Source organism: the organism of the source record quoted next, unplaced genomic scaffold (assembly GCF_019419815.1).
Source record: "Pyrus x bretschneideri cultivar Hongxiangsu unplaced genomic scaffold, Pyrus_bretschneideri_v1 Contig4, whole genome shotgun sequence".
Classification (NCBI taxonomy): Eukaryota; Viridiplantae; Streptophyta; class Magnoliopsida; order Rosales; family Rosaceae; genus Pyrus; species Pyrus x bretschneideri.
The window spans coordinates 7,330,268-7,469,337 of record NW_025999723.1 but is presented as its reverse complement, the minus strand read 5'-3'; the positions used below and the strand labels follow the sequence as shown (position 1 = coordinate 7,469,337).

General features: G+C 36.4%; 15 protein-coding genes, 3 long non-coding RNA genes and 1 pseudogene across 30 annotated transcripts; 12 read left to right on the top strand and 7 right to left on the bottom strand.

Annotated features, from left to right (window-relative positions):
- The first annotated feature begins 2,508 nt into the window (after positions 1 to 2,508).
- LOC103948324 (protein TONNEAU 1a-like) lies at positions 2,509 to 5,261 on the top strand. Its single transcript, XM_048565034.1, has 8 exons — positions 2,509 to 2,707; positions 3,049 to 3,181; positions 3,265 to 3,353; positions 3,468 to 3,590; positions 4,022 to 4,155; positions 4,260 to 4,285; positions 4,370 to 4,526; positions 4,981 to 5,261. Exons 1-8 carry the CDS (start codon positions 2,621 to 2,623, stop codon positions 5,030 to 5,032), a joined length of 801 nt encoding a protein of 266 aa, XP_048420991.1. The 5' UTR covers positions 2,509 to 2,620; the 3' UTR covers positions 5,033 to 5,261.
- A 10,243-nt stretch (positions 5,262 to 15,504) lies between these two features.
- LOC103948325 (probable adenylate kinase 6, chloroplastic) lies at positions 15,505 to 17,959 on the top strand. 3 transcript variants are annotated; one of them, XM_048564900.1, is made up of 5 exons: positions 15,505 to 15,928; positions 16,013 to 16,153; positions 16,532 to 16,804; positions 17,008 to 17,195; positions 17,620 to 17,959. In XM_048564900.1, exons 1-4 carry the CDS (start codon positions 15,620 to 15,622, stop codon positions 17,149 to 17,151), a joined length of 867 nt encoding a protein of 288 aa, XP_048420857.1. In that variant the 5' UTR covers positions 15,505 to 15,619; the 3' UTR covers positions 17,152 to 17,195; positions 17,620 to 17,959. The 3 variants fall into 3 exon arrangements, 2 of the variants coding, with proteins under 2 accessions (XP_048420857.1, XP_009357608.2); XR_007251068.1 differs by having other exon boundaries at positions 15,506 to 15,928; positions 17,008 to 17,285; XM_009359333.3 differs by lacking the exon at positions 17,620 to 17,959 and having other exon boundaries at positions 15,506 to 15,928; positions 17,008 to 17,512.
- A 1,864-nt stretch (positions 17,960 to 19,823) lies between these two features.
- Positions 19,824 to 31,101, top strand: LOC103948327 (two-component response regulator-like PRR37). The gene is made up of 9 exons (XM_009359337.3): positions 19,824 to 20,234; positions 20,709 to 21,088; positions 21,813 to 21,974; positions 22,082 to 22,215; positions 22,373 to 22,543; positions 29,120 to 29,216; positions 29,302 to 29,758; positions 29,852 to 30,638; positions 30,742 to 31,101. The coding sequence occupies exons 2-9, from the start codon at positions 20,782 to 20,784 to the stop codon at positions 30,847 to 30,849; spliced, it is 2,223 nt and encodes a 740-aa protein (XP_009357612.2). The 5' UTR covers positions 19,824 to 20,234; positions 20,709 to 20,781; the 3' UTR covers positions 30,850 to 31,101.
- On the bottom strand, positions 27,897 to 32,140 carry LOC125468874. Its single transcript, XR_007251214.1, has 3 exons — positions 31,838 to 32,140; positions 31,547 to 31,729; positions 27,897 to 28,607 (listed from the first exon to the last, which is right to left on the bottom strand). It is a non-coding gene; the product is annotated as an uncharacterized LOC125468874 (long non-coding RNA).
- Positions 32,141 to 35,204: 3,064 nt separating this feature from the next.
- Positions 35,205 to 37,348, bottom strand: LOC125468895 (elongator complex protein 6-like). The gene is made up of 5 exons (XM_048565572.1): positions 37,065 to 37,348; positions 36,796 to 36,865; positions 36,199 to 36,395; positions 35,956 to 36,102; positions 35,205 to 35,525 (listed from the first exon to the last, which is right to left on the bottom strand). Exons 1-5 carry the CDS (start codon positions 37,278 to 37,280, stop codon positions 35,403 to 35,405), a joined length of 753 nt encoding a protein of 250 aa, XP_048421529.1. The 5' UTR covers positions 37,281 to 37,348; the 3' UTR covers positions 35,205 to 35,402.
- A 1,638-nt stretch (positions 37,349 to 38,986) lies between these two features.
- LOC103948329 (probable serine/threonine-protein kinase PBL7) lies at positions 38,987 to 42,317 on the top strand. Its single transcript, XM_009359339.3, has 5 exons — positions 38,987 to 39,155; positions 39,923 to 40,113; positions 40,559 to 40,748; positions 41,057 to 41,448; positions 41,680 to 42,317. Exons 1-5 carry the CDS (start codon positions 39,053 to 39,055, stop codon positions 41,950 to 41,952), a joined length of 1,149 nt encoding a protein of 382 aa, XP_009357614.2. The 5' UTR covers positions 38,987 to 39,052; the 3' UTR covers positions 41,953 to 42,317.
- A 445-nt stretch (positions 42,318 to 42,762) lies between these two features.
- On the bottom strand, positions 42,763 to 50,359 carry LOC103948330 (ecotropic viral integration site 5 protein homolog). Its single transcript, XM_009359340.3, has 18 exons — positions 50,157 to 50,359; positions 49,534 to 49,603; positions 48,607 to 49,227; positions 48,352 to 48,519; positions 48,127 to 48,240; positions 47,462 to 47,520; positions 47,174 to 47,240; positions 47,030 to 47,081; positions 46,846 to 46,938; positions 46,663 to 46,746; positions 46,113 to 46,531; positions 45,726 to 45,787; positions 44,762 to 44,831; positions 44,117 to 44,197; positions 43,918 to 44,019; positions 43,599 to 43,720; positions 43,310 to 43,421; positions 42,763 to 43,164 (listed from the first exon to the last, which is right to left on the bottom strand). The coding sequence occupies exons 1-18, from the start codon at positions 50,210 to 50,212 to the stop codon at positions 43,045 to 43,047; spliced, it is 2,472 nt and encodes an 823-aa protein (XP_009357615.2). The 5' UTR covers positions 50,213 to 50,359; the 3' UTR covers positions 42,763 to 43,044.
- A 5,117-nt stretch (positions 50,360 to 55,476) lies between these two features.
- LOC125468777 (CDP-diacylglycerol--glycerol-3-phosphate 3-phosphatidyltransferase 2-like) lies at positions 55,477 to 58,461 on the top strand. Its single transcript, XM_048565232.1, has 7 exons — positions 55,477 to 56,068; positions 56,486 to 56,583; positions 56,693 to 56,743; positions 56,891 to 57,004; positions 57,604 to 57,660; positions 57,781 to 57,866; positions 57,974 to 58,461. Exons 1-7 carry the CDS (start codon positions 55,477 to 55,479, stop codon positions 58,092 to 58,094), a joined length of 1,119 nt encoding a protein of 372 aa, XP_048421189.1. The 3' UTR covers positions 58,095 to 58,461.
- Positions 58,462 to 59,747: 1,286 nt separating this feature from the next.
- On the bottom strand, positions 59,748 to 61,627 carry LOC125468776 (glutathione S-transferase L3-like). The gene is made up of 6 exons (XM_048565231.1): positions 61,487 to 61,627; positions 60,516 to 60,614; positions 60,336 to 60,438; positions 60,198 to 60,274; positions 59,954 to 60,061; positions 59,748 to 59,885 (listed from the first exon to the last, which is right to left on the bottom strand). Exons 1-6 carry the CDS (start codon positions 61,625 to 61,627, stop codon positions 59,748 to 59,750), a joined length of 666 nt encoding a protein of 221 aa, XP_048421188.1.
- Positions 61,628 to 62,200: 573 nt separating this feature from the next.
- LOC125467960 (probable protein phosphatase 2C 38) lies at positions 62,201 to 66,057 on the bottom strand. Of its 3 annotated transcripts, none has more exons than XM_048564886.1 (5): positions 65,535 to 66,057; positions 64,733 to 65,163; positions 63,681 to 64,063; positions 62,845 to 63,081; positions 62,201 to 62,667 (listed from the first exon to the last, which is right to left on the bottom strand). In XM_048564886.1, the coding sequence occupies exons 2-5, from the start codon at positions 65,052 to 65,054 to the stop codon at positions 62,443 to 62,445; spliced, it is 1,167 nt and encodes a 388-aa protein (XP_048420843.1). In that variant the 5' UTR covers positions 65,055 to 65,163; positions 65,535 to 66,057; the 3' UTR covers positions 62,201 to 62,442. The 3 variants fall into 3 exon arrangements, with proteins under 3 accessions (XP_048420843.1, XP_048420842.1, XP_048420844.1); XM_048564885.1 differs by having other exon boundaries at positions 64,733 to 65,149; positions 65,535 to 66,056; XM_048564887.1 differs by having other exon boundaries at positions 63,681 to 64,048; positions 64,733 to 65,149; positions 65,535 to 66,055.
- Positions 66,058 to 67,906: 1,849 nt separating this feature from the next.
- Positions 67,907 to 70,265, top strand: LOC103948334 (deaminated glutathione amidase, chloroplastic/cytosolic). The gene is made up of 9 exons (XM_009359344.3): positions 67,907 to 68,179; positions 68,293 to 68,429; positions 68,520 to 68,648; positions 68,758 to 68,816; positions 68,951 to 69,063; positions 69,149 to 69,241; positions 69,354 to 69,456; positions 69,592 to 69,674; positions 69,958 to 70,265. The coding sequence occupies exons 1-9, from the start codon at positions 67,979 to 67,981 to the stop codon at positions 69,997 to 69,999; spliced, it is 960 nt and encodes a 319-aa protein (XP_009357619.2). The 5' UTR covers positions 67,907 to 67,978; the 3' UTR covers positions 70,000 to 70,265.
- Positions 70,266 to 71,792: 1,527 nt separating this feature from the next.
- LOC103948335 (embryo-specific protein ATS3A-like) lies at positions 71,793 to 72,376 on the top strand. Its single transcript, XM_009359345.2, has one exon. It carries the CDS (start codon positions 71,837 to 71,839, stop codon positions 72,359 to 72,361), a length of 525 nt encoding a protein of 174 aa, XP_009357620.2. The 5' UTR covers positions 71,793 to 71,836; the 3' UTR covers positions 72,362 to 72,376.
- A 125-nt stretch (positions 72,377 to 72,501) lies between these two features.
- Positions 72,502 to 77,909, bottom strand: LOC103948336 (golgin subfamily B member 1). Of its 7 annotated transcripts, none has more exons than XM_048565703.1 (7): positions 77,775 to 77,883; positions 77,097 to 77,205; positions 76,375 to 76,458; positions 75,638 to 75,964; positions 73,613 to 75,503; positions 73,283 to 73,489; positions 72,502 to 73,087 (listed from the first exon to the last, which is right to left on the bottom strand). In XM_048565703.1, the coding sequence occupies exons 4-7, from the start codon at positions 75,895 to 75,897 to the stop codon at positions 72,773 to 72,775; spliced, it is 2,673 nt and encodes an 890-aa protein (XP_048421660.1). In that variant the 5' UTR covers positions 75,898 to 75,964; positions 76,375 to 76,458; positions 77,097 to 77,205; positions 77,775 to 77,883; the 3' UTR covers positions 72,502 to 72,772. The 7 variants fall into 7 exon arrangements, with proteins under 7 accessions (XP_048421660.1, XP_048421661.1, XP_048421662.1 ...); XM_048565704.1 differs by lacking the exon at positions 77,775 to 77,883 and adding an exon at positions 77,483 to 77,649 and having other exon boundaries at positions 75,638 to 75,965; XM_048565705.1 differs by lacking the exon at positions 77,775 to 77,883 and adding an exon at positions 77,483 to 77,649 and having other exon boundaries at positions 77,153 to 77,205.
- Positions 77,910 to 79,848: 1,939 nt separating this feature from the next.
- LOC125468937 (protein MAEA homolog) lies at positions 79,849 to 84,105 on the top strand. Its single transcript, XM_048565748.1, has 7 exons — positions 79,849 to 80,245; positions 80,566 to 80,760; positions 81,419 to 81,541; positions 82,145 to 82,330; positions 82,907 to 83,040; positions 83,520 to 83,706; positions 83,795 to 84,105. The coding sequence occupies exons 1-7, from the start codon at positions 79,925 to 79,927 to the stop codon at positions 83,894 to 83,896; spliced, it is 1,248 nt and encodes a 415-aa protein (XP_048421705.1). The 5' UTR covers positions 79,849 to 79,924; the 3' UTR covers positions 83,897 to 84,105.
- A 3,583-nt stretch (positions 84,106 to 87,688) lies between these two features.
- On the top strand, positions 87,689 to 88,467 carry LOC125468775 (annotated as a pseudogene).
- A 13,910-nt stretch (positions 88,468 to 102,377) lies between these two features.
- On the top strand, positions 102,378 to 104,492 carry LOC125468963. Its single transcript, XR_007251305.1, has 3 exons — positions 102,378 to 102,686; positions 102,768 to 104,181; positions 104,276 to 104,492. It is a non-coding gene; the product is annotated as an uncharacterized LOC125468963 (long non-coding RNA).
- A 3,624-nt stretch (positions 104,493 to 108,116) lies between these two features.
- On the top strand, positions 108,117 to 114,983 carry LOC103948446 (cyclic nucleotide-gated ion channel 1-like). Its single transcript, XM_048565723.1, has 7 exons — positions 108,117 to 108,369; positions 108,588 to 109,026; positions 111,934 to 112,155; positions 112,607 to 112,893; positions 113,266 to 113,377; positions 113,556 to 113,834; positions 114,337 to 114,983. Exons 1-7 carry the CDS (start codon positions 108,314 to 108,316, stop codon positions 114,748 to 114,750), a joined length of 1,809 nt encoding a protein of 602 aa, XP_048421680.1. The 5' UTR covers positions 108,117 to 108,313; the 3' UTR covers positions 114,751 to 114,983.
- Positions 114,984 to 118,532: 3,549 nt separating this feature from the next.
- LOC125468930 lies at positions 118,533 to 126,162 on the bottom strand. Of its 3 annotated transcripts, none has more exons than XR_007251281.1 (3): positions 126,003 to 126,162; positions 125,671 to 125,843; positions 118,533 to 118,696 (listed from the first exon to the last, which is right to left on the bottom strand). It is a non-coding gene; the product is annotated as an uncharacterized LOC125468930 (long non-coding RNA). The 3 variants fall into 3 exon arrangements; XR_007251280.1 differs by lacking the exon at positions 118,533 to 118,696 and adding an exon at positions 124,889 to 125,121; XR_007251282.1 differs by lacking the exon at positions 118,533 to 118,696 and adding an exon at positions 125,186 to 125,423.
- Positions 126,163 to 136,641: 10,479 nt separating this feature from the next.
- Positions 136,642 to 137,906, top strand: LOC103948447 (cyclic nucleotide-gated ion channel 1-like). The gene is made up of 3 exons (XM_048565722.1): positions 136,642 to 136,947; positions 137,225 to 137,336; positions 137,535 to 137,906. Exons 1-3 carry the CDS (start codon positions 136,700 to 136,702, stop codon positions 137,889 to 137,891), a joined length of 717 nt encoding a protein of 238 aa, XP_048421679.1. The 5' UTR covers positions 136,642 to 136,699; the 3' UTR covers positions 137,892 to 137,906.
- Positions 137,907 to 139,070: the final 1,164 nt, after the last annotated feature.

Genomic DNA, 139,070 nt, shown 5'->3' with positions numbered 1-139,070 from the left:
TTTGTGGGACCCACACGAAAAATGGAATTCAATTCCTGAAATTGGAGGAATTAGACTCCTTCCATAGGTGAGGTATTTGGATTCCAGGATGGTGAGGGAATCGGGAATGCATTTCTTCTTTCCTATTATGCCCTCTTATCAAGAGGCTTTGCAGATGCTTCGACAGACGCTTCGACACAGCTGGCTCATCCTTGTGTAATGTTGGTTTGACGATCGGGACCTTGAAGTTCGGGGCCAAATTGCTTGTGCCGTTGGCGATGTTGATGCTCGTCTGATCATTGGCTCCAATTGCTTTCCGAAATATTTTCTGCAGGGTGGGAACTAGGAGGATGCATAGGCTAGGTTCTTAAAATGTTAATTTTTTTTCTGCGGGGTGGGAACTGGGAAGATGAATTTGGCTAGGTTCTTAAAATAGTATTTTCTTCTGTGGGATGGGAATTGGGAAAATGATCTGGGAGAGTGGTGTTGGAGGATTGGGGTATGGCGATGCTGAGGAAGAGAAGTGAATGAGGGCATTTTAAAATAACTAATGAAAATGTGATTAAAAATAAATATAGATGAAATAAAAATAAAAATAAAGAACTAAAGGGGCATTTTAGTAATGAAAATGTGATTAAAAATAACTAATGAAAATGTGATTAAAAATATTTGATTTGAGACAAGAACATTTTAGTAATCATACTGGTTTATATTCCAATTCTGGTGAATTAGTAAACAGCTTTATGAAATTGTATTCCGATTCCGGACAGTTTTAGTAAACAATTTCAGTAGGAATCTAATTTTGATTCCACCTCATTTCAATTCCTCCTCGATCCAATTTCTCCTCAATTCAATTCCTCTCAATTTGATTACGGATTAATAAACGCGCTATAAGAAAGATCAAAAGACATTAATGTGTAGAAGGTAAAAATAAATATGTGAATAGCATCACTCTTTTATTATGTTTCGAACAAATATTGAATAAATAAAATATCCAATATACGATTAAAATTTTTTGTGCATACTAAAAACTCCTATCAAGTATCAAAGTTGAGTCCTTTTTTAATTAATAGATAACATCTATGTAGCATATAACTTCTCTCTTCTTTTTTTTTGTTTCTTTATTATTATTTTTTTATTTATAGTAATTTGAGTATATTCTTTGGAAATTCTCTTGATAGTTACAATATTCGTGGATTGTAGGAAGAATTGGAGTGCATAGACCTCATCCACATGTGACAGGTTTTAAGAGCAACTCTACCCTCTAAGGTAATTGTTGCTTAAGCTATTGAGCAAATGTAATTATTGTCCAAGCTATTTAGGAGTGGAGATATACTCGATAATTACTGTTTACTAAGACAGTAATTGTCTTTGCTTAATAGCCTGGCAATAATTACCTAGTAGGGTGGAATTGCTCTAAATAATCACTCAAAACGTTTATTGTTACATGTGTAATTGTGTAGTAAAGTACAATGATTTAATTAAGTAAATTGCGAAAGAAACAATGGTATGCGTGTCAACAATTTTCTTCCCACCATTGTACATTAATGATTAGGGAAAAGAATTACCCATCAGCCAAGAATGCACTTAGATCGTATATTACAAATTGCATCAACGCATAGAGTATGTGATGAAACAAACAAAGTATGCATACTCAGGATTAAGAATGATACTCATACCTTATATAATCACATTAGTAAGAGCTCGTTTTGATGTGCTTTTAAAATGGTTAAAAGTGCTTTTAGAGAAAATGCTTTTTAGTTCCAAAAGCACTTAAATTGTTTTTTGCAATCAGCTAAGAATGCACTTAGATCGTATATTACAAATTGCATCAACGCATAGAGTATGTGATGAAACAAATAAAGTATGCATACTCAGGATTAAGAATGATACTCATACCTATATAATCACATTAGTAAGAGCTCGTTTTGATATGCTTTTAAAATGACTAAAAGCGTTTTTAGATAAAATGTTTTTTGGTTCCAAAAGCACTTAAAGTGTTTTATGCAAGAAGCACCAGTTATGTGCTTTTTCTAGGAAGCACTTGAAATGCTTTTCCAGAATTTACTTACATTTTTACGAAAAATTAGTTTCAAAATTTTTCACCAAAAATGTTTTCAGTTATTTTAAGAGTACATCCAAACAAACATTAAGTCAACATGGCTAGTTGCAACCAATCACACAATAAGCAAAACATATACGATTACGCAAAAGTTTAATACTTGTACTTAGAAATTCTATCTCGTAATTTTTTTTTACAACAAATGAGCGGTTGAAATTTAACTAAATGAGTTATAATTAAACGGTGAAGTTTGCTCAAGTTGTGCGGCTAATAATAGAGGCTAGAAAAGAATCCCAGGCTTAATTATTTAACGGCCCAAAACTTCACGATCCAACTTCACAGCGCCGGCCCAGATAATATTACCGGGTAACTGCAGGCCAGCAGTGGAGCCCGCCTTCACCCCCACCCATCATTCCGAGAGCAACTTTCCTCTCTCTCTCTCTCTCCTCCTCTTTCTCTCATGAAGCAAGGCATCGAAGAGAGCTGAGAATTCAAAAAACGCAGGGAAAGCTCTCTCTCTCTCTCTCTCCCCCAATCAAAACCCTCTCCCTCTGAAACCCTAAAAAACAGAAGAACAAGATGGACGACTACACGAGGGAGATGATGGACCTCAAGACTCTCGTCACTCGCACCCTCGAGAAGAAGGGCGTACTCGCCAAGATCCGGGTACAATTTCAAATTCCCTTTTTGCCCATTTCCCCCTTTATGTTAACGTTCGTCATCTAGATCTCCTTTCTCTGATTCCGCAGCTGATTTTACCCCAAAAACGAGGTTTTTTTCCTCGGGTTCATTGCGTAAATTTCCCCCAGCTTTGTTGACTTCGGCTAGGGTTTTGCAATTTCAAAGCTTGTCTGCTTTTTATTTGCTTATCTGTAATTCGAAGCTTCGGATTTTGAGAAATGCGATGCATTTTTTGCATAATTAGGCAGTTATTTGTGAATAATCGAACTTGTTATTCTGGTTTTTGGGTTGTTTTTATGATTAATTCAACTGTTTTGTTTTGGTAGGCTGAGTTGAGAGCAAGTGTGTTTGAGGCAATTGAGGAGGAGGACAAGGTCATTGAGAAAGACGAAGGCTTGCCTCCAGCATTGCTTGGTAGCTGCAACGATCGAGCTAAACAGCTCCACGCTTCTCCTTCGGGTTTGTCTACTAACACAATGCTTATGCTTGTTTAAAACCTTTTGTTCATCAGCTAAATTTCACTTTGACATGCTTTGTTATAGGAAGGTTGCTTACAGCACTGATATGCGAGTACTTAGACTGGGCTCAACTAAACCACACGCTAAAAGTTTATCAGCCCGAGTGTAATTTGGTAATCATGTAAACTTTTAGTGCAGAAAGTGTCAGGTGTTTTCAGTAAGTTTTGAACTAATGTGTTGGCTATCTGATGCTAATGAATGTTGCATTTATGTTTGCTGAATCGCAGCAAAAGGATTCTTGGAAAGCTGAGTTGAAGGACTTTAGTAGCAAGAATGGATATGATCTTAACCGAAACGGAGATAGTGGTCCTTTGCTTTTGGATGTGCTTGAAGGATTTTTGAAATTTGAGGTTTGGTATTATTTTCGAGTTAAAACACAAAATTTTCATGTTCATATCAGAATCTGCATTAGGACGGTTGTTTTTCATGGCAATATTTTATTGGCTTCAAGGTACATTTACCCGATTGTTATGTCTTATCACGTAATTAAGGCTTATTTTGGACATAGTACAGATTAATTAAGATTGCATGATTTGTTCTCTGGTATATGTGTGGGCACTTTTCCTCTTTTTCTTTAAACCTATTGGTCAGTTATAGGATGGGATTAATATACAATTTAGAGGTTCAACTGACGTAGGGAAAAAGTTCTCTGGCTAGAAGAGAAAGGGGATGATATGATGCTGGATTGATAATGAAGGAAAAATACAAATTTCTTTAGCTTATGTTTTGTTTGTAATTATTCCTTTGGTGGATTGCTTACCACTAGATTGTTTTACTACAGAATCTATCTCAATCAAGGGGTACTGGAAGGAGGCTAACGACTTCAGAAACAGAATCCCTGTCCAATTTGGATTCTCGCAATATGAGAAGACCTTCTTCATCATCTGTTGCTGGTGGGCTACCTCCACTAGGAAGGTGCTGATCTACCTTACTGCCCCAATATTACGTGTTTGATTTTCCCCTTTTATTTTGTCCTTCAGCTCTTAATTGATATTAGTTTGTTGGTGTGCTTATGCTAGGCCTGGTGCATCTTCCCAGTCATCTGGTGAGTGACAAAGCTATTTCTTGTGTCTTCCCTTTATATGATTCCTTTTGTTTCTCTTTATCTGATACATTCTAGCATATTCAGATCGAAGAGGTGGGTCATCCATGTCTGGCTACAGGAAAGATGATTACAGCTATAGATACGACAGTGATGAAAGTCCAGAGGATGTCATTCGAGCTTCAAGTGCGATGGAAAACCTCCAGTTGGATAGAAAAGCTCGCAATCTAACAACATCTTGGCGGTATGTTCTCAGCCCCTTTTTGTTATATCCACGTTAAACTAAGACCAGTTGACCATAACAAAAAACAAGGCTAGTATAAGCTTTCTTTCCAAAGAAAAAGAGTGATGAGAAATGGTAGAGAGATGGATTTTCAATGATGCTGAAAATCAAAGTAGGGCTATTTGCCATGTGTTCTGTTTCTTAGGTGGTTTAATCCAAATGTAAGAATCGATGGTTACATTTTCCATGAGATCATATTGTTTTGACCGGCCAGTAAATGCATAGAATTTACCAGTGAATGACGTGCTGATCCCACCTTTGTCATGTATAAATGAAGGATGTGAAATTTTGAAACCTTGTGATTAAGGTTCGTTTTAAGTTGTCATCGAGTAGAATTTGTATTCAAAAGAGTTAGGAATCACACTTCTTGTGCATGCATTATTCTATTAGCTTTGTTTGCTTGATCTGGCTACAGGCACGCAGGAGATGGAATTAGTGAGGATGACGGCAGGGCTGACCAGATGTAGCTGCACGATGACAACCTTTGTATAACTGCACGTGTATTTGATTTTGTACTTTTCACCCGCAAATGATAGGCGTGTTATGTAAGATTATACCCTATTCCGATTTGATTTAGTGCTTTGTTCGAGTGCTGATTGATTGTAATTCCATTTTCACCCTTTCTTGAAATATAAATTAGTAACTGCTTCATGCTTGCAGTTTTCATTATAATGAAGGGTATGAAATTTCATGTAATTCATAAGGTTGATCCATTGAGGGGCTTGTTCTGAGATTAGCTGGAGCCAAACTCAATGAAGCATTAGAGCATCCCCTATGGAGATTGTATACTCCATGAGGCTACTACATTTCAAGTTTTAGTGTGAGAAATCGCATCCCCAATGAGCCGGAAAATGGAGTTAAATTCATCACTAGGGCTAGCAACTTCCTTTCTTGGACAGCATTGGGCTACATTTAGCCTAAAAAAAAAGTGGGTCCCACAAAAAAGGTAGTAACCCATGTGAGCAAAGTTAAATCACTTTTTCTCCACTTGCAAACTTGTATTCTTCCTTTATTCTTTTTTACTTTTTCTTGTAATTTGGTTTATTAATGATTGTTTTAAATTGATTTAACGTTCATAGGCATTTGTGGGTGAAATTTTCAAATAATTTTTTTCAAAATTATATGATACTAATTTAGACAAATACAAGATAATATTCTCATTGCCCATGAAGCTTTCCACTATGTAAAGATGAAGAAAAAAAAAGTAAAGCTTGTGAGCTTGGTCTAAGTTTGACATGAATAAAGCTTATGATCGGGTTGAACCACTATGACAAGGATGGGCTTTGATGATTGTTGGATACGGTTGGTCATGTTGTGTGTCACAACATTTTCTTTCTTCGTAGTGATCAATGGAAGGCCGGGGCCATATTTCTATACTACTAGAGGATTGAGGCAAGGGGACCTTTGTTCTCCTTATCTCTTCCTTCTAGTTGGCGAAGTTTTATCCCAATTTATTTTTGTGCCACTAATGATCATTTTTTGGGGGTATAAAAATCTGTAAAGGAGGGCCCACTTTTTCACATCTTTTATTTGTTGGCGACTCTCTTTTCTTCATAAGATTCACTGAGACGAATTGCAGTAAATTGATGACAATTTTTGAGGAATATTGCCTAGCATTTGGACATAGCATAAATTATCATTTATTTACTTAAGCCCAAATACTCCATTCCCATTAGCAAATCAAGTTTGCACAATTCTGAAAATCCCTGCCTCTACAGACCAAGGGAAGTATTTGGGTCTACCATCAATATGGGGAAAGTCTAAACGTGATGCTCTCGTCTACGTCAAAGATCAAATCTTGAACAAGATTCAAGGATAGAAAGCTAGTTCACTCACTATGGCAGGTAGGGAGGTCCTTCTGAAGTCAGTAGCTTTAGCGGTTCCTACGTATCCTATGACTTGCTTCAAGTTTCCCACTTCCACTTGCAATTCTATCAATGGGGATCCTGGGAGATTTTGATGGGGTGAGTATGAGAAAGGAAATCGTATTTATTGGAAAAGCTAGAAGTATCTTTGTGGCACTAAGGAGGGGGAAATGGGGTTTAGGGACCTTTAATACTTTAGCATCTATCTTCTGGCAAAAACAATGCTGGAGAATGATGGAAAATCCAGATGCATTTTGGGTTCGTGTTCTTAAGGCTAAGTACTTTCCAAGGTGTGATTTCCTAAAAGCTACAAGAGGAGCTCGCCCTTCTTGGGCTTGGTCTAGTTTACTTGAAGGCAGAAGAATTATTCTCGAAAGAGCTAAATGGCATGTAGGGAATGATGAATCGATCAAAATCTGGCAAGATAATTGGCTTCTTACCTTGGAATGTACCAACCCTCTACCTCTACAAGTAATTCTTGGGCCAATTCCTACTTTGGTGGCCTCTTTGATTGATGTGAACACTGCTACTTGGAGACTGGACTCAATTTCTAATATTTTGTCTTCACATGACATTGCTCTTATCAAATCTATCCCACTGTACAATACTCATGATCATGATTATCTTTTCTGGCCTTGGAACAATGATGGTGTCTATACGGTAAAGAGTGGATAGCATTGGGCACTATCACAAAAAAGAGTTTCTATGACTACCAATGCATCCTCTTCTCACTTGATTCATAAAGAGGTCTGGAAGATTTTGTGGGGATAAAGGAAGTTCCTAAAGTTCTCAACTTTATTTGGCGTTCTTTAAACAATGCTCTTCCTAGCATATTTAATCTTTTTCGCAAGCATCTACATGTGAATCCAATTTGCCCTTTCTACAAGGATGAATTTGCCCTTTTGCAATACAAAGATCTCTTTCTTGGCAAGCTCCTCAATGGCCTCTTATTAAAATTAATGTCGATGGTGCATGGAATCGAGCTACATGTGAAGCCCGTGCAGGGATTATTGCACGCGATCACAATGGTACTTTTTAAGGTGGTGCTTCTTTACACTCACATCGATTCACGTTCGATGCCGCTGAAGCAGAGGCAGTTCTTGAGGGTCTGAAATTTGTCAAAGCCAAATGTTTCAACCATATCATCATTGAGATTGATTCTTCCAAGGTCATCGATTGCTTGCTAAAACCAAACCTTCGCAACCAATGGTGTCTATATTGAATTATCGATGAAATTCGTCGGGCAGCGGCTTCCTTTGCTTTTGTTTAGTGGAACTGGGTTCCAAGAACGGCCAACCAAGCAGCTCATGTGGCTGCATCTTTAACCGATTTGAGGGTGAGCAATCTCTCATAGGCAACTTTGCCCCCTCCTTTATTGGTTATGGTGCTATCTTGGGATGGGCTTCCATGTCCTTCGCCATCTTTTGATTGAGGTTTGATAGTGGTATCACTATTAGCGTCTTCCTCTTTTGTTTCTGTTGACCCTCAAAATTACAAAACCTATGTGGCGCGCAGGTTGAGTAACTAATAAGCTAACTACGTCATTCGGTTGAATGTGGGGCATGCCAACTCGTCGGCCGAGCTTGGCTGAGGAGTAAAATTTGTTGATGTTGCGTTGAGTGCGTTGCTGACTTCCTTATCTTGCGACTGCGGCCGAGGAAGGAACAAATCTCGGCCTTTGGATTCTCGAGCCTGAAGACAAGGCTGCTAGTTCTGCAAAGTTCACAAATTGTCGGCGCCAGATTTGGTCACAGTGATTATATTCATGAGAGTATAAGCATGTCGAATCGACACTAGACTGTACGAACACAAGTATTCAAAGGTGATGTATGTCTTAATGGTGAATGTGGTTCGGCCGTCAGAATGCCGAACTCTGAAACTCACTTGTGAGTATCCAATCATAAAATCACTCGGCGTTCAATGCGCCGAATGTCGTAACTCGTAACACCTTACTTCGTCGAGAAGGCTAATAAGATGACCTCTACCAATAAGGATTCGAAAACCCTTCTCGACCGAGACTTGGATAGGTAACTAGTCGGCCTCGACATAGTGCTGTTTATCTAAATTGAAGGTGCTCCTCGGTCGGCTGATTCTACGGCGACAGTGCTGTTTATCTAAACTGAAGGTGTTCGCCGGTTGCCTTCACCATGCTGTTTATCCAAACTGAAGGTGTGTCGACAGGAAAAAGAAAATAAAAAATCTCAAGATGTTTGAGAGGTTTTGCGCAGAGCAATTGTGTGTTGAATTGAAGGTCCTTGAATTGTTGTATGATGTATTCATAGCACCAAATCTTTCTTGAGACCGAGTTAAAATCATATTTGGATTGGGACTTCTTGTTCCGTTCCAACTCTGCTTCGACCAACCCTACCCCCATTAGGACTTTGAACTCACCCCTTTTTGAGGCTTTATTCATTGTTGGTCGAGAATCCTAATTGCATTAGGATTTCCTCAACCCCTTTGCTTATCTGAACTACTCCTTTTTGTGATATGACTTGACCATCCTTGCTAAATGGTCCGGGATCACCAGACGGCCCATAGTATTTTTGAAACAGCTTTGGGCCGAGCATAAACCTACACTTGGCCCAACAATATTATTTTGGGCCCAAACAGTTTCACCTGAGTAGTGTTTAGTAGTGTTTGTTTGATTGTCCAGGTTGTATTCCGATGTTGCCTAGTTTGTATCGACTGTACTCTCTTTTTTATTATGGGTTTTGCCTTTGGGCTATAATAGCCTTTATTGTACTTGCTACCCCTCTTCGGGTCTTTAATGAAGTTTTCATTTGACCAAAAAAAAAATTACCAATTGGTGTTAGGTAAATTGTTGTGTTGTACTTAAAAATCAAATTATTTTAGAGGGCGAAGTGGGGGTTGTATGTTTCAACGGATGAGATTGAGATAATAGAATCTAATCTACTGAACGGTTTATAAGTGATGAAATCTAACTTTGTCACGATTTGAACTTTTTTAGGTTGAAAGGTTCATAAAAAGAAATTTAAGATAACATGTCAAAAATTAACTTAACAAAAGTTAACACAATTTTTTTTTATGCATAATCAAATTATTATATAAATAAATATATATAGCCTCATATAAAACTCGAAAGAAATAGCCCCTCATTGGGAGAGATTTTTTTATAAAGCTCAAAGATTCTTCAAAGCTTTAAAATGGGCTATATCCACCGTTTTTCTAGCTCGATATAAAGCCTCTCAGTGGGATACTCTTATATATCTCTTTAGTAATTAAAGTTGTTATCTTGAAAGTTTGGGTCCAGATAATTGAGTAATTTTCTTTTTTCGTACAACACTATATTTTATTATGGTTGTGTTTGTGTTTGGTATGCTAAAAGGAATTCATGATAAATTATTTTTCATGTCTTTTTTCTAGGGAATGCAAATGCAAAAGTTCTTTCTCATGTTTGGTAACATTGGAATAATAGGTAGGAAATTACTGCAGTTCTAAATTAATTAGAATTGTGATTGTTTAAATCTTAGTAGATTGTATTTAATATTATGTTCTAAATCTTTCTTGTTGGACTTTGTATTCCTTATAGGACACAGAAGTTTGCTATATTTTCAATAAATAAAGGCACAAAGTTGTGAGGATTACACCACAGAAATTCCCCAATTCTCCTCTCTTTTCTCCTTGTGTCGCATCTACCCTATTCCCTCATTGTTTTTTTTTATTGTCAAACGATAGATTTGTTAAATTAGATGTTTGATTAGGGAATCGACGAGATTCAAACCAACGTTGTGGTACAAGGGCAACAATAAAAATATCCTCTTTTTTTTTGGAAATAAAATTGGCATTTTCAATTGTTAATGAATAAATTTGTCATAAAAAAAGATAGCAATCAACGCATTTTATGGTTTTCCATGGGGAAGGAAACTGAATACCAAGGTGTGGAAGGATTCTCCATCCCACTATTTTTCCATGACATAGGAAATCATTTCTTGCGTACAAGTGAATGAGTAATTATCACCCAAATGATATTAATTGGAAATAATTTTGTAATTTTTTATTAATACTTTGATGACATATCATAATTATTTAGGGAAGTGTTATTGACACTCTAAAAATCTCATTTTACACTCCTCACAAGTTTATTTTTCTTTCCTCTTATAAAAAGTTTGAAGTGTAGAATGTGATTTTTGGAATGCTAATAACAATTCCCATTATTTAAACAAAAAAAGTCATCTCCAAATACTTAAAAAAAGGGTTGAGGGCAATGGCTAACTATGTTTTACGCACTCTGGGTTTGATCTGGTTTTTTGGATGGATCGTGAAATTTTAATTTTCTGACATCACAAACAAAAGAAACAAGAAAAGGGTCGTGATGATGATCTTATGTTCATTTTTGTTTTGCTGATGATCGTAAGCTATGTCCTCCATCACGACATTGAATGATATCAAATCTCAGGGACATGGTCTAATCATGAGTGTAGCATTGTATGATGATGTCGAATCTCAAGTTATGCTTACCTAGTTGCATGATACATCAAAAAGAGAAAACAAAAAGCAGAGTTTAAAGGGCAATGAAGAAGCTTGTTGGTGTAGCCTTGTCGATGCTTTTTTGCCTTTTCTTTGCTATAATTGAGCGTAGAAAGTATGAGAAAGCATCTTTTGGAGATTTTGAAATTGTATTTAAAGAGAAGTATGCACAAGTATAACAAATTTTCTTCCATGGTATATACCAAAGTGTTCCATAAAATCATTGATTTAAATCTTGTACATAGGGATCAAATGAACTTTGTAGCAATTAGATCTTGCATAACATACGTACCACTGTATAAGGCGTAACATTGTAGTCAATTCCTAAGTGTAATTGATTTAAAAAAAAAATTAGTTGAAATCAAAACCCAAAGGACATTTAGAGCCTGTTTGGTACTCTTCTTGAATCCAACATTTTAAACTCAAAAACAATTTTCAAGTTTTAGGCTTTAAAAACTTGTTTGGTAGAACTATTTTCAAAAACTGAACTCAAGACCAACTCAAAAATAGTCTATTCTCTAAAAGCATAAAAAGTGACTTTTTAGAGTTTTTAAACTTAAACTCACTCATTTATTTTCTCTCCCTCCTCCCCTCTCACTCCAAATATATCTCTCTTTTCTTCTTTCTCTCTCCCCCTTCTCGTTTTTTTAGGAAAAATTAGAATCCCCTACACTTTTCTAATACTATTTAGATTAAACATTGGTTCTATTTTAAAATTTGATTAGAACGCCTAAACAATAGCCATGTCAGCATTTTTATATTTATTTAGATTACATGTAATTATTGTGTTTTTTTAATTTAAAATGTTAATTATTAAATTCCATATATATCCTTTTAGGTTGATATATTTTTGTACATGGCCTTTTTTTTAGGAAGCCAATTTCTTCTCTCACGTTTGAGCCGTATGGTTTCTTCTCCCACATTAGAATTATGTGATCCTCAATTATGAATTTTGAATGGACTTGTCCATTTCAATTAGTGGTTATTTTCACTATTTTATATTGATATCATGTGAGATAAGTAGATGTATTCTCTATTTTCGAAGGCTTTAGGCTGGTACGTTCAAATAATATATTTAAACGTACCATATACGTACCAAGAAGATATATAAAGTAACGTACCAAATATGTTTTTTAAAATAAATATAAACGTACCAAAATAATATATGAACGTACCAAATACGTACCAAGAATAAAGTAACGTACCAAATATGTACCAAGGAGAAATATATGTTTAATCAAGAGGAAATATATGTACCAAATAAGTTTTTTTTTTTTTTTAATAAATAAATATAAACGTACCAAATACATACAAAAAAAAAAAAAAAAAAACAAACATACCAAATATGTACCAAGAAGATATATTAAGTAACGTATCAAATATGTACCAAGAAGAAATCTACGTTTCATGTGTAATTTGAAAGATTTTTTGACACACCCCAACCGAAATCAGGGCATGCTGGCCGTCACGTGAGGGTGACGTAACCATGTGCACAGTGCGGAAGCTAAGAATAATAATAAAAGTACGAACAAATAAAAATCAAACTAAACACAGAGTGGTTAACATACATGAGCAAGCGTAAGTGTGAAAAACAATATTCAGAGCACAGAAAACCTAGTGCAGTCCAGAGGAACAAACACTACTAAACACACCCAGAGGGGGTCCTACACTGGAGATAATCTGTCAGATATGCCGTGAATTCCTCGAGAGCCACCAAAAGAGCAATCCAAACTAGAACCTAGAGGGGCGCAAAACAGAAAGTGTGAGTGGGCAAAAACAAAGCTTTTCAAAATCATTTCATTATCAAACGTTTTAACCCCTCGCCGTAAAACCTGTATAGTTTTCCAGAAAATAGAATATACACATATATAGAAAACATGCTTAGAAATATGCCATGTCGAATGCCTCTACATAAACTGTAAGTAACCCAGGTAATGTCAATCAATGCAATGTAATATGTCAGCTGGAGTCACCTAACGTGACCTGTACGGCTGAATCTAGAGCTCAAATCTCTAACTCACTAACTATACTTGCACACGAGTCGGAACCACCTAAAATGGTCTGTACGACAGGACTGGGTGTAAATAAATACGTGAAGACTGAGCGAATAATCGCGGGTCACCTACGAGTCGGAACCACCTAAAGTGGTCTGTATGACAGGACTGTGCACCTAACTTGGATCCAAGATGAGCGTGTGGTGCGGGAGGTGAACATCACGTGAAGGACTGTGCCCTACTCTGGGCGGGAGCACTAACATCGAGGGTGCATGTTATAAGCTCTCTATGTATCTCACATAACTACTAATTAAAATCATAAACCATAACTTACCTGGCACTTACCTATGCGTCCGCAGCACCAAATATACATATATGCAACTACTAATGCATAAATAGATTGGCAAACACTATGCATGGCATTTAAAACATATAAATATTTCATTTCATTTTCTGGGAAAAACCACAGTATATAGGTATATACGGAAAACCAAAAGCCCACTCACTGGTATGTGGAAGCGTCGTAACCCCCTTGCCTCGAGTGACTGCACTCGTCCTCAGGATAGGTCTCACCTATATGCGAAACAACTATAAAAACGTTAATTTAAAGCACATAATCAAAACTAGGTGATAACTTCTCATACAATGCTCAAATGGGGTGTATGAATACACCAACGTGATCTACTCAACCTCACGAACATCCCCGTATTTTTAAAATAATTTTCTGACTTCACACGCGCCCCCACGCGTCGGCCAAGGCACGGCTAGACGCGTTGGCCATGCGCAGGCACGTGCCTGGCACATGGACGGAACCCCTAACGGCGTAGGGAATATTCCGTCTAACAGTAAGCATATTCCGTTAAAACTAACCTGATGTCATTAAGAATATTCCGTTAACTTAACAGAATATTCCCCTGTCTTCTCCGGTGAGTCTCGCCAGAGCCGCCGCCGTCTGCATTGCCGGAAACTGGGAAAATTTTCAAAACTTCATATCTTCTTCATTTCTCAACCAAATTCCATGAAATTGGTACCAAAATGAAGCTTACAACAAGTAGAACAAAACCTTACCACTTTGGAGCCCTAAAACCAACGGAATCTCATCGGAAAAACCCACGATATTTCGGCCAAACCTGCAACTCACTGAAACTGAGCTTCCAGACGTCCAAAACGCTTCAACTTTCTTCCCTGAGCTTCGTGAGGCCTCCTAAAGCTCCTTGTGACCTTAAAAACTCCTATAAACTTCATGATCACGCGTGCATGAACAGTGCACATAATTGGAATTCCCTGGTTCTCGGGTTTTCGAGGGTTTCACGTCCAACAAATGGTATGGATGAGTTCCTGAGCTTGCTAAGAGTCTAAAACCCACCTTCAAACCTTTGATCCGTGCGTGGAAGATTGAAGTTGAAGTTCATCCGTACAACTTGTAAAGAAAATGGAAGAAGTTCAAGAGAGAAGAGAGAAAGAAAGGGAGTGTGGTATGGGTGTGTGTGTGTGTGTGTGTCCTGTAGAGTCAACCCCCAAAAATAACAAAACAACACCCCACAACACCAAATAACGTCCAAGGGCATTTTAGTCTTTTCACACCTACGGTACAAATAATTCGGGACAGGCTGTCACACTTTTTATTAAAATTGAATACTACAATATTTATCTACAAGATTTTAGGAGTTTTGAGATATTATATAAGAAAATTAAAAGGTATATTAAATATAATGGCAAGTCGCATTCATGGGTATTTTGAAAGACTTTTTATTGGAATTAAATTCTACAATATTTATCTACAAGATTTTAGGATTTTGATGTATTATCTAGGAATTAAAAGGTATATTTATATAATGGCAAGTTGGGTAATTTAAATTATAAAAAATGCTACTTCTAACCCATGTGGCACCTAAATTGTAGGAAAATGCTTAATCAAAACTCTAAAAGGCATAAATGTTTAATCTCAAAATTTTAAAACCTAGGCGTCTATATCAAAACCCCCATTTTTTTTATTACCTTTTTCATCTCTTCTCCAATCCGCTTTTTTCGTTCTCTCGATTCATTCTCTCACTATCTTCCTCTCTATCTCCTCCGATCCTCTCACTTCTTTCTCTTTCCTCTAATCATCTCTTACTTTCTTTCATCCTCTCTCATCTTTTTCTCTCGACCCCCTTTTTTTGGATCTCTTTGTCCAGTTTAAGTTATAAGATTTAAAAATTTTAAATTGCATATCAAACAAGTTTTTGAGTCTTAAAGAAAACTGTTTTCAAGAAAAAATTTTAAAAAATGTTTTGAGAAATTATAAAAAATTTCAAATAAGATACCAAGCAAACCCTTAGATGTTGATTAAGAAAAATACTCGGTCCCTTTGTACATAAGCATATGTTATTTCATTTATGATTTTAACATCACTTTTAAAACGTTTCTCAATATAATTTATTTTTAAAAAAAATGCCGACAAATTCCAACAGAAGACAGAACATGTTACACATGCGTACTTTTTTGACATTCGCAATCGCGGAGCACACTAGATTTTTTTGCATGTGTCGTGGCGCATTTCTAAGCGACAAAAACCGCCAAAAGTAGGTAAAAATCACAACGTAATTAATCCACGCTCCCTCTCACTTTCCCTCTCCCTCTCCCCAAACTACCTAAAGCCTCTCTCTCCTCCCTTTCTCCCTCTCTCTCTGCAACTCAAAAGAAAAAAGACTTTTTGGTCCGTCCCATGGCGGTTCTGAACCGCGTTCTGAGATCACGACGACCGGGAAGCTTCTTCTTACTCCGGAGCTTCCGCTCCTCGTCTTTTCTAAATTCCGAAACTGACCTCAAAGCGTCTGCCTCCGTCATCCCAAAGCCCCTTCCCCTGCATCGCGACGTCAACGACAGGAATGTCCAGTGGGTCTTCCTCGGCTGCCCCGGCGTCGGAAAAGGCACCTACGCCTCCCGCCTCTGCCACCTCCTCGGCGTCCCTCACATCGCCACCGGCGATCTCGTCCGCGACGAGCTCGCTGCCTCCGGCCCCTTGGCTCTTCAGGTCCCTTCCAGTTGCCCTTAGGGTTTTTGCAATTTCTGTAAATTTAATTCGTTCAAAACCTAACAAAATTATGCGAAATTGCAGCTTGCGGAGGTTGTGAATCAGGGGAAATTGGTTTCGGATGAGATTATAATAAACTTGTTGTCCAAGCGTCTTGAGGCTAGTGCAGCTAAGGGTGAAACTGGCTTCATTCTTGACGGTTTTCCGAGGACGATTCGACAGGCGGTAATACATCTTCCTTTTTATCAAAATTTTGAATAGAGAAGCATGAATTTGCTTGATATGTGGACATATTGATCATGTAGGTATAGATAACAAAATGTAGTAGTCAGAATTGAAGATTTAGTTCAGATTAGTAGAGTTGAAATGTGAAAGTAAATTTGTGGTGTCTGAAAAATGATTGCTTGTTTATACTGCCATCCAAATTCCGGCATAGCGAAATTACTATTTCCATCTTGCTTCTTTTCGTGTCAAAAGTTATTGCTTTTTTACGAATTTAATGTTTGTCTCGACCGAAATCTGAATTCGGCTGGTTGGTTCAAGTCTTAAACAAGGTTGTCTTTTGTATTATAACTTGCCCTTTAAGTTTTGATTATTTTGCAGGAAATTTTGGAGGGAGTGACAGACATTGACTTGGTTGTCAACCTAAAGCTTCGTGAAGAGGCTTTGCTTGCGAAGTGTCTTGGAAGGAGGATTTGTAGTGAGTGTGGAGGAAATTACAATGTTGCCTCCATTCACATTAAGGCCGAGGATGGGAACCCTGGCATGTACATGGCTCCACTTCTTCCCCCTCCACAATGTGCATTAAAGCTGATCACGAGATCCGATGACACTGAAGAAGTTGTTAAGGAGCGACTTCGTATATACAATGATATGGTATTGTTTCAGCATCTTGGGAATGCTCTTTTACATTCTTGTTAAGTATTCAAGCATTAAACTTATCAGTGTTTAAGATTAAAAATGTTTGAGATTAAGAATTGTTTTTGTTATTAGTCCTTTAATTTTAGATATAGCAACAATAGTATTCAGTTTTGGTTCGGTTAGTAATCTGTGGATTACATATCATCTTCTTCTTGCAGAGTCAACCCGTGGAGGAGTTCTACCGAAGTCGGGGAAAATTGTTAGAGTTTGATCTTCCCGGAGGGATTCCCGAATCCTGGCCAAAGCTACTTCAGGCTTTGAATCTGGAAGACCCTGAAGACAAATGGTCTGCAGCAGCATGATTCATAAATCCTGTACTATATACACTAGACAAAGTTTTCATTAGGTAAGCTATATCATTCTTTGCAATGTCATGGAAGCAGATGCATATAATTTGCAATTGAAGGGGAAAACTTTGGTGTGCAATAAAAAGCAGGTATGGTATTATTCGTTTGCAAAGTTGAGCATTTGTAATATTCAGTCATGTTCTTTGTGTGACTGATGCTTTAGATCGTAGTGATTATCTTTCGTGGGAAGTAAATTTTTCATTGCACCACAAGTTTGCCATGTTTTAATGAAATTGTATCGTTTAACCAAATGTAAATATGGAATTATGTACACAAACCATAGGAGAAAAACATGAAAAAGTTTCCATTTGTTTTCTTGTCATCTTTTTTCCTTTTCATGCATCTGCTCTTGGGTTCTTGTTGAGAACATTCTTCTAAACTGTCAAAGACTCGGTTTACCGATATCGTTGTCTTCATGGTCAGGTTTAAAGTTAGAGTTCCCTCTCCCCCCTCCCCCTCGTTGCAATTTGCTTGGGTCAGAGTGATACTTCTCATTCCAGCGTCAGAAGAGGTTTAAAGTTAGAGTTCCCTCTCCCCCCTCGAACGAGGGACAAAGGGGAATGGACATGTTGCATTATGTGGGTTCTAACCATGTAAAGAATAAAATGTTGGATCGGACGAGGGTTAGCGTCGTTCGGAATCCAATCTGGTGGTGGTTGATGCTGATGCTTAAAGTTTTGTTTCTGTATTTGTCAATAGAAGATAGATTTATCGACTTGTAAACCATCTGAGGTATATTAATCAACTTTGCACCTTGAAAATATCTATGTGTGTTTTTACAAAAAAATTTCTCCAAACATGTGCAAGAAATTACACCGAGGGCGAGCCTTAGTGCGATGGAAATGTTGCTCTTTTGTGACCAAAAGGTCACAGGTTTGATTCATAGAAACAACTTCTTTGCAAAGCAAAAATAAGGTTGTGTACGATAAATGTCCTTCCCTCGACCCTCGCAATGTGAGGGTCTTGTTGACTTGTCCTCGCCCCATATGTGCAAGAAATTACCTCATGATATTTGAAGAAGCTATACCCTAGAACAATGTTCGTCAAGCCAATTGATTATCTAGGAAAAATTTAACCAAAACTCCTTGGAATTTTACACTTGTCCAAACACCCATGTGAACTAAAATTTGTACAATCAACTACCCAAATCTCAAGTCGTGTGACAACTTGGCACTGTGTCCACTTTCATTCAAGTATATGGCAAATAGTGGCAAATTGTTTAAGTATGGGTGTTTTTAAGAACATTCTAATCAGTATTAAAAACTTTTATGATATTTCTTGAAGAAATGTAAATGAAATGTCAATCCTAATTTGAAAACATATTGAAGAAACAGTTTTATGAAATCAATATCATTTTTATTTCGATTCTAGAAAGTTTTAGTAAACAACTTTTATAGAAATCAAAATTTTGATACTCCTCAATCAAGTTCCTCTTATTTTAATTGTGGTTAAGTAAGCGAGCCCTAAAATCTTGTAAATACCTCAATAATGTAGAGAATGCCCTTAAAAAGGGCCTAAGCACCCAGTAAGTGCCATTATTTAATTGAAATTAGGTGAAAAGGGATGAAGGTATCAAATAATCAAATAATTAAGAAGTTTGGATGATTAATTGTAAAATGTTTCAATCCAAAATGCACAAAAGCTAAAATATTAATTCATCAAGTCCTATATTATAGAGTTTGAATTTTATTAGAAGTGATCATTTCAATCTCATAGAAGATAAATTTTCTATTGCAATCGATAACACAACAGGACAATTCTTAAAAAGACGGATAATGTACTTTTTTATTTATTTATATTTTTAGACCAAACGATGTTATTTACATTAAGGGTAGGGGATGAGCTTAGCCTCACAATGAACTAGTAATAATGTGGTTCAAACTCGTCTTTGACGAGAATTAAACCTAAGATCTCTCACTTACAAGTGAAGAAGAATATCACTAGATTGTAGTGTGAAGAAAAATATCACTAGATCGTAGTATTAAGTTACTTTACTGTTTAAATACATAACAGTTATTTATGCTAAATGACCCAAACATTTAAAACGGTGCTGAATAACCTAAACATTTAAAACGGAAAATTGATGACGTGGGATTTCAAGCAGATATTTTTACGATGACGTGGACCATTCGGTGAGGGAGGGCATTTTGGTCGGCTTCGGGTCTGCTGTCCCGAAAGTGGCGTCTCCTTCATGTCTCCTTCTGCTCTGACTGCATAACCAGGGGGAGGGGGAGGGGATGGGCGGGGACTGGAAACTGGGGGAGTTGTTTCTGCTTCTTTTTTTTTTTTTTTTTTGTTTTTTTTTTGACTTATTTATTTATTTTTAATTTAGTAAAAGTTAACATAGTTAAATTAGAATTAAGGGGTTTTTTGAAATGAGTCAAAAGTAACTAAAAATTGGACCTATTTCAAAAGTCAAAAGTAACTAAAAATTAGACCTATTTCAAAAGTCAAAAATTACTAAAAATTGAACCTATTTCAAAAAACAATTTATAAAATTGGACCTATTTTAAATTTTCTCTAGAATTTTAAGTGATAGTACACATTCAAACAAATAATGAAGGAAACATGAAGGAGATACCACTTTTGGGACAGCAGACCCGAAGCCATTTTGGTCCTCCCACAAACAGTCTTTTACGCCGTTAGTGTTGGAACCCGCCAAATCCGTCTCCTACAACGTCGACGAATCCAAGCGTCCCATGACCTTTTACTCTCCCCAAAACTCGACACGTGTCAAGCGCGAATCCGGCAAGTCCTACTACCCCAGTTATCCCACGTGGCATATGTCATCGGTGGAGTTCCCGACCACCACTACGTCCACGTCATCTACGTATAATATCTTTATCTCAATTTTCGAGACTTACGCCTATCCCCTGCTTCTTCTGCTCCGCCGTCGCGCTACCGCTGAAGCCGTTTTTTTTTTCTTTCTCCGATGCTTATTTTTCTCTTTGTTCTTTTGTACTTCAGAAGAGAAAAGCCCTAACGCGCTCTCAGCTCGGAAGATTCAGACCTTCGTAGTAAAAATATCTGAATCAAAGGTGGGGATCGAGCTCAGAAAATGTCTAATTTTTTAGTATTTTTAGCTATATTTTCTGGATTTAGAGGTCTAAAATCGAAGTAATCAAATTAGTTTCTCAGTTTATTAAAATTTTAATCTTTTGACATTTTATTCAGTTTATTGTACTTGGTTTAGTTGATTTTAGTGCAGTATAGTGTTAATTTCACTTCAATTTCCTACTGTTTTTATTTTATTATTTTTTATATATCTGTTAAAGGAGCAAATCGAGCAAATCTGTTGAATCTTTGGTAGGTTTGGTTGCTAAATTTGAAAATTGAGTGAGAAAAATATTTTGCTGTATCAATTTTCATGGTGAATAGAATATTGGGAAGATTGTTTGAACTTGAAGTAATCTTTGTTCTGGTTAGATAAATCAATGGGGATGAAGGGTGTTTGCTTGCTTTCGAATCGATTTTGCATCTGATGGTTTTTGTTGAGCTGTACTCCATTTTAGGTCTTGTTAATGCTTGTATCTTGAAGACAACGGGATGTGCAACGTGATCCCATTGTCTCTTTGAATCTGGTTGATGGGGAAAGTTGGGATGAATAGCAATAGTCCTGTTACCAAAGAGCGTGCGGAAGTAAATTGCCACATGCAAGATGAGAACAAGGAAACTAAGGATGGGGTTATGGGAGAGGGGCGAGGGCTCCCAAAAGAAGATGATTTTTGGGATAATGAGGACTTGCAATGCATACATGATGGGCGGGCAGAACAACAGCTCCAAGGGTGGGAGGAGTTCTTATCTGTCAGGTCTCTGAAGGTTCTGCTAGTGGAAAATGATGATGGAACTCGTAATATTCTTCGTGCTTTACTGCAAAATTGTGGCTACGAAGGTTAGTATAATGCAACACATGAGATCCTATGTGTAGGACTAGGATCAGTTGAAGTGTACTGGTGTAGATCTTTGTATGACATGATATTTCAAGTTTATAGGTTGCTTTCAGTTGTATGATCGATCAATATACGTGTAGATTTCAGTAAAAGTATTTTAGTTGTAAAAGTTAAAAGGCTGCAATTAGTATTTAGTATTTTTTTAATACTAAACAAGAATGTTTATTTTGTAACACACTCACCCTTGTATTGTGGAATTTAGGTTTTTTTTTTTTTGTTAACAAAGGATTAAAAAAAAAAAAAAAAAAAAAACTTAATCCACTAAGACTTAAGGCATTTAATTTCATCCTTGTGCGCTGCCGACGATATGAGACTCCGGTGCTTAATCCACTAAGGTTGTCAGTAACTGAGGCATCTACGATCTCAGACAATAATACAAATTATGTAGTCTTCAAATCAAAGGCTTTCCTTATGATGTTAAAGTTGTGACTGAAAACATTTTTGCAATCGTAAAAATGGATTTTATGATTCTAATTTTCATATGCTTTAGAGTTGAGGGTTCTTTGAGAAAGTTCACTTTGCAAGAGTAATAGACTCGATAGTTCACTTCCAATTATCTTAAATAATTTGGGAAAATAAGGCTAATTTCCATTTCCTGTAATTGCTTTTCTTTTTTTTTTTTTTTTTTTTTTGTGGTAAAATTAACAGTGGATTCGATCTTTGCAGTAATAGAGGCAGATAATGGTATACGAGCTTGGGAAATCTTAGAAGATCTTACAACTCATGTTGATCTTATTTTGAGTGAGGTTGTCATGCCCAGTTTGTCAGGCATGGATCTCCTGACCAAGATAATGGACCACAAAAGTCGCAGGAATATTCCTGTAATTAGTAAGTATACTTTTACATTTTTACTCAGGTGAACATAATACTGATTTACCTGTAGTACTTTGAGAAGGTCGATACTTTAGCTACTGAACCTGGTGTGTTTTGTGCAGTGATGTCGAGTCAAGATTCTATGAGTACAGTTATCAGGTGTTTATCGATGGGCGCAGTTGACTTTCTATTGAAGCCTATTCGAAAGAATGAACTCAAAAACCTCTGGCGGCATATTTGGAGGAAATGCCACAGGGTAAGTAGCTCTAGTTATTACATTTTATGTATGATACTATGTCGTGGAACTATTGTTTTCAGTTTGGATTTCGTTTATACATTCAAGCATCAGTGCATCACCAGAGCACATGCAGAATTTTGATATCTATTTTTTCGCTCATTACTCATCCTTTCAGCAATCTAGTGGTAGTGGGAGTGCAAGTGATATCAGAACTCAAAAATCTACAAAGTCGTCAAGTTTTGAGGAGTCAGACAAGAACACTGGCAGTAATTGTGATGATAACATCGGCCTTGGAAACATTGGTCTGACTGATAGGGATGAAGGTGACAATGGAAGTGGCACTGAGGTATGAATTCGTCCGGTCTAGGATCTTTCTGGTTCTACGTTTTTAATCATTTATCCTCTCTTGGCTGGTTTATTCTATTTCATTTATCAAGTATGTTAGGTGTTGATTGGTAAGTATCAGTCAGCTTACTAATTGCCTTCACTTTACTATCATATAAAAGAGTAAACTAACGTTTGAATTCTTTTTCATTGCACTCGATTTGCATATATGTACACCTAACATTTAATCACGAACTTGAGTAAAATTAAACGTAATTTAAACCGGAAAGATAAATGATCATTTGCAGTAAAAAATATCTTTTCATGTTGAGGTTGTTTGGCTGCAATGTTCTGTGCCACCCAGAACGAAAAGTGATCTCCCAAAAGATCTTTCTGGAGAAGCTTCATCAAAGGAATCGTTATATGCAGACTGGAGTTGCAAAGCACTGAAGCTACTATATCATGTTTCACCGTTGTGTGAGAAAAAGAAGATGCTTTAAACGAATTGAATATAATAAGTGAGACGTCAAATATAACTTGCTTGGATCTCGTTGAAGCTCTTCCATTCCAATAACATAATATAGCAATCCTCTACTTTTCGAATCACATTTGCTCTAACCACCCCATGTAGCAATCCTCAACTTAGGACAAGATTAATGTTGTGTTCCTTTCAAGTGCAAAAATAAGGATAGTATAGTGGCACAAGTAAGTGTGTCGAACCACATGGACTACAAATTACTAGCTTGATGTGAACCCTAACTAAACAATGAAAATGCAAACTGAATTTAGATTTTTCAATTGAAAGTTTAAATAACTTAAAAATGCAAGAAAGATAAAGATAAATGATATGTTGATTCAGAAATAATGGGAATGGAACTAAGGATACCGATTTCACCATTACAAGTCAATTCCATGAAAATTAAGCCAAAACGCATTCAACTCTCCAATCTGCAACTAGGGTTCATTTTACTTATTTACGATCATCCATTTGATGTGTGGTTGTGATCAAGTAGTCATAATCTGCAACCTAGTTGTGATGTTCAACTTAGATTACCAACTAAGAATCCATTAAGAACAAGAAAACTTCAAAAAACCAAAGAAATCACATGGCAGGATGTATGCATAGCAGTTTCTTTATTCATTCACATGTCTACCAAGATTAAGCATGATGTGTACTATAACCTTGATCAAATAATTCATAAGCAGCCCTAATGGTGATCAAACATTAAGATTAACAAACATATTAAACTATAAAATCAGTGAATGAGACAAGAACACAGATTGGTGAATCGAATACTTTAACTTAATAACATAGAATAGTTTTGTAAGGCTACATTGAAATCCGCAGCTATGAACTTAATTACACAACATGATTACAGAATATATAAATATCAAGAACAACATGGGTGAAACTAAAGTTCATAGAAGAAACCCACTTGAAGCAATTCTGATGTTGAAATCCTTCAAGAACAGCATGGCTGCGTGGTTTCTTCAGTGGCAGTGGATGGTGAAGGGAAATAGGGTTTTGTTTCTGGTAGAAAGGCTAAAGAAAGAGAAGAGAGAGAGCTCTGGGCGACCCCCAAGGGGGGCTTGTGAAAAAGTGATCTGAAACCCTAATATTTATATGCTAAATGGGGCTATAGCTGATTGCAAGGTGATCCTAACCATTAAGCCAAAGTTTTGAACATTTTTCCTTATTTGGCTCCTCCAAATCAAGCTAGATATTCCAATTCTTTTTCCATTCTGCTCTTGGTCTTCTAACAAGCCAGATTTGTTTTGGATTCTTTATTTAGGCTTCAAAACAGACCACTAAACTTTTTTCCACGTTTGAATAAGGATCAGCTCCAAAAGGGGCATGTTTTCACTTCTTTTGCCCTCAAATTGATCCTAAAGTACATGTAACTGCACACTAACACAAAATAGGGTAAAATGCAACCAGTTTAACTCAAAAACATCACAAAGAGACTAGAAATGGATGGTAAAAATGCATGAAATATATTAGTTATCAAATACCCCCAAAAATGGTTTTTGCTAGTCCTCGAGCAAAATTATAACTAAAAACACACAAAAACAATAAAATCTAACTATACCACTTTCGTTGGCTAAACGATTGCACTGAGCATGTGCAACAAGCCTTTAAACCTCTAGGTGTCCCTAGTCGGAAGAGTTGTGTCTCCTAAGGATTTATAGTGATGACACCCACAAACATCTACAGACTCTGCAAACAAATTGGTTAAAGCATACTTAAAACAAACTAATAAGAACCAATGAAAGCTTAGTCATACATTCAAACCAAAAGTCTGCCACTTCAAAGAATCATATCATGTGTAAAGTGTAAGAATATTACTCCATGACTCATGACTTCAAAGACACCATACTCAAATGCTAAAGATAGAATTCGCCTCATCTCTATTCCTCTCAGATATCACTCAAATTTTCAGATCCTAAGGTGTAGTCTCTCCACAAACATATGTGAATAAAATTATGTAAAAGGGAATCAAAATTCTCACATATGAAATATGAAAGAAAAGCAGAATTTCTGAACATATCTCATGAAATGAATCGAACACTAAGAATGTGGATAACACACATACTGACCATCACCCACGTATACATCATCAAAGATCAGCTAGGTCTTTCACACGATTGTAATGTAAGGCTTAGGTGGGGCTATGAAAGAATGGATAGGAAATACTAGAGCTTGGGACATACCAAAGTGTCTTTGTTGTGAAACCAGCAAGCTCTCCTCTTGAATTGATCTTTGTTGTTTATTCTTGGAGTCCAGGACCCATGCATGATAATGGGAAGATTTGGGAATTGCTTCTTCTTTGATTTTTTTTTAACTTTTTTTTTTCTTTCTATTTTTGCAATTCTAGCACATATTACCTCGGTACACGCCACATTCTTGATCTAGAGCTCAATCTATCTGTGTCTTCATCACTTTGGTATTCCCCAAACTATAGGGTATGGCTTAATGGGCTAAGTATCTTTGATTGAGATGAAATGGTAGGGAAATATAGTGGTGAGAAAAGAAAAACGCTAAAAGTGTTTGGCTTCAAAACGGGGTAATGACACACACATAAAGGCAAGGAATTTGGCCTTTTGGTGGTTTAAACATGCATAGTCTAACATTGTCTCATTGAGTTCATTCATGAGTGATACCAAACATATGGTATCTGCAAAAGAGAATAATTCTTAGCATTCAATCAAACAGAAATAAGAGATCATTTAAAGTGAAATTGAAAGAAAAAGATAGGAGCAGAAACACTTTAAACCCTCTCAAAGAAGCAAATAGGCTCAAAATAACTCACCAGGGTAGTCTCCACTATTCTTCTTCCAGAATTTGAGCATGGTACATTTACCATCATAATGCCAAGAGTAACAGTTTTGTAAAAGAAAAATAAGATACGAAACTTTTTCATGACAACACTGTAGTTTCATTTGTAAACATAGCCCTCATATACATTCACATTAGTAAGCAAAAGTAAACTTAACCAAAACTAAAAACAAACGAAAATTTTCAATCCCACACCCCCAAACCTAAACTAAGCATTGTTCTCGATGCTTAAAAATGAATGGAATGCATGTAGTGCAAATAGGCAGTGTGTGGAATAAAATAAAACTAAGACACAAATAAAAGGAAAAAACACAAACCCAGTTAGGTTGCCTCCTAGCAAGCACTTTATTTAACGTCTAGGCAAGACGCGGTGGGTCTGATGGATGAATGCCTAGGGTGGCAGGAAGGCAAGATGCGGTGGGTCTTATGGATGAATGCCTAGGGTGGCAGGAAGGCAAGGTACCCCCGAACCTTGGTCGAAAGATCTTTCGAGAGACTTTGAATACGGTGCGTTGAATTTCCATAATGACTTGATTATGATGGTGTTTTCGTCTCTCCTTGCGAAGAAGCATATCCTCAAAAATTGTTGAAGATGTGGCTGGAGCAATGATTTCAATGGATGCGTTTGTGGCTGCTAAGGATGAATGAAATTCGTTCAAGACAGCAATCTCATCATTTAGCTCCGAATCTTCTTTTTTATGGTGAATGGGTAGCAATGATTTGTCATCAACTTCAATATATTTTCCTCTTGATATGGTAGCAAATCATCTCCAAAAGACTCCAAAGATGGCACCTGCAAAGATGTAAAACAACAGGGAGAATCCAACATAACTTTTGAAAAAAGTTCAAGCGAATTGGGAAAGAAATTCAAGTTCAAGATCTTCTCTATGTATATAGGCACAACTAGATTCCAATGATTGTTCAATGTTCACATCTTGACCATCACCCCAAGGTTGTTGTTCATTTAACACTTGGACAATCTGCCCCAATTGAATTTCCAACTTGGTAAGTGCGTGTAGTGTTCTTGAATCATGCTACTTGTTGATTGTTGAAATTGTAAAGTGCTTTGAGCAAGTAGCTCCAAAGTGTCCTCCAATGAAGTGTCAAAGGGGGTCTGCTCTGGGAGAGGTGCAAATGCTTGATTTGGAGCTTCCATACTGCTCCAAGATTCATGATTAGGGTTTCTCCAAACAGAGCTATATGTGTTTGACAATGGATGCAATGGCTCTTGGTTAGAGAAACACATACGGTGTGAGTGCTCTCAGACAAACGTAGGAAACTCATATCTCCTTGGGTAGAATTGAAGAGGATGGCCAGTTTTTGGGCAAAATGGACATTCGCTGTACATCTCTCTATACCACCTGAAATCAAACAACCTAAAATGTAAATTAAAAATCTGAACTAAGAAAAGAAAAACGGATAAGGTTTATAGAGTAAGCAATTATAGGGGACTGAAATCAATCCCTGGCAACGGCGCCAAAATTTTGTTGTGTTCATTTCAAGTGCAAAAATAAGGATAGTATAGTGGCACAAGTAAGGGTGTCGAACCACAGGAACTGATTAGACCTCTACAAATTACTAGCTTGATATGAACCCTAACTAAACAATGAAAATGCAAACTGAATTTAGATTTTTCAATTAAAAGTTTAAATAACTTAAAAATGCAAGAAAGATAAAGATAAATGATAGGTTGATTCAGAAATAATGGGAATGGAACTAGGGATACCGATTTCACCATTACAAGTCAGTTCCATGAAAATTAAGTCAAAACGCATTCAACTCTTCAATCTGCAACTAGGGTTCGTTTTACTTATTTATGATCATCCATTTGATGTGTGGTCGTGATCAAGTGCTCCTAATTTGCAACCTAGTTGCGATGTTCAACTTAGATTACCAACTAAGAATCCATTAAGAACAATAAAACTTCAAAGAACCAAAGAAATCACATGGCAGAATGTATGCATAGCAGTTTCTTCATTCATTCACATGTCTACCAAGATTAAGCATGATATGTACTATAACCTTGATCAAATAATTCATAAGCAGCCCTAATGGTGATCAAACATTAAGATTAACAAACAAATTAAACTATAAAATCAGTGAATGAAACAAGAACACAGATTGTTGAATCGAATACTTTAACTTAATAACGTAGAATAGTTTTGTAAGGCTACATTGAAATCCCTAGCTATGAACATAATTACACAACATGATTACAGAAAATATAAATATCAAGAACAACATGAGTGAAACTAAAGTTCATAGAAGAAACCCACTTGAAGCAATTCTGATGTTGAAATCCTTCAAGAACAGCATGGCTGCGTGGTTTCTTCGGTGGCAGCAGATGGTGAAGGGAAATAGGGTTTTGTTTCTCGTAGAAAGGCTAAAGAAAGAGAAGAGAGAGGCCTCTGGGCAACCCCCAAGGGGGGCTTGTGAAAAAGTAATTTGAAACCCTAATATTTATAGGTTAAATGGGGCTGTAGCTGATTGCAAGGTGATCCCAACCATTAAGCCAAGGTTTTGAACGTTTTTCCTTATTTGGCTCCTCCAAATCAAGCTAGATATTCCAATTCTTTTCCCATTCTGCTCCTGGTCTTTTAACAAACCAAATTTGTCTTGGATTCTTTATTTGGGCTTCAAGACAGGCCACTAAACTTCTTTCCATGTTTGAATAAGGATTAGCTCCAAAAAGGGCATGTTTTCACATCTTTTGCCCTCAAATTGATCCTAAAGTACATGTAACTGCACACTAACACAAAATAGGGTAAAATGCAACCAGTTTAACTCAAAAACATCACAAAGAGACTATAAATGGATGGTATAAATGCATGAAATATATGAGTTATCAATTAAGCATCTGAGATAGGGACAATAGTAGGAAAATAAGTATGGGATATCACGAAAACTATATGATGGTTTTTAAGACAGGTAAATCCAGTAAGATAATGTAAGATGAATTCGGTGTGTACTCTTCTAACATATTGCAGGACAGAGGCTTATAATATTAATTATCTAGACTGGTGTTAGCTTACTTCGCAGCAGCTGCGAACCTGGAGCAGACCAGGCAGTGCACACAATTGAGAAATATCGAAACCAATGGCATGAATACAGTTAAAAGAAGAACTTGGTAGCTGGATATCTTCCTTTATGTTGGATCTGTTTACGTAATTCATACATTTATGCATAAAGTTATATGCGAGATAGGAGAGTAGGAGAGGCACTGATCAATTTCCAAGCATTAGCTTGGGTTTATTTTTTCAGATCACTCAGGCTAATCCTTCAAGGGCTGACACATTTGGCAATGACGGGGTGCCTGCATTTAAAACTAGCGAGTGCGAAGGCCAGGATGAAGAGCTTGGTAGGCATCTTGGTTCTAATTATCTATTGGTTTCCTTTTCTCCGTCTTTTTGCTAGTTAAAAGGTTGCTAGCTTTTTATCTTCAGATGAGATTGTCGTGGGTAAAGAAGACTTGGCTGTAGGACTTCCTAGAACTTCAGTTTTGCAGCTTGATGAACCAAAAGAAAAAGGGTTAACCAACATGGCCAGCGCTAATAAAAACAAACTTTCAGAAACTGACTCAATGATCGGAGGTGAACAAATAGAGAAGGGACAACCAGAGCTCAACAATGAAAAAGCAAATCGGGAATTGAGAAACCTGGCTGCTGATCTAATGGGTTGCTTCGGTAACAGTACCACCGATCCTCAGATGCAATGTGTTATGTGTGACAGCCCAAATGGTGTCTCCAAGGTTCCAGAGACAAAAGCTAAGACCATCCATGACAGTAAAGAAACTCCTTCTCTTGAGCTCACTTTAATGACGCAGAGAGATGTTCGAAATACTGGGTTCAGTGGTCATGATCGAAATGTTCTGAGACATTCAGACAATTCAGCCTTTTTAAGGTATGCAGATACTCAGAAATTGAATCACAGTCATCTCTAACGACGTTTAAGTCAACTTTTTCTACTCTGAAAATATTTTTTCGTACTGCGCAGGTACAACTTTCCTACAAATTCTAAGCAGGCCCCATCTGGGAATGTTGGTAGCTATTCTTCTCTCGATAATAGCTCAGGGGCAGCAAAAGCAAAATCATTTCAAAATTTTCAATATAATTCGTATGGCACTCCTCTCTACCAGCGTTCCAATGGCTCTAGCAATAACAATGACACTGGCTCAGCCACAAATAAGTTCTTCATCAATGAAGAGGCATCTGAAGACAAGGCAGAGCCGGGATCAACAATGAAATGTCTCCACGAATCCTCTGTCTTCCAACCAGACCATAACAGGACTATGGCGTGTAACCAGCCAATAGAACATGGTTATGCCGATGCTGCAGTCCATAACACAACTTTGTCACAAGGATGGAACATGAATCAGCATGTGCAAGTGCAGCAGCAGCACCATATGTATAACGTGCGTCAGCATCAGCAGATACTGAATAATGATGATTTGACACTGAAAAATCTGGCGGCAGCAGCTCCACTTTGCGGGTCATCCGATGTGCAGTGTGCACCAATGGAAGAGAATGTTGGCAGTAACAGTTTGCACGGGTGTGCCTTAGAAAGAAACAACAGTAGCAACGGGCAGAGTGGGGGTAGCTTTGCCATAAATTCTAGGGGAACTTACACGGAATCTGGTAAGAACATAGCTGGAGAAGAAGGAACCATCAGTGCAACTGAAAATGGGAGCAAAAGTGGAGTTGATCAAAACCGTCGTGCACAAAGAGAGGCTGCTTTGCATAAATTCCGCCAGAAGAGGAAAGACAGATGTTTCGAGAAGAAGGTAACTCTAGTTGTGTTTTGAGTTTTCAGTTTTGTCATATGTAATTCTTACCTGTATGGTTAATTCAGTTGAGTATTTAGCAGAAAATCTTAACCCTTTTCAGGTGAGATACCAGAGCAGGAAAAAACTGGCGGAACAAAGGCCGCGTGTTCGCGGACAGTTTGTTCGACAGGTAGTAAATGAAAACAAAGGCAACGACACAGATAGCTAAGCTGACTAGTGGTTTTGTACATGAGAACAGCACTATAGCTATGTATACCGGATGGAGCATCTGTTTCCTTGATGCAGGATACGGGCATACAACATTCGGCATTCAAAAGTATATAGAACTGATATGGTTAAAGACTAGATTTACTGCGCGGGGACAACATAACACGCATGGATTTATGTTTATTGCTTTTTGAATCGAACAATTTCTTTTGCGATTATTACTGAATGGGTTTTATGTTAATGGATTTTTATATGTTCCTCGAATCAAACGATGAAAACCTCGTACATTCAAACAGAACAGAGATTGCACTTTGCACTGGTAATTCATATTGTCCAGCGGCTAGCCTAGAGAGCCGCTCGACAATATGAATTATGAAAAAGCAAATTGGGTGCCCTAACATCATCAGGTCAGCCTCACACAACAGGATCCTCTCCGGATTCTTTTGGTGAGGATATTGAGGATCCGTGAATCGTGCTCATTCATTGTACATCTTGCGATCAGTTTTTGTCAAGTATTGTTTGTGTTTAATTTTAAATAAAAATATTTAAAATAAATTTTCACTGCACGATATACAATAAACGAACAAGATTAACAGATTTCCGGATCCTCAATATCCGGATTCGAGCCTTACTATTATTCACAATGCAAAACATGTGCTAATTATCCAAAAACGTTCCTTTTAATTCGGGCTACAAACCTTCTGTATCAGCAGACTCAGCACCCTACACCCACTCCGGTCACCCTCTCTATCAGCAGACTCAGCACCTGCACAGTGCGCACACATCCCTGGCGCCGTCGGTGTCGGGCTACTCTTGTCGCTTATTGACGGAGGGGAAGGTGGTGGTGAAATGACCGGTCAAATCATCAATAATGTTAACCGCTGATCACACAGAAGACAAGATTAATTGCATGTACAAAGTTAATTAGTATCTATTTTAATGCAAAAATAAATCACAAATGAAAGAGAAAAGGGAGAGAGGTAACGAACACTTGAATTTTGTGAGGGAGAGAAATGGTTCGGCGGACTAACTTCCATTCCATCAAGCAATTGAAAGACTAAAACTGTGTCAGGTGCGTTTACCCTCGTAAAATATCGTTCGGCAGAAGAAAATATGCGGTGATTGGTTTAGTTGGTAATGACCATTCCTTCGCTATACCAGATCTAAATTTAACTCACAATCTTTCTTAGTGTACGATCTATAAAAAAATTTTAAAAAAATAATAATAAAATAATACCCACTTTATAAGAGAGATTTGTCGTATGTCTTGAATAGCGTAAACTCCGCTCTCGTAACCCTTGGATCATTTCACCTTTATGATTTACTCACAAAAATACCATAGACGACTTGCCTTGCATATTGTAGTCTCGTCCACCCGTCCGGTGGTTCCCATACCCTATCAAATCTTGGTTGTGGCCATCCGGAACAAAGAATCTGTCCTCTTATATGAAGCACAAAATATGACTCGGTGGCCCCTATGGCCTAACTTCTATATGATTTCGTGAACATGTATTGTGTCTGCAGCTGCATTGTTATCGTCTTTCCAAATTCCAAGACTTCGTATTTAGTTAAACAAGCCGAAACAAGTCACTTACTACAGTTTAATAGTATTTCTTTTTATTTGTAAGTGAAATATCTTATATTCGATTCTCGTTAAAGACGAATTTGAACCACATTATTACTAGTCTATTGTGAGGGCTAAGCCCACATCTTCCTCTTAGCGTAAATAATATCGTTTATTTAAAAAAAAAAAAAAAAAAAAAGCCGAAACAAAATTTGGCTTAATTAAATGGACATTCCTGCCATTTAGTACTATGGTTTAGTGATATTTCTCTCCACTTGCAAGTGAGAGTTCTTTATATTAGATTCTCGTTAAATGTGAATTTGAATCACATTATCCCCCTGTAATGGAAGTTATTCTTTGCAAATGTGAAACTCACAAATTAAGAACTCTTAACCGCTTGAATTATCAGATCACTATTACGAGTCACATTATATTAGAGACTAATCAGTAATCACAATTCTTTTAATGTTGCAACTTATATATGCTCAACATTGTTATCTTTTTTACCATAAAATCATGGTGCAAATATTTTATTACACGGTAAAAATAAACGTCTAAATTGGAGCTCTACGAGATTAGTTTTTCATGGTTCGAGTTCTATTGCCTCAATCACTTTCTGGTTTTTATTTTTTATGTTCTCATTGTTATTATTATTATTTATTTCTCAGCTTGCTTCTGTCGATAAGTAGATTTTGTTCTTGTAATTATCTCACGTGATGTATGTGACTTGTCATAGTTAGCTTGAGTTATGGGACTCTTGTACGTATACATGTTCAACATTGTCACTCTAAATATGCAAGCAAGGAAGAAGAATGTTAAGAATTACGCACTCATTTGAAAATATTTTTTTAATGACTAAAAAAGCTTTTGGTGAGTCCCGCTATACAGGCTTGATATTTAGTTTCCTCTTTTTCTTGTTTTTTTGTTGATTTGCCTATTGTCACTTTCTGGTGCTGTGACTTCTGTACGCTCTCCTTCATTTTAGACGAAGGGCTAAACCACAAGTCTCTACTGCTTCAAAAACTCAGGATTCAGAGAGGTGGACAGGAAATGAATGGGATCTCACAGAGTCCTCTAGTTCCGTTCCGGCCCTCCTACTTAGTTCCTCTAGACGTTTTGGATGAAATTGATTTTTGGGCCAAAAATACAGTGTTTTTTTTTTTTGGAAGAAACATCAAATATGTATATGTTACATGAAGCACATAAATTTTTTTTCATAATTAGCTTGGATTTTTATCAATAATTGGTTTCTGAAACATTTTCGCTAAAAACATTTTCAGATTTAAAAAAAAAATACTTCCAAACGAATCCTGCAGTGTCAAACATATATACAAAGCCAAATTGCAAACCTGTTTCGAAAACTCATCTAAAATTCATAAATCCCATTTTTGCTTATGCAGTGGAAATAAATAAACAATTAATAATTAATGCAGAACGAACTGTAATTCATTAAAAATTTAAAATCGCGATCTAACTAATCATTCGAGTCCAAAACACGATGCTCATGATTTTGCGGTAAGAAAGTAGAAATATATGAAGTAGCAGCTTCATTCATTTTTCATGGTTTTACTTCAACGGAATGAAAAGCATATATAAATTTGATAGTTTTTAGTATAATGGCAGTAAAGATGTCTGAGAATATGAATTTATCGATCCATCGCCGACTAAATTGTGGTATGAGATATTAGAGTGAACTAAAATTGTTCGTTGGGAAAATTTGTTTGACTAGTTCGGCAAAATGCATCATGAAAATGACATAAGTTTCCATTTACCTCCTTTCATTTATTTCATATTTCTTCTTCTTTTGACTCGAGTTTGCTGCTTTTCATGTTTCTTCTCCCTTTTGACTCGAGTTTGCTGGTTGTCGAGAACTTAATGAGATCGACTTCAAACTCACTCATCGCCATTAATTTCCACCGTCAACCTTACAAAGACTAATATGTTTTGTCTTTTATGATGTGTTTATGTAAGTGTAAAAAGAATTAAACTATAACTGAAAATTGCAATCATTCCAAATGTGTTTACCAACTTTTGAGAAATAAAAATACATATGGGACGCATCTAAAATAAAAAATAATATACCTGATTTTTCCAAAATCAGATTACCAAATAATATATAATATTTGGATTTTGTGAGAAAACCTCCAGAATCAGCTTTTTCTATCCAAAATATCCTTATTTATTCTCCCTCCCACCCCTGATTCAAGTGAGCACGAGAGAAGGGGAAGATTATGCAGAAAAATTACATGCAAAATCCAAATTTGCAAACGAAAAACATTAACTTTGAATTCTTATATGAGAATCAAGAAACCCCACAAACAAAAAATGCAACAGAATTTCATTTACAATCATCCCCATTTCTCAAAATAGTGAAGGTGTGTAATCAAACTAGAATTTAAGAGGATTTTAATACAAATTATAGTAGTTCGGGATATTTCAGAAAAAAATTGGCATGTTTCTGTTTTAATCATGTCTCCTTCTTATACGTAAAATAGGGAGGGACAAACTCATCAACGTTCTGATGATAGGAGAGAAGCAGATTCATTTGATTCTAGAAAAGCGCTTGTATACTATTCTAAGAGCAATTCCGAACATGCATAGAGAAACACATTGGATGGCTCTGATGGTGGCTCGGTGCCTAACTGAACGCTACTGACTATCGACTTTGTCAGTCAAACAGCCTCGCTACAGCATTCACCAACAATGCAATGCAAAACAATGTGCAAATCCTCAAAGAAGTTCGGTAGAGACAGTATCTATTGCTCCCTAAGCATGTGCTAGTTAATGATAAGAGTCACATTCACTACCTTTTTATTTCGGTTTCAGAACAAGTCAAGATGCAAACAAAAAATTTAAAAGAAATCTAGCATTTTCATTATGATATTAGAATTCCAGCATTCATGTCGCTACAAGAGTCTCCACAGTAGTACAACCCCAATTGCTATATTCACCCACCCTTAATTTGAAATTCCTCAAAGCATATATGGTCCTCAAGTCCTGCTACCGGGATAGAAATATTCGACACTATTTTCCTTTACTTTGAATTGAAAATTAGCCACTTTGTTTCTCGATCCCTCATGCCCATCATAAATCCCCCTGTTCTGAACTGTCAACTGCAACCAAGTACAACAATCACGGTCATAACTCCTGTATCCGTGCAGCAGTGTAGGTATTATCGATAACTATTAGGATGAACCTTTTGTGAAGTAATAGAAGACTACAACCGTAACTAGCAAGTCACAAGCAGCAAGGTAGTAAGCAATACAAACGGAAATAGTTCTCACAATTTTTCAATTGTTAACACCGGTTTGCGAAGATCAGAGAACAAGGATCTCAACAAAAAGGACCATGACACAAGCAACTATCATATATATGAGCATAACATGGTTAACAAAGCTAAGCAAATTATCTGTTTTCAGAACAACCAAAGACCCAAGCAAGCAACCACAAATGAGAAGAGGGGACCAAACAAGAATGATGTGATAGGATATAATTCCTAGAACTCCCTATAAAGAGCGACTTAACATTTGTTCTAGCAAATACCTGCCCGTGCACATCTGAGGCTAAACCAGTGGCCAACGGTTCTGCCGTTATCAGAATGTCTGCTAGATACTCCATCTGTAAAATAAGGGTAGGCTTTGCCGTGCTTGAATAGATATCCTTGTGATTGAGCATGACTAAGGAACATCCCTGAGACAAGAAAAGGGAAATAACATAAATAACGGAACAAAAGGAATGGAAGCATGAAAAGCTAGGAAACTGAGACGGTTGCAACCAATGTCTTACGAATTCTGATATTAAAGTATGGCAGTAATGCAGAAAGTCTAGCACAAGATTTGTAGATCCCTTAGCAGCCACCTCCATGAGGGAAATATCGTCAATCATAACAGTGACACAGATGTTCTCTTGAGCTAAGGCACTTATAATCTTTTGGATTTTCCCATACAAAGAAATTAGTCCACAATCACTGTTTTTTCCTTCGTCTGCATCACAATCGAATGAGATGATTTTCTTGTCATGAATTCAATGACACAAGGAAACCTGGTAATTCAGCAATTTCTGATAACCAATACTAACATTCTTACACTTTTCTCTTAACAAAATAAAGATTTATTAGCCGAAAATGGAACAATGGTTAACATCAGTCCTGCAGTAAATCCTACATTGTTTCAAACTACATTGATACAGCAACATAAAGAAGATTTTTATGCACCAGCAGGTCTCTTATATGAGGATCATTAACTAAATTTTAGCCACTCAGGACATGTAGGTCGATAAGAACATTTCGGGGATAGCATTGGGTGGAAAATTAATTAGTAATTAACAGTAACCCGGGGTGAGCCGGCAAACTTAGAAAAACCATTTTATACCTGATTTTCTCACCTGGGCAGTCCATAAGCATGTCAAGAAAAAAGAATCTATCATTGTCCCTCTGTGCAGCCAAATTGCAACCCTGTTTCAAAAAACACATCCGAAATTCATAAACCCCATTTTTATTATGTAATGGAAAATAATTTAACAATTACTAATCAATCTTAACCAAAAAAGAGAGTAAATTAACACATAAATTAGCAGCTAAACATGACACTATGAACTATTAATTAAAAATAAAAACTAAAGTTTAATTCTTTATCAGAGAGAGAGAGAGTTACAAGTCTTCGGAGGATGCGATCGTAGTGAGAGAAGGGGTGGGCGAAGGCGACAAAAACGACGGCGTTGGAGGTGGAGTGGGGAGGCTGAGAGAGAGAGCGCTTGAGAATGTGGTGGAGGACGAAAGCGGCGCTGGTGTCGACGCAGTCTTCGAGGAGCACAACGCGGCGACTGAGATTTCCTAGCGCTTCGTCCAATAAGCCTCCTCCTTGCTCCATCTTCGTCTTTTCCTTCAAAGCACTGAGCTTTTAGGGTTTAGGGTTTCTGAATTTGTGATTTCAACGGTTTTAGGCCTTCTCAAACAGTGACTAGCCATTTCACCCGCGCTTTTTTTTTTAGTAAAAAATAAATAAACCTATAATTTATAAAGTGAATTGTTATTGACATTTAAAAAATCTCATTTTACATTCTAAATTTTTTATATTAAAAAAAAATACACTTATGAAGAATGTAGAATGAGAAATAGTAAATAAATATAAAAACAAAAAGTTAATCCGAAAAATAAAAGATTCAAACTCAAACATCTTATTTAGCCAATACAATTGTATTCAATCACATAAATATTTATTTTCAAGTGCAAGTAGCTAAAAATTACGTGTCGCAATTGTTTGTTTAACTTATCTTAATCTTTTTTTGCTTACGGTACCACTCCAATTACAAATTTATAATTTATTCATCTCTTAACATTGATTTAGGGAAAATTACTCAAATTTACGTTATAGGAATCTAAATTCCAATGGAATAATAACTTCATACTCTTAACTCATTAACCAACTAATCTAATTTACATCTACAAATAGCATCGGTCCTTAACATATCAAATTTTATATTATTCAAATCATGAATCATGATGAAAAAAGTGGGTAAATAGTAGGGCTCACCGGCTGCCTAGATAGCCAACACCATCTTATGGTCCAAAGAGCAACGGATAATACCTAATCAATAAAAAATAAACAAGTTAATTAATACTTAAGTAATAATTTAATCATTACCAATTGCGTTATATGATTTACAAAACATGATTCAAATTGATTGTCTCCCTAACATTACCCTTATACGAAATATAAGACGATAATTTTCACCTTTTCTTACTAATTTTTATAAAATACATATACACAAATTATAATTAAAAGGTAAATTTGATTAAGTATTATTCATTTCAAATTACGACATGTTTGAACTTAAAGATTACTCTTCCAAAGCATTGGTCCTGCCGCTAAAGTCATGTTGAAAATGATGTTTTTGAAACTGAAATTATTCTGCATTTTTGTAATTTTGTTTCAAGATATTTTTTATTTAATAGTATATTGCCATTCATATCTAGCTGCCCTTTGTACTTCATTTTTTTTTTCCTCTCAAGTGAAAGCCAATTATTGGGTTTTTTTTATTATTTAATCATGAGGTGTTAACTACTAAGTATTAAAATTTAATGGTAATTTTTTTCACTTGTGAGTTCTAAATTTTAAGTTCAAATATAGTAAATTACAAATTCAATACTGACTTATTCCAGAATACCTATAAATGTATTTTTGTATATAAGATTGTGAAGCAATTTTTTTTAAGACAATCGTTTAAATTGTTCATCTAGTTGCAGGCGTAGACATAACCATACACCCAAGTCCAAATCTCTCAAAATTTCAAATAAATTTAATTATATTTCATCATTTAAAAAAAATATATAAATCACTAATTTAGTTTGCCAGTGGATCACATTATAATTATAATTGTAATCTTCATAGTTGTCAAATGTCATCAAGTTTTGGAGCAAAGTGATCACTTGAGCTGAGTCAAAGTAAAACAATGGAAATACAGAGACTCTGTGGGACACCATACAAATTTCAAAAGACTATAAGGACACCATTGCAAAAAAAGGGTTTTCATGAATGAAAAGTATATAGTGGGAATGAACAGGGTCTGTCAGAATTTAACCAACTCTGCCTCTCAAGCAATACAAAGGTAAAAAAACTCACTAAGAGGTGGAAGAGAAGCCATGAGTTGGTTCCTGTGTTCCGGCGAGTTAAACAGTAAAGCTGCAAAGAAGAAGAAGAAGATCAAGAAGAACAAGCCAGAAGATCAGATCTCATCAATTTCAGGTAACATTTCTGGAAACATTTTTTAAAGACATTATTTTTCAGAATTTTTTTACTGTTTCGATGTTTGAAGATTTGAGCTTTGTGAACCAATTGCGTGCATTTTTTTACTGCATTGATTTACTGTTGATGAATGCAGGAATCCCATGTTTGTAATTGGTTGAATCTTAATGTATGCGATCCCTTTGGAATGTTGACATTGTTGGGAATAATGTAGGTTTGTTGTCATGTGGTATTTGGCATTCTGGGTTTGATTTACTTTTTTATTTAGCGTTCACTGTTATTGGGTAAGAGTTACTTTCAATTTTTTACTATAAAGTTGTGTTCTTGACTGCACTGGGTTTTCTACTGTTGGTAACCATTTTGTTTAAACATCAAGAAGAACAACAAAGCCTTATCCTGCTAGTGGGGTCAGCTGTATGAATCCTAGAACGCCAATGCGCTCGGTTTTGTGCCAAACCATTCTGTTTAATCAAATCATTTTTTTTTTAGAGTCAGAGAAATGGCTTAAATGTTTATGTTTTGATCAGGAAGAAAAACTGTAGAGAGAGAGAGAGAGAGAGAGAGAGTATGAATTTATGAGAAGTTCACTCAGTTACTCGTTCGTCTCTTTCAAAACTCTCAATGATGGTACTAGGTAATAGGAACTTTTTGGATTATTATGCAATCGTAGTTTCGTTTGAATTTTATTATTAGTTTGAATTTAATAACACAGTGAACTGTTTATGTATTGTTGTTTACATACCCTTCCCATTTGTTCTTTTACTTAGAACAACTGAAGGAAAATTCAGGACTGTCTGTAAAGGAGGCTTCTAAGGACGGAGGCTCTGGTCACATTGCAGCACAGACATTTACATTTCGAGAATTGGCAGTGGCAACAAAGAACTTTCGAGCAGATTGTATTTTAGGTGAAGGAGGTTTTGGTCAAGTTTATAAGGGGCGCTTGGAGAGCACGAATCAGGTTCTTTCCAAAGCTTTGACTGTCAACTCCATGAAAAATTGAACTACCTGTTTTTCCTTTTCTTTATGCCTTTCGTTTCCCATTCTCAACCTCACCTAAACTGTATTTCTTTCTGGCATTGTAAATTTTAAGTGTTAGAAATTAAAACTTATTCCATCTATGAACTTCCATATTTATGCTTTGATAAAGTAGAATGTTGCAAAAGATGACTGAATCTATATTGTTTGGTGAAAGAATATCATTTGATGTAAAACTGGAAAATTTTACGTGTGGCGCTAAGCCTAAATCTGGGGTGATCTCCAATTTAATAAGGTTCAATTCACTTCTATCATTGCAGGGGTGTACTTGTATCTACTGTCATTGGGATTGTTTCTGTCTGTCTTGTATCTTTGACTTCACATACTTGGCTTGTGGGAAGAGCTGAACCTCGTTTCTTTTGGTGTAGGTAGTGGCCATAAAGCAACTTGATTCCAATGGGCTTCAAGGGAACAGGGAATTCCTCGTCGAAGTATTAATGTTGAGCCTACTTCACCATCCCAATCTTGTGAACTTAGTAGGCTATTGTGCTGATGGGGATCAGAGGCTTTTGGTATACGAGTACATGCCATTGGGATCTTTGGAAGACCATCTGCACGGTATATACAACAGTAGCTGCATTAGATACTCTTTCTGTACTTATTGATAAATGGATGATGACATGATATAACTGGATGTTGCAATAGAAACAATACAATGCTATAGAAATCAGTACAATTTGACATTTTTAGGTCTATTTAAGAAATAGAAATCTTGCAAGCTCACAAGTTATTACCATGTTGTGGCATGTTCAATGTGTCAGAGGGCATATTTTGCGGTGCTTAAGCACCCATTTTCTTTTTCTGTCTACCTTTTATTCGGTACCTTTTAACATTGTTAATCACTTTTATCTATCGCCACATGCCAGATCTACCGCCAGATGGAAAACATCTTGACTGGAACACGAGAATGAAAATAGCTGCTGGTGCTGCAAAAGGCTTGGAGCATTTGCATGTCAAAGCAAACCCTCCTGTTATTTATCGTGATCTTAAATGCTCAAACATTTTACTTGGGGAAGGGTACCATCCTAAGCTATCGGATTTTGGCTTGGCAAAGTTGGGTCCTGTGGGAGATAATACTCATGTTTCCACTAGGGTGATGGGAACCTATGGATATTGTGCCCCTGAATATGCAATGACTGGTCAGCTCACATTGAAATCAGATGTATACAGCTTTGGGGTTGTTCTTCTGGAAATCATTACCGGAAGAAAGGCAATTGACAATTCCAGGGCTGCCGGGGAACACAATTTGGTCACATGGGTAAGAGAGTTGTGTCTTCTTCTTTGCTTTGGAACATTTTATTCTCTGCTTATATAGAAATGTATGAGGGTTGCTCGAAACACTCAAATGAGTTTGGTATGAGGTAATACTTGCAAGTAACAGTTGCACTATTTTACGAGAGAAATCAACAATAGGAAGGACAATCTAGTTCTCGCTAAATGTCAGTCTCAACTCTTGTGAACTTTTCTGCTCATAAACTCTTCGTCGCAGGCCCGCCCCTTGTTTAGAGATCGGAGGAAATTTTGGCAGATTGCTGATCCAATGCTCCAAGGTCAGTATCCGGTGAGGGGAATGTATCAAGCTCTTGCCGTTGCTGCAATGTGTGTCCAGGAACACCCTAATATGCGACCTGTCATAGCAGATGTGGTCACAGCCCTTAATTACCTTGCTTCCCAAAAGTATGATCCTGAAGCACGGCAATCACACAGCTCTCACACGGCATCGTCCACTCCTAGGTCTAGGAGGGAAGTTTTAAGTTCATAAGGGAAGACTTTATGATACAGTTTCATCTTCGGAAGCTTGTGATGAGAGCGAGATTGCTGTCACGACTATAGGCATCGGGTTGCTTTCGGGTTTTTTTTTTTTCTTTCCATAAGGGGTTTTAGTTTTGATTCAAAGTCAGTTGTTTGGAGCTCAGTAATTTGTTGGCTGTAAATGTAATGGTGCCTGATTATCGGAATTTTGCTCACTCCGGTAGCAGGTGCAGTGGTCGCTCCCGCTTTTCCTGTTTTTCATTGCTTCCTCCTCCGCCCCTTTCTTTCAGTCGACTTATACAAGATTCTTTGATGTACAATTGAGCATTGAGATTTTTGAGCCTATATATAAACTGGCCTCCCTATAGAATCATAGAAATATATCCAAATTATTTGATAGAATTTTTACATATTTTGTGCGTGCATAGCCTCATCCTATGCAAGTGCATGTGTCATTCACGGCACGGGTAGTGATTTTCACTTCCGTTGTCTCCTTCTGTACTCCTCGCTTTGTTCCTATTCCTCGATTTTTATTTATTTATCAAATCCAAGGGCTAAACAAAGAAAGTGCAAGGGCAAAAAGTAAAAAGAGAGTGCGGAAATCACTTTCCCTTCATTTATCAAAAGGCTTTGAGCCTTGAGTGGAAGTGTTTCTACTGGCTATCACAGAAACCACTCGACAAACTCAAAAGCAAAGAGAAAAATGACTCGACTTGGTGTGGTGTTAGCGTACCCAAAGAACGTTGGCTCGGGAGAGAAAATTGTTGGGTTTAAATAACATTTTAAAATCGAAAATTCATATAGATACAATACAAGGACCCCGTTGACACAAAAATCATACACTAAACGATATATCCATATTTTTTACATTTTCTTCCTCCTCCCTTACATTATTATTACCACTAATTAATGAACAATCAAACAATGAATCGATAAAATTGGTTGTCTATCAAAAAATTACAGACGAAAAAGGAAACCAAAACTATAGCTTCCTGGACCGACGGACACAGAACAGCATACTACCAAGGCTTTGCACATTTGAGTATTACTATCGGGCAGCGAAATCTATAGGGATATATCAGTACGGACTCTGCTCTGAGCCCTATTCTTTATCTTCCGCTTTAACGCCATTCGTCTCTTTTACTTCTGCTTCTGCGGTGGGGCTCTGTCCTTCACCGGTAGATTTGCCATCATTTGGCTCCTCACTGTTAGCAGGTTTTCCCTGGTGCATTCAATAGGTGATATTAACCGCATATAGTATGGAAAGATACCAATGATCTTAGTCCAAACTCCAAAGACCTATCAATCGTATTCTCCCACTTTTTGTCACACAAAAGTTAGATTTCAAGGGAACAAGTAGAACTAACCTTGTTCCGGTCGCGCCAGCCAAGGCCAAATGGTCGACCTAGCAAACTAATCCTTCTAGCAGGAATTTCTTGTGTCGGCTCTTGATTGCTTTGTACTGGTGAAGATACAGATCTGCACAACAACCTTTTACTTCAATTTCCAACTACCGAAAATTAAAAAAACTTTCTTATTATCTCCGCCACAAATAAAGGAAGGACTAAATCAAGGTGGACATAACGAAACCAATAATAATAAAAGGTGATCGAGCAACTTTCAACAATGAATAAATAAGACTGCACAGACTGTTACCGTGGAGATTGTGTTTTAATTTGACCAGATTGGTATTGCAAAGTAGCCTCCAACATAGATTCTGCCATAACAGCTCTCTTCTCCATTTCCGCAAGCGCAGCAGCAGCCTCTTCATACTTCTCCTGCAAGAATGTGTTTACAACATATAAAATAAGAACAAAAAATATTGACCAGAAATTTTTTCACTCTGCTGTCGGAGAAAAGTTTGGTAAAACTACAAGCGTTAAATTAGCAAACTAAAATCATACATGTGGTTCTAACATAATAGTTTTTCATTATTACATTAGAGAACAAGTCATATATAGTTTATCTATGCAACCTGAAGCACTTGAGCAGCATATCTCTGTGCTTCTGCATCTTGCTCAGAAAATCTGCGGGCATCTTCTGTTAGTCTCTGCTCTTGTTCTACTCGCATTAAGACCTGTAAGATAGCAAGTGATCTTTCAATTTTGCTCACAAACCCAGAACCAGTATGGAAAAAACAGAACTCCGAAGGACAAAGGATGACAAGAAAAAACCTGGAGCATGACACTCTCCTGTTCCTGCTTATCAGAAAGGGCTCGGCGAAGCTCAGCAACCTCTTGCTCTAATTGCTCAACCTGACATAGCAAGAGAGACTGTGTGAAGTATCTTTACTAGTAACTTTTCAAGTACAAGGACAAATAAACGAGAATTCCACACTAGTAACAAAAATGAGTAGTTGATGCTATGAGTAAGCGAAAGAACTGATTTGAGATCATATTAGCTACTCAATTTCATCCTCATAATTAAAATGATTTGTTTCCCTAATATTAGATGTAGCAAGAAATAAACAAGTTCTGCAGTAACATATCTAAAATTATTCACCAAGGAAAGTGGGTTCGAGCATGTTCTATTTACATCCACACAGAAACTGCAAGAGTACATCTACACGCATGAGATCAAAATTCAAAACTACCAGAAAAGATATAAACAAATATGAAGGAAAGAAAGCATGCATGATAAAGAAGATACTACAAACTAACAATAACAGAATGAAAATCAAAAAGCTAAATAGAAAAACATCCACTTTCAAGAAATGAAGATCCACAGTGAATAAGCCAGATTCACAAAAGAAATAATAACTACAAAACCATCTCTTTCATTGAACAAAGCTGGCATGTATACAAGCTTCCTGGATGTACCTTGGCACTCAATTGCCGACGATTATCTTGCTTGACCATCTCCATCAATGCTGTCTCCAACTCCTCAGCTCTGAAAAAAGTTAGGAAAGACAGAATATCAACATCACTTCACAATAATAATAAACGGTTCAAGAACAATCATATTTGTTACTAGATTTAATAGTTGCTACTGAAGCATAGTGAGAAGAATGGCCTAGAAACATTAGTAATGGTTGTTCAAACTGTTTAAAATTCTTACTCTTGTGAATGTGGATGTCAGTTGATGCGTAATTAAAATAGAGATTTTGGCATAAATCTAAGAACAAGAAAATATTTCAAATTAACAAGATTATCACTAGCTCAAAAAGCTAGTTTCCCTTGTGATAGTTCAGGATTCCTTGGAATCACACAAAGTTTCTCCAGTTAACAGTGGTCCGGATAATGTTGGGAATGATCTGTAAATGGAATTCAAATTAACTGGAGGTTCAATTTAAATGTCTAAGCAATCAAGTATGTTCCCAGGAAGTTTCTGGCAATGCCAACTAAGCAAATTTTCACTCAAAAACGAATCCATAGGCTCGTGTTGTTCATAATGCAGGACAACACAGCTCAACTCACAACTCTTCCCAGATGGTCTCTAGAAGGCTTACAATGAATGGTCATAGTAGTGTTTGCTGAAACCATCATACCCTGGTTGGCCTTGAACACTACAATGAATGATAGTATAGTGTTTGACCCCCAAATCCCAGTTGGCCTTGAACTGTCAAGATTAATACCTACTATGAAATAATTATTAAGCTGAATTATTATCGAAATTTACTTGGCTTAAAATGAGCTATTTTTTAAAGTATGTAACCAATGCATCGAGGACATCTTATATTGGCATCCAACATATCAAAAAGAAATATTCTGTTTAGTGAATGTAGGTTTTACAAGGGAAAAACAAACAAACAATAACCACTAACAAGATAAAGAGAATATGAACCTGAGTTCAGCAGATCTTTTCTCCTCCAGCAGCTTGCATAATTCAACCTTCAACCATACGACCTGCACAAAGAACCTAATTTAAATTTCAAAGTTTGATTATGAGGAAAATATTTCAATAAACAGCCAAAAAACCTATATGAACAAAGACCAAATACATGAGTAACACAACAATTATACAGGAATGTGTTATTTTCTTTTGTGTTTAATGCAGATCAAGTGACAACCCATACACAGGTCTAAACAATGGACATAAGATGTAGATATCAGCAGCACAAAGGTCAAACAAATAAGCTGAAAAAATGGCAGAACAAAATGCACTACACTACTTTGCCAAACAAAAGAAGATTGTAAAGAGGGTGTGGTGGGGTTGAAAAAAAATAGCAACCTGCTCTTGAGGATCTGGAACAGAATCTACTTCCCCATTTCCAGTCAGGCTAATTAGAATTTCATCTGCATTAGTGGACCCAGACTCTGAACGAGATAAATCACCGTTTGTCTGTGTATTTCGTTCTGCTTTCTTTGTCTCTATTATCAATGATTTAGGATCTTGCTTAAAATTATATAGCTTCGATGCTAGACCCTGAGAATCTTTCCAAGCCCGAAGTCCCTTCGATCTTTCCTCAATAGCGACAATTACAGCTGGCCGATGTTTATTTCTCAACTCTTGTAATCTAGTTTCATTTACATTTTGGTAACCCATGCAAGCTGTCAATACCAGTTGACTGCTATCAAATGTAGAGCCAGCAAGTGATTGCAGAAGAGTAACTGCATCTCCAGCATCCTTGGTAGTAACTAGCGCAGGGCCTACACGTAACTGAGCCAAATTAAGTTTCATAAACCAGAGAAGCCTACAGGCCACATAATACTACATTCATGTTCATAAAATAAAAAAAATAAAAAAAATAAAGGAAAAATAAATTTGATTTACCCAGTACCATATAACTCCATCAAAGCAAGTGCTGTCCTGAATAGCATCACGCGGTTCCCTTCAAAAAGAAGAACATCCCAGACTCGAAGAACTGAATTCATTAGAAAACAATCATATTAGAGGTAGGCTATAAGAAGTACCTATAACAGAAATGTTACTTTTAATTACAAAGAAACATATAAAACCTGACCACTTTCCCATGGAAGCATGTTCATGAAAATGGTAAGGAACCATGGTCCGGTAACCCATGCCACCTGCACTCCCAGGTAATCTAGATGGTTGACTGCAACGTGATTAAGGGTGACATTAAGTGATCACCTAACAAATATATCAAACAAAGAGAAGATATAATGTGTACATAATAATATACAAACCCAATTTAGGAAATCTCTCATGCACCAACTCCTCAAAAACAAGTTGATCCACCTGATAAAATACAGACCCTCAGAATATGTTTAAATGCCAACCATCTGCAGTTATACATTAACAACATAGATTTCTCAGTTTCGTTAATGTACCTGAGATTCTATCATTTCCTCTGAGTAATAGCCATCAAAATAATCATCTAAGAGTCCCATCAAAGCCCTGAAAGTTTTTCCAATTTTGTAATTACACAAAGCCAAATAAGTGTATCACTTCAAATGGCAACAAAAACTTCTAAATTTCAAGGACAATTGTTATTCCTTTCAAAACTGATCTCTGTTTTCTTCATGCTAGGCCTCCAAAATTAAGTCAAGTAGTGACAGATAAAGGTGATTATCTTTATGTGGAAGTTAATAAGCAGTGAATCAAGTTTCAGATCTTACCAAAAGGCATTTTCTTCAGGCATGAGAAGTAGTAATAAGCCGGCAAAAAAATTCATGGCCTGCATGTAAATTAAGTCCAACAAGCATTAAAGTCGGTTAGACGTGAAACAAAGAAAATAATTGATAACATTGGTTATATTTAAAAAGATCGAACAAACACAAATTTGAAATTGTTTATAGAGAAGCAGCACAAGAAGCTAATTTGACGCATTACAATCACTCAAAATTATTGAAGGGGTTCAGTTACAGCTCCATCAAAGTCACATCCATAACCCTCGGCAATATGCAGACTTAATGTGAGTAATAATCTAGACATTTAGAAGTCAATATATGGCTAAAGTTCTATGTGGATCACAAATTAATACTATAGCCTTTAAGGCCTACACTGGCCAGATCATGTATTCATCAAAACTACTCCCTTTGCAATAAACTTGTAAACTTATAAAAAGAACATAACCTATTCGTAAGATGTTATTCATAGATACATAAATCAAACTCACGAGCAGTACATTCTCTGTATAATTGTATAAAGAATCACAAAAAGTGTCAGTTCTTGGGAAAAAAAATTACTATTTTCATCCTCAAATCTCACAGCCAATTACAGTAATGGTATCTTTACAACTTAGCAGTTACCTGAGCATAGAACATGTTCCGGAACCAATTACCTGACAGTACCCAACAGTGGGATTGTGTCGTGCATATGCGGTAAGCAAACGTCTCAAAGCATTTCTACCATCTACATCAAGAGCAGGGTGACCAGGAAATGTTCGAGGTAGATCCTGCAAACGAGATCATTGCCAATAAGTTAACAACTTCATTTGATTATTCTTTTTAAATAAAGGTGTGGTCATACTGAAGACAGAAGCTTTTTAAATAAAGTAGCGGACAACCTTCTCAATCTGCCCTTTCCATTTTTCAGGTACAGATACAGGATCTGTTGCTGACAATTCCGTGCTATGTTTTTCCACATCACTACCAGCATTAGTTTCAGAAGCTAGCAGATCCTGGTAATAGTTATCCACACGCCGTGCCTTCACACCCACAAAGGCTTGCCAAAGCTGAAAGTTGAAGGAAGCAATCATCAAGTTTACTCATTATAATGAAATTTGTGAAATAAAAAAGAGATAAAAGAAATAGATATGCACCTCTCCCCTGAGAGCCATTGGCACTCCACCACGAACAAGAACCTCCAATTCTTCTTTCCAAGGAAATAAAGATTCTGAATCAACCGTGTCAGAAGCAACACCGGTTGCAGATGCACTCTGACTGTCACTCGAAGGGACATCTTGAACTGGGTCTGACCTTTCCACGTCATAAAACACATCCTCAGAGTCCTCCTCAGATGCTCCTTTTGGGGATCTAGCCTCTTCAATAGAAGTAAGTGGCTTCCCAGTTCCTGTGTCCTGCTCATGCTTTGATATACTCTTCTTCTTCTTTACACGAATGCTCATCAAACTCTCAATGGCATGAAGGGAAGGTCTAATCTCATTCCATATTTGAATCCCATGAGCTTTTTTGTCGTTATCTGCCAGTTCCTCCTTGTCATTATCGTTTTTGGTTGGAGAATCAGAACCTGTCTTCTGGGCACTTAAATCATCGTCATCACCACCCTTCTCCGATTTGGAGCCTAGTTCTTTCTCTGAGGCTTCTACAAGCGAGGTCTGGTTATCTTGTCCCTTTGATAATCCATCAATGGGCAATTCAGTAGACTCTGCTTGTAGTTCCAGGAAAGACTTCCACCTTTCTGATCTTTCCTCCTCTTCTTCCTGAAACGCAAGTATATTACATAGAGTACAACATCATTTGGACAAACAATTTTTCATGATGTTCTAGAACACGCTAGAATCTACATCTACACTGATTTTTTTTTTCGTGATTTTTGTTAAATATGTATTTGCGGGCAATGCCTAACATATGCTTTTTACTTTATTCACTAAACATTTAAGAGTTCAAGAAACTAAGAGAACAAAATCGTAAAATATGATTTTCGTTCTCTTTTCCATGACCATCAATCTTTATTGAAACCAAACCGAAACATGTTAAGATAGAAGAAAACGAAAGAAGAACAAAACCTTGTAGATACTGGCATATTCTCGGTATCGTTGTACATGCTGAGGCCTCACAGCAAATCCATAAGCATCCCTGTCCAAACACCAATGCCCGTTCATTCGAAATCTCTACCGATATAGAAATCTTCTTTTACAAACAACAAAATTATCTAACCTTAAACATTACAACACCTCCAATAACAAGATCATAATAATCACTTCACAATCATATGGCAAAACAGCCCAATTATGAATACCATTCCAATCCAAATCATAAAACACCAGAAAATCCGAGCACGAATGTGCTACGCCTCGAGTCTCGATCCCGGATTCAGGCTCGACAATTCTAGTTCCCGGAGCACTCGGCATTGCCTCAGCTCAGTCTCAATAAATTATACTACAAATCACACCACATTTCACACTAAACAATCAAAAATCAACCCCCTCAATGCACATTCACGGTCAAAGAATCATACAAATCCAACCAAATCACACACTAATCAACATCCAACGGTTAGGATCTTAAATCACAATCAACTCATTTCTGCGAATTCAGCGCGAAGGAAGCAAATGATAAAGATTACAAAAAACCCAGGGGGACGCGTGGCGGGAAAGGAGAGGGGGTAGCACGGAAGAAGAAGCGTTACCTCTTGTGCTCGTAGGCGACGAACGGGTTGAGCGAGACTTTGGTGGCGGATTTCATTTGGATCGGGTCCGACGGCGCGGAGAGATCGGGTTTCGGCTCCGCGGCTGGCCCTGGATTTTCTGCAACTGAATTTTCAACTCAGCGTCTGTGCGTGCGTGGGAGAGAGAGAGAGAGAGAGAGAGAGAAAGAGACAGAGACAGAGGTGGCGAGGAGAGAGAGAGAGAGAGAGAGGGGCACATGCAATGAGGGGCGAGATTGCCGTCACATTTATTATATGTGCGCCATGTCTCTAACATGCACTTCGGGATGAGGGAGACGATCTTATTTTCTGCGGAAGCAAGAGTAAAATAGAAAATTCAAATTTTATTTTACTAAATGGTTGGTTTTTTTGTTGGATTTTTTATTGAAATGGTTTGACTTTTCATTGAGAAATAAAAATGTGATAAATCTTTTTTTTTGTGTGTTGGCACCATTGCATTTTTATAATAGTGAATTAAATAGTTAGTTATTTGTCTAAAAAAATTAAATAGTTAGTTATGACAAAAAGAAAAATTGATGAAGATTAAACGCACATCACGATGCATAAATATAATTGTTTTTCGTCACAAATGTGGTCAACATCATTGCATTAGTATAGTAATCCATGTGTTAAATTGTGTGGACAACATGATTGATAATGTCATGAATATGTGGTATAGTAAAAGTTTTTCACCATTTGAGAGAATACATATGTAAATACACATGTTAGAACATGAGTGGATCAATAACGTTATTTGACATGTCGATCATATAAAAAAATTACTCAAAAAATAAAGAATATTTATTGAAACGTTGACGTAAATGTGGGAGCATCATGGTTAAAGACTTCGATAGAAAGAGGAATAAATTTATCAAGGATTTTGGATTATTGGATTCACTTCTTTAATGTACATCAATGTTTAAAAACAGTTTTGAAAATGGTGTTGAATTGTTTACCTAATTTTCTTGTTTTTCTTAGAAATTTAATCCTAGAAATTAAGTATGATGTTATGCTAGGAAATAGTAAAGAAATTTGATTGTTTAGAGCATCTCTAATGGATCGTGCAAAATGTCTTAACTGAGCATTTTACATTTTTTTGTTGGCCGAAAAACTCTTCAGTTCGAGAGATGTAAAACACTCATCTTGGCCTAAAAACGTAAATAAAAATGCAAATTTACATTTTTTTTTTTTTTTTGCATTTTTTGGATGTAAACCTAGCCAATTAAAGAGAAAAAGATAAATGAGATTACAAATTTGCATCTCTCTCATTACAGTAAAACTAAATTAAATATACAAATCTTGAAAACGTAAAATGTAAATAAGTAATCGAAATGTGACTTTTACATCTCAATTTTGCATATTTCCATTAGAGATAGCCCTTACCTTATTATTCCATGTGTTTCCCTTGTTTCAAAAGTTCACGTTTTAAAAAATGGAAAATTATTTTGTTACCTTATTGGTTCTTCAAATTAGTTGACTTGTAGCTTTAGACTCATTCCATTTAATTGTGTGTTTTTTTTTTCACTGAAAAACTGAGTTAGTTTAGCTAAGTTTTTAATAATAATTTTTCAATTTGCAATATAACCTTACTAGTTTTAAAAATAACATCATCCACCCTACTCCACCACTTCACCTTCAATTTCCACCACGGCACCTCCATCACCTCCATCACCATCGTAAATACCACCATCATCACATATAATTCGGAGTGGTGAAAACTTAAATAATTTATTCTCAAACAAAAACTAGTAATCTCTTATTTCCTTTTCGCTTGGGTCAAATGAAAAAAAAAAACAAAAGTTAAAAAAAAAAAAAAAAATATTGGTGCGCACAATATGAGTAAACCACCAAGGCGCCAAACATGGAGGCCCAATATCATCATTCGCACTTCGTATCCATATGCAATGTGAGTAGCATATGCATCTCAACTAAAGTTTTACCTTTGTTCCTCGAAAACAAAATTTACCCTTTTTTGCCTTTACAAAAAAGGGATCTGAGGGCTTAATTTATTTACCTCACTCACAATTTAGCAAAGTGGGTGTAATTGTTTGATTTTTGTAATTAATTTGATTTAAATTTTTAACTCAGTTAATTGGCGAGGCTGTGAGCTTCTCCGGTCGGCAGGTGAGCTTTCTGTCTAACGGACCTTTTTCTCGTAAATGCCAAACTTCTCTTATTTTGATTTGATCAACAGAGGTTGTGTCGGTGCAAGACAACAAATTGGGTTCCCTTTATGCATGGACCTCTGAAATTTGAAACATTTTGTTCTTATGTAGATATTTGTTGTAGTAATATTTTTGCAACTACTCCAATCATCTTAAAGTAACCAGTTTTCATCACTTCTAGGAGGAATCCGGATTCTCTTTGTGAGAATTGCGGAGATCTATAAATCATGTCCGTTTATCGTGAATCGTGTCCTTTTATCGTACATCGTGCAGTCAGAAATTATTTTAAATATTTTTATTTAAAATTAAATACAAACAATACCTGACAAAAATTGACCGCACGATTCACGGATCCACAATATCCCCACCAAAAGGATCGGGAGAGGATCCTGTTGGTTTTTGGAGTACTAACAACTATATAGTATTAACACAAATTTGACCATTAAATTTGATTAAAAAGTTTTCCGTCAATCAACTAAGCAGGAATAAGTATGACGGTCAAATATAAATTGGTGCTAAGCGCATGTAGGAGTAGTTCTAAATTTTGTTTGAATAGTTTTGTTTGTGAAGATCGGCCTGAGCCTTGACATGTCCGACTGATAGTTGCTTGATTTTGTTTGAGTTCCGTTTTCAACCAAAAACCAGCTGAAAATCTGTTTATTTATTTTCTAATAAAGCTTAAAGTCCAGGCGAAATTAAATATTTATTCTGCTTTCAAATGAAGCTAACTTAATCAAATTCTGTTATGATGGAGGTGTCCATACATCGACCCTTACCGAAACATGAACTGTGTTTAAGGCTTAAGATTAGCAACTGTGTCAAACTGTATTGGGAGAAATATATTGGCATCATGTCATACTCTTACTACATTTTGCATACCGTGTATATATCACCTCTCTTTAATTATAGAATATTAACTACTGTGACGATCCTCTGTTGTCCATGCTATGAATGACGGTTGCTGGTCACAATCTCGTCTTACTAATAAGTAATAACACTATATTTATTAGAGATAGGATACAAATGTAGTATATAAAGTGTAATAAGTATAGAGGCTTCACTTTCCTCCTATTTTCCCATGAAAAAAAGAAAGGCAACACTGTCCCCCAAACCAAACATAGCCCTTGAAATTTTTATCCTCACTGAATAGAATCAGATTTTCTCGTTTTTGATTAAAATGACAGTGGAAGAATATTATATTTTAAAGATAATTAAATTGTGGCAGTGCTATCTATACACCTCTTTTTATCTTTCATGCCCTTATTAATTTTTATCCTCTAATCGACTGTGAAAATTAAAAGATGTGTGTAAAAAATAAAAAAGAATATATCGGTAGCACCTCCCTAAAATTAGAGCTCGTTTGGATGTACTTTTGAAATGATTGAAAGTGCTTTTGGTAAAAATGTTTTTAAAACCAATTCTTAGTAAAGATGCAAGTAAATCCTTGAAAAGCACTTAAAGTGCTTTGTGGAAGAAGCACATAACTGGTGCTTCTTGCATAAAGTACTTTAAGTGCTTTTGAAACCCAAAAATATTTTCTCTAAAAGCACTTTCAGTCATTTTAAAAGCACATCCAAACAAGCCATTAATCATTTAAATTTTCTCTTTTTAGAAAATTAACAACTATTGGGCTTTAAGAATCAAGATGAGTGGGATTTGGGGGGCCCAATGAGCTAAGATGGAACCGAACATGTGTTTTTAAAAATTTTAGATATATACCTTCATTTTTAAGAATGGAAGTGTTATTGGCATTACAAAAATTTCATTGTACACTTCTCATAAGTGTATTTTTCTTTCCAAATATAGAAAGTTTGGAGTGTAGAATGAGATTTTTGGAGTGCCAATAACAATTCCCTTTAAGAAAAATAGCTAAAAACATTAAAACAATATCAACTTTTATTAAGGAATATTTTTTATTACAAATCTAAACCAAGAGTATGAGGATCTTTTGAACCGGAATGCAATAGTTGAAGAGGAATGCGTTAATCACCGTGACTATCCACTATTTGTAATTAAGGAATAATTATATCTATAAAAAAAATGGAGTGAAGCACAAAGTCTATGTCATATGAACTTATACACTTTTTCAATTTGTCATATGAACTAAAACTTCAAGCAAATTGTCATACTAACTTTTCGAAGTCATTAATTTGTCATTTCACCCTAGCTACATAAAGTATTGCATACAATATAAGTCATGACTTATGTTCAAGGTTATTCTGGACATTTCAACATTTTACTCCCCATAAATAATTCTAGGGTTTCTCAAAAGATACAAAAAAATGGTTGATCTAGTATAATGTATATGAGGATTTGTCGTTCGAAAGAGAGGAACGACACACACTCGATTCTATGTGTTTCGAAGTGACGATGACTAAAAAATATAGTCATTGGGGACCCTCCAATGTATGGTAAAGTTGGATGATATTCTTTATATTTAAATGTCCAAAATAATTCTAAACGCAAATTATGTGACTTATTTGAATGAAAAATAACAGAGTTAGGATGAAATGACTAATTAACAATTTAATAAAATTAATATGACAAATCGCTTAAAACTTTAGTACATATGACAAATTGAAAATGTGTATAAGTTTATATGATCTTTCAGGAAAAAAAAAAAAAAAAAAAAAAACTCCTCAGACATGATCCATGTGGAATATATGTATATAAATTATAATAGCATGATCATTTAAATATTAAAATAACAATTATATTAAATACATGTAAGTACTGTAAATAAATTCAAAATTGAAAGTGCAAATGAAATACGTGAGAAACTTTTTTTTACCCGAAAAAAAAAAATAATTCCAACATGGCTCTCTCTTTTTTATTTTATTATTATTTTATTAGAAAACAATAAAAGGGCTAACAAGTGGAATGGAATCATGGGAAAATTCGTTGTGGAAATGTCCATCCAAAACCAAAGCAACCGAACTTCCGTCCTCCCAAACGGAATAAAATCATCAGCAGAAGCAGAAGAAGAAATAGAGCTGCTAAAATAAGCAAACGCAGAGCTCATCGGCTTTTAGTTGCGTTGGTTTTTATAACCGTTTCCCCTGAGAAAGAGAGAGTCCTGCTGAAACTTAAAAAGCACTTTTTGTAGAAGTCGGGGTTTGGTACTTTGGTTGGCAGCCATGTCACCCCTGGTGCTCAAAATGACCACAGCAGCCTCCTGTATATACCCCAAAAAGCCCTACCAAATTCTCTTCAATTCCATCTTCTCCTCCACCTCCACCTCCACCCCCTCCTCCTCGTCTCCCTCTCCACCCCCAATTGGTAAAAACTTCATCGAGGCATTAACGCACACGCGTAAATACTCCGGGTGCAGGATAACCCCCTGTGCAACCCTCCCGCCCCCAATTCTCCCTCTTCCCCCAAACCTAGCCCCCAGATTCCCTAAATGCTTCTCCGCCTCCTCCTCCTCCCGCAGCCGCAGCAACGCTAGTGGCGGTTCCTTCGAAGATCGCGGAGAGTCCTCTGGTGGGTCCGGCTCCGAGTCCGGCCCAGGTGGTGTTGGTGGTCTTATGGCCGACATGGGTTCGGAGAATCATAAGGGCACCGATTGGTACGACAGCCAATTGTACCCGAACCAAGACGAATTGCTTTCTCCTCTGACACATCAACAAAAACAACAGCTGCAGCAATCCCAATCCTCCTCCAAATTCCTCACCTTGCCCACCATTCTAACTCTCGGCCGCGTCGCCGCCGTGCCGGTTCTCATTAGCAGTATGACTTTCGATTGATCTTTCGTTTTCGTTGCAAATTGTATTGATTGCAATTGTGTAACTAGCTAAATTTTAGGTTGCCTGGGTAATTTTTTTTTTTTTTTTTTTTTTTGGGCGTTGGTGTCTCTCTTGGGAGTTCCAATGCAATTGGAGCACTCATGTTTTGGCAATGATGTTGATTTGTATGTTGTATTTTGCCAATTTTTTTGAATTATCCATGTGGGTTTTGTTTGCTTTTTGACATTGATGTCACTGTTGGAGCTCCAATACAATTGGAGTGGTCATATTTTGGCAATTGAGATGTTTAAACATCTGGTTTTGTATGCATTTTCGGTTTCTGCAGATTTTGTTTTTGGAAGCATAATGCCTTTGCATATGATTCGGCTAACATTGGTTTTTTTCCCTTCCATTGTCCTAGCTTTCTACATCGATAGTTGGTGGGGAACGACTACCACAACAAGTATTTTCATTGCTGCAGCAATTACTGATTGGCTCGATGGGTATATTGCTCGGAAGGTTAACTTATTTTTTTTTATCTTTTCAATTGATTTTGGGAATTTTAGTGCTTGAGGTTGTTCATCCGTGTTAAGTTTATTGATTTTATAAGAGTTTATTTGTGTTTCAGATGAAATTAGGATCTGCTTTTGGTGCATTTTTGGATCCGGTGGCCGATAAGGTATTGTCTTCCATACTAAAGTTAAAATTGAACACTTCTATTGTCACCTTCAGCTTCTTGAAATAAAAAGGAGTGCTTTGGTTATTATAATTCTTCTCTAAAACTGTTCTAGGGTTCTAAATTGATTGTCATTCCTGCCAAATGCAGCTCATGGTTGCAGCCACACTGGTTTTATTGTGTTCTAGGCCTTTGGACGTTGCCATGTTTGGGCAAGTTCCATGGCTGTTTGTCGTTCCTTCTATTGCCATAATTGGTAGAGAGGTATGATATTGTTCCATCTGTCTTCTCTATTTCCTTAGTTATTAATTAAACGATTTAGGGCTTGCTTTCTTGTATGTCTTGTATTGGTGAGCCAATGAAATATTTCACTAGTGTATTAGTAATTGTCAAAATTAAATTTGATTGTATTTTCACTAGGAAGTTATAGTTAGTAGAAAAATGAAGTGTGATTGTATTTAACATGAAAATGTTTGGGCATGATCTTGCATGTAGAAAGCACAAGGTCTCTTCCTAAAGATGTTGGGGTTCATATATCACGTATATGGACAGCAGCTGAATTACAATTTGCAAATACATTGGCATGTTTTTTTTCATCCATGTTAGGTTGAGTGTGCCCCTTTTATTCGTTTTTTGTGCATGGATGTGCATATTCTGCGTTGTGAGTTCCCAACTTCTACTGCTTTGGGCTCAATGAACAAATCCTTTTAACCTATATTTGCTCAAATGAGTACTTGTCTTATCAACTGCTCTCTCTTCCCCCAACCAACGCTTTTGTTATGCAATTATTTTATCCTGTACTTTTATGGATGCCTAGTGTTGATACCACTGTCTCACTAATCACTTTTGCGTCATATTTTTAGATAACCATGTCAGCAGTCAGAGAATGGGCTGCTTCTCAGAACACTAAACTTTTAGAGGTTTGTTTTCCTTCCCCATGATACCTCTAAACAACTGCCTTCTCAATTCAGAACCGATAGAAGATATTGGCTGAACTTGATCGTAAAATAAGTTTTCATTCAAATGATAAATATTCTCAGGCTGTAGCTGTAAGTAACTTGGGAAAGTGGAAAACAGCCACACAGATGATAGCGCTGACTATCCTCTTGGCAACCCGAGACAACAGGTGCTTCGTCTTTTTTTCTTGGATTTTTCAGCTATTCTTCTTCAGCCAATACAGTTGAAAGAGTTTATTAATTTAGTTTCTGACCCCAATTTGTTCAACTTGTGCAGTCTTGGAAGACCAGATGTCATTGTAGCTTCTGGTGTTTTTTTGCTTTATGTTTCAGCGGGGCTTGCTGTGTGGTCTTTGATCGTGTATATGAGCAAGATATGGAAAGTACTGCTGAGGTAGTGTGCGTGCAACTGCTCTGTGTTCACTCGTATGCATACTTCTCGATCAAGTGACCCTTTCAAATGCAAAGAGGTAATTGTCAGTGCTCTGTACATGAACCCAGAAATGATCAATCTCGCACGGAGCATGACGCTGATAATCGATGGAGGGGATAACACATTATTGCTAAAATCCTGCAGTATTGAGTAAAATTTGCTTTAATATTTTGGGTGGGTAGTCTAATTTTGGCTAGTTACTGCCCTCGGCAACTTTATATTCTCACCGATGTCATGTCAGGTTGATCTAATTTTGTTGGGATAATACCTGGATAGAGATGTTGAAACAAAATTTCCTCATTACATATCGTATTTAAGGCGGTTCTTCAATATTTTTACCTGTTCACTGATTCGGGAATATTCTGGTTCTTTGAAGCGAGGTTAGGATGGATGATGTAGCGTTAATAAGTTGCTTCTGCGGTTTGGTGTTGGAGAAGGTTTATATGTTTGTTGATTTTAGAAGTGTAAACAAAAGTATCCAGGGTTAAATAAAGCAGCTTTCTTAATTCCCCTTAGCTATTCCAACTGCTTATGGCTTTTGCTTTCTAGCAGAAATTTTTTAGATTTTTGCAGGATTTTCTAAGAACATTTAAGAAGCCAACTAGTGCTCACTATAAAGTGTTTATGTTCTTAATTGCTATTGTTCGAAGTGTTTTGTTAAAAAATGTAAGTGCTTCTTGAAAAACCATCTAATAGGCGCTTCTCTAGAAAGCACTTCTATGACTGACTTGAAGCACTTTTAGCCCTTCCAGAAGCAAATTCCAAACAAGGCCAAGATAGTTTTGAGACATGCCCCCAGCAATTGAAGTGCAAAGGTTATTTTTCTTGTAAAAGACTAGGAAAGTACCAATTCAGCTGACTTATTATACAAGAAATGAAGTTTCGCTTCAACAATTACAACCACAGTTTCTGGGAGAATTATGATTTGGTTCTCGAGTATCTCTGAAGTCTGAACCATCAGTGCATGGAAATGCATACGAGCAAAATCCGGAACATCTGCAGTGCCAATGCATTAGGGGCATCTCTACGTAAGGAGAATGAAGTGAGAGGAATGAGAATTGCACTTATTTCAAGTGCTTCAAGCGTTTACCAACATTGGGGAATGAAATTATACGTGCGACCCACCTAAAATAAGGAATCAAATTCCTGATTTTCCCGGAATCAAATTAGTGGTATTTCGATTCCGGGAGAAAGCCTTCATCTGAAATCAGTTTTTTTCTACCCAAAATACCTGTATCTCCTCTCTTCCATACGGTGCCGTTCAAAACACCCAGCGCCTTCAGGTTTCACATCAAAACCCAGTGCAGCAGCAGACACGAGAGAAAGAAGAAGGGAGTTTTAACAAAAAGTCCGTTATACTGTTTATTTTAGCGAAAAACCATATTTTTACACTAAAAAGTCATTCATGGTACTATTCACTTTACCCTTTATTTTTCCCTTATCATTAAAACTCAAAGTTTTCAAGTTCTTTTAATTAATTTTCATAAAGAATTAATTAGTTATTTAGAACAAGAAGAAGAAAGAAGACTTAGTAAACCAATTTCTTCTCAATTCAATCCCTCGTTAATTCAATTCCCCTCCCAATCTGAATACGGATTAGTAAACGAGGCATAAGAGATTAGCATTTGGCAACGACGATAATTGACTTGCGAACATGCTGCAAGAAGATTATTACGGAAAAGCGTCTCCTATAAAGTTCGACAAGCTCTTTGGGGCCACATCGGGTTTGTTTGTAAGCTACATTTTTGTTCATCTCCTACAAAAAAGTGATGAATTCACATGAGTAACCTTTTCTATCAAATTCGGAATCCAATCGTTTTGTGCGTCAATCCATGCTGCCAGTTTAGGTCTCCCTGCAGCGATGTCATACTTGTTCAAGTCCATCAAGGAAAGCTGAAACCTTTCGAGGAAGGGAGCGTAAGCTATATCCACCTGAAAATTAAGAACAATCTTCATAAGAAATTTGCACGGAAGCATGGCGAAAGCTTCATAAGAAATTTGCACCGAAGCATGGCGAAAGCTTCATATGAACTACTAGTTGACAGAGCGGATATGGCAGCCATACTACCAGACTAAACTTGCCAAGAAAGAAAGGTCCGTCTTCAAATTTGGAAAGAGCAGTTTCGATATAGTCAAATGTCCAATCTGCTTACACACGCTTAACTGCAACTTAAATAACATCGAAAGAAGCAAGTGATCGTCTCACCATCTGACTCGATTTCATCTTGTTTAACCGACGAAAACACAGATCTATTGAAGGAGTCCGTGTAGGACAGCAACTCGTCTCCAAACTCTTTCTTCCCAGGATCCTAAATCTGCAGGGTGTAAGCATTTGTATAACATACAGAAGCCAACATTCATTAACCAAGTATTCTCGAAATCTCACATCAGGGAACAGTGAAGGCCCTTCAAAGTGACTGACAATGTATCCGATCAAATCAAGACTCTCTCCTTTTACTTCGTTATTGTGTTCGAGTGGTGGCACCTGCGTTCAAATTTCATGTCAGACACACCTCGTACAGAAAATAAAACGGTTAATTAAGCATACGGATCACAAAGAAACTTTGTGCAGACATAATGGCCTTAAAATATTTGAGATTCCACCATAAAACCAATTGGTAATATGAGGAGTATTTATAAGCCCATATAAGATCCCTTCTCAACACGCCTCCTCACGTATGGTGAATTTTCAAGCCTAATACGTGGACAACACAAAGGAGTGATGTGGAGCACGTATGACCATTGGGCTTTACACGTGGGACAAGTGAGACAACTACCAGATAATTTGTAAGCCTAACATGGGGACAAGAGATGATGTGGAGCACGTATGGCCGTTGGACTTCACACGTGGGATAAGTGGGACAACCTGCCTTGATACCATGAAAAAAGTTGAGGTTCCATCATAAAACTAATTGACAATATAAGGAGTACTTATAGGCCCATGCAAGATCCCTCCTCAACACGCTCCCTCACGTGTGGCGAATATTTAAGTATAACACGTGGACAACACAACGGGATGATGTGGACCATGTATGACCGTTGGGCTTCACACGTGGGATAAGTGGGACAACCTGCCCTGATACCGTGAAAAAAGTTGAGGTTCCACCGTAAAACCAACTGACAATATGGGGAGTAGTCCAACTTACTTAAAAGCCCATGCAAGATCCTTCGTGGGACTCATTCTCAACAAATATTGTCATGGTCTTCTCTCCATCTAATTAACCGGTGAGGCTTTTCTGAACTCCATCACAGGACGGTATTTTAGATGCCTTACGATACGAGAGAGCATTTCGTTGTAATGCGCACAAAAGAAATGAAATCAGCCTTGTGGCATATGCTCTAGTCACAGAAGTTCACCTCGTAAGCAGGGTAGACTTTGTCCTTGTACCGAGCAGGCCTGTCCGGCAGATTAATAGGAACCAATTGTATCTTTTCCCCCGATCCCTGTTCATAACAATCATCGACGATTAAAGGACTTGGTCTTGCTGGTGAGAACATGCATAGCCCATGTTACCATCAGCGTCAATGTAGCAAATATCGTCAGTCAAACAAGCAAACATGAAGAGGTTCCCACAAAATCGATATCCATCCAATATTGGTAGCTCAGGAAAAAGAGTACGGCAGGAAAACCGATACGATTTCCCTTTTGTTTATACTGGCTTGGTATTACCAACGGGTGGAGATGCTCTTATACAATAACTTTTGAATTATCCATTGGTTAGAACAAAAGTTAATAACGTTGAGCGATATGCTACTTTAAATTTATCCTTGGTGTCCCGAGAACTTGCCTACCCCTAAGCATTTCATTTTTGAAGTAGGAAAAGGCATGAAGTATTGCTTGGTACAGAGTCGAGGTGCAAGTTGAATTGGAAATTTCGATTGACACAACGCTTCCAGGTTTATATTTCAAGGCAAACATACAATTCATGCAAATAGTAGCTCCGGAAAATAATAAAAATAACAATAATCATCGTGTCACGATCCAATGGCTAGGAACTTTCTGCAGAAATTTTTTCTGAGGCACTCTCAGTTCTCTAGCTATTTACTTTCCATGTATACTCAAAATTCATGTGGCATTAAATGTAAAAGTTAAAAATATAAAAAATAAAAATAAAAAAATCCATAGAGCACGGCTATACATCAGCAGAAGAGAGAAGAAAAATGAAAAGAAAAGGAAAAAAAAAAAAAAAAAGACCCAAAATCTGCCTTTAACTCTCTTCTTTGTAAAGAAAACAAAAGCTTTCGTTTGTTTCTTAGTACAAGTGAAGAAAACCAGGGGGTTTGAGGGATAGATGCATTTGAACCTCGTAAATCTAGGTGCCAGCAGGGACACCACCAGCTGCCTTAACCGATAGCAGAGGCCCGTGGCAGTAGCTACGACTGACCAGATGCGAATCTAGGAACAGAACTACCACTGTGATGTCGTCGTGAAAATGTCTCCTCACCCCTCGGTCTATCTTTTTTAAGTCCGAATATCTCATTTCTCTCTTCTTCGCTGCTTCGCGAAGTGCAGCTTTGACAAGTTTCCTTGCGCTACCCTGCACAAATATGGGGAACATTATCGCAGGTGTAATAGCAACTTCAATAAAAGACAATTCCAAACCGAGCTACTGAAATTATGATCTCATACGGGCAAAACAAGACAGATCGACCATGATGCAGAACATGATCGAGTAAATATAAAAGAAAGTCAAAACTTGACATAGGAACCGTACATTACGCGGATAACTCTGGACAATGTCAACTGCCTCCTGATTGCTTAACTGCTCCCATAGGCCGTCTGATGCAAATATGAGAAACTGATCTTCAGGGTAGAGTTTTTGGACTAATATTGTTGGCTCAGCTTTAAGGATCGGCTTGTTGAAGGGTTGTGATAATCTGAACTTTGCCAATAGAGGTTCTTTGTTAAATTCTTGCCTCTTTAGGTAGGCATCACCGATGGATCTTGAAATCTGCAAGACAAGCAAACATCTCTAAGATGAGTGCTGTTCTATTGTGCATCCCATGCCATCTTTGTGAAGGGGACATGCAAATTTGGTCACGAGCATAGAGATTTCAATGAATGAGAATTACCTAAAACTTAAACGCAAAAATTGAGTGAACCAAACTAGGTCTCATAGTTTATCTTAAAGAAGCTCTGTTCTAGTTTAAGTAAAAGAAATCCGCTAAGAGAGAGGAAGACCACTATGATCACATGTACTTTCACCGAATGACTATTCACATTTCTTTTCATCAATATTAATGTTCAAAAGATCTCAAATCATTTGCTAAAATTCACAAAAGCATTCCTCCTGCAAATTCGCAAAATTGTTCGAAACTCCGTGATCAGAACTGTTTAGTTCCTAAATCCATTTGATAATAATGGCACCATGCCCCTACTCAGGAAATTTAATAAATGGAAAATTTGTGAAAACTAAAGTCTTAAGATGAAAATTACTCAGTCACACAGAAGTCAAAGGGGAAAGCGATCACTATGTAAGTGTGTATAGGGTAACAGAAAATGACTCGGAAGATAATGCACAAAATTAAGAACAGATAAGAAAATAATCACCTGTATCAAACCCTTCACGCGCCACACTTTGTGCTTTAATAACACAATCTGTGGATCATCGGGATGCAACGAGCGCAACTCCTCTCTCACAGATTCATAACTTGCATTGTGCTCAATCGATAGCTGAACCGCTTTTACCTGTTTAACGGTCTTTTCCAGTTTTCCTAGCACCACACGAGAATCCCCCGCATTTGCTATGTATAGCAGCCCACTACATACTATGCCTACCAAACAACATGCACCAACAGAAGCAAGCAGTGGCTTGATTGTCCACTGCTTCTTTACTAGAGAGAGGAACTCCTCTTCGGTTGCCAAAAATGCTTTCGTGATAACATCAGCAGACATTCCCTGATTCTCTGATGTGAACTCTGCACCACGGAAAGCTGTCAAGTCAGTAAATATAAGCATTAGCTATCTAAAAACTGGAAGTGGTACCTGCATAAATACGATATCAATCATATCATAAAAACTGATATTAATAGGGATTATTACGTGACCAGAACCTCAATTGTTTGTAAATTTTCATAATTAGTATTATGATATATAATTCATGATCAAGGCGGTTGTTAGTAAAAGCAGATAAGAAATCCTGTCCAAACCACGTGTTTTACACCTCACTCTGGAACATCACAATTTCCATTTAATTAATAACGCCATTCTTATCCCCACTGATCATGATTTTAACTCAAACATCATCGGCCGAGCATTGCAAAATGAATAAACTGTCACTACAAATATATTCCTAGACAATAAAGCTCCCAGACGATTCAAAAAGAAAAAGAAAAAAAAAGAAGAGTTTTCTGTCTCTGCAAATTTTCCGAAAAGTTACATTTGGGCTACATATGAAATAGCTCTTGATAATTATATAGGTAGCAACACGCAAACCGCACCAAAACGACTATATATGGTGCAAGACATAAGAAAATACTAGTTTCTCAGTTGTTTATTGATAATAGCAGCATTAGTTTAGTTATCGCAATTACCAAATTTCTCAACAGATATATATGTATAAAAAGAAGAAGAAGATGAATTTAGAGGAAAGAACAACGCACTCTTGATGTTATTGAACAGACGTTCATTTAAAAACCTGGCTGTTTCTGGACCTCCGTGTCCATCATAAATTCCAACAAATGTTCCATGAGGACCCGAGTCGAGTGAGCTCAATGGCCCTGATTCTAGTTGGCTATGGTCTTCCAACAAGTTGTTTGCTTGAATTACTGCCATTGAGAAATCTCCATTAACATGACGTCCTGAATCTTTATGCCACAACAAACCATCAATTCGACCACTCACGTCCCCCCTATTAGAATTTTCACCCTCGACAGAAGGTTTCCAGCAAGGTGACACAAGCCTCATTAACTTAGCTGATACCATCCCTTACATATTCTCAACCAAATGGCCCGGGATTAAATTATTCAACGAGTCATTGTTGTGAACAAGAACTAATCCTGGCGCCGCCTCTAGCTTCCCTACAATTACAAAACTAGGAGTAAAAATTAAATTGCAAACAGAACCAAAGTCAAATTGAAAGGGGTGCAAAACCAGATAATATGAGTTTAGGAGGTAATTAACTTGCAGGTAATTAATTGAAATGGGGCACAAATAAATAAAATGTTCATGTCCAGAAACAAGCACAATATTCGTAGATAATTAAAAAGCAAACTAAAAACTAATAGGTATTTCAGAAAAGACATGAACTTTGTCATGAAAAAACATCAAAACCATAAATCCAACCGTCCAACATAAATATAAGACCAAACAAACATCTGGGGTTTGAAAAAACAACATCGAATCATAACTCAAACAACAAAAGTTCATGTCTTTGGGATTGAAAAAACAAAATCTGCAACATACCTTGTTTTCAATATATGTTGGAGCCTTGGAGGGGGATTCTTCTGGCCCTTTGTCTATAAGACCACCACAATTCAATTACCATCCGAGAGCTCAGAAGAACATTTTTATTTGGATTAGACTGAGAACCAATGAAACGGATTTGGAATGTTCTGACAGAAAAAAAGTTGTCAGAAGCGTGGAAAGGGTTAGATCGAAAGAATGAAGAGAGAGAAAGAGAGGGGTAGAGAGAGAAAGAAGAGAGGAGAGAGAGAGAGGGGGTGGGGGATTGGGAGCAATAAATTGGTTCTCTTTATTATTTAAAAACAAAGTTTTAATCTTTGTTTCTTGCAGGGAAAGAGATGAATAAGCATGGAGGTGGAAGAATACAATTACAAGAAACCAACCCCTCGCCCTCGGCTTGAAAAACCATGTTTAGGGAGAGAGCTGAGGCCTTTTGGGTTGGATTTTCAGTTTTGGTATTCTAATTTATGGGTTGGGGTTTTGACTTTGACCTCCAACAAACCACCATTTTAGGCAACTTTTGCTCATCTTCCCCTTCCCCAACCTTTATTTAGTAACATAACAACTCCCTTCTATTAACTTGTTCTAAACAAGAATAATCATCAAAAGAAAAGAATTTTTGCCCACTTTGCCAATTATTTTGTGTTGTGATTGGGAATTTCTTGGGAATATAGTTGTCAACTTGTTGCCCCTATCTATTACCACATAATAATTAATAAATAATTGTATCATGTTGCATCGGTCTTAATCAAAACATATTTTGTTGTCTAAATTTAAATTTGGTCAAGTTAGTTATATCAGTGTGATACATAAATATATTTAAGTCTGAACCCCACTTCAATAGTATAGACAAATTTAATGTAAGGCTTTTTAGCTAAAATGGTCTATGAGATTTAAAATCGATAGAACTGGTCTCTGAGTTTGTCTATCATCAACCATATCCATTAAATAAGGGATAAAATGACAAAAAAGTCCCAATTTTTGTCAAATTATTTTGGCCCATTGTTCATTAAATTGAAGATATTTTTCGTTTTGGTCCATGTTTAACATAGATTTTTCCACATAATGACCAAAATGATTAATGATTGACAAACTTAGGGACCACTTCTATTTTTATGGGTATTAAGAATACAAGTTACGTAGTTTATCATTTTACATGTTATAATAAGCCTGGACGTCATGATTGATATAAGTGCAGTAAAGTAGTAACATCACGTGATGGTGTTTCAAGTACACTAAAATTATGCTTCGAGAAATGTGACAGATGTCTTGAACCTTAAACTCATTTACTGACAACTAATATGATGGTATTCATCATCAATTAATAACGGTGAGCAAATATACTCGGATCATTCCTTCCATGCTCCAAGTACAAGGGGAGTTTTTAGTTTTCTATCGCTTGGCGAAAATCGAACATCTTTTTGTGTGTTAAAGTGAACTGTTGAGATCAGGTGAACTACCGTTGCCGTCTACTAGAATTGTTAATGTCAACAAACAACTTGGTACATGATTCTCGTTCATGATTTTTCTTTCACATTAGACACATAGTTTACATCGATATGCACCCCTTTTACTAAACAAAAGAATTCGGCATTTCGGCAATCACTTGTAACGGCAAGCACTTCCATCCATGAACATGAGACATTTATCTTCTAGTTGTACTTGGTGAAAATCGAAGCGTGTGTTTTGTTTTAGCAACATAAGATTTTGATGTGTTTGAATAAGTGTATTGTTGATCTCATTTTCTTCTTGGTCCAAAGTGAACAACTTATGCAAAAGCACCTAAATGTTAATCAGTTAGTAACTTAATACGACGTTAATCAATTGTTATGCTTTAAACAATGAATTGTTGAGATCAATACATTACTTTGTCGAACACGTGCGACGAGTGATTAGCATTGTATTAAGTTACTAACTTAACGCTTGTACACTCTTATTATTTACATTAGTCTATTGTGTTGGAATAAATATTATATTTCTGATTCAAAAAACAAGATTATGTTTCTTATTTGACACCTTTGGTATTTATTATGAGAATTGAAATTTTACTACTTGTCGTGTAATTCGAGAATGCACATTTATCAAGCCAAATGAAAATAAAAGTTGAAATATTTAGCAATGCCTTATGAAGTAAGGTAGAGGGCGAGCTAGACGCAACAAAAGTATTTGTGATTGAAAGCTCATAGGTTCGGATCGTGAAAATAACTTTTTTGCAAAGTAAGAATAAAACTATGTACGATAGAGGTTTTCCCTCCCCAATACTTGCAAAACTGAAAACCTTGTTAACTTGAGGTCATCCTTGTGAAGTATACGTTACCGTACTTGTTTCACGAATAAAAGTATAAAATGATATTTTGAAGTGGTCACAACAGAAAAATACAAACTGTCCGACGTGGCCATTGCCTAAACATTTCCGGCTGACTATTCGATGGCAGAGACCGAGGATGCCGTTTTGTCTTTCCCTACCTAATTATCGTGTCAGCCCACTCCTCCGAGACGGCGCTCTGATCCGTTCCCAGTCCGCCCGCGTCATTATCGCTGGAGAGTCGAACATGGCTGCCAATTCACTCAGAGTCGCCGCCGCCCAAATGACCTCCATCAACGACCTCGCCGCTAATTATGCCACTTGCTCTCGCCTCGTCAAAGTACCCATCTTTCACTTCTTTTTCTTCTCTTTTCCCCACTTCCAAACTTTATGTAATTATCATATTAATTATGTAATTAATAATTTATTTATTTATTTATAAATCATGTGAAGGAAGCAGCTGCTGCCGGAGCAAAATTGATTTGCTTTCCGGAAAGCTTTTCATTTATTGGTGCCAAAGATGGTGACAGTCTGAAAATAGCAGAACCTCTAGAGGGTCCAATTTTGCAGAAGTACTGCTCCCTGGCAAGGTAAAAATTAGAATAAAAATTGAAACTTTGTGTCATAAATTTGATTTTTTGGGGAAATTGAAGTGACCCATTTGAGTGAATGGATTGTAGAGAATCTGGGATTTGGTTGTCACTTGGAGGGTTCCAAGAAAAGGGGTCGGATGATGAACATTTGTCTAACACCCATGTTGTTGTTGATGATGCTGGGAACATCAGAAGTACTTACAGAAAGATTCACTTGTAAGTAGGCTGTTTTAAGTTCAATGCAATGCAATTTTCGCCACCCCGAAATTTCGTGAAAAATGTGATTATGTGAAATGTGATTAGAAAAAGTTGTTGATTGTGGAAGGTTTGATGTGGATATTCCTGGTGGAAGGGTGTACAAGGAAGGCAGCTTTACCGAACCTGGTAAGTTCTTGCCCGTATGTGAAATGTTCAAAATACGGGGTTGTGCTAATGAATCAAAATGTTATTACTATTGTTGGTGTTGATTATCTTTTTGGTGTGAGATAGTCAGAGACTTAGTTTGTTCACATTTTCAGGGAAGAATGTTGTGGCAGTTGATAGCCCTATTGGCCGTTTGGGTTTGACGGTATGCTATGATCTGAGATTCCCGGAGATTTACCAGCTGCTCAGGTTCCAACATGATGCACAGGTAAAACTACATTTTCTTTTAGCAGGTTTAAAGTTATACATGGTAATTTAGCATCTCGCACTGACATCTTGCATTACGATCGCAGATTCTTTTGGTACCTTCAGCCTTCACCAAAGTAACTGGGCAGGCGCACTGGGAGATTCTTCTACGTGCTCGTGCAATTGAGACTCAATGCTACGTATGAATCCCTTTTTCTTCTCCATCAACGTAACCTTTTCATATTTGTTTCTAGGGAACGATTTTTCTTACAATGTCACGTTGGGATGATTATGTTACTTATGTATTATTAGGTCATAGCTTCTGCACAAGCTGGGCAGCATAATGATAATAGAGAAAGCCACGGAGAAACTTTAATTATTGATCCTTGGGGAACAGTTGTTGGCCGACTGCCCGGTGAGGACTTGATTACCTTACACATCAAGCTGCTTGAGTGGCTTTAAATCATGGCTAATTGTTTAAACTCATGCCCATAGTACTTATACTAGCCACTGCTGCAACATAATTTGAACTTTTTGCTCTCTTTCTCAGATCGACGGTCAACAGGGATTGCTATAGCCGATATCGACTTCTCATTGATTGATTCAGTGAGAGAAAAAATGCCAATTGCCAAGGTACGTTAAGTTCTTTCTTGTCTAGTTTGGACAATGAAATATGTAAACCAGAACGTCGCTTGAAAACTTATTTGACTTTGAAATGATGGGATAAATGGCCCTTGTGGTTCCCCCGTTGTTAATCAGCATTAATTATTTGATCCCGTTAATTCTTAGGGTCGTGTGTATGTTTAATATACCGTTGCTCTGTTGTGTATATTTGTTCTGTTGATGAATTATGTTGGATCATTGATGATTATGCCTATCTTGTAACCAAGTCCTTTTAATTCGTTTCCTATTTCAGCACCGGAAGCCTGTCGAGTTCTGGAAATCTGCATCCCTTTGATTTTTGGGACGGTTTTCCCTGTGAGCCCTTTTGCTACAAAGACTAAGAGCCATTCGGAACTTCTGCTGTACTTGTAGATGAAGAATAACGCAGCGAGTCGAATCTTTAGGATGTTACTATAGGAATGACGGGCGTCGATGCAGCTCAAATCAAGGGATTATTTCTTATTTTGTAGTTGATTCTGTGTACACTTTTATTATAGCTTTCTTATTCGAACTTCAATCTCATTAGAATTAATAAAGCCTGTTTAAAGATTTGTAGCTTCAGGCTTTGTATTAAAATTAAAGCTTTCGTTTCTTTAATTACTGTTGATAAAGCTGACTCAACTCACATCATATGACATGGAAAATGTCAATACCGATCTGTCCGCATGTGCTGGATGGCTACAAGTTTGCGAGTCCTCGTCACCAGGTGGACTCTCTAACTTGCAAAAAAAAGAGCGTTCGGAAATCACTATATTTAGGAGCCACTTTCGCCCCATGTTACAAACTCTTGTTAACTCAAATGTAAGAGTCCCACTCCGTTGGGAGTGGTTTCATCTGCTCGACCGTCGGAGGCAAGAATCTCTCTCTGCTACTACATTGGTTAGAGAACCTCCGGCACTCGCCCATTTGCCCCAGCAATTGGGTTGACTGGGCAAGTAGGCCGAGGGCTTCTATCCTTTCAGCTGACCTTGCAAGAATCATCTGGGCTTGCGCCCGCTGCCTACAAAAATGGACAAGGATCCCCTCTCCGGATTCTTTTTGTGGGGATCCGGATAATCAATCAATCATGTCCGTTTATTGTACATTATTTGGTCAATTTTCATTAAGTACTATTTATATTTAATTTTAAATTAAAAATTAAAAATAATTTCTAACCGCATGATGTACGATGAACGGACACGATTGATTGATCATTCGGATCCCTACAAATAGGATCCGAAGAGGATCCTATTCCTACAAAAATGGAAAGGGATCAAATAGGATCCCTTCCTCATAATCCACCAAGTTCGGAGATCTGGGCCATTGAAATTTGATCCAATGGCTACAAACAGGGACCCACTTTAAAAGTTATAATAACTTTAGTCGTTGGATCAAATTTCAAAGATCCGAATCCCTGAACTTGGTCGATTAGAAGGAAGGGATCCGGCGAGGATCCTTTTCCTACAAAAATGGACCGAGCGGGGACCACCCACGTGCGCAACCCCAAAGCCAATTGGCTCCTTGTTCTTCCAAGTGGAGCCGTTGTATTTTCAACAATTAGTTGATCTGGACCATTGGATTTTCAATGATAAAAAAATTGTAATTTTTTTCTGCAGCTACCACGTGGCGCAATCTGGACCATCCAACATAAATAATTTTGAAATTCAACGATCATAATTATTTTAACGGTAAAAAATACCAAAAAATACCCAAATTTTTTCTATAAAGACCCTACCGCCATCTTCATTCCTTGTATTTGAAATATATTATCGAAATTAGACAATCATTTTAGTCTCATGGAACAAACTTACAAAGCATAAAATATATATTTATGAATGATGTCCCTGCTCTTCACAAATGAGTGAACTTGCACAAAAACAATTCCTATTCAGAGTAATTAGTTGGTGCACTTTTATTGCCCTTGCCCTTCTAAAACGGGTTGAGTTACTCTTAAAGAGGTCGGATGAGAATCTGTAACAGTAATAAAAGAGAGTGGAAGTGGTGGGAAATGGGAATCTCTTCTTTCTCAAAGTACGTCCATTTGTATTACCTTTACTTAATCAGTACTCACAGAATCTAACAAAAGAGAGACCTCTTGCATTATATACTAGTTAGTTGTTCCATACTTTCACTCACCACCTCTCACCCAAAAAATGAAGAGACTAAGCATCTTAACTGTCGTTGCAATAGCCTTCATCACTTCTCTGCCAGTCCAAGGATCCAGCACAAACTGCTCCTACTCCGTCGAGATTGAGACAACATGTGCACGATCAGCCGCAACCTCGGACCATGTCAGCGTCAGGTTCGGGGACTCCGAGGGTAATTTGATCATAGTGAAGCATCTGAACAACCCTAAGCCATTGTATGCTGCAAAAGGTGGTGTGAGAAGTGGGGGGTATGGCGGGTTTGGACGATGTGCCATAGACATGTTTGAGGCCAGTGGACAATGCATGAGCCGGAGGGTGTGCTCTCTGTACCTGAAGAAGGTTGGGTCGGATGACTGGCGGCCTGGCTGGGTGAAGGTGCTTCATCGACAGGATGGCGGCCGGGTGGTAGTGCCGGTTTCTTACATGTTCTATTTTAGAACGTTTGTTCCAGAAAATGTTTGGTATGGATTTGATTATTGTCACTCCAAAGGTGGTGGTTTTGTGCCCCATGTTGTTAGTTTTAACGAGTAGCCTTCTTCTCTTTCTTTCTTTTCTTTTTTTTCCGGGTTTTTGCTGTCTTTTGATTTGGTTTAACGAAGGCAAACAGTTTAATGAATTTTGAAATCCTCATCGGATTCGACCATACCAGAAAACAGAACACACAGAAAATCTCTAGAGTGAAACAAATTCATTAACTTGCTTGTCAAGATATAGAGAATATCTTGATCACGCCGACAAGCGAAACCAAACCAACTATGAACAACTATAAAGACCAGTTACAACCAAATAATGATATGTTTCTCGCTTCTTTATCTATTGACGAAAAGGAGGGAAAAGTGTACAAATGGAAAATAAGAAAGAAAAGCTATTAGACATTGGGGAGTATGGGACTATGAACAATGTGATTTACTCACCCCATAAGAAACCCCTGCCATTTGACAATCAATGAAGCAAAAATTCTCGCCTATCGGGACTGGACAGAAGGTCGAAAGGCTTGTTCCCTATGGTGTCTTTCAGAATTGTGATCTGACCTTCCTTTAGAAGTATGTCCTCGTCAAGGGTTTCGATCTTCTTCTTCAACATGTTAACCTCTGCGTTCAGCAACATGTTCTTCTCGTTGTATTTCTTCACCTCCTCCCACATCATGTCTCTCTCCTCTGAAATTTTAGGCAGTATCCCCCGAGTAACTGTTAATTCTTTCGTTGATGCCTGGAGGTCACTCTGAAGCTGGTTTATGTTCTCGTCCTTCTTAAGCATCTGTTATTACGGAATAAGCAGGGAAATAGTTATTAGTTACATGCCTTAATCTTTGTAATATATACTTCATCATTCAACAATACTGAAAGATCATTCTCAGAATTTCATCACGTACGTCATATAAAAAACAACGCATCAGATCCAAATATATAATGATCACTAACATTGAATTTTATATGTGATACTAACGGTTACCTGCATTTCAAGGTCCTTCAACTTGTGGGTGAGACATGAAAGGTTGTCCATTGCATTTTGCACTTCACATCGGAGAATGTCATTTCCTCTTACAGCTGCTGCAAGTTCGGCTTGCAACTGCTCAACTTCCAGCTCTTTTGAATACAACTTTTCTCTCAGTAGACTTGTTAGTAAAGTTTCTGCTTTGAGCTCATATCTCATGTCGTCCTACATAAGTAAGAGTGACAGCATCCGTAACAGTTCGTTTTTAGAATGGAAACAAAAGAACTTGTTTAACATAATAAGAAACTGAAAAATTCATATATAGTGTGTTCTTATAACAATACTAACCTCTGGAGCCTGATCATCTGGATGTGCTGGTCCATCAGCATTCGTGCACTTAGATGCTAATTTTGAAGTGGACAGACTGGATTTTTCATGCAGCAAAGTGGACATTGTCTGCAAACTTCTTGCAAAGCTTTCAGTTCCACGCTTTATGCCCTGAACTTTCATTTCAGATTCAACAAAAAATTGCCCATCCAAGCCATTGTTAGCTTCTGGAAGTTGGCCTGCTTTCCCTTTAACAAATTCTAGTAAATTTGAACATAACTGGGAGCTCTCGTTTAGAATTGATAGCCCTTGATTCTTCATGTAGGAGACTCGTGCCGACATTTCCTTATCTAGCTTGAAAGTTAAAGCACCATTTTCTTTCCCACTTCCTCTCAACCGGTCTAACAAGTGTATATTCTCATGCCGAAGAGAATCAACTTCAAGCTTATGAGATTCCAACTCCCTTCTCAAGGCCAGTTCTACTCCTGTCAACCTCATTTGCTCCATCTGCAATTTGGTGACGTGCTTATCAAACCTCTCCACGGATTGGTTCTTCCTAAATTCCTCGCTAAAACTTTCACGCAAGCCATCTATTGTCTTCTCTTGTTCTTTGCAGGTTCTCAGTAATCTTGTAATGGACTTATGCAGATCCTTGCACTCCTTATCCTTCTCATCAAAATTTTTATGGATGCAAATACGGTCTTCCTCTGCTGCTCTATACTTCTCTTGCAAGTCTGAGAGATTATTTTTCAGTTCTTGATTCTCCTCTCTCATTTCCCCCACCCTTGTAACAAGGCTGTTAAGCTGTTGCTCTGATTTTGTTTCCACACTTCTATACTCAGTTTCCCTCACATTAAAGGAAGAGACTTCTCTTTGAAGTGAGACATTTTGCTCTGCAAGCTCTCTAACTCGCTCACGAAGCCTCTGCTCCTCTGACTGATACTTCTCGAGCTTAAGTGACCAGTCAGTCGACCTTCTGTCTAGTTCCCTCTCCAATGCTGACTGCAACTCATTCTTCTCCTTCTCTAATTTTTTCGTTCGCGACTCCAGTTCTCCGTTTGCCAGTCTGAGTTCTTTCTTGGCAGAAGCCCTCTCAGCAATTCGCAACTGTAAGAGGTTTGAAACCTCAAGTGCCAAGCTTACCCTCTGCTCAGTTAGGTTTCTAATTGTCTGAATCAGTGATGGAACATTGTACCCACTATCTCTAAGAAAGCTTTCCTGTTCAAGTTCGTCAGAAAGTAGCATGACCTTCTCCTCTGCTTCCCTCAATCTTCTTTGTAATTCTACATCCATGTCCTCTTCAGTCTCATCGGTGTTTCTACCATCACAGTTTTCACCATAGAACAACTTCTGCAGGCTTGAGTAGTCATCTGCAGGATAATTTTTCTGGGCAATCAGATCTGATCTACCATAAATATCCTCAATGGTGAGTGGAATATCATGGTCAAACTCCTTCTCACGTGTTGGTTGAATAACATGAGACTGTGAGAGCCTCTCAACGACATTTTTTGCAAGCCTCCGGGGAGATTCATGCCCAAATCCATTTTCTGCCCCGTCTTTGGATGATGAACGAAGACGAGAACTTTTTGCCTCTCTATATGAATGAGCCCTAGGTGAAATGGGTGCTGTAAACTGAGTTCGCGGTGGACGCCATCCACCACCACCATTCCCAGTCAAGTGTCTCTGGGAAGAACTGTTCTTTTGTCTGCTCAGTTCCTCCTGCTCTCCGTCAATGTAACGGTCCAAGACTTTGGCTGATACATTACTAGAGCAAGTGGAAGAGCTCCCTGACGAATCATGGCGCATTCTAGAAGAACCAGCAGAACCAGGCCTCTCCAATCCATGTGTGTTTTGGAGAGATGGAACTTCAAAATGTTTAGTCCTATGCCTCTCAGGAGTAAGAGTTCGACAACTGGTACATATCACAAAACCAGTAAAATTAGCTTCATGAAGAAAACTTTAACTAAACAGGAGTCTAAATGTTGTACTTGAGCTCCAGTAAACAAGTTCATGACATTAACAAATAAACTGATACAAAAGCCTCACCAAGATGGTTGGTCGCATTGCTGATGAGGAAAGCTCCTTGCACTACTACTACAAGGAGATCTGCTTTGATATTTCGAAGAAGAAAAATCTGTTTGCGTTGGCTCACTTCCAAGAAATGCTGCTGATGACAATGACCGGCTCCTTCTAAGAGCCGGACTTTTATTGGAGTTCTCGGCATCAGATATCTGCTTATCAGTTGGTGGAGGAACATTGTTGTTATTACTAGAAGCAGAAGATCTGAAAAAGAAGAGCTTCTTCATGTTTGAATCTTCGGCAGAAAATGCTAATCGCGGCGCATTAAATTCTGTCCAAAAGGATCTCTCTGAACCTAAAATAATTTAGAACAGAAAACATAAGACTGCCATTAAAATTTGTGGGGATGGCAGAAAAGCAAATGAATCATTGTACAGATAATCAATTCAGAAATGCCAACCTTACAAAATGCTCAACATATAAGTAATAAGATTTAAGATGCCCATCAGAAGAAAAGAAACCAAGACATTATGTAGCAAAGGGCAAAATAATCATGAGACAAACATGAACCGGAAAGTAATAAAATTGGCTGAAATAAGTACAGAAAACAGAGAAAGTGAAGGATATTGATTAAAAAAGAATGCCAGGACCCAAAGGCCAAAATCATTCAAGTTTCTACTACCGAAAAATTTGCCGAAACCATAGTTGATTATCACTATTGCTTGCCTAAACACACTGTAATTCAATCTTTATGGAATTCATACCCTTTTTCTCGAAAACCAGAATCTTAAGTAACTACGATCTTTGAAGTAACGATACACCAATATATGAAATTGCTAAACCCGTAACTGCAACCGGAAACAGAAGAAGATTAGTTCAGTTAATTACAGAGGACTTTGGAGCCTAATGCATCAACATCCTGATACTAACAATAGCAACTAGCTTCATGCATCACACAGAGTTAAAAAATGGAACACAAGAAAAATTAAAAACTAAATAAACAAATAGTAGCATTTTAAATTAGGAGGTCACGTTGAAAATCATGAAATACATAAAGTAATTCACAAAACATATGTGTCAGTAGGTCTGATTCGATCTCAATCTGGGCTTTATCAGCTGAGCCAGAGATGTAGTGAAAAGACAGTAATAGCCTCATCATTTTCATCATCCTTAAACCCTAATCTTCTCCACACAGGGAGGGCAATTTGGAGCCTAAGATTAAACAACTGACATTTTATCTGTGCACTCTGACGCCAAAAGGATCAAATTATTAAACACTTTTCGCGACGAAATCGAGGCATTTCATCACGATCCTAATCCTAAACAAATCAATTCTGCAGTTAAACAAAAGATTGTACAGAAAACCAGATCCAGATATCTACAATGAAATACAAGTAATAGACGACGAGTGTTTGTTTACCGAGAAAATGAAGAAAAAAAATAGTAACTATATGACTGCTGACAATTTCTGTAATCAACTTAGTACCTGTTTGGCTACTAAGAAAATGAAAGAAGGCGAAAGAAAAAGTAACAAACGATTACTTCTTCAGTTCGAGAATCTTCTACGAACAATCAACTTATTTCCTGTTTGGCCGCTGTGAAAACGCCAGAAAAGAAAAACACAAACGATTGAGTTACTCACACTTCCAACGATTTCATCACCAAGAATCAAAGAAACTCATCATCTACGTCTGGCAAAAAATTTCTTTCAATGGAAAAAGTGAAAATCAGAGAAGATAAACCTCTCTCGAACCAAAATTCCCCTTCCAGCGACCAGTTTCCTCAACTTTCTCGGCAACCAAACAGAAAAACGAAAACGAAAAAAGAAAACAAGAGAAAAATAAAAGAACAAGAGTCAAGAAAATTCCTTACTCTGCTTTTGCAAACGGTCAGCAAGCAGATAATCCAGCAGCGATTCAAATACCGAAAATTAAAAAAAAAAATGAAGAAATCTGGAAATTAAATCCTGTAAATCTTGAGGAGTTACTCACTTACTTAAAAATGCTGGTCCGATTTTGGATTTTGCTACTGGAAATTCAAATTTCAAAAAAGTTGAATAAATTGGGTAAATGGGTTCCAACTAGGAAACCCGAATTTTATGGGAAACGGATATTTAAACGGGCGGGAGAGAGGTAGAGCCGTAGAGGAGGAAATAGAGTCTTACTGCTTAAACGGCGTTAGGGGCCGGCGTTTCGACCGTTAAGCTCCAAACGGCGAGTTTTGGGTGCGCGGCTGCTCTTTTAATGATGACGGGAAGAAAATAGAGAGTGAGAGCGGGAGTGAGAATGAGTCAATGGATGATGATATGGCCCGGTCCAATTAGAAGGCTTTTTTGGTTTTTATTTTTAATTAATTAATTATTTTTGGGGTTATTTTGGGCTAGTGATATATTGGGAGGGTAAATTAGTCAGAAACCGAAAGTTTTGAAAGTTGTCGTCGTCTGCGGGAAGAGCGGGGGAGGAGCGGGTGTCTAATAGAGCCGGAATCTGGTGTGTACAGGTATAAGTGAGCTTGAATACTCGTGGTCTAGAGGTGTGCTTCCTTTTTCTTTAAAAATAAAAAATTATACTAATGATACACGTTATATTGTAAGCTAAACTATAATAAGGGGAGAGTTTTAATTAGAGACGGGGTGGATTGAAGATGAATGTTTTATCTATTATGACAATCCATCATTTACTATTTAGTTGGAATTTTGGGGGGTTGCAAAAAAAATTTCTTGTAAATCAGGTGCAATTTTTGTTTGCTTGTGCGGATATATTAAAAACGTGATGCTAGAAAATGTCAGATTGTTTGACAACATAATATTATCACATTTTATCTGGCAGTGTAGAGAATCTTCTGTTACATGATGTTACTTTGTTTTGTTTAAAGTTAAAAGCGTTTTGGTACTACTTGGCATTGCAGTTTAGTAGTATTTCTTTATACTTATAAGTGAGATATCTTAAGTTTGACTCACGTAGATAGCAAGTTCAATACGAAATTAGCTAGCTCATTGTGTGTTTTAGTTCAAATCCCCAGCCTCTTAGTATAAACATATCATTATATTGAAAAATGGGTTATTGCATATGGCAAATACATTTTACCATTGACATGTATTAAAAAAATGTCAGAAGACCTAGCGACCCCCTTGACGACAATACATAGGGATTTGATCAAATAATTAAATTCCGAGTGCTTAGTTGGAAAAAAAAGTGGATTTACAAAGAAAATAACATATCAAAAAAACCCATTGGAACTAAAATACACGATTTGAAATTTAAATTTTGATAGGTCTTATGACTTATGAAATTTCTACATGGGTCCTCATCCATCCTATAAATTATGTGGCGTGTACCGTCGTTGAGTATAAGTCATGATGAATAGCAATTATAGGTCGTTTAGCTTTTTTCACATTGCAACATTGTATCTTTAGTGATCATGAACTTAGGGTTTGCTCAAGTGACAAAAATGGTGGAAAAATTACTTTATAAAAAGAAAGTTTTATCATGTCACCGCTCTTATTCGTACCAATTAATTTTTTCTCTTATAAGCGTAACAATATTGCACATAAATAAGAAAAATATTTTGGTCCACTACATCAGCATTTCTTTATTCACTCGATTGTGATTGATGTATTTTAATCGTACATAAATCATAAGTATTTATTTGCTTAATTATCATTTAAAGCTCACTAACTGCAAAAAAATTAAAAAAATTAATCAAATTGGCTTGTAATTCAACATTTTATCACTACACCCATTTTTATTTAGGGCATAATTGGAATATGAAATTTATAAAAAAAATACCAGTGTAGAGATTAGGCAACTGGTTCAAATAAATTTTTTCTAATCTTTAACTTATGATCGAGAAAATGACTGGTTGGTTTGGTAACAACATTTGTATTGTTACGTTAATCACAAACCATTGATAATTTAATTCACTGACGTTACCGGTTGTTAAAAAAAAGAAGAACGTTTGTATGGTTAAGCTGATCACTTCTAGATGGACAATGTGGGCCGATATATTGTCAAATAAAGTAAACGTTTTATTTGGGCTCTAGTTTTGGGATTTTTGTTTGGACTGGTAGAGTTGTTATTTTGGGCCAGGCCTCACCATATATTTGCTTTTATTGGGCCTTTCACTGATGAAGCATTTTCTGACCCAAAAAAGAAAAAACAGTTGGAACCGTTCTAGAAATAACCACGAAATAATTACGCCGTCGTTTAAGGTCTTCTTATATGCCTTTGTCCCTACTCTTTCTCTGTCATTCATCAAACTCCCACACTCAAATCTCCCAATCACTCTCTCCATCCATCTCTTTCTCCTTCTTCAATGGAAATGGATTCCCTCCCCAACGGCACCGCCGCGTCGCCGGGACCGACCCTAGGGTCGGGCCCCACCGCCGCAGGTCCTCCTCCGTCCTCGAAACTGAGCCACCTCGCCGACTCCCTGAAGCTCGAGCACCAGTTCCTCAGAGTCCCATTCGAGTACTACAAGAAGACGATCCGCGCCAACCACCGCGTCGTCGAGAAGGAGATATCCGCCGTTATTAACGGCGTCTCCGAGGCCGCCGACAAGAACGACATGTCGACTGACGACGCCGTTAATCATCTCAGCTCCCTCGTTTCCAGGCTGCAGGGGCTAAAACGAAAGGTACTGCATTTGTAAACCCTAGATTGGATTGTTTTGTCCTGTTTGAATGGGGGAGGAGTGAGAGGGAATAAAAAAGAACGAGTATCCGATGAATTCGAGGCAACCAAACAGAGGTTAATTCGGGATTTGTCAGCTCGAGTGGACGTTGACTATTAAACTGTTGAAATTCATTGATTTTAATCGACATTGAGCTAATCGAGATTGGATATTCGTGCTTTAAGAATTGAAGAGATTATCTTTTGTTTGTATTTGTGCTTTGAGTGATTGGATTTGGCTATTGGAATTTTCATGCTGATTGGTGTTTGTTTTTCGTGATTAAGTTGGAAGAGGGGAGTAAGACAGAGCACTTGCAGGCGCAGAGGTGCCGGGCTCGGCTTGATCATTTAGAATCGGCAGATGTGGAGAGTCTGGCGGAATGGAATAACACACGTGTGAATCGGATCTTGGTGGACTACATGTTGCGGATGTCTTATTATGACACCGCAGTGAAGCTGGCGGAAAGTAGAAATATTCAGGTAGTTTTGATTTCCTGTCGTATATTTGTTTACATTACATGTTTGTGGCTCTTTATGCAGTGTGCTCTGTCATAAGTGTTGTTCTTTCCAAAGTTTATGAATTCGTGGAAGGTTTGAATATCATGAGTTATTGTAGTTTGAATGCATTAATGGGATTGAAGAATTTGGAAAGGGTGACTATAATGTTAATATTATATATCTGGCAAACGGTTTTGTTATTATCTTCATGCTCATTATCCAATTGCTTACGCTACTTTACAATTTGAACGAGATTCATCTTCACATTTTCTAACGATGGAAAGAAAATATCGTACTGAGATTAGTGAAGGAATTATTCGACTAAACTATAGCTTGACCAAGGGAGTTCTGTACAGAAAGAAAAAAAGAGTGAAACTATAGTGTATTTTTTTTAGTCGAAAGTGAATGAAAGAAAGCAGCTTGTTGCTTTCATAATTGATAGGTTGGATCTTTTATGGTCTAGTATAGAAGTTAGGAAGTGAAGAAGGTAAGTAGAATAAATAGGGGATAACAGCTTTTATTCTCCCAGATTCATTGCTTGTTAGAATCCCTTCTCTCTTATTGCTACTGCAGTTTGCATAAGTTTTCCATATTTTCTGTTAGTACATGTTGGCAACTTGATTACTTTCTTATGTGTCAGGATCTTGTTGATATTGATGTATTCCAAGAAGCGAAAAAGGTTATTGAAGCCCTTCAGAATAAGGACGTGGGTCCTGCCCTAGCCTGGTGCGCCGAGAACAAGTCAAGGTTAAAGAAATCCAAGGTCTGTAGTCCCTTTGGTTTGGGGGGAGGGGAATCTTGCTTTTAATTGGTGGGTTAGACGAGTTTGCTAACACTACTATTCTGTCTTTAAAATGATCTGTTCTGTTGCTTGTGTTCAGAAGAAAGTTGCGAAGGGTTTAGGTACCCTTTATTTATCTGAATCTTGACTTATTATTATCTTTTTTCAACTTTTTTTTTAGGTATCCTAATTGCAAGGGACTATTTGTTCTAGTTAGGGTTTCTATCTTATGCTTCGCCATAGTTGGAATACATAGTAGGAGATGAACGTAAAAGAGATGACTTATCTTTCATAGATTCTAGGTCATTTTCAAAGTCATTTGTTGCTTTTATGGTGGTAAAAGATATTGCTCCCACATGTATGTTATTTCTGCTACATTTCTTTTAACTGCTTGTGAATTACTGATAAAATGGTTCCTAAAATTGATTTATTTAAGTTAGTAGTAGTTGGTATCTTGAACGCTTGAACTGCTTCCTTCCTCAAAAAGGTTCCTATTGACAGTTATACCAATTGAATTGCACTTAGTGCACCACATCGAAAATTTGTTATTAGTTTGTCTAATGCTGAATGCTTTATTGATGGCAGAGTAAATTTGAGTTTCAACTGAGACTTCAAGAGTTTATAGAGTTGGTACGAGCTGAAAATAACTTCATCGCTATCACATATGCTCGGAAATATCTTGCACCCTGGGGAACTACTCATATGAAAGAATTGCAGCGGGTCTTTGTAACGGTAGCTTATAAGAGTACCACTGAATGTGCTACATACAAGGTGATCCTTTTCTTTCTGATAATGTTCTAGTAGCATTTTCAGTTTCTACTTCTCTGAATTTAATTGCGCTACAGATTTTGTCGGAATAGACATACAGTTTTCACTTTTCAGTTTTCCCATATTATTTTGTGGGAACTAGACTAACTTGGCTCTGGAATAGAAAAATGTGCTGAATCATACCCATGTTTAGTTGAAGTTACTGTATAGAAAATATGTTGTCTTATTGACTACAAGTTAGCATGTATCCGCCTGCTTCTTCTCTTTGTGATGGTAGTACCCTTTGGGATATAGTTTCCACTGATTAAATTTTGTATCTGTTGGTTATCCCGCCTTCAGCATACATATTAAGGAATTCTAAGATGTCATCAGTTCGTGAACAGTTGATATATAGGACTAGGTTTTAAAGAATAAATGACTCAATATCTGTGCCATCTCCTTGGGAGATATATGCGTTGGACTATACATTTCAGTGAAATGTTTTGGTTTGGTGCTTTTATTACATATTTAGAGCTGTATATTGCAGGTTAATCTCTGGTATGTGATTTCATTTTTTCTTTGGGTGGTTATGTTTTCCAGGTGTTATTTGAGCCAAAGCAATGGGACTACCTGGTTGATCAATTTAAACAGGAATTCTGCAAGTTATATGGCATGACACTTGAGCCTTTGCTCAATATTTATCTGCAAGCAGGCCTTTCTGCTCTTAAAACCCCGTATCCTTTTTCATTTTTTATTTGATACATTGTTCAGTCTTGCCACATTTACCTCTTAGTCAGGATTGTAGTAGGCTTGGTACAATTAGGTTAAATTTATATGGAGTTAACTCCCAAAACTTCTTATGCAGAACAAAACTCTAAAGGGGAGGGTGAAACAGCTATAGCATTGTGCACATGGTTATTTGATTAGAATAGCGACCAAAATATACTCTACTTCACTAGCCATTTTCATTCTTGTGAATACATAGAATGGAGGACATTGACAAGCACTTAATCCATTGTGAAGATCTCGCGTTATTTCATGTCTCGCTGACTTGAGGGTTGTAAGTCATTAGGTGGCCAGTGGTTTACAACCCGACACTGTAGCTCCCTTTAATGAATTTTGAGCAATTCTCAATCACCTTCAGTACTTTCAGTGCATGCTTTATAGCTGCTAATTGCATTCAGATATGTAGTTTTGCCCTGACCTGATTCAGATATTGTTATGATGATGATTGCACCAAGGAGGATCCACTATCGCAGGAGGGTTTCCGGAAACTAGCCCTGCCCTTACCTTATTCTAAGCAGCATCACTCGAAGCTTGTTTGCTACATAACTAAGGAACTAATGGACACGGAGAACCCACCACAAGTCTTGCCCAACGGCTATGTCTACAGCTCTAAGGTTAGCGTGCATTTTGCGAGTAATTAATGTTCTTGGTTATTTAGTCTTGAAATATTCTTCTTTAAGTTGGTTTGTGTTTTGGCGGCAGGCTCTTGAAGAAATGGCAAGGAAGAATGACGGTAAGATTACTTGTCCAAGGACAGGCTTGATCTGCAATTACACAGATCTGGTGAAGGCATATATATCGTAAATCTACATACCGTGTTCTGTTCAGTCGTTCAAGTTTATTATCCATTTATACCGGGATTTGTAACTGTTGTAACGTCCTGTGCTATCTGTACATAAATCCTCCCTTGCCATATTCCGGTAATAAGAACTTTTCCCTGTGATAAAACCTCTACTCCTCTGTATTCCTCTTGGGCACTTGAAACATGTATATATGCTTTAGATTACGTTTCACCCTTTATTTTCAAGTTAAATTTCTTAACACTGAATTAAGTTATTTGGCATTCGTTCATCTGAAAAACCAAGTCAGAATTTTACATTTACCATTTCTGTATCACCTCTAATAGAGATAGGATCAGCTAATACAAGTAGGTCTCATTTCTATTAGAGAGATTGTACAAATATGTTATACAAAATGTGGTAAGTGTGGAATTCTTGTTTCAAGATATAGAATGATAAGTTGCGTATTTTGTGATCACGTTGAGATGTTCAAATAGTAAGTTGTTTTAACAGCGAACTTTACATGAGCGATGAATTGCCCTGGTGGTCAGTGCAAGACATGTTTTGAAATCACAATAACATGACATTAGAATCATAGTTTTAATAATGCTTTATTGATCATTGTGCTTAAACTGTCTTTGTGCCTTAATGCTTCGTGATCATTAAGATATTTAGATAAATAATTGGATGCAATTTATGTTGGAATGTCACTATGAAATTGAGGAATGCTTCTTATGGCTAATAATTGTATGTTCACTTAGGGTGAATGCCTTAACGGTTGTATGGTTTTTCAAAGGATTTTCACGAAGCACAATGAGTTATGCATGTATACATTTGATCTAAATGCCAAAGACCGATTGCATGTTTGATATACGTTATAGCTTGAATGACACAAGTAGAATATGCATAAGGAAAACCTAACATTTAAAGTTGCATGTGTAATTCATAAGTAATTGATAAAACCACGTAGGATTGTTTGCTGTTACCTTTTACCTTTGTTTTTTCCAAAACAATTTACTTTTCTTTGTATTGCCAATTTTCATTAAAAGTTTAATTCAATTGTTTTATTTTCGTTTTTATTATTTTAAATTCCAAAATCAACTTTTCCCAAACTTTATTTTAAGTAATTAATTTAGATTTGGTTTTAAAGACAAATAATTCATTAAATCTATTTGGAGAACGAATATGAGCTATTTATAGTACAATTACTTTTTACTCTTACAAGTATTTTTAGATGTTTTTATCCATACTTTACAGGGGTTAAAAATCTTATCACGTGTTGATAAAACGTGAGCACTCTACTTTTAGTTGGGTAGTGTTATTTACACATTCATTTTTATTTCTCACACACTTGTTTTTGATCCTCAAATCAAATGAATTGAAGAAGATTAATGATAAAAAATTAATAAGGACATGTGAAAAGTAAAAATAAATGTAAATAGAACTTTCATTCTAGTTATACAGCGCTTAGTTCATTGAAATTCCACTCAAGTACTCCTCCCTGCAGTTAGTCAAAGTTAACAGAAACTACTATTTCACTCTCTTTTTTTGTCAAACTGACAACTTTACTCTCTGACTCGTTTGGTTCTGAGATCTGGTTTTAGAGTGAGGAATGGTTGCATCTTCATTGGAGACTATTGCCCATGTTATTAGGTTCCCCTTCTCTCTCATGCTCCACCCTGTAGAATGCATCGTTGAAGAACTTGTTCACACGAAAAACCAAATCAGTTTAGCTATAAATAAATATAGTCCACAGCTCGGATATATCCAAATAAGTTCGACTTATGGCTAACTCCCAAGTAACTTTAGATGTGGAGAACCGCGAAGCAAATGCTGAAATAACTCTACTTGTGGAGAGCTCGCGGTTGGATTGGGGGGGGGGGGGGGGGGGGGAGAACTTGCAGGATTTGTAGTTCCTGTGGGTTTGCTGTTTCGCTGGATCCTTCCAAAGTGGAAAAAGATATTCATAATCTCATGTCGACATTATTATTCAATTTTATCTAGGTACGCAAGTACTCTTCGCACTGAATTAAATGATTTCGTTTCACAAACTGCTTCAAAGTTAAATTCTTATAGTATTTTTTTCTTTTTTCCCGGTGATCAACCAAAATAGTTGAGACGATTTGGAGGTCATACATTCTGGTTGACATTTTAGCTATTCTTCCACTTCCACAGGTAAAGAGAAGCCCTTTTTGTGGAGTTGACTGTTTTCATCTCTCTCTTTGTTTACTTCTTTTGCTGGGGAGGTTTACTTCTTCTTTTTTTTTTTTTTTTTTTTTTTTTGGAGAAACCTCGACGGCACAAGCGATATTTTAACTGTTCTCATCTCTCTTTTTGTTACACTCATGGAGAATTCCTTGTAGTTACGAGCAAATTACACTTCATGCTTGAGGTTTTGTGTCTGTTAACAATATAGACCAGATTCATCAACACAACGCGATATATTTGAAAACAGGACTGTAGCACCAGTTAATATATTATAGATGATTTGATATTCTTCTCACGCACGTCATAAAGGTTTCAGTTTAACTGCTGGTTTAAACATTGTATCGTGTCCAGATAGTAATTCTCCTATTTATCTCAGAAGTGGAAGGCTGGAGAGCTTTGAATACCAATATGCTTATGAATATTTTTGCCCTATTGCAATACGTACCACGGATTCTTCGCATCTACTTCTCGTGTAAGGAACTCAAAGAGGGTCCCGATGTAGAGATTGCACTATGGGTTAAATGTGTATTCAATTTCTTTTTGTACATCCTTAATAATCATGTAAGTTTTTCTCATCAAGTTGAGGTACCATTCTTTAATTGGATTTAGGTCAGCGTTTTAGGGTTTTCTAGGTCAAAATTTTAATTAACTCACTATGACAACAATTACAAACATATACTTAGTTTATATCCTTGCAAAAATATTCTCATCATTTTTAACCTTGTGAATAAATGAAATATATATCGCAGTCTCTCGTTAATAAGTATGATAAATTTTACTTGTTTGTTTATTGGGTAATCGGAGCCTTTTGGTACTTTTTTGCTATTCAACGAATGACAGCTTGCAAGATGCATGTCAAATTGAAAATGGATGTGAACCTAGTACTTTTTTGTTTTTTGGGGTCAAATGAACCTGGTACTTTTATATGCTCTGATAACCCAGTTCAGAAATATATACGACATTTCTAACCGGCTTAATTATGCCCTTTAAATCCACCAAATGCAACGGTTTTTGATTTTGGTATATTTGTTGATGTCCTTGAATCTGGTATATCCGAGTCAACAGATCATCCGCAAAAATTCTCCACCTGTTTTTAGTGGGGCCTTTGAAATTTGAGGTTTGTAAGTATGCATGCAAATGAATTTGCCTAGCTAGTTCCGTTGATGAGTTCAAATGTCGTTGCAATTCAATTATGAATTTGTTTGTTACATACAGATAACTAACCAACTGATCCCGAGCTACCTGTTTTAAATTAATAGACATATGTGCAATCAAACGCTGCAAGAGTAGAGGCACGTAAACACAAAATTGCTTATCTGAGAATCTCAATATTCATCCGAGAAACCGCTAAGGATAACGTCAAGTCACAGATTATGAGAGCACTCCAAAAATAACTAAGGGTAAAAGTAGCGGTTGCAGTTTTCCTCTGTTAATTGTCATAATAACAAAGGGTACAAAAACGAGGGCTTCACGGGTTACATAAAAAATACAATCTCTCATCGAAGAACACTAGTTGCTTCCCTGACAATTTATTCGGTATGTACTTCTAGCTATATATATATTGTCAAATCGGTTGTGATTTTTCAATCATGTGCAGGTATCTTTTTCATTACATTGCAGAATGAAGAGAAGAGACCTAGCGGAGAGATACTTGAAGCAAAATGGTGGTCCACTTCTACTGCAGAAACTAGCTACTTGTTGTGGATCACATCAGTCGCTATCCAGAATCTTTACTTCAGACGAGTTTAGTAAGGCCACAAAAAATTACAATGCAAGTCGAATTCTTGTTGGAGGCTCTGGAACTGTTTATGAAGGAATACTACCATATGATAGTAAAATAGTTGTCATAAAGAAGTCTAAATTTATCTCTGAGGCTCATGGTCATGAGTTTGCTAATATTATAATTGTTCTTTCTCAAATCTATGACAGAAATTTGGTCAAACTTGTGGGTTGTTGTTTAGAGACAGAAGTGCCTTTACTGGTTTACGAGTTCATCCCCAACGGCAATCTTTATGAACACATTCATAGTACGAAAGGATTGCCATGGGAACTACGAATGAAGATAGCATTGGATGCGCTGAAGTAATAGCATACATGCATTACTCCATGTCAAAGCCAATCCTGCACAGGAATTTGAAGACAACTAAGATACTACTAGATGAGGATTACACGGCAAAGGTGTCGGGCTTTGCAACTTCAAATTCGGTTCCTGAAGATCAAGACCAAGTATCAGCTGTAGTGACAAATAAACGCGGATACTTGGACCTTGAATATCTTTATACAAACATGCAAACAGAGAAGAGCAACGTCTATAGCTTTGGAGTTGTACTAGCGGAGCTGGCCCAAGGGAGAGAGACACTTAGCAACCCTCTTTGTTCGTTCAGTTGAACAGTGTCGGTGAAATGAAATACTTGATACTGAAATAATAAAAGGAGAGAAATTTTGAGACAGCTGAGAAAGTGGCTGGTCTCGCTAAAAGATGTTTAAGATTGAGAGGAAAGGAAAGACCTTCCATGAAAAATGTAGCCATAGAGCTTGAGGGATTAATGCAGATTATGGCAAACAACCCAGCTGGGGAAGACGCTATTTAATTATAATCGACTTGTTCATGGTGATAAAATTATGTATGTGTTTCTTTTTTTTTTTTCGTGAATGGAGTAAAGTCAAAAAAAAAAATTATGTAACTTTTCCGTGCTTGCATGCATGTACTAGCTGATTTAACCTTTTCAAAGTTAGCGTTACATAATTTCAATGGTTATGATCTCAACTGTTTATACATATATAACTGTTTCGGTCACTCAAAAATCAATTGGGTGCACAACCATTTGCTAGCTAAATCAGAGATCAATTACTAGTCATATGAATTTTATTTTTTTGGTTAGTTGTTATTAAATTAAAATATATAAAATTACTACTAATGGGTTCTTCCCACGTCATAACAAATTATTGGCAGGCCCTCCAACCACATTAAGGACAGAATTGCGAGAGGGTGACTTGATTTTGTTGGGCCTCAAGGCCACCTCCTCCTTGGTGCTGGTTTTGTCAACTCCACCTTTCCTTTCTCAATGCGAAGTTGTTGAAGTATAAATTGCTTCAACAGTTTTAGATCTCTCTTAAAGCCTTCAATATTTTTAGGGAAATTTGATATTAGTCTAATTTTATGCCCCAGTATTAGAATTAGTCTAACTTTGGGCACTTGAAACATGTATATATGCTCAAATTACGTTTCACGTTTTATTTTCAAAGTTAAATTTCTTAATGGTGTAGTAAATAATATTGCATTCCTTGAGCTGAAAAAACCAGGTCATTTCAAGATGAGTAATATTACATTTATTACATTTGTATCACCTCTAATAGAGAGGATCAACCAATACAAGTAGGTCTCATTTTTATTAGAGATGTGGTACAAATATGGTAAGTAACATAATATGTGATCACGTTGAGATGTTCAAATGGCAAGTTGTTTTAACTGCACACTTTACATGAGAGATGGATGTCGTGGTGGTCAGAGCCTTCATCTTCAAATCACTACATCTTGGATACAAATTGTTCCCTCTGCCCGTTCTGTAGTAGATTAGTGTTAAATATCATTTGTAATTAAAAAAATGCAAATTGGCTAGTCTATTGTGAGGCTTAGCCCACCCTTACTCTTTAGTGTAGATAATATTGTTTGTTAAAAAAAAATGCAAATTTTACCAATGGACCTACTCATTAATTCTAAATAGCAGAAACCACCGCTTCTAGTTAAACTTATTGATCATTTGATCAATTTTTGTAAATTTATACTATTATGGAAAGAAATTTATAAAAATTGGAAAGTTTAAATAAAATTTAAAAATTTAAAAATTTAAAAAAAAAAAAACACAAACACACAAGGTTTTGAACTCATGACCTCCTGCTTAATATTAAGGAGAAGAAACCACCACTTCTTGTTATACTTCTTGATTATTTAACTAAATCTTATAAATTTATACTCTTGTAAAAACATATCAATATACCGCTCTAATACTTTTGGTGCCCCTGATTTTTTGAGGCCCCGGACGATCGCCCTACTACCACTGGGCCTAGGTTGGCCCTGGTTATAGAAATCAAACTCAGGATGCTTGATTCCTATATATAGGAATCACACCCACTTAAACCACTATGTAAGACCTAAATGAGATATCTAAGATTCGACTTTTGCAAATATCAAATTTGATACCAAATATTTGTTAGCCTATTGTAAGGTTAGCCAACTCCTCCTTTAATATAAGTGTATTAACGATATAATTAATTATATAAAATGTGGTTAAATGTGGACTACTACACAAAGATGTTGTGTGAATATGTGTTGTACAATAAACTTGAATTACATCAGTTGTCAGATTAATTTGGTTTCAAATGCGGATGGGGATTTGAATCCTCTTTGTGAGGATCTCAGAGATCACTTCATCATGTCCATTCATCGTACATCGTGCAGTTAATTTTCATTAGGTACTGTTTGTGTTGAATTTTAAATAAAAAAATTCAAAATGATTTTTAACCGCAAGATGACAAATGAATGAATGCGATGAAATGATCTCTGAGATTCTGACAAAAATGATCCGGATAAGATCCTATTCCTTTCAAATAGGTAGTATTGCATGCATCTTCAATTACAAATTTCATCTTCACTTTACATCCGACAACTAACATGTGTGCACTTTTACCCGGCCTAAATGAGTGACTTTAAAATTTTATGAAATATTGTTAACAAATGCATTATAAGGACAGTATCAATAAATACTCGATCATTATAAATATAAAACAAGAACACTAAATAAATATATTAAAAAAAAAGGAAGTGTTATTGGCACTCAAAAAATCTCATTCTACACTCCTCATAAGTGTATTTTTCTTTTCTAATATAGAAAGTTTGGAGTGTAGAATGAGATTTTTGAAGTGCTAATAACAATTCCAAAAAAAAAAAAAACAAACTAAAAGGGCTTGAAAACTTTTAGTTTTAACAAAAAATCATGCTATAAGTTTATTTAATGGTTAGTACAAATCCAACATTAAACCAGCCTAATAAGATTGGCCTAAGCAATTAGTTTCCAATTTTACCCTTGACTTCTAGTCTTTGCCCGTTTAATATTCTCAACCTTTCTTAATCTCTTCGTCTAATCTCTACTATCATTTTTATTCTCAATTCGATTCCAATTTCACCATTTTGCAATTGAATCGATCGAATCAATCTCTCTCGATCTCTCTCTCTCGATCTCTACCCAATCTACGTTTTCGTACCCTGCTATAGTTTGAGCCTTGAGGTGCCCAAGCAAATATACGAAGCAACTCCTCCATTGTCAAAGAGAAATAAGCAGAGGGACGAGGAATGGGGGCCACCCTTTTGCTCGTCGGAAATTGCCATTGAGAGTGAGGATTCTGCCCCTTTGACCTTTCGACCCTGTCGGAATATGGGTTTGCTTTTGGTCTGCAGCGCTGCGTTAATGCTGCTGCGTTTATTTATTTATTTTTAAAATACCCAAGCCCTTCTGATGTTTCTAGCAGGAATTGTGGTCATGTATAAAAGGTTTGCTACTGCGCTTCAGCAATATGCCACCCATTAGAGCAACTCCAGCATGTGAAACTTCCCCCTAGGCAATACACTATGTTATCCACCTGGTAAACAGTAACTGCCCTAATGAACAGTAATCGCCTTTTGCATATCCACCGTTGCACTTCAATAGCCCTGATAATAGGCAATAAAATATTAGTTTTTATTTATTTATAAAATAATACAAAATAATTTTAATTGTAATTTCGGATAAGATTTTTAATCGTTCTCATTGCGCCACGTGTCATTATTCGAAGTATTATTAAATAATACAAAATAATTTTATTTGTAATTTCGGATAAGATTTTTAATCGTTCTCGTTGCGTCACTTGTCATAAAATCCCAAAAAACAATTATTGGGGATGGATTTCCGATAAGATTTTTAATCGTACTTGTTGCGTCATGTGTCATTATCCGAAAATACAATTATTGGTGATAGATTTCTGATAAGATTAATAACCAATCACATCGCACCATGTATCATAATCTGTTTACAATATTTGAGGATAGATTTCCATCAGATTTTTAACGAATGATGACATGCCACGTGTCATTATTCGAAAATACAATTATTGGTGATGGATTTCTGATAAGATTATTAACCAATCACGTCGCGCCACTTTTCATAATATGTTTACAATCTTTGAGGATAGATTTTCATCAAATTTTTAACGAATGACTGCATGCCACGTGGCATTATCTACAACCTAAGAATCATTTCTGAATGCTCCATATAATCCACCATCCACCATCCATCCTCACAAATCTCACACCAATTTTCTCAAGATCTTCTTCATTATTCATAGTTTCTGCTTCCTTCTTCACAAAAATCTCTATCATTATTCATAGTTTCTGCTTCTTTCTTACAATGTATTCTTCTTCCTCAAGGATGATGTGGGAACTCGATCAGGAAGAGGAAGAATTGTTTAACCAATCAGAAGGAATGCTCAATCTCTAGGTGGCAAAAAATGAGAGGGAATAGGATGAGGAGCGTAGAAGGAGAGATGACGAAGCAAGAATGGGCAGAGCCTCACATTCCCATCGAGTCATCCAAGTTGTGGCTTAGATTTGTAGGTCCAGTCGTTCCGGAAACCTTGATAGAAGCAGGCAACGACGAGGTATATAACTCTTGGACGATTATTTTGTCCATAATAGTGCATTCCCTGATACGTACTTTAGACGTTGTTTTAGAATGGAACGACATTTATTCAATAAAATCATGATTGTTGTTTGCAACCATAATTCTTACTTTGTGCAAAAGACTGATGCTTTTGGTGCTATGGGTCTCATTCCTCAGCAAAAAATTACTGCTGCCTTACGGATGCTTACATATGGAGCATATGCAGACCAAGTGGATGAGATAACGAGGATGGGGAAATCAACCATTCTTGAGTCCCTGATGAGGTTTTGCGGAGTAATCGAATCTATCTACACTGCAGAGTATCTCCGGAAACCTACAAACATAGACTTGCAAAGGCTTCTGAAGAAGGCCGAGATGCGTGGTTTTCCTGGGATGATTATAAGCATTGATTGTATGCACTAGACGTGGAAAAACTGTCTAAGTGCATGGCAAGGCGCTTATGGGGACAGAAAATGAGCAAAAAGTATCATTTTGGAAGCGGTGGCATCTTTTAATACATGAATTTGGCACGCCTTTTTCGGGGTTCCGGGAGCTTAAAATGACCTCAACGTCCTTGCCCAATCCCCAGTGTTCAACGATGTCCTGAAATGAAAGACACCAAAAGCCACGTATGAGGTCAACAAACGTATGTACGACAGGCCATACTACCTAGTTGACGGCATTTACCTAAGGTGGTCAACATTTGTCAAAACAGTGCCACGTCTGCGAAGTGCAAAGGAAAAACACTTTGCAAGCTGTCAAGAGGGGTGCATGAAGGATGTGAAGCGTTGTTTCGGTATCCTCCAAGCTCGCTGGGCGATTGTCAAGGGTGCTGCCAGATTGTTTGTTGTAGAGTCGCTTCGATCCATCATGATGACGTGCATCATTCTTCACAACATGATTGTGGAAGATGAGTACAATTATGAAGCCGTTGATGAATATGAGCCAGACACGATGAACAATTCAAGAACACGTATATATTGTGCTCATGATGCCACCAATGAGCCCATGCAACATGAGCCATTACAAAGGGATGAACGTTACAATGAAAGGGTCATTCAACGATATATTGCATTTCAAATGCCAGACATGCATAATGTCCGGCAAAATGACTTGATAGAGCACCAGTGGGCATTGAAACAAGCTGAAGATAATTAAGTTCATTTAGTGTGTTTTTTATTATTTGGTATGTTTATGTAATTTTATTTGGTGTGTTTTATTATTTGGTATGTTTATGTAATTTTTTTAGTTCAACTTTAGTGAGTTTTTTATTATTTGGTATGCTTATGTAATTTTATTTGGTGTGTTTTTGTCATTTGAATAAATACTCTCTTAGTATAAATAACTTACCAAATTCATTTGAATAAATATTCAATAAATTGGAAACAACATAAAGTACTATATTCAATAAATAATAAATTACAACCCAAAGTGATTGTAAAATTATGGGCTCTGATTACAAAAACTACTCTATTCATCATCACTTAACCAATTTGTGGTGCTAGGATGATCTTCTCTTGTGGTGCTAGGACCATCTTGGCTTACTCTCACTTCTTTTGCACGCCTCCTTTGCACCACGTCCGCTTTCTCTGACTTCCAAAAAAATTTACAATTTGGAGACTTCCCTTCTAAAGGCGTGTTCATAATCTCACAATCTCGTTGAGCCCATCTTTCTCCTCTAACATGTTCTCTTTCTTGCCTAAGTAGCTCTCTTTCTTTCTCATTGGCCTGAAATTCTCTCTCAATAGTTGCAGCTTTTGCGTCATCTCTAGCCTTATGAGCCTCATATTTCGCCATTTCCCTCGCCAAAGTCAATTCACCTTGGCGAGCAAGTTCTTCCATGAACTTTGCATAATCATTTTTGGAAGCACTCCCTTTTCTCTTTGAAGCCTTCTTACCTTGAGGCCTAATTGGATAACGGGTCGAACCAGACGCTTGCTCAGGGAGGGGCGTTTTGGGCACTTCTTCTGCATCATCTTCATGAGCATGCGAGCCATGATCGGGTGTAGACTGTAGAGGGGTGCTGTTCATGAAAACTTTTGGACCGACAGGCACAACTCTAAATTTAGGACAATCTTTGACAATATTCCAACATTCCCACCGGTTGAATGATTTATTTTTGCTTTTGGTTTTGGCACCGTACCAAGCTTGTACTTGAAGTTCCTACACAATGCGGGAGAAGAAATAATTGTAATGAAAATAGGTAACAAATAAATAATACTAACAAATAATTATAATGTAAGTAGGTAACAAATAAATAGTACAAACAAATAATTATAATGTAAATTTGGGTATAGTACAAACAAATAAATAATATATTGTTACCTGATCCGAGTAATTTTCCCCCCTTTGAATATTAGTACTAGCTTGTGCCAAGGCGTCTCTCCACATACTAAACGATTGGCTAAGTAATTTCCAACGACTGCACATCGATTCTTTGGTTCTTTTCCCATCAATTTTATCAAGATAATTGGTATGAATAAGACTCCACATTTCTCGCAACTACATCTCATTACCCGTAAGCGAACTATGAGTAACTTCAACCCAGCTAGTACACAACGCAACATCTTCAAGAAGCGACCAATTCGTACCTACATCAGTAGTCATTTTGTTGAAAAAAAAAATGGATTGAAACTTTGAAAGAAAGAAAGGAATGTGATTGAAAGTAGTTGAGAAAATATGAAATTGTGGTGTAAGGTAGATGATAATGAGAAGGTATTTATAGAAAAGTAAAAACAATTTTTTTTAAAAAAAATTTCAGATTTTTTTTCGAATTTTTTACAATTTTTTTTAAATTTTTATTCAACTAATTAATCTCTATCGTTGGATATAAAACAAATTTGAATTCTAACACTCTATATTGTGCCACGTGTCACAACGGTAACTTTTCTTAATTTTAAAACTATTTTTTCTTTTATTTTTTTTATTTATGAAGCAGATTAATATCAACCATCGATCTCAGATCGAACGGTTGATATTAAATAAATTTTTTTACCGTTGAGATCGAACGGTCCAAGTTAAAGAGCCGTTGAGATCGAACGGACCGTAGGAAGCCACGTGGCTTCCAACGGTAACATTTCAGTCTGAAAAGTGGGCTGACTTTTTTGAAATTATGTCGGGCGACGTGCCCCCACGCGCGAGTGGGGTGCACGCGCCTGACGGAAAAAAAATAAAAAAAGGGCCTGACACCAGGCTAACGTCAGCGCTGGCGTCACATCCACTCGTGCTCTTGGGCTGGCAATTCTTCATAGGCCCTGAGCTCGGGCCTCCACCTCCACTCGAGCTCCTTCACACTGGAGCGAATTCATAGGGCCTCGGGCCCTTTTCTCTGGCCTGTCCCCTGAGCAATCCACCATGGTGGAGTTGCTCTTAGCGGTAGAAAGTTGAAACTTAGATGGAGAAGGCTAGAGAGAGAAAGAGAAAGACCAAAATAGAAAATGATGATGGATGTAGAGAACACATGGGTTAAAGAGAGTAGTTTTATTATTTTAAAAATGTAGATTCAATAAAATATTGTAGTATAATAAGGTGATTGATTTGATTTACAATAAAAAATAATAATTTTAGAAGGAAAAAACTTTGTTTTTCTGATGGGACACAGTTTTTTTATTTATTTATTTTTTATATACCAAAAAAATAGTGTAAAAATGTAATAGGTTCCACCGGTGCCAAACTTATTCAAATATGCATGACCGGAAGGTGTGAAAACTATAAGGTAATATATACGCTTCTTATATTGGTTTTAGTATTATTGATTGTAACCACTTTTGAAAACTAAATCAAAATAACGCACAATATTTCTGTAATAGAACAAAATAAACATTATTTTTGGAATTATAGCAAAATAACCACATTATTTCTGAAACTCAACCAATATAACTCACATTATTTCTGAAACTATAGTAAAACAACCACACTATATCTGAAACTATTGCAAAATAACTCACACTATTTATGGAACTAAACCAAAATAATTCACACTATTTATGAAATTACAGAAAAAGAACTCACACTATTTATGAACTGAACCAAAATAACTCATACTATTTATGAAACTATAGCAAAATAACCACACTATTTCTGAAATTGAACCAAAATAACCCACACTATTTTTGAAATTGAACCAAAATAATCCACATTATTTCTGGAACTACAGCAAAATAACTCACACTATTTCTGAAATTGAACCCAAATAGCCCATATTATTTCTAGAACTATAACAAAATAGCCCACACTATTTCCAAAAATTAAACCAAAATAATCTACATTATTTCTGGAAGGAAACAAAATAAACATTATTTTTGGAATTATAACAAACTAACCCACATTATTTTGAAACTAAACCAAAAAAACCAATATTATTTCTGAAATTGAACCAAAATAACCCATATTATTTTTGAAACTGTAACAAAATTACACATATTTTAAAACTAAACCAAAATAATGAGTATTAAAACTAAGAGATTTGCAATCTTATAAGCCAAGATTTTGACTACGTTGTGTTTAGATAAGGATTTTGAAGAGCACTAACGAGTTTTAAATTATTTCTTTACTTTTCATAACTGCTTAACTTATTTTCCTGATAATATCATCATATTGGCAGATAATTAGCATTATTGTGATAGGTTGAGCATGCCTTCGACTTCACGAGTCAAGTCATACATCCCATTGACATGTCCCTTTTGAACAAAATATTCTGGGGTATATGAATTAGTCTCAATATTGTTCCCTTAGACCAACTTCAATGGTGAGCTAAAAGTTAAATTACCCCCTAAAATTTCCCCCCAAACCCACTCCAACCCAAGGGGAAAATTGGGGCTAAATGCTAAATGCTAAACCAAGGTCAAATTCCCCCTAAAATTTAGCCTAGAAATCAGAGCGGACTCCACCCAATATTTATCGGAATTTAATTTTTTTTTAGATTAAAATGTTTATAAAATTAATTTACGATAGTCTACATATTTATTTATTTTTTAAATTTAATTTAACTAAAAAAAATAGCTTAAGTTCATTCTTTAATAATCTCGGGCTAAAATTTTAAGCTAGAACAGTTGAAGCAGAAAAGTTGTTTCTAGACTAAAAACTAAATTTTTCGGGCTAAAATATTTGACTTTTAGCCCAACCATTAGAGATGATCTTAGATATATATATATATTTTTTTTGGATCAAGAATAACAATTGTATTGATAAGGAAAATACAAAAAGAGACAAAAGGGTGAGGGCACAGACGTCCAAACTCGTATAAAATATAGAAAATAAAGGTGATTTGACCCCAAAAAAACAAAAAAACAAAGGTGATTTGACCCACATGAAAAAGAAAACAAATGTGACAGACAAGGACATGGACATAACCAAACAAATAAATAATGGGAGTGTGGCCCCGATAAACTTCACGCAGTTGAAAGCTTAACGGAAAAATTCAATTTTTTGATGGATCAGGATCCTCTCCTAATTTAAGGATGAGAATCTTCATGATTAAGGGATATGAATCGTTCGATGAAAATTCAACGATTACAAATAGAAAGTCTTTTTAAAGTTATAATAATTATAACCGTTAGATTTTCATCCAACAGTCCACATCACTTAATTATGAGGATCCTCATCCTTAGATTAGGAGAGGATCCTGATCCTTTTTTTATGGAATGGACTGACAGAATGAGACTTCCGTCAGGGGCATTGGCTAGGAAAAAGAAAAATTAGTGTTGCACGTGGACTTCTTTATTATTGATGAGGCTTTAGTTTTATTTTTACTAACCTCTTGTCTCACGCATAAGTGGCAATTGATATTTTTTTATTTTTTTATTTAAAAAAAAAGAAATGAATTAAAAATGTGAAACCACCCACTAACGTGGGAGGTTTTGTTTTTGTATTTTTTTTTCTACAATTTTAAATATTAAATTCATTCAAAATAAAAATATGATTAAATACTTTAGCTTCTTTTGGTTCATTTGTAATTTATGAAATTCTTAAAAGGCAATTTATGGTATTTTGAATGTTTCACCATTTTAGGATGCTCACTTTATATATATATATATATATATATATATATTATATTTTGTCATTTTTATTAAATTTCAAGTCTTTTATAATAAATAAGGATAAATCTCAATTTACTACCCTTAAATTTCGTAGTTTTCAACCTTTAGTACATGAAATTTTTTTCGTCCCAGAGTCATATCTAAAATGTTAATTTTGGGATAGTGTCATACATTCGTTAATCTAGTTGTTAAGTCTTCCGTTAACTGATGACATGACATCCATGTGGATAATGATTGGGCATCACATGTCAATAAAGGTCCCACGTGGATATTAAAAAAATTTTTTAAAAAAATTAAACATTAACAAAAATTTAAAAAAAAAAGTCTTCTTCATCAAACCCCCGACCCCCTCCCTTCTCACTCCCTTCTCTTCTATGCACCCACCCAACCTCTGCACATCCATCCTTCCCCCTCCCTCGTCGACTCCACCTACTCAACCCTCATCCTCTTCGACGACCCTGTGAGCTCGAATGAGCGGTGATCGGCTGTGCGCGGTGATACTCTCAGATCTCGAAGCTATGGAGGCGACGATACTCCCAAATCTCGAGGCGGAGATCTTGATTCCGCTGTGTACGGTGATCGGCATCGCCTTCTCCTTGGTCCAGTGGATGTACGTTTCGCATGTTAAGCTTTCCCCATGAGGCCCGAGTCGTCCTCAAAACTCAATAGGAGGCACGAGTCGCCCCTGCCAAGCGGGAAGTACTTCTCTGCGTCTTGCTTAGGAACTGGAGTTGGTCTAATTCGTTAGGGTCAACGGCGTCATGGTAGTTGAGGTTGAAATTGAGGGTGGCGGTGGGGGTATGGAAATGGATGGGGGGCATGGGGAAGACAAAGGGGTTCTGCACTTTTTTTTTTTTTTTTTCACTTTTATTTAATTAATTATTTTATTATTTTAATATTTTTGAATTTTTAATTTCCACGTGGATCTCTTAATAATACATGATCCTTAGTCATTGTCCACATGAGTGTCACATCATCAGTTAACGGGAGACTTAACATCCAGACTAACGGATGAGACTGTCCCAAAATTAACATTTTAGGTATGATTTTGGGACGAAAAAACTTCATGCACTAAATGTTGAAAACCACGAAACTTGAGGATAGTAAACTGAGATTTACCAATTAACTAAAGTTTTAGGGTGATTTTTGGTTAAAATAAATTTATCTCACGCTCTTTTCATCAAAGCTCTCTATTAAAAATTCTCTCAAATATATTACATCTTGCCCTTTTTCACTACAAGAAAACATGGATTTTTGAAGAATGGGTTTTGCCACCTATAAACTTCGTAACATATACTTATACATGGTGAATTTTTTGCGTAATAAGGGGTGTCACCCGTACATCGTCAACTATAGTTTCAATGGCATGGACTCTATGTAAAATCCCAATATTGCAAATATCTATTCGATCTCTTTGATTTTCGAGACTGCTTAATAATACGTACCATGGAAGAAAAACTGTTGCTATCTGATCCAGATCACTTGAAAATTTTGAAAACTAAAAACTCAGAAAACGAGAAAACATAGTATAAATTTCTCACTTCAAATTATTACTTTCAGATTTACTATTATATAATTTTATGTAAGTAACCAAATATTAAAATTTAGGGAGTTTTAACGAAACACTCCCAGTACTATTCACTTTTAACAAAAATGACATTTTTGCTCTAAAAAGTTACTCTTGGTACTATTCACTTACAACACATTTTTGTCTTTTTAATTAAAACTCAAAGTTTTCAAACCATTTTTATTAATTTTCCTTAAAATTTAATTTCGTAACAATGAACGAACTCGATTAATTGATGCTTTAGAATTTCATAAAAAGAATTCGGAGAAAATTTTATTCTTAAAAACGACAAAAAATTTATAAAAATCCTATTTTAAAAGAGTTTCTTGGCATTTCATTTTCTCAAAAGTTGCAGCAGCAGGATAAACATAAGAAACAAAATAGGTAAAGGTAATGTTGTCCTTTTACAAGTGCATGGCAGACCAAAAAGGCCAAAAATTATAAAAAAAGAAAAAAGAAAAAGAAGAATCAATCAACCAAGGAAGAAGAAACAAAAGGAAAGGGTGGGTCCCACTAGCCAGCAGAGAAGAAGTGGGGATGCTGCCCTCTTTTTATGGAAACAAATGACAACTTGCTCTTTCATGATGAAAACCAAACAAAAATGAATTTGTTAGTCATGTTCAAAAATAAAAAAATAAAAAAAATTAGTTAGTGGGCACTGTCGTCCATGTCAATGTGGTACACTAAAGAAAAAATAAGGGAAAAAGATAAGAAAACTTTTATTTCAATTATTAACATATGGGGCCTACTAATATATATCATGTGCCATAGTGATAAGTTTGGAAAAAGTTGCATGTGATATATGTTCACACTAAACAAATATATATTCTGAAAAGCTTTAAAAGTTAAAGGAGCTAATCGAATTCGAGGTAATTCGGTACAACAAAATTCTTAAAACTCTTAATCTATCTTGAAATTCAATGCTACCTAACATTTTTAATCTGAATAAAAAAATTTTATTTTTAATAACCACTGGCTACTACTGAAATTTTATAAAATAAAAACAAACTTGCTAGAATGATGCATAATTTTTATACAGGGTACGTTGCGGTGCGATCCTATAAATTATCACCCCCGTTGAAATTGACATTCTAAACCATTTTTTGATAAATTAACTTCCTGAACTATTTAAAATTAGTCACTTAACACCTTGATGTTAGATTGCCGAATCAATTATGTCAAATTGAAGGGTAAATTAGTCATTTCATTATCAATTGTTACTTATAAGCTATAATCACCGATAAAATTTTAACACATGGACACAACTATAATGAGAAAACATAAAAAAACGAAACACTTACATAATGGACCATCTTACATTGTCATTACACATTATTCTATTTTCAAATGTAATAAATTCACTGGTGATTATAATTAACAAGTAAGAATTGATGAAGGAAAGACTAATTTCCTTTGAATATGACAAAATAGTGGATGAAATCTACTAACCAGGAGTCAATTGGCTGATTTCAAATTGTTTAGGGGGTTAATTTACCAAAAAACAGTTCAAGGGGTCAATTTCAACTTGAGTAATAGTTCAAGGGGTCAATGACAGTTTACTCTTTTATACATAAGTGAGAGATCTTAAGTTGAATTTTTGTAAATAACAAATTAAATATTAAATTGTTAATAGCCTATTATAAGGATTAACCAATCAATTATATAAATATAAACTAGTGCAAACAAAGATGTTGTGTGAATATGGGATTTGGATCCATCCAAATTTAAATTATGGGGATCCTATAGATCATAACATCTAAACTGTTCATCGTACATCGTACTGTCATAAATCATTTTGATTTTTTTTATTTAAAATTAAACATAAATAGTATCTAAAGAAAATGATTGTACGATATATAATAAACAATTAGGATGTGAGGAACCTTATAATTCCTACAAAGAAATTCCGGAGAAAATCCTCATATGTGAATATGTGTTTTACAATAAACTTGAATTACATCAGTTGTCAGATTAATTTGGTTTCGAAGGGGGCGTGCCGCATGCATCTTCTTTTACAGATTTCCAGAGAGCTCACATTCACTTTGCAACCGACAACTAACATGTGTGCATCTTTACACTGTTTCAATGAGTGACTTTAAAATTTTATGAAATATTGTTAACAAATGCATTACAAGGATGTTATCAATAAATACTCAATCATTATAAAACTAACACTATTTTCGGAAACTAGCTCTGCCCTTACCATCTAAGCAGCTTCACTCGAAGCTTGTTTGCTACATAAATGAGGAACTAATGGACACAGAGAACCCATCGTAAGTCTTGCCCAACGGCTATGTCTACAGCTCTAAGGTTCGCTTGCATTTTGCAAGTTCTTAATGTTCTTGGCTATTTAGTCTTGAAATATTCTTCTTTAACATGTTTTGGCGGCAGGCTCTTGAAGAAACGGCAAGGAAGAATGATGGTGAGATTACTTGCCCAAGGACAGGCTTGATCTGCAGTTACACTGATCTGGTGAAGGCATATATATCGTTAATCTACATACCATGGCCTGTTCAGTCGTTCTGGTTTGTTATCTATTTATACGGGAATTTGTAGCTGTTATAACGTCCTGTGCTATCCGTACATAAATCCTCCCCTGCCATATTGAGTTCGGTTAATAAGAACTATGCCCTGGGATCGATGCTCTACTCTTACTCTTGTATTCCTCTTGGGCACTCGAAAGTTGAAACATGTATATAAGCGTAGATTACGTTTCACCCTTTATTTTCATGTTAAATTTCTTAATGGTGAATTGAATTATTTGGCATTCATTGAACTGAAAAGCAGGTCATTTCAAGATGAGTAATTTTACAGTTATCATAATTGCAACACTTCTAATAGAGATAAGATTAGCTAGTACAAGTGTGTCTCATTTTTATTAAAGAAGTGTTACATATATGATATACAAAATATGATAAGTGCAGGATTCTTGTTTCAAGATATACGATGGTAAGTCACATATTTATGAGATCACGTTAAGATGTTTAAACGATAAGTTGTTTTTACTTTTAAGTTTTAACTGCAAACTATACACAAGTGATAAATTATCGTGATGGTTAGTCTTCCTTTTTATATCACAGCATATCTACCTGAATAATTCCAAGTTTCTTAATATATTGGTCTTGTCTGAGACAAACAGTGAATATTGAATGTTACTTTCAAGCGAAGACTTGGAAAGACGTTGTCTACAGGTCCAAATTAAATAGCAATTTGCATATTACACATTGGTAGTTTTATTATTACTTTCTTTCCTGTCATTTTGGAGGTTAGTCAACTAGCAACAATCAACCGGCAAATAAGGATTGAAATCTTTATTTGCTTTTGATGCATCATGTATGATCTCATCCGATTATTGGAAGACTTGTTAATTAAGTTGATCTATTGGCAGTAAAACTAAAGGCTCATTTGGTAAATACATTTAAATGATCGAAATCGTTTTAATAGAAAATGTTTTTGAGTTTTAAAAGCGCTTGAAGTGTTTTCTGCTAAAGCACCTGTGACATCCCGTCCCAAAATTATCTAAAACGTACATGTGAAATGACCCTTTTACCCCTAGTTTGTTTTCGTTACATTATTGGTTATTTTTTTGGTGTTGATGGCATGTGTTGGGCCACACACACACCTTCCCACCACTCCACATTTTCTATCCCTTTCCCTGTCACTCTCTCCCGTGCTCCCATCTCCCTTCCCGTTCACCATAACGTACGGACACACACACAACTCACTCAAATCATCACAGATCGAGGGAACTAAACCCATATTCGAGCTCGTGAGGTTGAGAGGAGCACGATCGTACCATTTTCAAGTAAGAACTCTAATGTTTTCACGTCGTTTCGAAGTGGTCCGTTTGGGGTACTATTCATGCAAACTTATTTCACCACGTTTTTGGGATTTTGAAGCCCGTAATGACCTGGTGAGGTTCCCAGGAGTCCCGGAGTAACTCGTTGGAGGAATTTGGACGTCGGAATCGTCCTGTTCGAACTTGGCCGGTTTTGGAGGTTGGGGTCAGGTAAGATCTCGTGATTTTTAGCCTTTAAAACTTGTGTGATCGTGTTCTACTAGTCCTAAGCTTCAATTTGGTGTTAGAATCGTGAAAAATGGTTGAGAATCGAGTGAGAAAACACGAATTGCAGGTTTTTCCAGTTTCCGGCGCCGGCGACGTCGCCGGAGAAGGTGACGGAATATTCCGTCAAATCTGACGGAATATTCCTGACGCCGTTGACGGAATCCGTTAGAACTGGCGGAATATTCCTAACGGCGTCAGTTGACGTCGTCAGCGTGGCAGGCACGTGCCTGCGCGTGGCCGGCGCGTGGGGGCGCGTGCGGCGGTGGAAAATTTTTCTAAAAATATGGGTGTGATCCTGAGGTTGTGTAGAGCACATTGGTATATTCATTTGTCCAATTTGAGCAATGTATGAGAAGTTATTACGAGAAGTTGGTTATGTGCTTTAAAATTAACGTTTTTATAGTTATTTCGCATATAGGTGATACGTATCCCGAGGACGAGCGTGGTCATTCGAGGCAGGGGGGCTACGACCCTTCCACATACCAGTGAGTGGGCTTTTGGTTTTCCGTATATACCTATATACATTTATTTACCCAGAAATTGCTTGAAAAGGGTTAATTGTTTTATGCCATGCACCATATTATTATCGTTTATGCATCATTGCATACATTAGTAGTGGTATACATATACATATGCATATTGGGTGCTGTGGACGCACAGGTAAGTGCCAGGTAAGTGTTATTCATGTTTACATTTAGTAGTGATTCGAGATACTTAGAGAGCTCATAACCTGCACCCTCGGTGTTAGTGCTCCCGCCCAGAGTAGGGCACAGTCCTTCACGTGATGTTCACCTCCCGCACCACACACTCAGCTTGGATCCAAGTTAGGTGCACAGTCCTGTTGTACAGACCACTTTAGGTGGTTCCGACTCGTAGGTGACCAGCGATTATTCGCACAGCCTTCACATGATCGTAGCACTAGAGCGTATACATGTATTACACCCAGGCCTGTCATACAGACCACTTTAGGTGGTTCCGACTCGTGGGCAGGTTCAGTTATTGAGTTTGAGATTTGAGCTCTAGAAGCAGCCGTACATGTCACGTTAGGTGACTCCGGCTGCCAGATTACATGATATTGATATGATTATACCTGAGCACTTGCATATTATTGAGCATGATTGGCATATATACTATACGTATATTTATTTTCTGGGAAGTAAACAGGTTTTACGGCGAGGGGTTAGAATGTATTTTATTAAATGGTTTTCGAAAAGCTTTGTTTTTGCCCACTCACGCTTTTGTTTTGCGCCCCTCCAGGTTCTAGTTGAGTAGCAGTTTCGGTGGTTTCCCAGAGGGCTTTTCCGGCATTTCTGACAGACACCCATTAGCGTAGGGTCACCTTCGGGTGTACTATTGTCGCATCTTTTCTTTTGGACTGCTGTAGGCTTGCTCTGAACTTGTGTTTCACTTACGCTAGCACTTGTTTTAGTACTTTGTATGCTAGTTTTTAATTATTCGTACTTTTTATTTCTATTTTATTTAGCTTCCGCACGTGCACATGGCTACGTCACCTTCGCGTGGCGGCCAGCACGCCCTGATCTCGGTCGGGGTGTGTCAACACCTGTTATGAGCATTTTGCTAGAAACATTTCAAGTGCTTTTTCAGAATTAATTTACATTTTTACTAAATTTAGTTCCAAAAATATTTTATCTAAAAACGCTTTTAATCGTTTAAAAACATTTGCCCTAAAATTTGTTTTGGTTTGAGAGATTATTAAAAAATGATTTAGGGAAAAGACATAGAATTCTGGATCCATCCTTAAATTCAATACTACCTTATCCTCAAATTCAATGCTACTGAACGCTTTAAATCAAAGAAATAACCGCTAGCCACTAAAATTTATAAAAAGAAAAAACTTGCTAGAAGTGGTTTTAGACCTACTCCAACTTTTAGAGTTAAATTTACCCTAACTTATTCTAATTCATGTGCCAAAAATGAATTTTGAGTTAAAACTCATTTTTAGGACAAATTTTGGCTAGAAATTGAGATTGGGTTAGTGGGTTGGTCCACTAAGGCCATCTCCAACCGAAGGTTGGCCATATGGCTCGTTTTAGCTCTCTGGCATTCTAAGATATTAATATTTTAATGAACAGTACATGATCATATTTGCCTGTGTCTCCAACCGAGGGCCAAAGGGTCAGATGGCTCGTTTTAGCCCTGTCACAAAAAAATGTCTCCAACTGAGGGCCAAACATAATTTATTTAAAAACTACAACTTAAATGTTGTTTAAGTTTCATGTTGTTAAATGTTTTTTTATGTAGTATAATTTTTATGTTGGTTAATGTTATTTAATGTTGTTTCATATTGTTTAATGTTGTTTTATGTTACTTAATTTAATTTAATGTTGTATAATGGCTTAGGAAGTTATAGGGAAAAAATAGAATTAAAAAAAATATATGAAACAAATTTTGTGAAATAGAAGTTATAAGAAAAATGGAATTTAAAAAAAAAAATGAAGCAAATTTTGTAAAATAAAAGTTATAGGAAAAAAATAGAATTTAAAAACAAAATGAAAATTAGAAGTTATAGAAAAAATTTTGTAAATAAAAAAAATAATAAAACTGTAAAAAAAAAAAATTCAAAACATTCATGTCGGTTATAACAGATAGGATTTTCATTTTTTCTGGCTATCCCTTTGACCCTTTAAGATTTCGTGAAGCCCTCTCAAATTCCATAAACCCTCTGATCCTCTAAACCCTTCAATTAGAAATAGCCTAATAAGACTGAGTGTGCCCAAAAACTTAACTAGACTCAATGAGTGACGCACTCAAAAAACTTGGCTAGACGCAAGGAGTGACGTGCCCAAGGTCCCACACTTTCTCAAAACATACAGCCCTAGGTCCACCCACATGGGCATGTCAGCAGTAGTTATGAGGTTGTCAGCCGCCCATGTGCAATCCCAATTGCATTATTTTGATCCGACGACATAGATTATTGGACAGTTACCAACAGTCTTGATTTAAAAGTATTTAATTTTAAATTTATAAATACATTAAATTTAATGGGTGAGATCTAATATGATTAAATTTAAAAAAAAAAAAAATCTAACGATCTAAAATTAAACCAACAACGAAGTGCAACGCTTTTTTCGAGAAAATGGTCGGTTTAATGATTTTTCATTATATATTGAAATTTAAATATTTTTAAGTTAAAATGTTCATAAAAATTAAATTAAGATAGTTTACATAATTTTTATTTTTAAACTAGTTGTTTAATGGACATAATTTAGCCTAAATTCATTTCTTAATAACCTCGGGCTAAAAATTTAACCAGAAGGGTTGGATTAGAAAAAAAAATAAATTTTAGGTTAAAACCTAAATTTTCTGAGTTAAAAATTTAAGGTTTTAACCCAAAAATTAAAGATTTGCAAATAGAAAATTTAATACCAAATCATTACTAACTTATTATATTGTTTAACCAACCTATTTCTGTATTATAACTGTATTAAGAATCAGTTATATAAAATTTGGACTACTGCACAGATAGATGTTGTGTGAATATGCGTTGTACAATAAACTTGGATTACATCAGTTGTGACTATGATTAAGGTGTTGACTTTCTTCTCATACATTGGGTAATCAATTCTCAACAACACCAAGTCCATGTATATAATTTTTTTTTTTTTTTTTTTTTTTTGCTATCTAGTCATATAATTTATAATTAAAACTAACTTGCGATAATGAAATAGAAAATAAATAAAATTTGAAGTCAATGAATTATATAAACCGTGCAGAACTTCTCTACTTAAACGTCAATTGGGTTCTACAAATTTGAGATCTCAATTTTTGGTTTCAAAGGGAACTTGCAAATTTCCAGAGTTGTAGCTGCAAGATTCAGTTTCTGCCCAAAAAACGGAAAAAGATTTGAGCTATGGCTAACTCCGAAATAGCTTTAGACGTGGAGAAACCGAAAGAGAAAGTTACAAGGTTAGATGTTTTTTAAATCTCTGGAGTCTGACATGTGAATTGTATTCAGAAATCACAAGGGCTGAATAAACTTTGTATCTAAACATGTAATTATTCCCACAATGAAAAATCTAAATATCCAATAGGCCAATTTCACATGTTTAAGGATATTTAATTACATAAATGCTGCTATCTGATAGATACATTAATATATATACATTTCCTTGTGTTTTGTCCAGTAATAATCCTGATTCAAGTTCCAAGGACATGAAGGAAGAATCTGAAGACAACCATGAATGGAACATATTCTCAGGGAAGGCGGACGAGATTCCTAAAAAGGAGTCTTTCCTTAAAAAGTACTGGGAAAAGATATTTGTAGCATCATGTTTGTGTGGTGTTTTAGTGGATCCATTATTCCTCTACGTTCCAATAATCAAAGATGATGTAAAGTGCCTGTTTTTGGATCAGAAGTTGAAGATAGCCGCCGTTATTTTAAGATCAGTCACCGATCTTTTCTATATATTGGACGTTATATTTCGGATTTATGGATTTGAGAACTATTCGGGTTTTATCGAGCAACCAAGCAGGTTTCTACGTTCATTACTTACCCGGAGATCTTGTGTGCCAACGATATGGGACATCTTAATCGACATTTTAGCCATTCTCCCCCTTCCACAGGTAACTATGAGAATCCCCCTCCCCTCATGTTGGAGTTAATTGATTTCCTAATCTCTCTATTTGTTTACTTGCGGCGGGGTTTCCATGTTACCATCTTTTTTTCATTATTAAAGCATGAGAAATTATTTTCTCCATGTTAGGATATATAGCCAGTCATGCTTCTCTCAAAAACACTTTTATTTTAGATATAATTAGATGTAAGTCCATTTACTGACTAAAAAGTCATTATATTTTTAAACTTATGCTTTGTAATAAGACCCATAAATCATAACCGTTAAGGAACTAGGACAAACAAAAAATTAGAGTTCACTACCAAACCAAATGTACAAATCAGGTTAATTTACACAATAACTCTAGAAATTCAATATGCAAAACAAAAAAGGGTTTTTATCACAAATGGTCCCTGAAATTGACACTCACCATCAAGATAGTCCTTAAAATTGAAAATCAATCAATGTAGTATCTGAAAATAGGTGTCGTAAATCAACATGATCATTCCATCACAATTATGTTAAAAAAAAAAAAAAAAATCAGTTAAGTGCTGTTGTGGTACATAAATGAGCCCCATAAGTCCTTTTTTGTTTTTTTTCCCTCACAAATGGGATTTGAAATTAACTCATGACATCAAAATGGTCCCTCAAATTGACCCGCGACATCAAAATGGTCTCTGAAATTGAAAATTGATAAATGTAGCCCTTAAGTAGGTGTCTCAAATCAATGTAGTCATTCTGTCACAATTCTGTCAAAAATTCTGTTATGTGCTGATGTGACACATAAGTGAATGACACAAGTCTAATTAAATTAAAAAAAAAAAATTACAAATAGGCTTAATAATTTAATAGTTAATAAAAAAATTGTCAACCAAAAATCCGGTCCTGCAATCACCTCCGATCCTAGTTCACATTTACATACCGCTTTCACTCTCTGTTCTCTGAAGAAAAAAAAAATCTCAATACACTCATCTTTACACACTTCGACACCCTTTACCAAATTGAATTTGGATCGAGATCACATTTGGTGACTGCTTGGCCCATTGACAACGAATTTTGGGACATCATTGTTAACATTTAGGCGATCAACATCTTCACAACCTTAATTTTAGAGAGCTTGTTTGGCGCTTCCTTGGTGGTTTAGTGATGCAAAGAATGACGAGGTCTGCCTTGAGATAATGAGGTTATAACCGAGATGCGTCTATTGTTGGTTGAAAACTATTTCCACACCCCCTCTTAGGCCTTGGTTAAGCCTTGGTTAATCCTTGTACCTTTGAGAATTTATGGAAGGGAGCTATCTTCATAGTAGGTCCTACTATAAGAAAAAGAAAATTCCATTGTGCAAAAAGGTATTTAGACAACTTTTTAAATTAATTATTAAACCTATATCAGCACATAACAAATTTTTTTTTACAGAATTGTGGTGGAAGGATTATATTGATTTGTGACACCTATTTTCATTGACTGCATTGATTGATTTTCAATTTCAAGGACCATATTGATGGTGTGGGTCAATTTCAAGGATCATTTGTAATAAAAACCCTTAAATCTTGTGGGGCCCATTTATGTGCCACATCAGCACTTAATGAAAATTTAAACAGAATTGTGACGGAAGAACCACATTGATTTGCAACACCTATTTTCATGGACTACATTGATTGATTTTTAATTTCAAGGACCATCTTGATAGTGAGAGTCAATTTCATGGACCATTTGTGATAAAACCCAGTCCAATCTTTGAAATTTGGCATTTCTAACAAATCAAATCTTTAGCAAGTGGCCCTCTACCACAGTGGTGGAGAAAAGTGTCGCCCTTGCACCCGGCGTGGGTTCAAACCCGGTCGACTATCTAATATGACAAATCTATTGTTTGACAAAAAAAAAAAAAAAAAAATCAAATCTTCAAGTTAATTCCAAACGGTAACATTCCAAGTTGGAGCCTGAATTAAAGATGATGGGCATTCAAAAGAAGAGAAAGGTGAGAGAAACTGTTTCATAAGAGTGGCACTTGAGAGAAAAACTTATGTAGGGCTTAACTTGTCACTAGACACAACTACGTGGCACTACCATCTACTCAAAATTTGCCACTAGACACAGATCGTCTGTCAAAGACTCTAAGTAAAGAACGATTGAAGGAGAATCATAACTAACATAGATTCACATCATTCTCTTAGGACACATTTTGGTAGGTATAGACGGCGCAATCGACACATAGACCGCACAACCAAAGACGTGGATATGCGAGATGTCAGGCTCGTATCTAGGTATCAACTGAAGTGTAGAATAAGGTTGGATCGTGACTGGCCTTAAGCGGACCAACATTGTTGTGTGAATTATTGCGTAGTCCAAGGAAGCGATCTGGAACTTGGTACGTATCATCAACAATTGAGAGCGGCTAAGTTTTAGGACGGGGACCTCGATGCAAGCTCGTAGTTCATAGGCGAACCTCTTATGTCTGACGGATAAGGGTGTCTCGACATCCACGAACCAAGAACCCACGGATTCGAAATTGGAATTTCAAATCCTGGTGAGATTCAAAGGAATCTCGGCCACAGAGCTGTCGGAGATTACGGCAGGTCATCGGGGATGGCTGGACGTCACAAATAGGGGTTGAATCACGGTGGCTGGGATCGGCTTCAGGCGAGGCCTAAGCTGGTCCATCAACGACGTCATTTTGTGTCGTGCTTCTGGTTCTGGTTTTGGAACCCAATGACAAAAAGAGGGTACGCCAAAGAGAGAGAGCAGAGAGATTGTTGAATGCATTTACACAACCACAATTAAGAATATTCATAACACAACTTGGTATATATATGAAATTAAAACGGCTCAATATGCTTAATATCTTAATTATTGATTTACAAGTTTATTATTGATGATAATTAGATTTGAGTGTTTGTAATCAATGTACGTTATCCAGGTAGTAATTCTCATATTCTTTTCAAATATGAGGGACTTGAGATCTTTGACTACAAGGATGTTTATCATGAACCTTTTTACTCTGTTACAATATGTGCCACGGGTTCTTCGCATCTACCTCTCATGCAGTGAACTGAAAAAGATTCCTAAAGACGGGATTAAGCAGACTCCCATATGGATTAAAGCTATATTGAATTTCTCAATGTACATCATTGCCAGTCATGTAAGTCTCACTATATACTAAACTCCTAAAAGTTTTATTAACTGAACTCCTAAAAGTTTTATTAAAGTTTGCTTAAATAAATTAACATTTAGGTTCTTATTCATTCATTAATGGGATCTGCTTAAATGGGAAGATGAATCCCAGTTGGAAAACAGTTGTGAATTTGTCTGTTGTTTATTTTATATTGTTTGACCACTTTTCTAATACATGTGGATGTCACATACATAAGTGGAATCTACATACTTCTATCAAATAAGTGGTTAGCTAGTGTCACACAAATAATTTTTTTCATCCGATCTAGTAAACTTTATTAATACTACTTTTTTTAAGACCTGTAGACGTTATTTAATTTGTTACTTTAAGTGAAGTTGCATTTAATTTTTTTTGAATATATATATTTTTAAATCTTTTCTACAGTCTGATCTAATTAATTAACTTGTTGATTATTTAGGTATTCGGAGCCGTATGGTACTTTTTTGCTATTCAACGAATGATGGATTGTTGGCATTCTGCATGTCAAAAAGAAGGTGGATGTGAGAGAAGTAGTTTTGATTGTCATGACCATCACACATTTAGAAAGATCAAAATTCTAAATGATTTATGCCCTATAAATCCGTCAGACGCAAAAATGTTCGATCTTGGCATCTTTAGTAGTGTTCTTGAATCCGGCATAACAGGATCAACCAATTATTTTCAAAAGTTCTCAAACTGTTTCTGGTGGGGCTTACGAAATTTGAGGTTGGAACATTTTCTCTTGTTTGTTTAGGCATATATATAAAGCAGAACTGTGGCACCACAAAAAAAAAAAAAAACAAAAAACAAAAAAAAACAAAAAATAAAATACACAAGTTTTGACGAAAGTCTTAGATGTGGGGATGTGGTCTTAAGTATTAATTCTTTAGTGCTCATATGTTTTGCTTAATGAGCTCTTTTTGTAATGCAACTCATATGTTTCGTAATTCCAAGAGGATCTCCCTGAATTGCTTTTAATTACTATATATTACCATGTTTCTTTGTCTTCGGGAATTCCCATGCTAGAAAAATGGTTCTAGACTTTCTTACTTAGAATAAATTAAAAATTAGATTTATAACTTCATTTCATTTTTGCAGTTCCCTCGGTTCAAACCTTGAACCCAGTATAAATGGATGGGAAAACCTTTTTACGACTTCTATTTCTATAATTGGTTTGCTCCTGTTTTTATATCTCATTGGAAATTTGCAGGTTTGTGCCGAATCCTTAATGTTATAATTTTGTCTTTTTTCCTAATTACATGGATCGTTGGCTAGTTTTAAATTTTAATTAGGAAAGATAAATAACTAACTGTTAATTAATCACGTAAAACGCGAGCTGTGAAGTAATGAACTGACCACCTATGTGTTGGTTTGGCTGCTGTGGATAGATGTATATGCAATTTGAGAATGCAAAAAGAGAGGAGCGTAACCACAAGTTGCGAGTGACAGGAAAGATGGAACAGATTGGTCGAGAAATACAGTTGTGGTTATTTAAAAATGGCATTCCGACAAAGTCGCATAAGGAGATGAAGTCGCAGGTCAGTGAAAAGGTACAACAAGCAATAGAAGGGAACATGGATGTTAATTTGGATGATGTTATCCCCATTCTTCGCTCGGCGTTCCAAAGCCGTATAAAAAAATGTACGCCTTTGACTAAGCTCAAGCAAGTAAGTTTCCTCGATCCAAGCCTTGGCCTTAGTATAAGCTGTAGCATTGCCATACGTGACATGATTTATTCAAAGCATCTTTGATGGGAAATAAACTAGATCTCAAAATTATCTCTCTCATTGAAATATGACTAATATTATATTTTTCGAGAATGTAAATGTGATTTTTACATCTCAAATTTGCATATCTCCATTAAAGATGCTTTTGCAAAGTTTAGGGGCTGTTTTATAATCACATTTTATTTTTTTAGTTTTCATTGTTGTTTGGTACTCAATTTCCAAAAAAGTGAAAACTAAAAACCAAAACCAAGCCAAAATTTGAAAATTGCAAAAAATTAGTTAAGTTTGATCCACACCTATATAGGCTATATAATAATATTGATACAATCTTAATTATATAGCTAGCTCCATCTTATTTACATTTCTTACTATTAATAAGTAAAATCCCACTTCTTATTTACACCCACTGCACATTGAAATCTATCTTATGTACTAATCACAGGCGTTTAGAAGGCTGGATGAAAACGTGTTGAAAGAAATCTGTCAGCATCTTGAACAGAAAAAATTTCTGAAGAATCATATCATTATTGAAGGGGGTAAACCACTCGAAAAGATGGTCTTCATTGTGGATGGACTTGTAGACATTAGAAATTCAGATGGTTCTTGTAGTAATTCACAACGAGGTGCAGGAGAATTATGTGGACAAGATCTTCTTCTATATGGATCTCGGTCAAATGGGGAGTATGCTAAGGCGTTTAGTGATGTTGAAGCCCTTGTTATCATGGCTAAACACACGGAGGGTGTCCGCTCTAGATTTGGAGTGCAAATTGATGCTTATAAACGTTATTTTCATGATCACAAATCAGATATGAGCACAGGTCAAAAAGTAAAGCGGAAGCGAACTCATGACATTTAGTTAGTCCTCTAATATAGATTAGCCAATCATGTTAGTGCTATGTGTATGTAATCTGTTAGTTTGTTGTATTCGGTTTGAGTCATGTTAGTGCTATACTAGGCAATGCTGCCCGTGCGTTGCTGCAAGATTAAAAATTGTGTTGATCACTATGCCTGAAAAACGCAGAGATAGTTGAAGAAAACAATAAGATAAATTTAGATATACAAAACACTGTAATCATTCACTGCGGTTCATTATCTTCACCCAATTTTCAACTGGGACCATCATTTGTACACAAAAGATTTGAAAATACTAGACTAAGTACATGCATAAAATATTGGTCAACCTAGATTATACAATTTTTGCCAGCATTTAGACAGAGAGCATTAGAAAATGCTGGCCTATGTACATGCAAAAAATATTATTCAACCTAGATAACAGATCAGGACCAGCATTTAGATACAAAATATGAGAATTGCTAGGCTAGTACATGCAAAAAATATTGTCTAACCTAGATTAGAGAGAGTTATTTACATACCAAAAAAATAAGAGAAACATTGTTCGATACATGTAGATTAGAGGTGCGAAAATAACATCTGTTCAAAAGGAAGATTCAACGTTCTTTGTGCAGCAGAATGGACAGGAGAAAGTTGATAATGATCTAAAATAAACAATATAAGCAAGAGTTGTTTAAGTAAGAACATATTTACTCACTTAATATAAAAAATTCATAAACTATTCGATAATATTTAATCCAGCAATCCCTAAAGATGAGAAATGAATGTTGAAATCCAGCAATCTCCAAAGATGAGAAATGAACGAAGAAATCCTACCTCATACATATTAAAACAATTAACAAATTCTCAGTAAATGATCACAAAAGAGGTATTAAAAAGAAAATTTCTTAATTTAAAAATTGAGAAAGATATAAAGAAAAAAGTTCTCAGTTCTAAATCATCACCATAACAAAAATAATGATATCGTTTTAACATTAACTTGGATTGATTTCGGTCACCAGCATTAATAAAATTAGTGACTTCAACCTGTGCAAGCAAACAATCAAATTAGATGCAAGCCAACCAACTTCAAATTTAACCAAATAAAAAAAATAATTACAATTAAACTAACCTCTTCTTCCCATATGAACTAGTAGTAGTTCCCTGTTTTGCCTTTGTGAACAGTACATTCTTCACTCTACACAAAAAATGCTATCAAAATGCTCAGCAACATTATGAAAACTATACACACACGGTATTGTATATGTATTTGGATATAAGGTATAAAAATTTACTAAAATAATCAAGCTTAAATTTAACAAAAGAAGTAATTGCGAATTGGAATAAAAAACAATATAATAGTTGTTAATAAAAATTCTGACTAAATTTTACAAGTAGCATCATAAATTGTTAAAAAATTAACACCATTGAAAAAACTCATCACTCAAATCTGTTATTCTATTAAAAACACCACTGAAAACCCCAAGGAAAGGGGTGCATATTCCTAACCTGCCAAACAATTGTTATAGTCATACCGAAGCAAGGAAAGGGGTACATATTCCTAACCTACCAAAAGGGTTAATAAATTTACCTTTTTTTGTAACAGCTTATATTCTTTTATCTATATCTTGAGCTGGACCCGCTGATCCACAACAAAAAAAGGTGTAAATACACCAATGAAACAACTTTTAACAGCAAGACTAAGAATAAAATTATTGTATTTTAACATCTCACATGCAATATGAAAATCATACACAATTTTTGTATGATTAACTACAACCAATTACTATTTCTTAATTGTGAATCCACTAACTCCAAAAGTTAAATAAAAACTCAACACAATTAAACCCACATTCCAATTCAACCAAAATTCAACAAATTCACCCCAAATTAGATCAACAGAAAGAGAAACATGGGAAACCCAAAATTAAATGCAATAGGAGGGAGGAAGAGAGAGAGAGAGAGAGAGAGAGAGAGAGAGAGGGGTTACAATGAGCTTCTGTTCTGAATTTTTGAATGACTTCCCAATCTAATTAGATGTTAAAACTATAGTAGTAATTAGTGCGGGAAAAACTTTTCTCATGAGTGGATTATAAATTTCTTATGAGTCATAATTATTAGTTAACCCCAAACTAAGTGAGATAGCGTACAGATAGAAAGACACATCATTGACATTAACTTATTTTTATTTATTGATGAATATAAACTGAATTTTCCAGTGAAAAAATTTGATTGAGAAAAAGAACAAAGTAAAATAATTAAGTAACAATACCTAAAGCCCGATCAACATTCAAGTAAAAAGTGAGAGAGAAAGAACCAACCTTAAAAGTCCTCATGAAATTCTGTAACTTCCTACAGTACCTTCGTAATCGTATCACCCATAAAACTACTGAAATAAAACGAACAATTGTGAAGTCAAAATATATATACAATATTACAATCTGATATTCTTGCACTAGAGTGTAGAAGATATAAGCCTACTGTGAAACGAAAAAATTGTAATCTACAAACATAAAGGTGCAATTGTATGCCATTAAAAAGTGCAATCAAGGCATATATTCTCATTCAGCTCGATTTTATGTATCAACATGTGGATTGGGTCAAAATCAAAATCCAAAACCCATTAATAAAATCCAATATTTTACTTCAACACAATCATAGATTAAGATTAAAACATTATTACCTACTAAGAAATCCCAATAATCAGATCCTTCTTTTCACTTGGAAGAGTCGATTGGAGCCAATTGGGGTCAAGTTCTCCTTGTTAAAATTCCAAGTTGAAAGCATTTATAAAAGACATACAAAATATTACAATCCAAAGAGAAAAAAATGGTAAGAATAAAAAAAGAGGAGCGTGCGTACAGAGGAGAGAAGCAATGAGCATGGACAATCTTTGCCATATTTCAATGAAATGGAAAATGATATCATAGACGGTAACTCCATGAGTATTTTAATCCTAAGATTTTAATTGATTTCAAGTAGTATACGTCCAAGAGTTTACTGGATTTTGAGTTATATATTGAGCTCTATTGATTCCTCTTGCCATCCAAGGATGTGAGTTCATTGGGGAAACCACATGGATCATTCCCACAGATTAATGTCCCACTTTTGACTTTACCTCACTTCATTCTTCTTCTTTGTCTGGTCTGATAATTGAGACAAAAACAGAGAGCTCTCATTCTCTCATCCATATTGGAAATAAGAGAAAATTTGAAATTCTCTCCATACTTCACTGAATTTGGTCTCGTTTTTCGTCTGCAAATTCATGGGGAAGAGTTTCACTGAATTTGGTCTCGTTTTTCGTCTGCAAATTCATGGGGAAGAGTACCATGCACGAAGATAAATTAATCTTGGTTTTGGTCCAGTTTTAAATTATGCTCAATTTCAAAATAAGACGGCCCAATTTCGAAAAAGAAAGATGTTTTAGCCTTTAGAAATCTGAAAGCCTCCAACAAATTGGGTGTCCACACCGACATTTATCAATTTACACATATATTTGAATTTCGAATCATTTAGGTTTCAAAATAATTGCACAAAAATCCGGAAAATGATGAACAAATTGAAGCAAATTATGTGTATTGGGCAATTGAGACTAATCCAAAACTGGTACCGAGCTCTGCTGCAGGGTATAGTGGGTCTTCATCAAAATCAAATGCAAGTCCCGATTGCCAAATTTCTGAAATAACATATGACTATAGAGACTGAGCGGAAGAGAGAAAAAGAGAGGATCCATTTCTTGAATTGCTAATCAAATCAACACACATATTTTGATTGATATGAAATCATTAAAGACTGGAATCATACATGATATTTTAATGGATATGGAAAGCATAGTTCCTCGAAAAACTGGAATCATACATACATGTCAAACTCGGAGTAATTTGGTTCAAGATGTGAGAGACCATTCATTTCTGTGAAACCATCAGAAGTCTTACTCACCTGCCTCTGAATCTCTTCCACTCCTCCATCATCTGTATAAATGAAACAATCAAAACTCAAGTGACATTCTTGCAGGAACTCAAATTCAAAACAAAAAAAATTAAGTCTCATAAAAAAAAAATATAAAGCCATCCTATTTTTCCGCCACGTAAACAACAATCACAGATGTAAATGTGAACCCAGATAAAAATTATTCAATTAAGATAAAATTCACAAATAGGTCCTCCAGAATCAGAAAGAACGAAGAAATTAAAATTACCCAAAACATTATAAACAAACATCGTACGCAAAAATAAAAATTACTCAAAAATTTGTAAACAAACATCATAACCCACAACCAGTTTGTTGAGATCAAGAACAAAATATACAAGAGCAACACTGTAAAGACTCAAAGTAATACTGCAAATAACTCAAACAATCTGGAGGAATGACTTATTTATTAAAAGAAGAGTTTGGCTATTATATAGCCTTACAGAAGTAACAAAAACCCTAAAAACCAGTTCACGATCCACACTACTCGGAAGGTGACATGCATGAGGAAATATTCTACGTAGAACAAGTCTTCCTAGATAATAGGAACTTATTTAAAACCAAAACAAACTAAATGGTTGAGTCCTATAACTACGGGAACAACCAGACTTATCAATCCCTCCCTTAAACTTACTGTTATCAAACAGTTAGTTTATACCAGCAATCTATCAAACTCCTAGCATACCTCGAAGTCTCTGAAAAACATCAACCATCAATGGTTTGGTCATTATGTCTGCCACCTGATCTTCGCTCCCACAATGAATCAAAGCAATCGAACCTTTCTTTGTGAGATTCCTCAAGAAGTGATATCTTACATCAATATGCTTACTGCGACCATGCATCACAGGATTCTTTGACAGCTTAATGGTTGAACTGTTATCACATCTGATTAACGTACACTTCTCATTACTGTACTCAAGCTCTTTCAGCACTCTCTTCATCCATATTGCTTGACACGCACACACTGCAGCTGCTACAAACTCAGCTTTTGTAGTGGACAGTGTAACAATAGGTTGTTTTTTTTGAACTCCATGTCACAGCACCCGAGCTCAGTAAGAACACATAACCACTTGTGCTCTTCCTATCCTCCACATCTCCTGCATAGTCACTATCTGTGAAAGCAAGCAATCCACCATCTCCGCCTTTCTTATAATGAATACCATAATTCATTGTCCCTTTTAAGTATCGAAACGCTCTCTTTGCAGCTTGCAGGTGAAGCTCGGTTGGTTTTGCCATAAATCTGCTTAAAAGACTGGTGACAAACATCATGTCTGGTCTTGTGGCAGTGAGATACATCAAGCTTCCCACCACTTGCTTGAAATATGTCTCATCCACAGTAATCCCACTTTCATCCTTACTAATCTTAGCACCTGGGACAATCGGGCTGCTCACTTCATTACTCTCCAACATTCTAAATCTCTTTAGAACCTCCAGGGCATATTTTTTTTTGATGTATGAAAATACCATCAGTTCTTTGAAGTACTTCAATGCCGAGAAAAAACCTCATGCTTCCCATATCAGTCATGTCAAATTCTCTCATCATGGACTTCTTGAACTCCTCCATCATATCTTTATCATTACCAGTAAAAATTAAATCATCAACGTAAATACTCACAATGATGATCTTTCCTGCTTCATTCTTCTTTGTGAACAAGGTTTGCTCACTGTCACACCTCTGAAAACCTTCCTTGATAAAGTGTGCCTCGATTCGACTGAACCAAGCTCGTGGAGCCTGTTTCAAACCATACAAAGCTTTGTGTAGTTTATAAACCAAGTGCTCATTTCCTTCCTTCTCGTAACCCCTTGGTTGCTCAACGTAAACCTCTTCACTCAGTTCTCCATGAAGAAACGCTGACTTGACATCTAACTGGAAAATCCTCCAACCCTTTTGTGCTGCCAATGCAATGATCATTCTCATCGTGTCCATCCTTGCCACTGGTGCAAAGACCTCTGTGTAGTCTATGCCGTTCTTCTGTGAGTAGCCTTTGGCTACTAGACGTGTTTTGTGCTTGTTGATCTCTCCATGTTCGTTGTACTTGGTCTTATAGACCCACTTGACCCCAATCCTTTTAGCTCCAGTAGGCAATTAACTTAAAGACCATGTTTTATTCTTTTCAATTGAGCTGATTTCACTGTCCATAGCTTGTCTCCATTTCTCTTCTTTCACTGCTTCTTCAAAATAGATAGGATCTTCGGTTGACACGACTTGAACTATGTGTGCTTCGTCCTCACTTAGCCCTTCTCCAGTGACATAGTCACTTAAGTAAGAAGGAGGGTGTCTTACTCTTCCTTCATAAACCCTCCCTTCATCCTCACCAAGTTCATTTGGAGTACAACCCTGTGTTTCTTCACTGCTCTCACCCACACTGCTCTCACCCACATTTCTTTCTTCTCCCTCACCATTTTCTTCATTTTCTCCCCATTCCAAATCTAGCATAATCTGTCCCTCATAACTCACATCCCAATCCCACTGTTTTTCTTCCTCAAAGATAACATCCCTGCTCACAATAATTTTCTTAGCTATAGGATCAAACAATCTATATCCCTTGGACTCCTCACTAACTCCCAATAAAACACAAGGAAAACTTTTATCATCTAGTTTACCTCGCTTGACATCTGGAACATGGACATGTGCTAAGCTTCCAAAGACACGGAGATGCTCAACTGAGGGTTTTATGCCACTCCACGCCTCTTGTGGAGTGATATCCTTCACTGCCAATGTGGGACACCTATTCAGGACATAGATAGCCCAGTTCACCGCCTCTGGCCAGACCGTTTTTGGAAGCTTTTTCTCATACAGCATAGACCGAACCATATTCATGACAGTTCGATTTTTCCTTTTAGCCACCCCGTTTTGTTGTGGCGTGTAGGCAGTGGTTAACTGCCTCTTGATTCCATTTTCTTTGCAGAAGGCAGCGAACTCAGTTGAGGTGAATTCGCCTCCTCTATCTGTCCGTAGGCACTTGATACTCAGCCCTTTCTCCTTTTCCACCATTTTTTTAAAAACCTGGAAGCCTCACTCTTTGCTGTTAACAGGTACACCCATGTTTTACGACTAAAATCATCAATAAAGCATAAGGTATACCTTTTCCCACTATTTGATGTAGGAGAAATGGGTCCACAAATGTCTGCATGAATAAGCTCCAAAGGTTGACTTGCTCTCCATGTACTTTTTGTTGGCATCTCATTTCGATGATGTTTGCCTTGAATGCAGTCTGTGCATGTGGTATTTGAGGTTTGGAATTGAGGAAGTCCACGAACCATCTTCTTGTGTTGTAAAATTCTCAAACCCTTGTGGCTTAGGTGACCGTATCTTCGATGCCAAAGATAAGGGAGATCCTGTGAGCTTGTGTGAAAACACCTTGCTGGTTGAACATTTGTAGAGACTAGCGTCTGAGCTCGTAGTATAAACATCCTGTTCCTACTCATCTCAGTCTGAATAATCAGACCCTTAGTTGGATGATATATTTTGTAAACTCCCTCTTGAATCAATATAGTCAGGCCTCTTTCTTGAAGTTGTTCTATGCTCAAGAGATTGTTTTTGAGCTCTGGAACATAGTACACTTCATGGACAACATGTGTAATTCCATTTAAAAACAGCTTGACACTTCCTTTGCCAACCACATTCATTCTACTGTTGTTTCCCAATTTGACTAAATGGACAAAGGTTTCATCTAGATTTGTGAACATACCTTGACTGCCACACATATGGTTGGAACATCCTGAGTCAAGGAACCAAGCGTCAGTCTGTTCAGGTAACTCAACATATGACATCAATAACATATCATCTTCTTCAGTTACGTCTGCATAATTAGCCTCATTTTCCCACTTTGGACATTCATACTGGAAGTGTCCAAGATTGTGACACTTGTAGCATTCCACAGTATCCTTGTTGAACACTTGGCCTCCCCTTCCACGTCCTCGTCCTTTATAATTGCTTCTTCCACGTCCTCGTCCTCTATAAGTGCTGCTACCCCCCTCAGTTTTGACATCAGTGGTCACCTTCAGAACTTGCTCCACACTGCTGCTTCTGTGAAACTTTTGCTCATGTACAGTGAGCAAGCTTTGAAGTTCATCAATGGTGATTGCATCCAAGTCCCTAGATTCCTCAATCGAACAAACTATATAATTGAATTTGTCTGTGAGAGATCGCAGGATTTTCTCACAGATCGTGACATCAGTCATGGTCTCCCAATAGACTCTCATTTTGTTTGCTACGATCATCACTCTAGCAAAGTAATTAGTGATTGTTTCACCAACCTTCATCTCAAGAGTCTCAAAGTCTCTTCATAGCGCTTGAAGAGTTGAGCACTTCACTCGTGCATTCCCTTCATATTTCGTTTTCATGGAATCCCAGATCTTCTTGGAGGTGTCTTTTTCCAACATCGTCTCTAGAATACTTCTATCAATTGCTTGGAAAAGATAGTTTTTGGCTTTGAGATCCTTGAGTTTCATTGCATCAAGCTCTTTCTGTCGTGCTTCTGATAGGGGTTGTGCCCCCTTTGCTGGTTCTTCATAACCAGTTTCAATCAAACTCCAATACTCCTTGCTTCGAAGGAAATTTTCCATGAGCATGCTCCAATGATCATAATGACCATCGAAACGTGGAATGGACGCCTGCACATAGTTTCCTTCAGAACTCATTTTCCTCTCTTTCTCTCTTGTGTTTGGAAGTCACTCAAAAGCTGCAGCTTTTCGGTTCTCAGGCCCCAGTGGGGCTCTGATACCAGTTTGTTGAGATCAAGAACAAAATATACAAGAGCAACACTATAAAGACTCAAAGTAATACTGCAAATAACTCAAACAATCTGGAGGAATGACTTATTTATTAAAAGAAGAGTTTGGATATTATATAGCCTTACAGAAGTAACAAAAACCCTAAAAACCAGTTCACGATCCACACTACTCGAAAGGTGACGTGCATGAGGAAATATTCTACGTAGAACAAGTCTTCCTAGATAATAGGAACTTATTTAAAACCAAAACAAACTAAATGGTTGAGTCTTATAACTACGGGAACAACCAGACTTATCACAACTAACCTAAAAATGCACAAAATCAAAATAATAATCCCAAGGAAGGAAAAAAAACGAACAATAAGAAACAAAACATTCTAACAAATCCCACACAAAAAATCCAAATAAAAAAAACCTAAAACAACAAATTATTCACTAATTATTCATACAAACTTGGACAAAGCTATTTAACATACCGATCGAAGCGAGAAAGTCCCAACACTTCCTGATTTTAAAAATTTGTTTATACATGTGTTGACCTTAAAAATTACCAAGCCTACGTGGCGCGCAGGCCGAGTAATTAATAAACTAACTACGTCATTCGGTTGTGTGCGGAGCGTGCCAACTCGTCGGCCGAGCTCGGCCGAAGAGTAAAATGTGTTGATGTCGCGTTGGGCGCGCTGTTGACTTCTTGATCTTGCAACTGCTGCCAAGGAAGGAACACGTCTCGGCCTTTGGGTTCTAGAGCCTGAAGACAAGGCTGCTAGTTCTGCGAAGTTCAATCAAATTCGGCTTTCAATATGTCGAATGTAGTAACCTGTAACACCTCACTTCGCCGAGAAGGCTAATGAGATGAACTCTGCCAATAAGGATTCGAAATTCCTTCTCGACCGAGACTTGGATTGGTAATCAGTCGACCGAGAAACAGTGCTGTTTATCCAAACTGAAGATGTCACCAGTTGTCTTCACAGTGCTGTTTATCCAAACTGAAGATGTCACCAGTTGTCTTCACAGTGCTGTTTATCCAAACTGAGGGTGTGTTGGTGAAAAAAGAAAATTGTTGTTTATCCAAACTGAAGGTGAGTTGGTGAAAAAAGAAAATGAAAATCTCAAGGTGTTTGAGAGGTTTGCGCAGGGCAATTTGTGTGTTGAATTGGAGACCTTTCACATGTTGCCTGTGACTCTGTATTTATAGGCAAATGTTGTGTGGCGCAGCCAGATAGTTTTGTAGAGTCCAATTGCAATTCTAATTTGCGGAACTGAACTTGATCCGCATCAGAAGCAAAGGTATATCCTTCAAACTGATCCGTGGGATTTATTCCTTGACTTTTCAAACCTAATAAAAATTAGACTTATCACATCACATCAGAAACCAAGCCTATCTAGGCTTCTTCATAATCTTTACCAATGCATGCATCCGGATCCCTACCATTATCTCTTTTTAATTGACCTCATCTGACCTAACAATGATGGCTTTATCCTATCATCATGTGATCCACGGTCAAGAGATCACCGTGTCACTATCCTCGTGCCAATGGACTCTTTCCAATGCGCCCATAGGCTGAAGCCTATTCTTTTGTTTAGATGTCATCCTAATCACATCACCATCTCATAATTTCACCTTTATCCCATGCAAAGATTAATTGCATGAAATTAATCCAGTAGTAGATGCACTGCCATATGCCGAATATCTCCAATTAATTTGAATTGTAGGTTAGAGATATTATTTGCATCATGTTTATCTGGAACAAGAGAAAAACCAAGATAATTCACTATTAAAAAACAATCATTATGATTAAAAATCATAATATTATCTCTTAACAATAAAATTATCTTAATTTCTTCATATGACTGTGAAGTTATGCACATTCAACGGCCTTAATTACACGGGCCGATGGTGTAAATTTGGGTTCAAACAACATGAAACGAATTTTTGCATGCAAAGCTCGAATGTTGAGGAAGGCAGTTGTTTAGCAGCGAACAATAGGGAATACTGCAAGAATCCAAGCCCAGGAAACTTCAAATCCATTGCAACAAAACAAATATGGAAGTAGTACTCTAAAAAAAGCTTATGATAATTAATTAATTAATTGGAATATTTTAGAGCTGTGATTTGCTACATGGGAAAGGGATGAGTTTAAGAAAAGTTCATGAGATTTGGAATCACAAACACTTCGGAGGGATTTTATGATAATTCTCTTAAAACCAAAAGAAAATATTAGGGTTCCTTGGTTTCTTACCCAAATCCACCAATTTGAATCAAATCTCTGTAGACGAGCTTCAAATCCATCTCAAATCGTCTCCACGAACACGATTTTTGGAAGATAGGAAATGCATAGAGAGGCAGGCCCTGTATCTTTTGCACTTTGATCCACCTTGTCCTATTGACCCTTCACAGACTTCTCCGAGTAACCTGCAAAGAGAAACAATACCCATTATACATTTTTTCAGATGGATTTTAAAGATAGAGGAGAAAGATTAGCGTTTAAGGACATGAAAACTAATTTTACGCTGGGAGGAAAATAAAGCAAAAGAGAGAAACGGAAATAAAGCAATCCATGAACAAACACACCTAAACCGCGGAAAACAGCGAGAAAAACAGGCCAAACAACCTTCCACACGATCCAGTCGGAATCAAAACCGAAAGACAGACAGAGAAATAGAGAGAAATGGAAAGACAAAGAGAAGAATTGAAGAGGAAAGTGAAAAGTGGAAGATGCTTCCAGCATCTCCCTTGGAAAACACAACACACACGCATGGGAAAAAAAATGGGAGAGGGGCAAAGTGGTCAATTCACCAGACAACCCCACTAAAGCCTAAAAGAACATGAAGAGAATGAGGGGTAAAACCGGATAGACACTGTTAATAATAATACTCATCCATCGGCTTTTAGAAGGGTATATAATGTATGTAATCTGTTAGTTTGTTGTATTCGGTTCGAGACCATTTTTGCTCAAATCACCATTAATTCTGGTAGATGCTCACCTCTTCTTAATAGCTTGCCACATGTCCCACTAACTAACTAGAGTTAACTTTATTATTAAATGTCTTTGAAAAAAAAAAAAAAAAAAAAGTTAATTAAATATTCAACCTAATCCAACCCTGAGAATTGAGAAGTACACCTTCCCCTCCCCTTCGACCAAACAGCCACTGCCACCCATCACCCAAACCCGGCGACGGAGACCAACACCCACCCACCTTGCCAGTGTCGTCGCCCCACCAGCCGCAATGTCATTTTTCTCCTACTAGATTCGCCATCGTCTTCCTTTGATAAGATTCGCCAAGACATCAATTGCTTTCAATCTGTCTTCTGGGTATCTTTTAGAATTTGCAAGTGTTAATGGCAATTTTAACAAAAAGAGAGAGACTTTGTTGGGTTTCTGGATGGGATATTCAAAGAGTTTTTTGTTTATTTATTTTTAAATTTTAATGTTTTAAAATTACAAGTGGAGCTTTTGTTGGAACACGATCAATATGATTAAACCAAGAACAATCACACAGATATAAACAACATAAGCTTGCTAAGGCTCACAAACTCACAAATCAATAAAGCAATTACAAAAGAACTCACAAACTCTCTCACAATAGTTCTCCTGCCTTACAAGTCTCTCAGAATTCACACATCCTAATGCTAAGGCTTACCTATATATATAGTAGATAACCTGGCTACAAACCTAATCCTAAACTAAGTTGGAATCCAAAAACCACCTGGAAACTTGCGTCCAAGTCTCCTACACCCATTACAACTTGGATTCCTATCTTAGTTAGGAATACAAACCTGATTTCATACCAGTTCCAACAATCTCCACCTTGGTAAGAAATCCACATCATAGACCTTCATCTGCTTCCATTGCTCCACCATTATCAAGTTTTCAAACTTGTCTAACGTGCACCAAATCCAAGCAATGCTTGAACTTTGATTCACCAACTATCTTCATTAACATATCAACATGATTATTAGCCGTAGCAATCTTCTTGACTAGAATTTCACCTTCAGCTATAACCTCTTGAACAAAATGATATCTCACTTCTATATGCTTGGTCCTTACATGATGTATTTGATACTTTGCCAAGTAAATGGCACTTTAACTATCTCAATACACATCCAACTTGTGTTGATTTACACCCAAATCTTCTATCAATCCAAGTGTCCAAATAGCTTCCTTAATAGCCTCAGCCATCGCCAAATATTCAGCTTCTATAGTTGATAAAGCAACGGTTGGTTGTAATATTGATCTCCAACATACATGACCTTTTGCCATAGTAAATACATACTATGTCGTAGACCTTCTTTTGTCTAAGTCACTAGCAAAATCAGAGTCCACATAACCAATTAAGAACTTATTAAGAACTTATCAATTTCTCCATCAATCCTTTCAAAAAAAATTCCTGTATTTCTTGTTCCATGAAGATATCTCAGTATCCATTTAGCAGCATCCCAATGTATTTTTCCAGGATTATGCATAAGCCTACTAACAATTCCAACTGCATGGGCAATATTGGGGCGAGTGCATACCATAGCATACATCAACCCTCCAACCAAACTGGAATAAGGAACATCTTTCATCTTGGCTTTTTCTTCATCATTTTTAGGGCATAGTTGAGTGCTCAATTTAGAATAAGGAGCAAGAGGTGTACTTACAGGTTTGGTTTCCCCATTAATTCCAAACTTATGCAGCAATTTTTCCAAGTACTATTTATGTGATAAATAGACCAATCCCTCATTCCTGTTTCTTGTGATCTCCATCCCCAAAATCTTCCTTGCTTCCCCAAGATCTTTCATCTCCATATGTACCCCCCTCCCCCCACTTAATTTCTTGTGGTACACACAATGGTCATAATGGCTTCTAGTGTAGCCTTGATCCTTCATAAACTTATCAAACCTTAAATACCATTGCATGGTGATTGTTTTAAACCATATAGTGACTTGTTGAGCTTGCAGACTAAACCTTCTTTTCCTTTTTCTTCATACCTTTCAGGTTGCATTATGCAAATCTCTTCAGACAAATTTCCATGTAGGAATGCAGTTTTTGCGTCTAACTGAACTAATTCAAGATGAAATTGTGCCACTAGCGCAAGTTGAATTCGAATAGATGAGTGTTTCACTATAAGAGAAAAGATTTCGTTATAATCTATTGCATCTTTTTGAGCATATCCTTTAGCCACTAGTCTAGCTATGAAACTCACCTGACTTGCATCATCTATTCCATCCTTCTTTGCATATATCCACTTGCATCCAATAGCCTTTCTTCCCTTAGGCAACTCCACCAATTCCTAGGTTTTATTCTTCTTGAGTGACAACATCTCGTCATCCATAGCTTCATGCCATTGCTTTGCTTCTCCACTACTCACTGCTTCAGTAAAACTTGTAGGAATATCAACTTCGATCACTAGTAAAGTGTATGCCATACATGCAATGCAATCTTTGAATCTGGTAAGAAGCATGATCTCTCTTTTTCCTTTCCTCTTGGCAATGCACTCTTCTTGTGTTTGAACATCATCATTCACAGCTTCTTCATCTTGTCTTTCTACATAATCAACGAAATCTTGTTCTTCATTATGGATGTTATTCTCGGTGCTTGATTCTTCATAATGATTTGTTGATATCTCTGAAGGAATTATTTTTTGAAAACTAGTTCATTTGAGCAACATCCATGCATGCAATTAACAATTAAAATGCGGAATCATGCTTGTATGCACTCAAAATAAAACTTTACCCATGAAATTCAAGGCCTAGTAATTGTGGTGAACCAAGATTCAACTCAAATCTTAAAGAAAAAAGTTGAGAAACTTTTATACCTTTGAATCACCTCTTTGCTTAGCGAAGGATATTCACCCATGTGAGGGCCTTCTTTCCTTAGTCTCCTTGCTCCTTGACTCCATGGATGTGGATGGAGGAACTTTACTTCTTGGCTCCATGACTTTTTGGATGGATGAAGGAATGGATTCTCCAAGTTCCCAAAATAGGGAACCTCTAAGCCTCTACACCAAGAAGAGCATTGAGGAAGAGATGAGTGACCTAGAGGAAGAAAGATAGCTAGCTATTTTCCTCTAGGGTGGCCGGCCTCCTAAGAGAAGATAGAGCTTTGTGTTCTCATCTTTTCTTTCTAGAAAACCCTAATCAACTTTTTGGCTATAAAGTCCTTTATATAGTCACTTCACTTATGTAACAAAAAGAACCAAAGCCCATTCATTTACAATATGGTCGGCCTTCTAAAGGCTTTGGGTTGTTTGGTCCCTTTTGAGTTTTTAGTCATTAAGTTGTCATACAACTGAAGTTAATAGGCTTGACGGTTCTAAGCCCAATGGGCCTTGAGGTCCAATAATTACTCAAAAGCTAAAATGAACATATTCGTTTGATTAATTAATATATTAAATAATCCTAGCCATAAATAATTAAACCGTTTATTTATCCTTACTCATCTCCGTTGTTTCTTCAATCTCTACCTTATACGGTGTACGATCCATTAGGTTCCTTTTAGCGAGGCTGTCACATCCTGGCCCGGGCCCCCACCACATCCCAGGCTTGACTCCACCGTAGCACGATATTATCCGTTTTGGACCCCGACCACGCTCTCACGGTTTTGTTTCTAGGAACTCACACGAGAACTTCTCAGTGAGTCACCCATCATTCACCGATCTTTTCTATATATTGAAAATTGTACTTCGGATCTATGAATTTCTGGAGGATTCGTGTTTCCACTTGAATTACATTGTACTTCGGATCTATGATATTTCTGGAGGATTCGTGTTGCCTCGACTGCGATTTTATCGAGAGATTTTGCGTGCGAATGATAGATGGGCCAATGCAGGGGTCAATTGGTTTCTTAATCGACAGTTTAGCCATTGTTCCCCTTCCGCAGGTACGAGAAGTCCCCTCCCCTCATGTTGGAGTTAATTGGTTTCCTAATCTCTCTATTTGTTTACTTGCAGAGCGGGGTAGGATATTATTTTCATTATTAAAGCATGAGAAATTATTTTCTCCGTATATATATTAGACAAGAAATTATTTTCTCAATGTTAGGATATACTAGCAATTGAACGCTGCGGGTTTCAAAATTGTATTAACAATGTGAAATATATTAAAATCTGTTTACATTCGTATCAATCAACTTTTCAAAAATTAGTTTTGAGTACAAAAGTATATGATCTCACATCCTTGGTTGCTCTTCTCTATATATGTAGCAAAATAGCTATACAACTTCATTATCGTTAGTCCTCACATCATCTTTCATTGAATTTCAAAACTTCCTTCTTTCTTATGTGCAGGTGCTTTCATTTCTCTGTTACAATTTGAAAAAAAATGGGAGTTGTTAATGTATGGTTTGAACTACAGAGAAGTGATAGTTTTAGTAACACTGAAATATATATATATATATATATATATATATATATATATATATATGGTTTGAACTACAGATAATACTAATGAATAAGTTTAAATCTTAAATCGTATCTGAATCCAAGTTATCAAAATCATTCATACTCAAACCAATCAACTCAATCATGCTCAAACCAAATTAGTCTAATACGTAAGGAAAAGCTGTAATTCATATTTTCATTTTATTCTTAATTCAGATCAAAAGTATGAGAGAGTTGTTAGGATAAGGTGAACGAAATCGACTATTTTAAAGTAGAATTTCCATCAAAAACAATATAAATTATAATATCATAGAAGTGTTTTCTATTTGCTTAGGAAATCAAAGGTATGCTTATAATTTTTTTTTTTTGAACAAAAAAAAAGGAAATTAAAAAAGAAAAACTTATGATTTTTTTTTTAAAGGGGGACAACTGGTGGCAAGCCATAGTTATTCATCATTTCTGGGGACCGGAAAGACTCATAGAGGCATTTCAGCCTCCCTTTGGCTACAAGTCTGACTTCCACGCCAGCAACGGGTTTCAAACCCGAAACCTCCAGTTTTTAGTTTAAAAGAAACTTCGCAATCCGCCCTTTACCACTGGACCATCAGCTCGTGGTTAATAAACTTACGAATTTTAACTTACTACGAAGTGTGTGTGACTTTTGTTTAAGCAATGAAAACAGAACCAATTATATTTGCAAGTTAGAATATTGATCTTGCTGGCTGAAAATCTATTATATTCTAATTTATATTGTTTTCGTCTGAAAATTCAGCTTTAAAGAGTGTAACTACTATAAAAGGATCTGAAGAATGTATAGTTCATAGTACAGACCAAAAATTAGCAATGATTTTTTCCACTCTTGCTGATTGCAAGAGCGAAAATTCAGAGTAGAATTAGAATGTATAGTTCATGCCGTTTGAACTTTGAGGTACTTACCGTTATCGATGGCTTATGCTACAAAAAAACATCTCAAGTAAAACTCTTTTAAGCACAGCTCGATGAGCACTCAGAACACTGAATGCAAAAATCAACAAAATTTCACCACCTCAAATTATAAATCGTTTCATTTTCTTAAACCCACTAAAAAGCAAAAAATTAAAAGTAAATTTAAAAAATGAACCACTTCCAAAATAATAAAGAAAGTTGAATACAAAATACATTCAGAGGATTTATGACCTCATTATTTGAAAATCTTGACTACAGCATTACAGATTTAATAAAAATTAGCTCATGGGAGTCCAAGTAAACTGATACTAACTCAAATAAACTGCAAAAAATTAGAGAAAATAAGAGTAAGAATTTGAACAGACAAGGAGGTAGAGTAAAATTACCCAGGATTGGATGGCGAAATTGTAATTATGCATAAATTTCACAAATCCTAGAAATCTTGCTGACCAGAATTATCGCAGTGAGATATGGAGAGAGATAGAGAGAGATAGATTCAAATTCTCAACCTCTATCAAAGTGGAATGCCACAATAATTTCAAATTCTCAACCTCTACCTCAACCTCTATCAAATAAATAGACTTTCAAAAAGTTTCCAACCTAACCGACCTGCACAGAAAAATTTGAAAAATATTTCTGACTTTTTCAATCAGGTCATGTAGGCAAGAAATGGACAAATGATGATGGCCTCACTCTCTCTCTGCAAGGTCCCTGTTCAAAATCCCCACCCATTCGTGATCCTTCTCTCTGCAAGCTCTCTCTCTCTCTCTCTCTCTCTCTCTCTCTCTCTCTCTCTCTCTCTCTCTCCTTCTCTCAGTGCAGCCCATAACGCCGCTCTTTGTTGCATCTCTGTCTGCAACAGCACCCATCAACACCCCACCCCCTCAATCTCATCGAGACGAAGCAGACACCCCCTCCCAAACCTGCAATGACAAAAGTACCCCACACTTTTTACCCTTGTCCGTCGGATCTATAATCTAAACTGACTGGGCCGTTTTAGTGCAGGGCTAATCCAAACCAAAATCAACCCATTTTTTTTGTGAAGAATGGGGCTCTCAAAAACATATTTTGAACAAACGATATTTTTTATACTAAGAGGGTGAGAAGTTGGCTAAGCCTCACAATGAGTTAGTAATAATGTGGTTCAATTCGTCTTTGGCGAGATTCGAACCTAAAACTTCTCACTTACAAATAAAAAAAAATATTACTAGATCGTATTACTAAGTGATCTCAAAAGCACTTTTATTTTAGAGATAATTATATCTAAATTCATTTACACACTTATTTTTTAACAAAGAATATTATCTACACAAAGACCATCTCCAAACCTGGCCTATAACCTATTTTTCCCCTTCCATCCCCCCCCCAACAAAAAAAAATCCAACCCAACCCAAGTGGAAAATTGGACCTAAAACCTAAAACAAAAAACAAAGCCAGAAATAGCCCAGGATTCAGCCCAGAAAATGGTGTGGTCACCCCCAGCTGGACCCCACCCACATGGGCATGTTCCTCAGAATTTATTGAATCCAACGGCTGAGATCTAATGGTAAAAAATATATATAATGGCCCAAATTTAAATCCAACGGCTAAAATAATTTAAAAAATTATTTAACTCAAAATTCACCCAAATTTAGTGATTTTTCAATATTTATCGGAATCTAAATATTTTTAGGTTAAAATGTTCATAAAATTAAATTAGGATAGTGTGCATAATTTTTTTTTTTTTTAAATTACTTAAAAGAAAAAATTAGCCTAAATTTATTCTTTAATAATTTCGGGCTAAAAAATTTAGGTCACAAGGGTTAGAGCAGAAAAGCTGTTTTTGGGCTAAAAATTTTAGGTTTTGGGCCAAGAGTTGGAGATGGTCTAAAGGGGTGGATGAATGGTTGAGCTTAACAATGGCTAACAATAGTATGATTCAAATTTGTTTTTTATGAGAATCGAACCTAAGAGTCATCATACCTTTAAGCTTGTACTTTGTAATAAGACCCACACACCAAACCGTTAAGGAACTAGGACAAACCCAAAATTAGAGTTCACTAACAAACCAAATATACAAATCAGGTTAATTTACACAATAACTCTATAAATTCAACATGAAAAACAAAAACCCGGTCCAAACTTTGAAATTTGGCATTTCTAACAAATCAAATCTTCAAGTTAATTCCAAATGGTAACATTCCAAGTCGCAGCCGGAATTAAAGACGATTCAAAAGAAGAGAGAGGTGAGAGAAACCGTTTCTTATCTGTGGCACTTGGGGGCAAATGTCAACAACGGCTACGGATTTGGATAGGACCAGACACAACGGCAGTTTGCTAGAACTGGACCGAGAAAGAAAAGCCCCCTTTCTTTTATGGGTAATGTTACATAGATTAAAATTAGAGATATGATATTCACACACCCCTTTTTACTTTTCTTACACATTTTTGGATTTCGACCGTCGGATCGGATGAATTGAAGAAGATCAACGGACAGAAATTAACAAGGAGTGTGTGAATAGCACACCCCTAAAATTATAGACAAAATTTAGAAGTCAAATGATGTTCTACCACACATTTATCAATGTTTAAGTAATAATCCAATCATCAACTTCTATATCATTTAGTTTACAAAATTTTATCGACAAATTTAATCTTTCTAACATTACTCTTATTTTATAACAAGTATTTTTGTTCAGAAATGTCCCCGTTATTGGAAAATGTATATTATTAATTTTGTTAATTTACTTGGATGACAAGCATTAGAATTTCTTTTCCATTAAATTTAGAATTTCTTGCCTATTAAGGTTTGCTTTAGTTTTTATTGGGTAAATTACACTTTCATACCTCAGGTTTGGGGTCTATTTCAATTCCTTACACATCTTCAAACCATTTCAATTTCATACCTTAAATACTATTTTATTTCAAAATAATACCTCCGTTACATTTTCTATCCATTGATTCGTTAAGTGCTGACGTGGCTACCAACTTGGCATACCACGTGGCAAAAATAATAATTTTTTAATTAAAAAAAAACCACCTGAATCTTAAAAAAAAAAAAAAAAAAAAACTAAAACCTAGCTCCCCGCAAACAAACCCAGAAACCTTAAACCCTCTCCCCACCCACACCCCCCCCCCCCCCCGGCCCCGACCCCGACCCCAACCCACCTCCCTCTCATCCACTCTCTTCACCTCCCCTCCCATCAAGAAACCCAGCAAACCCCCACCTTCCCCGAGCCCTTTCTCTTCTTCACCCCCACCCTCCATTCTCTCATCTGCAACCCCACCCACCCTTGCAAACCTAACTCCATCCAGACCACCATCAACCAAGCACCAAAAAAATTCAAAATTTGAAGGACAAAATTAAATGCATACCTCGTTGTCGGAGCTGACTGACTTGCCGACGAGCAGGGCACGGATGGGGGAAGGAGAAGAGGGTGGGTGTTGCAAATGAGAGGAAGGTGGGGGTCGGGTTCTGGGCGAGGTGGATCGCAGGGAGTTAGGTCGCCGGGGGGGAGACGTCGAGGTGGGTCGCGTCGTGGGGGGTGTGGGCGGAAGAAGGGTTCGGGTTCTAGCTCAGGTGGGTCGCCGGGAAGAAGGGGGAAGACGAGCTAGGCAGGTGTGGGTGGGGAGAAAGGGTTATGGGTTTGTGGGGGGTGGTTGCGGGGAGATGGGATGGGGTCTATTTCAATTTTTTTTTTTTTTTTTTTTTGAGAAAATTCAGATTTTTTAAAAAAATATTTTTATTTGCCACGTGGCAAACATTTGGCAGCCATGTGGCATATATGTGGCAGCCACGTCAGCATTTAACAGATCAATGGATAAAAAATGTAACGGATGTATTATTTTGAAATAAAATAGTACTTAAGGTATGAAAATGAAATGTTTTAAAGATGTTGTATGAAATTGAAATAAACCCCAAACTTGAAGTATGAAAGTGTAATTTACCCTCTTTTATTTATTTATTTATAGGAGTTTGTATTTGTTATTTTACAACAAGACATGACAATCTTCTTTTTCTTTTCTTTTTTTCTATTCATGAAAATATATCTGTAGTCAGTTTTTTATGTTACTATGGTTCTCAACTTGGTATATATATGAAATTAAAACGGCTGAATTGATATTCTCAATATCCTAATTATTGGTTGACAAGTTTATTATTGATGATAAATAGATTTTGAGTGTTGGTAATCAATGTATGTTATCCAGGTGGTAATTCTCATTTTCTTTTCAAATGTGAGGGACTTGAGATCGTTGACTACAGGAAGGATGTTTATCATGAACCTTTTTGTCATCTTGCAATATGTGCCACGAATTATTCACATCTACCTTTCATGTTATCAATATAAATGGATTATTAGAGAGACCGAGCAGATTCCCGTATGGATTAAAGCTACACTGAATTTTTTCATGTACATCATTGCCAGTCATGTAAGTCTCAATATATTCTGACTCCTTTAAGTTTTCTTATTAAAGTTTGCTTAAAAGTCAACATTTGATGGATTAAAAATTTACATGGTGTCTCATTGTTTGATAAAAACTTATTACAAACATTTTTTATTTGACCCAATCAAAAGACGTCATGTGTTTCTTGTTTTTTAAAGTTCAAGAAAAAAAGGCAAGTGACTATTTATCACATTGGTGGAAAGGAGTTGAAGCCTTGTATGATAGCATGGGTTCAAACCTTGTCTATGACTAATCTAACATCTAATTTAACAAAATATATCGTTTGATACAAAAAATAAAATAAAAAATAAAAAACATGTCTAATTGTCTATTAAAAAAAAAACAATAAAACATGTGTTAAAATATCATTGAGCCAAAAGCAAAAAGTGAGTATACAAAGTACTCACTAGTGAGTACCTAAGCATTATCCAATATATATTTTTTAAAGTCTTTTCTTGAGTCTAATCTAATTAATTGATTAACTTGTTGATCATTTAGGCATTCGGAGCCTTATGGTACTTTTTTGCCATTCAACGAATGATGGATTGCTGGCGTTTTGCATGTCGAAAAGAAGATGGATGTGACAGGAGTAGTTTTGGTTGTCATGACAATCACACATTTAGAAACATCACAAATCTAAATGATTTATGCCCTATAAATCCGTCAGACCCAAAGATGTTCGATCTTGGCATTTTTACTAGTGTCCTTGAATCCGGCATAACAGGATCAACCAATTATTTTCAAAAGTTCTCAAACTGTTTTTGGTGGGGCTTACGAAATTTGAGGTTGGTACATTTCTCTCTTGTTTGTTTAGGCATGTGTGTGTGTGTGTGTGTGTGTGTGATGTGGTCTTAAGTATTAATTCTTAGGGGCTCGGATGTTTTGCTCAATGCAAGTCATATGTTTGGTAATTCCAAGAGGATCTCCATGAAATGACTTTAGTTACTATATATTACCATGTTTCTTTGTCTTCCGGAAATTCCCATGCTAAAAAAACGGTTGTAGACCTTCGTGCTTGGAATAAATTAAAAATTAGATTATAACTTCATTTAATTTTTGCAGTTCCCTCGGTTCAAACCTTGAGCCCAGTATAGATGAATGGGAAAACTTCTTTGCGGCTTCTATTTCTATTATTGGTTTGCTCCTGTTCATATATCTCATTGGAAATATCCAGGTTTGTGCCGAATCTTTAATGCTTAAATTTTGTCTTCTTTCCTAAATAGGTATATCGTTGGCTTGTTTTACTTTTAATTAGGAATGATAAATAACTAACTGTTAATTAATCACGTAAACGGCGAGCTGTGAAGACTTTTATCTCCAAAAAAGTAGAGTGAACTGACAACGTATTTGTTGGTTTGGTTGCTGTTGATAGATGTATTTGCAATTTGAAGCTGAAAAAACGAATGCAAGAGTAGAGAAGAGGTTGCTAGCGAAACGAAAGATGGAACAGCTTTGTCCAGAAATAGTGTCGTGGTTATCTAAAAATTGCATTCAGTCATCGTTTCATTGGCACTGGAGGATGCAAATGCATGTCATGAAAAAGGTACTGGAAGCATGTGAAGAGAATGTGCCTGTTAATTTGGAGTACATTATCCAGAGTCTTCCCCCTGAGTTTCAAAGACGTATAAAAAATTGTGCGCCTTTGACCAAGCTCAGGCAAGTAAGTTCCTCGATCAAAGCCTTCGACTTTAATTTAAACAGTAGCTTTGCCATATATGACAAGACTTAGTTTAATGGGAGATGCAAATGTTTTAAAATGGCCATTTTAAATTTTGGTTGGCGATACTGGACAGAATGTAAAATACGCATTTTGGCCAAAAAATGTAAATATTCAATTTTACATCTTTTTTATGTTTTTTACATTTTTTTAGAAGTGAACACTGCCACTCAAAAAGATGAAATTAAATTAGATCTCAAATTTACATCTCTCTCAATGGAATATGATATGACTAGTTTTATACTTTTCAAGAATGTAAATGTGACTCTTACATCTCAAATTTGCATCTCTCTATTGAAGATGTTTTCACAAACTTTTAGGGGCTGTTTTATAATTCATTTTAGTTTTTAGTTTTCATTATTATTTGGTACTCAGCTTTTTAAAAAATGAAAACTAAAAACCAAAACCAAGATAAATTTTGAAAATTGCAAAAATTTAGTTAAGTTTGATCCACACCTATATAGGCTATATAATAATATTGATACAATCTTAATTATTATATGTAGTTTGAAGAAATAAATCATAAGGTAAATCTTATTTACTTTTGTTAATATTAAGAAGTAAAATCCCGTTTCTTATTTACACTCACTGCACATTAAAATGCATCTTATGTACTAATCACAGGAGTTTAGACGGCTGGACGAAAGGGTGTTGCAAGAAATCTGTCAGCATTTTAAGCCAAAGAAATTTAAGAAGAACGATATCATTATTGAACAAGGTGAACCACTCAAAATGATGGTCTTCATTGTGGATGGACTTGTACGCATTGAAAAGAGAAATTCAGATGATACTTGTAATGATCAGCCACGAGGTGCAGGAGATTTATGTGGAGAAGCTCTTGTTGAAAGTATACTTCGAGATCCGCACGACACAAGTTTGTTAGCTTTACAGTCTGCTAAGGCGATTAGTGATGTTGAAGCCCTTGTTATCATGGCTGAAGACTTGAGTAGTATTATACTCTAGATTTTTTTAGATTGGTTTTTGTGTACGTTGGGTCAGGTGGATTGATCAAAAATGTGAATTCAGCTGCTTTAATTGGCAGCATGACTCAGCCGAGTTTTCCCTTCTTTTCTTTTTTTTTTTTCAGAATTTTTATTTTTTTATGTCTAAGGTTTGAAAAACTCTAATTGCTTCTAATTTCTTTCGATTCTTTAACTCACAAATTCCACATAGCAAAATTGTGTAATGCAT

Excerpts from the sequence above, each read along its gene's own strand:
- LOC103948334 (XM_009359344.3), top strand. The coding sequence starts at position 67,979 with ATGCCGTTTTGTCTTTCCCTACCTAATTATCGTGTCAGCCCACTCCTC. Across the intron at positions 68,430-68,519 it reads AAGTACTGCTCCCTGGCAAG|AGAATCTGGGATTTGGTTGT; the intron begins GTAAAAATTAGA and ends AATGGATTGTAG. Across the intron at positions 69,242-69,353 it reads CAATTGAGACTCAATGCTAC|GTCATAGCTTCTGCACAAGC; the intron begins GTATGAATCCCT and ends ATGTATTATTAG.
- LOC103948446 (XM_048565723.1), top strand. The coding sequence starts at position 108,314 with ATGGCTAACTCCGAAATAGCTTTAGACGTGGAGAAACCGAAAGAGAAA. Across the intron at positions 108,370-108,587 it reads CCGAAAGAGAAAGTTACAAG|TAATAATCCTGATTCAAGTT; the intron begins GTTAGATGTTTT and ends TGTTTTGTCCAG. Across the intron at positions 112,156-112,606 it reads TGTACATCATTGCCAGTCAT|GTATTCGGAGCCGTATGGTA; the intron begins GTAAGTCTCACT and ends TTGATTATTTAG.
- LOC103948325 (XM_048564900.1), top strand. The coding sequence starts at position 15,620 with ATGGCGGTTCTGAACCGCGTTCTGAGATCACGACGACCGGGAAGCTTC. Across the intron at positions 15,929-16,012 it reads CCGGCCCCTTGGCTCTTCAG|CTTGCGGAGGTTGTGAATCA; the intron begins GTCCCTTCCAGT and ends GCGAAATTGCAG. Across the intron at positions 16,154-16,531 it reads CGAGGACGATTCGACAGGCG|GAAATTTTGGAGGGAGTGAC; the intron begins GTAATACATCTT and ends ATTATTTTGCAG.
- LOC103948324 (XM_048565034.1), top strand. The coding sequence starts at position 2,621 with ATGGACGACTACACGAGGGAGATGATGGACCTCAAGACTCTCGTCACT. Across the intron at positions 3,354-3,467 it reads ATCAGCCCGAGTGTAATTTG|CAAAAGGATTCTTGGAAAGC; the intron begins GTAATCATGTAA and ends GCTGAATCGCAG. Across the intron at positions 4,527-4,980 it reads AATCTAACAACATCTTGGCG|GCACGCAGGAGATGGAATTA; the intron begins GTATGTTCTCAG and ends ATCTGGCTACAG.
- LOC125468776 (XM_048565231.1), bottom strand. The coding sequence starts at position 61,627 with ATGTTCTCACCAGCAAGACCAAGTCCTTTAATCGTCGATGATTGTTAT. Across the intron at positions 60,275-60,335 it reads AGATGAAATCGAGTCAGATG|ATTGGACATTTGACTATATC; the intron begins GTGAGACGATCA and ends GTGTGTAAGCAG. Across the intron at positions 59,886-59,953 it reads AACTGGCAGCATGGATTGAC|GAGATGAACAAAAATGTAGC; the intron begins GCACAAAACGAT and ends ACTTTTTTGTAG.
- LOC103948329 (XM_009359339.3), top strand. The coding sequence starts at position 39,053 with ATGAGTTGGTTCCTGTGTTCCGGCGAGTTAAACAGTAAAGCTGCAAAG. Across the intron at positions 40,114-40,558 it reads GCTTGGAGAGCACGAATCAG|GTAGTGGCCATAAAGCAACT; the intron begins GTTCTTTCCAAA and ends CTTTTGGTGTAG. Across the intron at positions 41,449-41,679 it reads AACACAATTTGGTCACATGG|GCCCGCCCCTTGTTTAGAGA; the intron begins GTAAGAGAGTTG and ends TCTTCGTCGCAG.
- LOC125468895 (XM_048565572.1), bottom strand. The coding sequence starts at position 37,280 with ATGGAGCAAGGAGGAGGCTTATTGGACGAAGCGCTAGGAAATCTCAGT. Across the intron at positions 36,866-37,064 it reads ATCGCATCCTCCGAAGACTT|GGTTGCAATTTGGCTGCACA; the intron begins GTAACTCTCTCT and ends TTTTTGAAACAG. Across the intron at positions 36,396-36,795 it reads CATGCTTATGGACTGCCCAG|ACGAAGGAAAAAACAGTGAT; the intron begins GTGAGAAAATCA and ends ATTGTGATGCAG.
- LOC103948336 (XM_048565707.1), bottom strand. The coding sequence starts at position 75,897 with ATGAAGAAGCTCTTCTTTTTCAGATCTTCTGCTTCTAGTAATAACAAC. Across the intron at positions 73,490-73,612 it reads CAGATGATCAGGCTCCAGAG|GACGACATGAGATATGAGCT; the intron begins GTTAGTATTGTT and ends TTACTTATGTAG. Across the intron at positions 73,088-73,282 it reads TGAAGGACCTTGAAATGCAG|ATGCTTAAGAAGGACGAGAA; the intron begins GTAACCGTTAGT and ends CCGTAATAACAG.
- LOC125468777 (XM_048565232.1), top strand. The coding sequence starts at position 55,477 with ATGTCACCCCTGGTGCTCAAAATGACCACAGCAGCCTCCTGTATATAC. Across the intron at positions 57,661-57,780 it reads AGAACACTAAACTTTTAGAG|GCTGTAGCTGTAAGTAACTT; the intron begins GTTTGTTTTCCT and ends AAATATTCTCAG. Across the intron at positions 57,867-57,973 it reads TTGGCAACCCGAGACAACAG|TCTTGGAAGACCAGATGTCA; the intron begins GTGCTTCGTCTT and ends CAACTTGTGCAG.
- LOC125467960 (XM_048564886.1), bottom strand. The coding sequence starts at position 65,054 with ATGGTATCAGCTAAGTTAATGAGGCTTGTGTCACCTTGCTGGAAACCT. Across the intron at positions 63,082-63,680 it reads GCGTGAAGGGTTTGATACAG|ATTTCAAGATCCATCGGTGA; the intron begins GTGATTATTTTC and ends CTTGTCTTGCAG. Across the intron at positions 62,668-62,844 it reads TCCAGAGTTATCCGCGTAAT|GGTAGCGCAAGGAAACTTGT; the intron begins GTACGGTTCCTA and ends ATATTTGTGCAG.
- LOC103948327 (XM_009359337.3), top strand. The coding sequence starts at position 20,782 with ATGGGGAAAGTTGGGATGAATAGCAATAGTCCTGTTACCAAAGAGCGT. Across the intron at positions 21,089-21,812 it reads GCAAAATTGTGGCTACGAAG|TAATAGAGGCAGATAATGGT; the intron begins GTTAGTATAATG and ends CGATCTTTGCAG. Across the intron at positions 29,759-29,851 it reads GACAATTCAGCCTTTTTAAG|GTACAACTTTCCTACAAATT; the intron begins GTATGCAGATAC and ends CGTACTGCGCAG.
- LOC103948335 (XM_009359345.2), top strand. The coding sequence starts at position 71,837 with ATGAAGAGACTAAGCATCTTAACTGTCGTTGCAATAGCCTTCATCACT.
- LOC103948447 (XM_048565722.1), top strand. The coding sequence starts at position 136,700 with ATGATGGATTGCTGGCGTTTTGCATGTCGAAAAGAAGATGGATGTGAC. Across the intron at positions 136,948-137,224 it reads TGGGGCTTACGAAATTTGAG|TTCCCTCGGTTCAAACCTTG; the intron begins GTTGGTACATTT and ends TAATTTTTGCAG. Across the intron at positions 137,337-137,534 it reads ATCTCATTGGAAATATCCAG|ATGTATTTGCAATTTGAAGC; the intron begins GTTTGTGCCGAA and ends TGCTGTTGATAG.
- LOC103948330 (XM_009359340.3), bottom strand. The coding sequence starts at position 50,212 with ATGAAATCCGCCACCAAAGTCTCGCTCAACCCGTTCGTCGCCTACGAG. Across the intron at positions 48,241-48,351 it reads GGAAAGGGCAGATTGAGAAG|GATCTACCTCGAACATTTCC; the intron begins GTTGTCCGCTAC and ends TCTCGTTTGCAG. Across the intron at positions 43,721-43,917 it reads ATGCTGCTCAAGTGCTTCAG|GAGAAGTATGAAGAGGCTGC; the intron begins GTTGCATAGATA and ends ACATTCTTGCAG.
- LOC125468937 (XM_048565748.1), top strand. The coding sequence starts at position 79,925 with ATGGAAATGGATTCCCTCCCCAACGGCACCGCCGCGTCGCCGGGACCG. Across the intron at positions 82,331-82,906 it reads CTGAATGTGCTACATACAAG|GTGTTATTTGAGCCAAAGCA; the intron begins GTGATCCTTTTC and ends TATGTTTTCCAG. Across the intron at positions 83,707-83,794 it reads GCTATGTCTACAGCTCTAAG|GCTCTTGAAGAAATGGCAAG; the intron begins GTTAGCGTGCAT and ends TTTTGGCGGCAG.